This window comes from Panthera tigris, chromosome A1, assembly GCF_018350195.1.
Source record: "Panthera tigris isolate Pti1 chromosome A1, P.tigris_Pti1_mat1.1, whole genome shotgun sequence".
In the NCBI taxonomy this organism is placed as follows: Eukaryota; Metazoa; Chordata; class Mammalia; order Carnivora; family Felidae; genus Panthera; species Panthera tigris.
Window position 1 is genome coordinate 56,930,425 of NC_056660.1, and position 144,179 is coordinate 57,074,603.

Below are 144,179 nucleotides of genomic sequence, written 5' to 3' on the forward strand. Positions count from 1 at the left end.
GATGCGGGGCTTGAACTCACCGACCGTGAGATCATGACCTGAGCCGAAGTCGGCCACTTAACCGACTGAGCCACCCAGGCACCCCATAAGGATTTTTTTTTAAACATTTATTTATTTTTGAGACTGAGACAGACAGAGCATGAATGGGGGAGGGTCAGAGAGAGGGAGACACAGAATCTAAAACAGGCTCCAGGCTCTGAGCTTTCAGCACAGAGCCTGACGCTGGGCTCGAACCCACGGACCGTGAGATCATGACCTGAGCCGAAGTCGGCCGCTTAACCGACTGAGCCACCCAGGTGCCCCAAGACCAAAAATTTTTAAATACTATATTAAAAATGTATTAAAATTGCAAAATAATGTGATAAAACAGAAAAAAAAATTAAATTGATTTCATCATAGTGGTACAGAAGTTTGGTGTTGGTGTAGAAGCTTCTAATAAAATATAATTAAGTCAGGGGCCCTTGGTGACTCAGCCGGTTAAGTGTCCAACCTCCCCTCAGGTCATGATCTTGCAGTTCATGGGTTCGAGCCCCTCATTAGGCTCTGTGTTGACAGCTCAGAGCCTGGAGCCTACTTCAGATTTTGTGTCTCCTGTCTCTCTCTGCCCTTCTCTCTCTTGTGCTCTCTCTCTCTCTCTCAAAAATAAACACTAAAATAATAATAATAAAAAATACAGTTGAGCCAACATTCAAGAAATTAGATAAAATCATGCAATAAGATCACTCAGTAAGGAATGGAGTTTACAGATGAACATAATAAAGGTCAGAGAGGTGTCCCATGACCTCTCTGACCCAAGACATCATCACTTGGAATATATAAGGGCATATATATTCCAAGTGATGATGTCAGGTTTATAACTGTAGACTTCTCCTTAAATTTCACCTTCCTTATCATACATCATTGTGTGTTCAACAGTGGGCATTTAAAAATATTATTTGCTTAATTCCATGTTTGCTTTATTGTGCCCCAATTGCTTTAAGACTAACAGCTTGAAAATGCAGACTACATTTCGTGCTCTATTCAACCATCCATACCTTCCAAGATTGTGGGCTCATAGAAATGGCTCAACAAATATGTGCTGGAATAAAATTTGGAGGAAGCATAGCTTAAGGAAATCATTGAAAGCATTAGAAAATTTTATACTAAGAATGTTATAACATGCTGTGATGAAACAGAACATCCAAGTAAATGTGTTTATGAATTTTATGCATTTGGAAAGAGTAGTACAATGATGAAAACTAGTACAAATGAAGAAAATGAATGGAATTGTTCTAATAGGCAACTATGAGCCCTTGTAAAATTTATAGAGAAATTTGACTTATTTATGTTTCCTTCTGCTATAGTAAGTATACTGTCTAAAGTTATTGCTGTGTAGTCAGGTTTGAGCAAAGAGTGGAAAAATCTCACCTCTCTTTTGAATCTGAACTAAACTGGTCCATTATATACTCAAAGCAGTTCTAGTCATGAAGAAAAACATCAAGGCCAGAAAGGCTGCATGAGAGGGGACAAAATCGGAGAAAAAAATAATAGGCACTTTTCAGGCTTACAGTAAGCCCAACAGTGATCAAATCATTAAGAATTAAATCAGCACAGAATGGGGGGAAATATTTGCAAATCACATATCTGATAAGTGATCAATAGAATTACTGGATAGAATGTATAAAGAACCCCCAAAACTCAACAATAACCCATTTAAAAAATGGATAAAAAACTTGAATAGACATTTCTTCAAAGAAGCACACAAATGTTCAATAAGTACATGACAAGAAGCCCAAGATGACTGAAAATCACAATGAGTTACTACTTCACAGCCATTAGGATGGCTTAAAAAAATCATTAAAAAAAGTGTTGACAAGGATGTACAAAAATTGGAACACTTGTAGATTACTGGTAGGAATGTAAATGTTGCAGCTGCTGTGGAAATCAGAATAGTGGTTGCTCAAAAAAATGAAACATAGAATTACTATATGAACCTATTACTAAATGAACAACTCTACTTTTAGGAATAGACCCAAAAGAACTGAAAGCAAGAACTCTAACAGGTATTTTTATACCAGTATTCATAGCAGCACTATTTAAAAAAGGAAAGAAGTAGAAACAACTCAAATATCCACTGACAAGTGAACAGAGAAAATATGTCATATACCACATTCATATTAAATGTTATTATTAAAATAATAAATTTTGTCATTGAAATACATTTTATGTTATAGACATTTCAGCACAATTAAAACAATCTAGGTCTTAAATGCAGAAAACATAGTCTTTAGTAATTTACCTTTTAATTAAAAGTAACTTCAATTAGTTTTATCTGTCAAATATTTAGCAAATACTACCTTCATATTTTCCTTCCTCTTTCCTTTCTCCTTCTATTTGTATCTTCTATCCTGGCTTTTAAAATGATATTGCATGTTCACAAAGAAACACACACACACACACACAATATTCATTGAGTCTTTTGAAAGCTAATATATATACACTATATATACACGCACACACATATGTATGCATATATATATATATATATGCATATACATATACAAAACTATAATAGACTGGTGGCATTTAACAAGAAATGATAATATTTAAATCTGGCTACAGCAAGCAAAGATAAAACATATGTATACTTCAACTTACAGGACATGTTTGAGAAAAAGAATAAAGGAAAAGCAAAATACCACCCCAAACAATCAAACAGTAATAATAAAATTAATCCAAAATGTCAGCCAGATTTAGCACTTCTGTAATTTTATGAATAACTAACTTTATTTTACAGCTAGGACAATACAATGAATTGTATTAATTTATTTCTGTGCTTATTTATTGAGGTAAAATTGACAAAAGATAAATGCATATAATTAGAGCACACAATTTGATACTGTGAAAAATAATAAAAGAAAACATCACTAAAATGGAGTGCAGAGGCCAGAAGGGGGAGACCTCATGCATTACCACTGGTCAATATTTGGTTACCCAAAACAAAAACTCATCTCTTGCAAGTCAATGCTACTTTAACTACTTCTTTTTTTACCCCAGCAGGAGGAAGAAAGGATTCCTCCTCCCCTGGTAACAGTCCAGCCAATGAGATAAATGTTAAAGCAAAGCCAATGTTTTTAAAAAATATATTTGAGAAAAATAAAACAGAAGAATTAAGAATAATCTGGGATTGTCTTAACTTTTCATTTATCAGCCACATGATTCTTCCATATAATATATTCTTCATGGCATTTTTTAAATATGAAATTTATTGTCAAATTGGTTTCCATACAACACCCAGTGCTCATCCCAATAGGTGCCCTCCTCAATACCCATCACCCACCATCCCCTCCCTCCCACCCCCCATCAGCCCTCAGTTTGTTCTCAGTTTTTAAGAGTCTCTTATGTTTTGGCTCCCTCCCTCTCTAACCTTTTTTTTTCCTTCCCCTCCCCCCGGTCTTCTGTTAAGTTTTTCAGGATCCACATTTAAAAAAAAAAAAGAATATTTTCAGAAATAAAATGTTTTATTTTCAAATAACAAGAAAGCTATATAGTAAATATACAGAAGATAAAAGAAAACTTTCATAATTTTCTATAGAAATAATAAATTCCATTAGAAATGAAAATGTGAAAAAAATTTTAAAAAATAAAACAAAGCCAATGTATGGCCATCATTCTCTGAATTCCCAATTCACTTCAATGGACATTTTGTTTATAATAGCTCTCTGAACTCACTCATATTCTCCATAAGAGAGCAGTCATCTCTTTTCTGTGATTTTGTCATGCTTTGCTTGTCCCATATTGCAACTCTGCTATTCCTGAATAAACCCATTTTTGCTGGTAAAATACCTGGCAGTTTTATGTTCAAGGTTAACAATACATTTTGACATATGTATACTCCCATGAAATAATCACTGTCATCCTGATAATGAACATATCTATTGCCCCCAAATAATTCCTCATGACCCCATGTAGTCTCTTCTTCCTGCCCATTGAACATGAATTCCTCATCTCCAAGCAACCACAGATCTCTGTTACAAGAGCTTTATTTGGATTTTCTAAAATTTTACATACGTAGATTCATTGAGTATGCATTCCATTTTTTGTCAAACTTCTTTTACTTGGCATAATTATTTTAATATTCATCAGTGCAGTGGTATGCATCAATAGTGCGTTCCTATTTGCAGCTGAGTAGTATTCCATTATATGTATATACTACAATTTGTTCTTCCAAGCACCTGTTGATGGACATTGGGACTTTTCCATTTAGGGCTATAACAAACAAAACTACTCTGAACATTAGTTCGAAGACTTTGGCTCTATGCTTTCTTTTCTCTTAAATACCTAGAAGTAGAATGTTTGGTTCACATGGTATGTATGTGTTTCACTTTATCAAAAACCACCAAAATGTTTCCTAAAGTGATTGTATCATTTTTTTATTTTCACTAGTAATGAGAGTTCCAGTTCCTCCTCCTCTCCAGATACTTGCTGTGGTCAGTTGTTTTTATTTTACCTATTCTAGTAGGTAGTGCTATTTCTTTGTGGTTTTGATTTTAGTTTTCCTATGATTAATCATATTCATCATTCTCTCAAATGCTTATTTGCCATTTGTGATATATCTATTAAAATATTTTGATCACAGAAAACCAGGTTGTTTATTTCCTTATTGTTGAGTTCTGAGAGTTCTTTATAAGTTAATGATGCAAGTACTTTAGCAGATATATTTTGCAAATATTTTCTACCAATCTGTGGATTGTCTTATTCTCTTAACAATGACTTTTGTTAAGCAAATATTTTTAATATTAATGAATTCAAGATCACAAAGCTTTTAAATATTTATTTATTTATTTTGAGAGAGAAAGAAACATAGAGCATGAGTGGGGAAGGGGCAGAGACAGAGGTGGACAGAGAATCCCAAGCAGACAGAGAATAAGCACTGAGCTGGATGTGGGACTCGAACCCAGAAACAGTGAGATCATGAACAGAGCCAAAATCAAGAGTGGCATGCTTAACCAACTGAGCCACCCAGAGGTCTCAGTTTATTTTACTTTCTTCTGAAAATAGTGTTTTGGGCATCCCTTAAGGTCTACTTTCCATTTTTTAATTAATTGTTTTGTAAAGTGAGGTATATTTTAAAGTTTTTTTTTCATATGGACTTTCTATTATTCCAGCACCATTTTGTTGAAAATAAAACTACCTTATCTCCACTGAATTGTACCTTTGCCAAAAATCAATCTTTTATAAATTTCTGTATTTCTTTCCATATTCTCTGTTACATAGACCTATTAATCTCTCTTTGTAATAAAACTATATTACCTTGATTACTATAGATTTACAACAAGTTTTGAGACAGCTTTTACACTGAAGTCAGGTAGTTTTCTAGTTCTATAACTTTGTTCTTTTTTCAATTTTATTTCATTATTTTAAGTTCTTTGCATTTCCATATCAATTTTTATAATAACCTTTTCAAGTTCTACAAGAAAGCTTGTGAGGTGTGTGTGTGTGTGTGTGTGTGTGTGTGTGAATGAGTGTATGGTAACAAAAACAAAAAAACATAATATTAAATCTAGTATATTAATCAGTTTCAAGTCTACAGTTCAGTAGTATTAAATATACTCACATTCTTGCATAGCTGATGTCTAAAATTTTTCATTTTGCAAAACTATAACACTACACCCATTAAATCCCTTCTCCCCCAACCTTTGTCAAACATCTTGCTTCTTTCTGTTTTTATGATTTTGATTACTTAAGGTACTTCATATCATTGGCATTACATAGTAGCTATCCTTTGTGACCAAGTTATTTCACTTTGCATAATATCCCTGAGTGTTCTTCCACACTGTAGCATGTGACAGGATTTCCTTCTTTTTTGGTTGTCTAATAGTCTGTGTATATGCCAGATTTTCTTTATCTATTCATCTGCTGATGGACACTTGATTTGTTTCTACCACTTGGCTACTGTGAATAATGCTGAAATGAACATGAGTATGTAAATATCCCCTTGAGATCAATCCTATTTTAAAATTCTTTTGTAAATATACCCAGAAGTAGGATTGCTGAATCATATGGTAATTCTATTTTTTTTTTTCAGAACAAAAATTTTATTTTTATTTATTTTTCTTTTGTTTTTTGTTTTTTGTTTTTTGTTGTTTTTTTTTTATTTTTTAATATATGAAATTTACTGTCAAATTGGTTTCCATACAACACCCAGTGCTCATCCCAAAAGGTGCCCTCCTCAATACCCATCACCCACCCTGCCCTCCCTCCCACCCCCCATCAACCCTCAGTTTGTTCTCAGTTTTTAACAGTCTCTAATGCTTTGGCTCTCTCCCACTCTAACCTCTTTTTTTTTTTTTTTCCTTCCCCTCCCCCATGGGTTTCTGTTATGTTTCTCAGGATCCACATAAGAGTGAAACCATATGGTATCTGTCTTTCTCTGTATGGCTTATTTCACTTAGCATCACACTCTCCAGTTCCATCCATGTTGCTACAAAAGGCCATATTTCATTTTTTCTCATTGCCACGTAGTATTCCATTGTGTATATAAACCACAATTTCTTTATCCATTCATCAGTTGATGGACATTTAGGCTCTTTCCATAATTTGGCTATTGTTGAGAGTGCCGCTATAAACATTGGGGTACAGGTGCCCCTATGCATCAGTACTCCTGTATCCCTTGGATAAATTCCTGGCAGTGCTATTGCTGGGTCATAGGGTAGGTCTATTTTTAATTTTCTGAGGAACCTCCATACTGTTTTCCAGAGCGGCTGCACCAATTTGCATTCCCACCAACAGTGCAAGAGGGTTCCCGTTTGTCCACATCCTCTCCAGCATCTATAGTCTCCTGATTTCTTCATTTTGGCCACTCTGACTGGCGTGAGGTGGTATCTGAGTGTGGTTTTGATTTGTATTTCCCTGATAAGGAGCGACGTTGAACATCTTTTCATGTGCCTGTTGGCCATCCGGATGTCTTCTTTAGAGAAGTGTCTATTCATGTTTTCTGCCCATTTCTTCACTGGGTTATTTGTTTTTCGGGTGTGGAGTTTGATGAGCTCTTTATAGATTTTGGATACTAGCCCTTTGTCCGATGTGTCATTTGCAAATATCTTTTCCCATTCCGTTGGCTGCCTTTTAGTTTTGTTGGTTGTTTCCTTTGCTGTGCAGAAGCTTTTTATCTTCATAAGGTCCCAGTAATTCACTTTTGCTTTTAATTCCCTTGCCTTTGGGGATGTGCCGAGTAAGAGATTGCTACGGCTGAGGTCAGAGAGGTGTTTTCCTGTTTTCTCCTCTAGGGTTTTGATGGTTTCCTGTCTCACATTCAGGTCCTTTATCCATTTTGAGTTTATTTTTGTGAATGGTGTGAGAAAGTGGTCTAGTTTCAACCTTCTGCATGTTGCTGTCCAGTTCTCCCAGCACCATTTGTTAAAGAGACTGTCTTTTTTCCATTGGATGTTCTTTCCTGCTTTGTCAAAGATGAGTTGGCCATACGTTTGTGGGTCTAGTTCTGGGGTTTCTATTCTATTCCATTGGTCTATGTGTCTGTTTTTATGCCAATACCATGCTGTCTTGATGGTGACAGCTTTGTAGTAGAGGCTAAAGTCTGGGATTGTGATGCCTCCTGCTTTGGTCTTCTTCTTCAAAATTACTTTGGCTATTCGGGGCCTTTTGTGGTTCCATATGAATTTTAGGATTGCTTGTTCTAGTTTCGAGAAGAATGCTGGTGCAATTTTGATTGGGATTGCATTGAATGTGTAGATAGCTTTGGGTAGTATTGACATTTTGACAATATTTATTCTTCCAATCCATGAGCAGGGAATGTCTTTCCATTTCTTTATATCTTCTTCAATTACCTGCATAAGCTTTCTATAGTTTTCAGCATACAGATCTTTTACATCTTTGGTTAGATTTATTCCTAGGTATTTTATGCTTCTTGGTGCAATTGTGAATGGGATCAGTTTCTTCATTTGTCTTTCTGTTGCTTCATTGTTAGTGTATAAGAATGCAACTGATTTCTGCACATTGATTTTGTATCCTGCAACTTTGCTGAATTCATGTATCAGTTCTAGCAGACTTTTGGTGGAGTCTATCGGATTTTCCATGTATAATATCATGTTATCTGCAAAAAGCGAAAGCTTGACTTCATCTTTGCCAATTTTGATGCCTTTGATTTCCTTTTGTTGTCTGATTGCTGATGCTAGCACTTCCAGCACTATATTAAACAGCAGCGGTGACAGTGGGCATCCCTGTCGTGTTCCTGATCTCAGGGAAAAAGCTCTCAGTTTTCCCCCGTTGAGGATGATGTTAGCTGTGGGCTTTTCATAAATGGCCTTTATGATCTTTAAGTATGTTCCTTCTATCCCGACTTTCTCAAGGGTTTTTATTAAGAAAGGGTGCTGGATTTTGTCAAAGGCCTTTTCTGCATCGATTGACAGGATCATATGGTTCTTCTCTTTTTTTTGGTTAATGTGATGTATCACGTTGATCGATTTGCGAATGTTGAACCAGCCCTGCATCCCAGGAATGAATCCCACTTGATCATGGTGAATAATTCTTTTTATATGCTGTTGAATTCGATTTGCTAGTATCTTATTAAGAATTTTTGCATCCATATTCATCAGGGATATTGGCCTGTAGTTCTCTTTTTTTACTGGGTCTCTGTCTGGTTTAGGAATCAAAGTAATACTGGCTTCATAGAATGAGTCTGGAAGTTTTCCTTCCCTTTCTATTTCTTGGAATAGCTTGAGAAGGATAGGTATGATCTCTGCTTTAAATGTCTGGTAGAACTCCCCTGGGAAGCCATCTGGTCCTGGACTCTTATTTGTTGGGAGATTTTTGATAACCGATTCAATTTCTTCGCTGGTGATGGGTCTGTTCAAGCTTTCTATTTCCTCCTGATTGAGTTTTGGAAGAGTGTGGGTGTTTAGAAATTTGTCCATTTCTTCCAGGTTGTCCAATTTGCTGGCATATAATTTTTCATAGTATTCCCTGATAATTGTTTGTATCTCTGAGGGATTGGTTGTAATCATTCCATTTTCATTCATGATTTTATCTATTTGGGTCATCTCCCTTTTCTTTTTGAGAAGCCTGGCTAGAGGTTTGTCAATTTTGTTTATTTTTTCAAAAAACCAACTCTTGGTTTCGTTGATCTGCTCTACAGTTTTTTTAGATTCTATATTGTTTATTTCTGTTCTGATCTTTATGATTTCTCTTCTTCTGCTGGGTTTAGGCTGCCTTTGCTGTTCTGCTTCTATTTCCTTTAGGTGTGCTGTTAGATTTTGTATTTGGGATTTTTCTTGTTTCTTGAGATAGGCCTGGATTGCAATGTATTTTCCTCTCAGGACTGCCTTCGCTGCATCCCAAAGCGTTTGGATTGTTGTATTTTCATTTTCGTTTGTTTCCATATATGTTTTAATTTCTTCTCTAATTGCCTGGTTGACCCACTCATTCGTTAGTAGGGTGTTCTTTAACCTCCATGCTTTTGGAGGTTTTCCAGACTTTTTCCTGTGGTTGATTTCAAGCTTCATAGCATTGTGGTCTGAAAGTATGCATGGTATAATTTCAATTCTTGTAAACTTATGAAGGGCTGTTTTGTGACCCAGTATATGATCTATCTTGGAGAATGTTCCATGTGCACTCGAGAAGAAAGTATATTCTGTTGCTTTGGGATGCAGAGTTCTAAATATATCTGTCAAGTCCATCTGATCCAATGTATCATTCAGGGCCCTTGTTTCTTTATTGACCGTGTGTCTAGATGATCTATCCATTTCTGTAAGTGGGGTGTTAAAGTCCCCTGCAATGACCACATTCTTATCAATAAGGTTGCTTATGTTTATGAGTAATTGTTTTATATATCTGGGGGCTCGGGTATTTGGCGCATAGACATTTATAATAGTTAGCTCTTCCTGGTGGATAGACCCTGTGATTATTATATAATGCCCTTCTTCATCTCTTGTTACAGCCTTTAATTGAAAGTCTAGTTTGTCTGATATAAGTATGGCTACTCCAGCTTTCTTTTGGCTTCCAGGAGCATGATAAATAGTTCTCCATCCCCTCACTCTCAATCTAAAGGTGTCCTCAGATCTAAAATGAGTCTCTTGTAGACAGCAAATAGATGGGTCTTGTTTTTTTATCCATTCTGATACCCTATGTCTTTTGGTTGGCGCATTTAATCCATTTACATTCAGTGTTATTATAGAAAGATACGGGTTTAGAGTCATTGTGATGTCTGTATGTTTTATGCTTGTAGTGATGTCTCTGGTACTTTGTCTCACAGGATCCCCCTTAGGATCTCTTGTAGGGCTGGTTTCGTGGTGACAAATTCCTTCAGTTTTTGTTTGTTTGGGAAGACCTTTATCTCTCCTTCTATTCTAAATGACAGACTTGCTGGATAAAGGATTCTCGGCTGCATATTTTTTCTGTTTAGCACACTGTAGATATCGTGCCAAGCCTTTCTGGCCTGCCAAGTTTCAAAGGAGAGATCAGTCACGAGTCTTATAGGTCTCCCTTTATATGTGAGGGCACGTTTATCCCTTGCTGCTTTCAGAATTTTCTCTTTATTCTTGTATTTTGCCAGTTTCACTATGATATGTCGTGCAGAAGATCGATTCAAGTTACGTCTGAAGGGAGTTCTCTGTGCCTCTTGGATTTCAATGCCTTTTTCCTTCCCCAGTTCAGGGAAGTTCTCAGCTATAATTTGTTCAAGTACCCCTTCAGCACCCTTCCCTCTCTCTTCCTCCTCTGGGATACCAATTATGCGTATATTATTTTTTTTTTAGTGTATCACTTAGTTCTCTAATTTTCCCCTCATACTCCTGGATTTTTTTATCTCTCTTTCTTTCAGCTTCCTCTTTCTCCATAACTTTATCTTCTAGTTCACCTATTCTCTCCTCTGCCTCTTCAAGCCGAGCCATCATGGATTCCATTTTGTTTTGCAATTCGTTTAAAGCGTTTTTCAACTCCTCGTGACTGTTCCTTAGTCCCTCGATCTTTGTGGCAAGAGATTCTCTGCTGTCCTGTATACTGTTTTCAAGCCCAGCGATTAATTTTATGACTATTATTCTAAATTCACTTTCTGTTATATTATTTAAATCCTTTTTGATCAGTTCATTGGCTGTTGTTATTTCCTGGAGATTCTTCTGAGGGGAATTCTTCCGTTTGGTCATTTTGGAGAGTTCCTGGCGTGGTGAGGACCTGCAGTGCACTTCCCCTGTGCTGTGGTGTATAACTGGAGTTAGTGGGCGGGGCCGCAGTCCGACCCGATGTCTGCCCCCAGCCCACTGCTGGGGCCACAGTCAGACTGGTGTGTGCCTTCTCTTCCCCTCTCCTAGGGGCGGGATTCACTGTGGGGTGGCGTGTCCCGTCTGGGCTACTTGCACACTGCCAGGCTTGTGTTGCTGGGGATCTGGCGTATTAGCTGGGGTGGGTAGGCAAGGTGCACGGGGGCTGGAGGGGCAGGCTTAGCTCGCTTCTCCTTAGGTGATCCACTTCAGGAGGGGCCCTGTGGCAGCGGGAGGGAGTCAGATCCCCTGCCGGAGGTTTGGCTCCGCAGAAGCACAGAGTTGGGTGTTTGCGCGGAGCGAGCAAGTTCCCTGGCAGGAACTGGTTCCCTTTGGGATTTTGGCTGGGGGATGGGCGGGGGAGATGGAGCTGGCGCCTTTGTTCCCCGCCAAGCTGAGCTCTGCTGTCCGGGGGCTCAGCAGCTCTCCCTCCCTTTGTCCTCCAGCCTTCCCGCTTTCCGCGCAGAGCTGTTAACTTATGACCTCCCAGAGGCTAAGTCGCGCTTGCTCTCGGAGCACAGTCTGTCTGGCCCCTCCGCTTTTGCCAGCCAGACTCGGGGGCTCTGCTTGGCCGGCGAGCCGCCCCTCCGCCCCGGCTCCCTCCCGCCAGTCCGTGGAGCGTGCACCGCCTCGCCGCCCTTCCTACCCTCTTCCGTGGGCCTCTGGTCTGCGCTTGACTCCGGAGACTCCCTTCTGCTAATCCTCTGGCGGTTTTCTGGGTTCTTTAGGCAGGTGTAGGTGGAATCTAAGTGATCCACAGGACGCGCTGTGAGCCCCGCGTCCTCCTACGCCGCCATCTTCCGGAACCACCTCGTGTAATTGTGTCTGGTAATTCTATTTTTAAATTTTGAAGAAATCTCTATGCTTTTTCCATAATTGTTGCACCATTTTACATTCTTACTAACAGTGCATAAGAGTTCTGATTTCTTCACATCCTCACCAAATTTGTTTTTTTCTGTTCTTTTGATAGTGACTATCCTAATGGGTCTGAGGTGAGATCTCATTGTGGTTTCGATTTGAATTTTTCTTATGATTAGTGATGTTGAGCATCTTTTCATTTGCTTATTGGGGAGCCTGCTAGGATTTTGATTGGTATTTGCTATTGCTATTTGGGGAGAATTGCTATGTTAATGTAGAGTCTTCAGCCTCGTGAACAGAATTAAATTCACTTAGGCTCTCTAATTTCTCAGCAAAGTTTTGTACTTTTTAGTGTACAGGCTTAGCATATGTTTCATAATATTTATTCTTAAGCATTTCGTATATTTGTTGTTATTGTAAATTGTACTCTTTTAAAATTCAGTTTGCAGGGGGCACCTAGGTGGCTCAGTCGGTTAAGTGTCCAGCTTCAGCTCAGGTCATGATCTTACATTTCCACTCAGGTCATGATCTCACATTTCGTGAGTTCGAGCCCCATGTTGGGCTGTGTGCAGACAGCTCAGAGCCTGGAGCCTGCTTTGGATTTTGTGTCTCCCTCTCTTTGTCCCTCCCCTGCTCAAGTTCTGACTCTCTCTCAAAAAATAAACATTAAAATTTTTCTAAATAAAAAAAATCAGTTTGGACTATTCTTTAGTAGTCTATAGAAAACACTGGATTTTTATATATTGATACTACAAATTTGCTAAATTAACTTAATAGTTGTAGGGTTTTTTGTTATTATTTTTGTTTTTTGTTTAAAAGTCCATTGTCCTTCTACATTGATATTCAGGTAGTCTATGAGTAACTTTGATTTCTTCCTTTCTAATTAAGTATGACTCTTTTTTATTTTTTTTTAAGTTGCAATGGGTACAATCTCCAGCACAATATTGACTAAAAGTGAAGAGAGGAGAAAACCTTCTGTTCCTCCTGATCTTAGGGAAAGAGCAGTAATTTCTAGCATTAAGGAGTCATTAGTTACAGAGTCTTTCAAAGATAAAATTTATTAGGATGAGAACATTCTTTCGTATTTCTACGTTGTTGATATTAGATAGCAAGAATAGATGTACTTGTCAAGTACTTCTTTCTGTCTCTTGAAATTACCACATTTTTTTTATGTTTAGCTTGATAAGATGATACATTAATACATGGTTTTGATTATTAAACCAACCTTTTATTCCTGGGATAAGTCCTAGTTGGTCATGATATATATTTTTTCTTTTATATTGCTGGATTCAATTTCCTAAAATAGTTTATATCATTTAAATTTATATTTCTATGGGATAATAATAATGTGTTATCCCCTAAACTGTTTCTATAATTGATATTAGGGTAAGTTAGGTATTTTAAAATAAACTGAAAATATTTATTACTCTGAAAATTTATGAAAAATTCTGTGTGGAATTGGCATTATATTTTTCTTAAAGTTGGAAAGAATTCACTGTGATTTTCATATTTACTTATCATCCTCTTTAGGTTGTGGAATATATAGGGATGTCACACTTTTGTTTCTGGCATTGGTAATATGAGTATTCCTACTTTTTTTCTTGATATTTAGCTAAAAGTTTATCAGTGTTATTGATCTGAAAGGTATACGTTTTTGGTTTTTCTTTTTCAAAATTTCATTTTATTGATTTATCCTCTGATTTTTATTATTTCTGTATTAGTGTTTACCTTAGGTTACATTTATAATTTATTTTCTAGTTTCCTAAGGTATAGATGTTATTGATAGGAGGCCTTCTATCTTTATGTGCATTTCTACTATGGATTTTGCACTATAAATTTGTCCTAAAGCATGTTTTAACAAGAGCCAACAAATTTTGATATATTATTTTCATTCAGTTCAAAATATTTTTCAAATTGAACAATGGCGTATTTAGAATTACATTACTATATTTTTCAAATATTTATGGGACATATCTCAAAGATACATATATTGATTTTTAATTTAATTCCATGTGGTCACAGAGTATATTTCATAGAATATTTTATAGAATATTTAAGTAAAATCTTCTTAATATTATTGAGATTCATTCTGTGACACAGGATATATTTACTATATTGGTAATGTTTCATGTGCACTTGCAAAAAAATATAGGGTTTCTGTTGTATGGAGTGTTGAATAAATATCATTTAGTTCCATCTGATTGGTAGTGATATTCAGATTATCTATGTCTTTACTTATATTATATCCACTTATTTTACCAATATTGGAAACAGTATAGAAATCTGTGGCCATAAATGTAGAATTATCTATTTTTTAAACAGTTCTATTTAGTTTTTGTTCATGTGTTTGGAAGGTTTGTTAATAGGTACATAGACAGTTAAGATTTTTAATTACTTTTGCCTTCTTTTTCATTATGAAATGATTTCTTTTTCCCCTGGTAACATTATTTGCTCTGATAGCTATTTTTCATGACAATATAGCCATGCAAGCTTTATTTTGAAATCAAATTATAGCTTTTCCGATTTTACTTTTAATCCATTTCTTCCTTTATATCTTAGGTGTACGTGTTTCTTCTTGTTCTTTCATTCAGTCTGATATTCTATACCTTTTAATTGGAGATTTGGGCCAGTGACATCTAACATTGTCATTGTTGTGGTTAGTTTAAGTCTATCATTTTGCTATTTTTTTTAGTTGCTTTAAATATTCCTTGTTCCTTTTTTCTTGCTATCTCTTGAATTGAGTATTTTTATGATCCTTTTCTATTGTCACTTTATTAGCTATAGTTACTTTTTTATTTCAATGGTACTTTATATTTTATAGTATATACCTTTAACTTATCACAGCCTAAATGCAAATGTTTTATCAGATGTACAGTATAAGAGTATTTCAAAAATATTTCATTTTCCTCCTTTCCCATGTTTATGCTATTGTTTACCTACATTTTATATACACATATACATTAACTGCAGAATATCTTATTATTTATGTTTCAGCAATAATTCTTCCCTTAAAGGCACATAAGTTGTAAGTTTCTATAAATCATGACCATTTATCTTGCCACTTTTTCCTTCCTGGGGATCGATGTTTACATCTGGTATATTTTTCGTTCTGACTGAAGGATACCTTTAACATTTCTTGTACAGCATACCTGACAGGGATTGATTTTTTTCCTACTTTTGAATTTCAGAATATGTCATTTTTCTTTCATTATTGAAAGATATTACAGGTGTCTGCAGAATTCTGTGTTGATATAATTTTCTCGTTTCAGAATTTAAAGATATTGCTCCACTGTCAGCTCAGTTACAATGTTCCTGGAAAGAAATCTGCTTTCTTTCTTACTTTTCTTCCTCTGTATAGGTCTCTTTCTCTGGCTGTTTTTAAGATTTTTTTTCCTTATCACTGGTTTTATGCAATTTGACTATGATGCATCTTGAAATTAACTTCAATTTTTTTGTGTGTGTTTGGGATTCACTAAACTTCCTGGATCCGTGGGTTAATTGTTTTCAGGTTTAGAAAAAATCACATTAGTTCAAATTATTTTTCTATCAATCTCTACTCTTTTCAAAGATTTTATTACACTTATGCCTTTTAATTTTATTGATTTTTACATCTTTTTTAATGTTTAGAAAGTTTCCCTTGTTATGTTCTCAAGTAAAGTTTTCAACTAACATTTTCCTCTGCAATAATTAATCTGCCATTTTTTCTATCCATGGCAAATCTATCTCAGATATTGACATTTGCATCTCTAATTGTTTGTAAATATTTTTATATCCTCAATGCATCTATTTAAGTTTTTGAATGTATGGAATATAGTTACGTTTTAATAACTTAAAAAAACATTTTTTTAATGTTTATTTATTTTCGAGAGAGACAGAGACAGAGTGTGAATCAGGGAGGGTCAGAGAGAAAGGGAGACAGAATCCGGAGCAGCCTCCAGGCTCTGAGCAAGCTGTCAGTACAGAGTCTGATGTGGGGCTTGAACTCACAAACTATGAGATCATGACCTGAGCTGAAGTTGGACACTTAACCAACTGAGCCACCCAGGTGCCCCAGTTTTAATAACTTTCATTGTCTTCACCTGCTAAGTCTGATATCTATAAAAATTCTCAGATTTGAGTGATTCTTTTTTTTAAGAGAATATTTCCTTACCTCTTTATGTTTGGTAATTTTGGTTAAACATTATATATATATTTTTTCTTCCATAAATATTCTTGAGTACTATTGTATAACACAGTTAAGCTAATTTGAAATACTTTGGTATTTTTAGGTTTTGCCTCTTAAAAATTTATTACATGGGTATGGGCAGTTTTTATTCCAGAGTTAATTTAGTCTCCGTACAGAGGAAAGAAACCTAAGGATATTCTACTCGATGCTATGAGAATTTAAAATATTCTAGTCTGACTGTTGGTGGATAGGTATTTTTCTTGGTCTCATGTGAGCTCTGAGTGTTTGTTGTTTCCAATAACTTTTTTGGGCGATTCTCTAATGTAGTTTCATTGTATACATGTTTGGGTCAATATTCTTCCTAATACTTGGTAGGGATCTGCTCGGGTCTCTGTAGTTCTCTGTGTTGCTCTCTTATTTCCCATAATCTGCCTTGTGGACTGTAACAGTGTCTCATTTTCTCCGGATCCTTAGTTTCATTTCCTCAATTCAGGGAGATTACTGGGCTCTACCTTTGTTCCCCTTTTCTGTATTGCAGCTTGAAAACTTTGTTATTAGTAAACCAGGATAACCGTACAGCTCCCCTTGTTTATTTCTATTCCCCATGGAATCACTTTCCTTTAGTGATTGGTGTCCATTATCTTAAAAACCATTGTCTTGTGCATTTTGTTTTATGGTTATTTCAGTTAGCACAGTAAATCTTGTGACTGTTAACTTTATTTTGGCCAAGTGACTCCACATGACTTCTATGGTTGGAAAGTTAAACAAACTAATGTGGGCATTAGGGGTTCTCATAGAAACATTCACCAATAGAAAAAAAAATCTCTCTTTCTTGAAATTATAAAAACTAGAATAAAGGAATGCCTTAAGACTACTCACAAGGAATACTTCTGAACTCCAACAATATCAGTGTCTGAATCTGCCTCCCACTTAGGCTATAGAAATCTATGTTGAGGCAACTTGCTTGAGGTATCCTGGGTCATTGTGTTCACATAACTCTTTCTAGTTTGTAAATTTTACATTCCTTATTTTTTTGGAACTTGGTACATGTATTTTGGTAAGAAATTATCATTATTCTTGTTTACAATCTGAGTCATTAATATTCATGAATTTGATTTCTACTAGCTGACAGTGTTAGATCTAGGACTAAAAGATTAAAAGTTATATCATTCTTTTTTTCAGAGTTATCTTTTTTTTTTAAGTGAGAACATTTAAGATCTACTCACTTAGCAACTTCAAGTATGCAAGACAGTATTATTAACTATAATCAAGTTGCTGAATCTTATCTCCAGAACTTAACTCAAAGTCTGTACCTTTTGACCAATATCTCCCCATTACCCCACCCCAGCCCCTGGCAATCATCATTCTACTCTCTGCTTCTGTGAAGCCATGCCATTCTTTCTTAAAGGGTAAATTTCATCTCAGAGTTTGCAATATCATTCTGATATTCTCATTTGGGGATAACCTTACAATAAAAAAATAGTTTACTGAACCCATACATGGACAGCTGAGGACACAATGACTGACTGAACAGTGTGACATTTCCAGTCAACTGTAGCTATATTATTCTCTTTCTCTGATTTTAACATCAGCAGGATTGCTAGGAACACAGAGATGGTATTAATACACATGCTTTCTTATGCAGACATTCATACTGCCTGGCTGCCTTTTTAAACTTGAAGGACATTTTCACAGTTTACAAACAGCCTCCCTTTTAAAATAAACTACCTTGCTAACACCTTGCATGCTAAGTTTATGCCTGTGGCATTTTTAGAAGCAGAGTTACAAACCTCTGGGAATATAAATTTAATGGAAACCCTGACAGGTTCCTATCTTTAACTAAGAGAATGCTGTCAATGTTAGATGGCATTCTCCAGGTAATACTGATGAGGTCAGCTCTGTATAGCAAACTAATTGCAAGATGAGTTTCTGCTGACAAATTATAAACTGTGCTTATATATGCTATACAAAATAATGTAGTTCAGTGTATTGGATGGATGCAGAACAATCAGTAAAAGTCATTACTTATATTGAGTAAGTTGAAAATTGCTGTTCCTAGCACTTTTTAGTCTACTGATGTGCAATACACATAGTATATCACATATATCACTGTGAAAATACAATCATCTTTGTTTCTGACTACCTTAAAACTAATTTATATCAAAATTAAGAAAATTTTCAGACTAGAAAGTGTCAAATATAATACACAAGTTTATCAATTATAATCATTTTAATCTAATCATGGTAACAGAGGAAATGATGTTGTATAAATTAAATTCTCAAGGAGTACAAAAATATTTTTTGAGCCTACCTGCCTCGTATTTTTCTCAAAGCTAAGATTATTTTTTTCTTTTTTTAGTTTGGTTTCCCTTGATAAAATAAATTTGGATATTTCACTGTTTCATAATGTCCTTTCTATTCCTTAGTGATGGAGGTAGAAAATCAGGAAAAAACAGGCAGCAAAGTTAATACAAACATATAAAATCTAAATCCCTACAGCTTGATTACTTAACACCCCCATGGTATATTGCATTTTATTTTGACTATCCTAAATAATAGAAAGTTATAGGTTTGTTATTTCATAAATGAAGACTAGTTTACTCTCCATAGTTTTAAATGAGATAGGACTGTCTTCTTCCTTCAAGATATATGGAATAGAATTTTTAGTATTCATTCTTTTTCCTCAATCAATGCAGTGTCATTCAAACTTTTTTGACCCAAAGTGTAAAACTACTTTCACCTTAATTCCCAGTGTATACATTTGTATCTAGATGATACTTAAGTATGATATACAATTCTTATACTTACTTCGTGAAAATTCATTCTGATATTTTCTATTTTACTTCATTCTATATTTGTTATTCTCATATTAAAATACCATTTGTGATATATTAAATCAATATCACTACCTTGAGCTCTACTTTTGAAAAGCAATGATCCATAAGATACATAAAATAATAATCCTTTCTAGGATTTTTCTACTATATGGAGAAATAAATAATACATACTCTATTTGAAGTAAAAAGTAAATTTGCATTTGACACCCATAAGTACCTTATACAAGTATGTTTCAATATCGCAAGCAGATCACATGTGACGCTGATGCATTAGTTTTCCAAATCTTAGGAAGTTTGATAGAGGAATTTATTGTTTTTACCATTAGGTTTATTTGCATGGAATCTGTGTTTTATAATCTTTAAGTAATGATTTTCACATAAATATTTGACTTCTATTTATAGTAATATGGGTAGTAAGGGCTATCTTAATAAAATTCTTTCAATAACAACAATCAAAAATGCAGATTAGATGCTTAAATTAAAAAAATCCTCAGAAAGCTAGTAATATAATAAACATCAATAGGAAATCAAAGTAAAAGCAATACTTCAAAGGTTATAGAGAGACTGCTTTTGTTCTGAGAGCATTTGTCCAACTAATAGCCCTCAACTTTATATTTGATAGAATTGTGTTCAGGAGACTGGACGTGAGGAGTCAAAAGTCAAGGTAGAGGTCTGCCAAGCAAGAATTCTAATAAGGTGATTTCTGCCCCATAAAATTAGGACACAAAGGGCTACATCCATAGAATAAGAAGGAGCTAGTAATAAATCCACATCCTCCCTACTTCTAAAGGCTGCAGGGAAGTCATAGCAATAAGCATTTCAGCAGAGAAAATACTTACAAGATAGGGAACTATAAAAAAAATCTTTCAGAGAAAAAAACAAATACACACCTCCTACATGTAGAAAAACACAATAATTAAAAGTGAAATGTCATTTGATAGGCTTCCCTACCGCTAATACATGGCTGAAAACCAGTAGTTAAATGGAAAATAGGTAAGAAGAAATTATCCAGAATTTGCTCAAAGACACAAGTGGAAGAAAAAAATTGATTTCAATTGAATTCAAGGTTCAATGTATTTTAGAAAATAGCAAGCAGCTTCATTCAATTTGTTTCATTAACGGATTAAACAAAAAATATGACTTTCTAAACTCTAACAAAAATTGATAAAGTTCATTATGTATTAAAGATAACACAAAGATCAATTTGATGTATTAAAGAACAATTTTATGATATTTAACTTTGCTAGTCAGCTGGGAAAAGGAAACAATTTTTCTAAATGTAATACAGGTATTATAGACTGGGAGATGGTTTGATCAGATTTCCCTTCAAGAAAGCACATCTTGATGCAGCAGCTAGAAATGCTCTCAGCAGACTGTCTTCAACTCTCAGATTTTGGGGGATTTTACAAAGCTCAGAGAGTTGCCTCATCCAAAGTAACAGTTTTCCTGGGACAACCCATATCCTATGATTGATCACAGTAATGGTATAATGACTTGGAGATTTAGCCTTATGTGAGACGACTTTGATATGATGTCTCCTTCGAGAATCCCACTGAGTCACCCAAAGTTTGTTGGAGGTATATGCAGTTTGATGTCTACCTGTGCTCAGTCTTGTTTCCTCCAAGTGTCCTCACATGCACTGATAACTGAGAATATCCTGAATGCCAAACTCGGTCACAGGAATTGCCTCTAGGAAGCCATTTGTAATAATAGTCTATCTAATAAAACCACAATCTACTGTAAATATTATGATGTATGGTGAAACATGGAAAAAAGTAATCCTCAAATGTTGGTGAAAAGAAATATTCTGTTGGAGATTACATTAATGGCCTCAAAAATATCATCCTTCACTTTATCCATAACCTGTGCCAGTGAGATTCCAGTCCTCCCCACTAAAGAGGTAGAGTTTATTTCCTTATACCTTAATCCCAAAACTCGGTCAGGTGACCTGTCCTAACAGAAAATGAAAGAAATGATCCTACATCAGTTGCAAGCCTACATCTTTAAAATTATATAGGTGTACTTTGCTGTTCATTGTCACTTTTAATCATCTTTTCAATAAAGAATCTAGTTAGTCCCATAGGACAAAGAATAATAACAGTACTAAGAAAAATAAACAAAAACAAAATTTTAATTATTTCAAATGATAACATATATGATAGAATATCAAACTGTCTAAAGAATAATTTTCAAATTCAGAAAAGAATTTTAAAAGTTTCTGGACACCAAAATAATATACAGAAATTATATCCATATATATTAGCAATATTTTTAAAAGAAGCAATCTAATAGTTAAAATATTAAATTTGTAAGAGGTTATTGTAATTAGCATAAAAATTGAGATATAATTTGAGATCTATTTCATAAAGTTTTAAAAGACCTCTTCTGAAAAATATAAAACCATTCTTTAGGACTAAAGATGAATCAAAACATGGAAACTTACAAGGTATTCATGAACTGGGGAAATCCACATGACAAATTACATTCTCTCCAAATTAATGTGTAAATTCAATGTAATCCCAATCAAAATTCAAAAAGGTTTATTGAAGAATTTGACAAGCTGATAAAACAATTCTATAGAACTACAAAAGTCAAAACATAGCCAAACATTGCTCGAAAAAGAAAAGTGAGATGAAGGCGCTTTCTCTACAGGCAAACCTTGTTTTATGGGGCTTTGTTTGATTCTGCTTCACAGATACTGTGTTTTCCCCCTCCCCCCTTTTTTTCTTTTTAAACAAATTGTAGGTTTGCAGCAACCCTGCATTGAGCAAGTCTATTGGCACCATTTTTCCAACAGCATTTGTTCACTTTGAGTCTCTGTGTCACTATTTGGTAATTCTCACAATATTTTAAAACCTTTTCACTATTATTATATTTGTTATAGTGATTTGTGATAAGTGATTATGACTTGTTGAAAGCTCAGATGATGGCTAGCGTTTTAGGAATAAAGTATTTTTAATTAAGGTATACACTTTTTTGTAGACACATTATTGCACATGTAATAGGCTACAGTGAAGCAAAAGTATAACTTTTATGTGCACTGGGAAGCTCACTCTACTGCGACATATTGTGGTCTGGAACTGAATCCGCAGTATCTCTGAGATATGCCTGTTTAAGGTATCAAGATATATTATAAAAGTGTGATGTTGCTGCAGGTATAAACACACAGACTAGTGTAGAAGAATAAAAACTGAAACAGCCATGCTTACACAGGCACTAGATATACAATAGAAATAGCATTGCAGCATAATAGGGAATGAACACTTCCATTAACTGTGTTGAAATTATTAAATTATATTGGTGAAAAATACTGGATTACTACTTTTCATCCTACACAAAAAAGTTTCACATATCAAAAAGCTAAAGAAAAAAGAAAAAACATGGGGTATCTGGGTGGCTCAGTCGGTTAAGAATCTGACTTTTGCTCAGGTCATGGTCTAGGTATTCATGGATTCAAGCCCCACTTTGGGCTCTGTGCTGGCAGCTCAGAGCCTGGAGCCTGCTTTGGATTCTGTATCTCCCTCTCTCTCTGCCCTTCCGCTGCTCGTGCTCTCTCTCTGTCTCTCAAAAATAAATACAGAAAAAAAAAATAAAGTTTTTATTTAAAATAAAATAATTAGCATACAGTGTAATATGTAGGTGTACAATATAGTTTCAGGTGTACAATATAGTAATTCAGGTGTACAATATAGTAAATTCAACAATTTTTCATACAACACCCAGTGTTCCTCACAGGTGTACCCCTTAATCCCCATTACCTATTTTTTTATTATGAAATGTATTGTCAAATTGGTTTCCATACAACACTCAGTGCTCATCTCAACAGCTGCCCTCCTCAATACCTATTTAACCCATTCCCTTATCCACCTCCCCTCTGGTAACCATCAGGTTGTTCTCTACAGTTAAGAGTTAGTTTTTTTGGTTTGCCTCTCTCCCTCTTTTTCTCCCTTTTGTTCGTTTTGTTTCTTAAATTTCACACAAGAGTGAAATCATATGGTATTTGTCTTTCTCTGACTGACTTCACCTAGCATAACACTCATTATTTAGCCCCATCCATGTTGTTGCAAAGACTTCATTTTTTATGGCTGAATAATATCTCATACATATATGTATGTATGTGTGTGTGTGTGTATAATCATTCATCTGTCAATGGACACTTGTGTTGTTTCCACACTTTGGCTATTACAGATAATGCTGCTATAAACATTGGGGTGTGTGTATCCCTCCAAATCAGTATTTTTGTGTTATTTGGGTAGATACCGAGTAGTCAATTGCTGCATCATAGGGTGGCTCTATTTTTAACTTTTTGAGAACCCCAGACTGTTTTCCACAGGGATCACAGTACTTTAAACTTATATGCACCCTTACTATTTATTTGTGTATTTAAACTTAAAATTTTAACACTCTTCCATATACTCATAACTTTCAAACAAGGAGTTATTACTGCACTAGGGACAGACTAATTAATTCTCTATGTATTAAAATATTTTACCAGGTTTGATCCAAGTCATCTGACTCACCTTCTAGATATTTTCTCATGTGAATGTGCTCAGGGGAGCATTCAAATTGCAAATCAGTTATACATACTTCCTTGTTTACACGAGCTCAAACTGAGACAGTAAATATTATGTGTTTTTCCTAAAGTGTCTTTAAATATATGTCAAAACATGAGACTTCATATAGACACCTAATTTACATTTTAGAGAGATGTATATGTTCGTGTATTTGTTTTCCATTTCTAATATGTTAGTGAACTATATGGCTTAATCTTCAATAAAAGGAAAATATAACTTTGCTATGTTAATATTTTAACTGACATTTGAATGTCATCTCTCAGAACATTTCTGAGAAAACCAAATCCAATAGATTTGTTACAAATATTTTTATGTTTACATAAAAATGTTACAATATTTTAGTTTGTGCAAAGCTTAATAATTATTTAAAAGATCTATTTATAAGTCATCATTTCCCTCTCATTTAAATATTTAATTATTATAATATATATTGTGGATATACTTATGTAATTGAAATATAAAGTGTTATTCATATTTGGAGATCCTTATTGAGAATACTCCTTTTGTGACTTAGAATGATTTAACCCTTGGTAAGTTAATTAACTTATTTTTATCATAATTAATACTTGTTTTGCAGGGTTCTGTTTAAAAAATTAGTTATGATTCAGTAATATTAAAAGTGCAAAATCTTAACAAAATGAGTAGTTATCAAGAAATGCTAGTTTTTATTTATAATTAATATTAAAAACACAAAATAATAATTTCCTTTCTTTCTACTAAGCAGACTCCACCTAGATAGGCATATAATTGTGAAAACAGTGAGATCTTGACTAAGGTTGTTTGGGACATCAGAGGGAAGTAGATTTTCAAATATAGAAAACTTTCTGTAGTAAACAAATTTTAATTACGAGTTTTTCGTTCTCTATATTAGAAAATTGGCTGGCATGGAGATGGCGGCCTTCTTCATTTTAGGTAAAACCAGATACTTCCTACTTCCTAATTCTTTTTTGTATTTATTATTATTATTATTATTATCATTATGTTTTTATTTAAATTCCAATTAGTTAACACACACTATAATATTAGTTTCAGGTGTACAATATAGTGATTCAACACTTCCATCCAATACCCAGTGCTCATCACAACAACTAATTCTTATATAGTGTCATCACCAGAAGAGGGTAGCTTAATAAGAAAAATGAGACACTAGTTAGACTATGTGAAATATTATGATAGATTCACATTTTTTCATTTTGAACACTAAATTGTGATTTTCTTAGAAATTTTAGACATGAGAAAAGCTAGATATTTGAGATACTTTTTTATTTTACTAAAATATAACTACTCATTACCCTACACCAATATCTGATAGGAAAATTACCCCATCAGTGGTAATATACTAAAAATGGAATCAATTCTCCATTGTAGAAAACAATGAATAATTGTAATGATTCAACGGGTTCTTTTATAAAGCTTTGTCAGTTATAGTCTTAAATACAAAGCTAAATTGAAACTCAGATTAGCATGTTGGGCACATATTGGTTATGTATGTCATGTTAGGCAGTTGAAGCCTAAAAAGTCATTAATTTAGTTGTTAAAGAATTTTGGATTTTATTACTTTAAAAGAGCATGCATTAAATGATTTTTAAAAACCTAACAAGGGTGAAAGCTTTACTGAAACCACAGTTTTACTTTTCTTCCTTTACTATTTTCATTATTTGCATGTGTGCATGTATAAACACACATCCACATCCATACATGCATATGCATGTATCCTACTGGTTTTATTTATCTGGTTGAACCCTGATACAGCAATAAGGTATAGAATTTGTGTAGCAAGGAGGAGAAAATGAGATAAGTAAGGACATGACTGGAGGGTGATAGGTAGCAAAGGGATGGATGTGATGTGGTCAAAGTTTGGCAGTCTCGTGAGATGAAGAAATTTTTAAAAAGGTGGTGATAGATTCAATAGCAGCTTGGAAAAATACCAGGTAGAAATTAGGAGTGATTTGTATAAAGACTGTGGAGATTGTTTAGTTAATGATAATGTTTTAGTTATCATGAGTGAGTTTAAGATCTTTGAAAGTGTCAAAAAGTAGCTGAGGGTTCAAATGGAAAGATTCTGTGTAATGAGCGAGTACTGAAATATTATTTTTTAAAACTTTTTTTAAAGATTTATTTATTTTTGAGAGAGAGTACAAGCGGGAGGGGGCAGAGAGAGAGGGGACTGGAGATCCAAAGCAGACCTTGCACTGACAACAGTGAGCTGGATGCAGGGCTTGAACTCATGAACTGCAAGATCATGACCTGAGCTGAAGTTGGATGCTCAAATGACTGAGCCATCCAGTCACTCCAAGGGAGTATTGAAATATTGAAAGAATTAAGACTAAGATTCTGGCAGTTGAATTTTGACGAATTAGAATATATGGAAGTTTTATAAATACTTACAAATACAAAATTATGTATGTAAATCTGATGACATTTGCCTCGTAAGATCCATAGTATTTGAAGGAAACAAGAAATGAAATGGTTTGGGAATGACAATGAAAATCAAGGAAGATAAGTGACTCCCTACATATCTCCTGTGGAACGTGGAATGAATTAGAAACAAACAAAGCAAAAGGCAAGATGTGAGAGATCTCCAATGAGCTCAGGGATACAAGGAAGAAGTATCTTTAGGAGAAAGTGAAGTTCATTTTTAAAGCACGAAGGTGATGGGGAAACACACATGGTGGAGGTGAGGAATATATAAAATGGTAAAGATGATAAAACGAGTTCCAATGAGAACAGTGGAAATGTGAAGAGGTTTGAAACTGGGTCAGACAGCTATGCTTTATATAAAACTAGAGTCAGGAAGACTGTAAATTACCTGGGATAGTTGATTTTCTAGTGATGAAAACAGTTTTCTGAAGAGGCTTATACAGCAATGAAGGTATTAGTTCCATTAGTTTTTAGGGAATCAGTTTAGTGTTTGTGGATGACTGGAGGGAGACAGTGACTGATCAGAAGCAGATTAAATTATATAGACATTCCTTAATTCCTCCTTATAAGCCATTTAAACTATATCTAGTCCATATTACACATTACTATTAACATTATTTTTATGGTGGAAAAATGAGAGTCAAAATAGAGATGAAGTGAGAATAACCAGAAGAAATCGAGAATATTAAAAATAATAATAAAAAAAGGCAAAACCAAACTCCCACACCTACATACTATCATATAGTCAATATTCTTACCTAAGAAATATGCTTTGGAGTAGATTCGTGTCTTTAGTGAATGCATAAAACTTATCAAATGTTCTATACATTTTTTGAAATGACAGAATCTTACTTTAAATGAATTACATCTACCTGCTTTTGAAGAAAAACCTGATATATTTAGCATTAGTTTAATGGAGACTCTCAGAAGCATTTCAAACCTAAACTGATATTAGAGGTTGATTTTAATTCTTGCAAAAGTTATAATTGGAATGCTTTCAGGATATACCTTTTCTTGTACTCACTTTTCTGTCCTTCACTTTCAGTATGACCAAGGAATTAGAGATTATGTGCATGCAGATCTGTGTCTGCTTTTTTTTTATAAAGTTATACAAACTCAAGGTAAATCCTAGAAAGTTTAAGGGAATGAAATTAACACACAATATAGTCTAACATCGATATAGTCTAACATCTCTATATGATAGCCTATTTATTATTCAATGAGTATTTATTTGTTTCCTATGGATCTGTCCAATTATTAACGATAAAAAGAATTAATAAAATACAATCAATGAATTTCTCAATTAACTTATATACTGAAATAATTTTAGAGCGATTCTTCTGATTAAAATGCTGAAAAAACTTCTGAAGAGAAACTGCCTTCAGATAGAACAGAGAAAAATCAAAATCACACTAACATTTAACCAAAAAGAAAGAAAAAGAAGGGAAAGAGTAATTAAAAAAAATAAGGACAAGGACAAAAATGGAACTATAAGTTAACAGAATAATAAGAAGAAAAATATCAAGGCAAATGGCAAGGACAACATGAAAAATAGCAAACAAAGAAGAAATACAAGGACAGAAACAAGATCAAGAACAACAAGCAATAAAAAATACAACAGGAATGAGTAGAAGGATTAGGAAAAGAGAAAAGAGAAAAAAAAGACAAAGAATAAGCCATGGTAAAGAAACCAGAAAAATACTGCCTTAGCTGGTGAACATCAAAAATAATAAATCACGTGGATAGTATGTTCCCTGATGAGGTTATTTCCGTGATTAAAATATAATTGTAGTTATTAAGTATTTATAAGTATAATTTATTTTAATATAGCTGATCATTGATTGTCTCTTGATATTTTTAACATAATTTACACAGTGAGTAAATACAAATCGTGCATCAAAGTCTGCTAAAATAGTTTTTTTTTTTTTTTCCTATTTCTTGCACAGGAAAATTTCCCTTTAAGGAAATCACATAAAGTTTATATTGTATATATAACTGGACAATATTTCTCCACAAATAAGACTGGCTAAGAGCACACTAATATACTTATTATTAGTTATGTTTATTCCAAAATTAAGCTAAGAACTTAAATTTATGTACACATTTAACTTATTTTAAAATATGAAAAATTGTGAGTATATTAATGTTATTGTTTAAAAACAGAGATCACTATGGAATGTGAATCACAGCAGTTGTAAATGAAAAGGAATACAAGTAAATTTTATAAAGGAGGGAGAATTTTTTATCTAGACTTGTACTGTCTGATATACTCACACAGGCCTCATGAGAATATGTAAATTTAAGTTACTTAAAATTAAATAAGATTTAAAATTCAGTTCCTTAGCCCCATCAGCTACATTTCTTATGGAGTGGTTTATATATAGTAGAAAGTAAATATTTGTTATAAGGTTGAAGGATGAAGGGGTTAGCATATTACAGGTTTTATAATTAGATTTTGTGAAAAATATGAGATTTTCCAAACTTTTGAGTTTATCTTTAGATTTCCAACTTCTTCACAACTAAGAGAAAACTCAGATAATACCAAGACCTAGGTGGTTTTTAGTCATTTGTTAACAAAACTACTTGCATCTCCCTGGGCTCTCTTTTGCACCCCCAGTTGAATCTCAGTGAATTGCAACTCCCAAGCACATATCCAAAGGTTGTCCAAGGGAGGACTTGAGAAGTTCTGTTACCCATTTCAAACAAATGTTCACAAGATTTCTGTTAAAAAATTACCATTGAGAAATCAGTAGCTTTATTGATATATTTATTGCAGATGAAGCTAAAAATCAAAAGACAGGTAAGGCATATTGAATTTGACTCGGTTTGAACTGCTGATACTCCAAATACCGTTTAAGCCCTGAGAATATAAAAATAAAAAGTCACACTAGCATTCAAGAAACTCTGTCTTAAACAATGGTATGACAAAGCATGATACAGCATAATGGTGTTTTCTAAAGCCTTTCCAAATATGTGCCAAATTCTGAGGGATGTATAACATGTATTTTTATTTGAAACTCTATACAACTATTTTTATAGCTACATCTGTCAGACTGAATGCAATATTGTTTGCAGAGCAAAGTACAACTTCTTTGTGTCAGAGGTAAGAGATGAAGCATAAACTAAAATTAATGTCAAAGAAAGTGTTTTCTGGAACATGCAAGAACTTGGCCTCCTGAGAACATAAGAGAGTTTATTCAGGGCAGTAAACATTCCACTCTAAAAGCAACATGGTTTTGAAAGGCAAACATTAAATAGTGCAGTAACTCTGGATTCCTTTATAGACACTCTGAGACATTGTTATATTGTAGAGATTTTGTTATATTATTCTTGACTTGTGGGTAGTAATTTTTTATTCTTAATTCTGTCAAGTGCAGCTGCCAAAATTTCTAGTATTTACAAACAATCCACTAATACAAAAAGAACAGGAAACACAGACATATAAACACAACCTTAAAGTGTAATTTAATAAATATTAGTGTATGTATATGATAGTAATCCTAAGGCTTCAGAGATAGTGTCATAAAGGAGGTAATATAATAAAAAGCTAAAAGAAATGGCTTGCAAACGAGTTGGTGAAATCTTGGAAATGAAATTGACAACAAATACTGGTTCTATCTAAAATAAAAGTAGTTTGGAACATGGGGATGCTTGGACCATAGGATATGAGGCTGGGGAGATGAGCGTGAAGACATTGAGAAACCTTGAATGTTATGACAAGAAATTCTGTATAGAAGAGGTGATGAAGGGATTTTAACCAAAAAGGGAGTATGCATCATGATATAATAGTCTAGAATTGGTAGACTCAGCAAGACAAAGATTTTGAGGTGGGGGTTTTGAAAGAGCTTCTGGATGATACAGTTATTTGATGTGATATATTGCAAAGATTAGAAGTGTCATATTTTTAAATCAGATTTTCATGAAGCTTCTGAATTGACAATAAAATTATTTGGAACACTTATCTTCCAGGGATTAGTAATGTTATATTACATAACACAGTAGATCACAAAATCATGTTAATGAATGCAACCAAATAGTAAAATCACATTAGGGTAGACAATAAGTTGAATATTTGGAGATGGTTTCAGTTCACAGTATCCCCTTTCTTCCCCATCTTGCCCTGAAAAGTACCATTAATACCTGGGGACATTATCAATCCTGCTCTTCGTCACTATCTCAGGTGTCTTAATGGTGTATCAAGTTCTTGGAGATGGTTTTTACCAAATGTCATGTTTTCCTGTCTTGTTGCTTGATGATCATTTTTTAGAACATTTGATAGTACATAGCAGCTACACAGAAGCATTTATGGCAATAGAGACTACACATCTAAATAGTACATCACAGACAAAAAATAGAAGAATTACTATCAGAGTTTATAGTCTGCTTCTAAACCAGTAGCCAAGAGTGCCCAAATTAGGCCAAACCTAGATCCCATTTCCAATTCAAAGTGTCCTCAGAATAGATACAGTTATACTAGACAAATTACCCAATTTTTTTTCAGATCATTTTATTAGTATCAAAGATTATAGAGAGATCCACATGGATATAAGCACACCATTCTTCTCCTAAAACAGTATACGTTCCTCCTTGGAAGGCCAGCGTGCTATCTGAAGAGGCTCTATTCTGAATCACTGCCTATTAGGTTTCATGGGCAAAGAAGGCATTATGTAGTACAACTGCCCTTGCTAACCTATACACAGAGAATTTCCCCCCATCATGGACATCTTATAAAGCACACAGTAAACAGGTTTCAGGAGAGAAGAAAATAGTCTAGAATTGACTTTAGGGGTTAGGATTTCAGTTCTGAAAATGAGGCCCAGTGCTGTAACAGTAAGGTACTGTTCAATCAGTAATGTCCCTAAGAAATAAAATTTGTAGTATTAAGGTAAATTACACTTAAAGCAAAAGTAGGTATTTCTCATAAGATCAGTAGAAGGGAGACAGTCTCCAATGTACACCATCTGTTCTCTAGTCATCCTCCATGTTTTATCTCCATGAAAGTGCATACGCCAATTATCTTTAAAAGAAAAAATCTAGCTCTAATGCAAGATCCTGGAGTATTGTTTTGATGGGACAGGAACCTAATTTTTAAATAATAAAGTTATAGAGGATTTTCAATTTCTAGCTATTTAGCCTGTTGCAGTGTATGCCATTTCAAAATTACCTAATGGTTGAATCAGTTCCCAGGAAATCAACTAATTCATCACAAAGAAATTGTACCAAGGTAAGCCTAGTCGCTCCTAAAGGAAAATGCTCACCAATCCCACAATACATTCTATTATATACACTTCAGCAAGTTTGTGAATAAATTGTGTCCAGGTATTAAACCAATTTCAAGGGGTGACTAAGGATTCCAAAAGCAATATTAAGAAAGATTAAAGAATCATGTTCTTTTTTTTTCTTTGTCCCATGTATCTTGGGAAGAAATTGTATCTCATAGAGCCAACTACTTGATTCAAATGTCTTAGGTACAAGCAGTCTCCAAATGGAAACTGGTTTCAGTTTATAAAAGTTCTCAGCTCAAGGTTTCTAGTAGGGACTATCTTTCAGTAATCAGAGGATGGCTTTGTCCTCTTGTATTAAGATATACAAATGCAAGTATTGATTCCTTGCCATTTCACTGCTAAAATAGCTAACAGTATTTTGACAGGATTCTTTCCATCCCTACTTAGGACTGTCAATCTTTACTGGATCTTCCATAATACCATTTCTCCAGGTACTGGGCCATGCAAGGATGGTTTAGGAGAATGCTGAGGAAAAGCTGCCTCTATCTGTTGATAAGAATGAGTGCATTGCATGAGTCTCCCAAAATATTTGGCTGTGTATACTTTTATAGAGTGTAAAAATGAACATTGTTATTAACCCATAATGAGATATTTAAAGCATCCCAATAGGAGTTTTATTATAATGAATTTACAATACTTTAGGCCAAGGAAGTTTGAACATCATTGAGAGTATAACTAATTTTATTTTCAGAATTCTACTTATTCTTTACACCTTTCATAAAGAGTGGGGGTTATATAAACTGTGAATTTTCTCAATAGTTACAGAGCTTTGCAACACTCTCTGATAACAACCTAAATCACACAGGTGTCTTTGTCACTAGAGAGTTAGCTTTGAATTCTCCAGTTTGGTAATACAAAATTAAGCAATTTTTTGTTACTATTTGAAAGGTAGCTCTTTGACAAGGAAAGGCTACCCAAGAACAAGCAAACAATGACAAACATGTATTCAAAGTCCACATGGGGAGATACTTGTAGGAAAATTCATTTGGAGGTGTTCAAAAGAGTCCTGAAGTTTGGGCTTTTGTATGTCATATCTTTATAGTTTATCAGGATTATGGTGGTGACAGATACACCAGAAACAAATTTAGTTTTTCTATAAACTTTCCCCAACAATGTTCAGTAAGTTATGTGGCAAATTTGTTCTTGCTGTGATGGTAATTCCATGTAAATTTTTTTGCAAGTCTCCGCTAAGGTTCTCCAGGGCTATTCAATCTCTAATCTCAGAATAACAAAGCTTATTTTCATTTTTGGCAGTCATATTTTCCCACTATCACTTTTCAAATCAGAACACAATCATGGGGGCACCTGGGTGGCTCAGTCAGTTAAGCATCTGATTTTGGTTCTGGTCATGATCTCACAGTTCGTGAGTTCAAGCCCCACATCAGGCTCTGCACTGATAGATTGGAGCCTGGAGCCTGCTTCCAATTCTGTGTCTCTCCTTCTCTCTGTCTCTGTCCCTCTCTCTCTCTTTCTCTGTCTCTCAAAAATAAATGAGTATTTAAAAAATTTAAAAAAGAAAACAATCATGGACATTTTAAAACTGACTCTCTAAGTTTTTCCAAAGATTTTGCCTCATGGTTGATCATGAGGTGTAGGATCTTATTATGGTAGTATTTCTGGGGAAGTGATCAGCCAGGAAATTTCTTTTAATTTCCATGTCTATGCCAGGAAATTTCTTTTAGTTTCCATATCTATGCTTTTTTTTGTGCAAATTTCTACATTTATAATAGCCACCACCATAGAATACATTAAAACAATCAAAGTTTCTCTAACCTCTTGATCATGCTTAGTTGAGTTTCCACTCAGGTCAGAAAACTGTTGTTTCTAAAACTTTCCAAATTCATAGATGACCTCAAAGGAATACCCACTATCAATACACATATCATTCTTCTCATCTCTAGCTAACCAATATAATGTAGCAAGCTTGAGTTAGTTCTGCAGTCTTGATAGGATCTTCCTATGATAAAGGGTTGCAGTGTATCCCACTTTATATATTTTTATTTCATTCTTAAGGTATAACCCATCCACAAAGCATTTTTCATTGTAGTTTTACCAAAGGAGTTGTTATTAAGCCAAAGAGTTGCTTCACCCTTGCCCGGAAGATAGTACTAGCAGGATTGGTAAAAGATAGAAGTCCCTCTTCTATAAGGCTTTGAGAATTGGTTTTAATCCCTCCCCTTTTTAAACTTCTGGTTTTAAAGGAGATAGTCCTTTATTTAGTTTCTGGTTTCAAAGCATATTGTCCAAGTTTTATTAGAGGCTTCGTTGGGCCTATTTATACTCTTAAGGGTTCAATTCATATAATCCTACCTATAATGGGAAATATTTTGCCTACAAAGATATCCATTATCTTCCTTAGATATTTAATCTGGGCTTTAGATACAGGCTATGTAAGATAAGGTCCAAATTAGACACAACCACATTATGAATAGAGGAGTCCTCCTGGACTTCAAGGAAGAGATCATCAGGACAACATTTAATATGGCAATTTCACTTATATTGTAATTATTCCCTACTAAGTTAGAGAGTGTAGCAAGGCCAAGGAGGAATGAATATCCTCTGGTTAATGTATGAATATGAGTGATATAGGCCAGGATACAGTGAATGTCTGAGAACTACTGGAGATATCTACCACCAGAGTAATTGTTGACTGCAAAAGAGTTTGTACAGCTGCAAGGTTAAGGTCAATATTGTAGCACCTATATCAACTAAATTTCTTGCATGAGTTATTCTTTTGTATATACAGAAGTTTCTCCTAAATTTAAGGCCAAATGGAAACTGTGTGCTTGATTTCTCCTCAGTACTCTCACTCATTACTCCCATTTTTACCCCTTCAGTTCTTAGCTCACATAGCCCATTTTTTCCTGATATCCTTTTTCTTTACAGGATCTACAACTATCTTCATCAAGAGACTCCCTTCTCTGATGTTTAATATCTGAGCCTGGAGCTTGCTTCAGACTATGTGTCTCCCTCTCTTGTTGCCCCCCCGCCCCACTCATGCTCTGTCTCTCTCTGTGTCAAAAATAAACATTAAAAAATTAAAAAAAATAAAATAACAGCATTAACAAACACAATATTTTCCCTATCGTGGGATGCTAAATCAGGAAATTACAGTGGCCATTACAACATGATAACAAAATAGCCTTAGGGATTCTAATTCATGATACCAAACATGTAGATAAACGATCACAGATTTTATTAAAGCTAAGAAAAATATTTTAACTGGACCACCGGGTTGAAATTTCATGCACACGTCATCATTAGAATGCCAGAACCACAAAATTCAAAGGAAAAATGAAAATTAAATGGGTTAGAATATTATTAGCCATACACAAAAGATTAAAATCTTGTAAATTTGGTACACATTGTAAATTTGTTTACAACAAAAATGGGTCAATACTATCCTTTAAGAAAGAATGCACTATTCTGCCTCTAAAATATTTATGCCTCTGTGTGTGTGTGTGTGTGTGTGTGTGTGTGTGTATCGATCTATATTTGGGGAGACAATTCCCCAGGAGTCTTTCACATTTCTGCATATGTTGTACACATGTTACTGTCCTTTGTTCCAAACTTACTTTGCAAGAATGTCTGTATAGAAAATAGCATTAAAAATGAAGTCTCCCCACTAAGGAAGGGGAGTATTCACTTAAAACCTTGAAAGAGAGAGAGTGTCTCCCTCAGGAGCAAGGGCAGGCATGCTTACTGTCCACTATACCCTTTACAGGTTCTCTCAGTGCAAATTTCTTCTTCTTCAGCTCAGTCCACTGCATATGCCAGGATCAGGCTTTTTGTCACCCTGTGGGAATTGGGCCTGTGAAACTAGGGCAAAAAATGCTCTTATTCTGGCTACTTCCATTGCTGTGAACACACTTTTCTGATCTAGGAGTCTTGTGTCCTCTGCCTGAATGCATGAAACTGTGGCAGGTATGATGAGGGATTACCTTGTGTTTTCAGAGTTTTCAAAATTCAGTATACTCATGTGATAATCACAATGTACCTAGCGGTTCTTTATACCCTTTATAAGGGAGAATGCCTGAGAGAATTGTGGTTATATTAATACAACTTTGGAAATACTATAGTGACTTTATTCATTCTAGTTTGGCTAGTCTCAAAGGATACACAAAGAAGCAGAGTTGGTTTCAAAAGAAAAACGTTAGGGAGCCAGACTGCCCTCATATTCTATTGCTGTATGACTCCAAAGGAAACATCACACTATTGGTTGACTACATGCTTCTGAAGGTGAAAATCTTAGGGGAAAACAATGGAAATAATGTTGGGGAAAAAAGCCTGATTTTCATGGTCTTATGGTACCTTGAGAAATTCTGTCCTAATTCTCAAGAGAGAAATATTTGAAGGAATGTTTCAGGTTCTCTTTTCCACTGTGAAGAAGAGTGTCTCATTTGTTTAGTGAGAGCAAATGCCTAAATTAGAGAGGCTATGCTTATCAGGAGGCAGGACCTCCACATTAAAAATGTCAGCCAGCCCTGGAAAACAGCATGCCAAACCTTGCTTCATGGATTCTTATGCTGAGATATGCCATGTATCTACATATAAGCAGTTCAGCAGAAGCTCCAGTCATATCTCTGCTCCCCAGGTTCCAATTTCTCAGTCTGAAATTGAATATAGTAAGTCAGGACTGGAAAGGCACAAAAGTGCATGGTTAAGTATACCAGAGATAGGAAATTCTACCAAGACTTAAAATGTGTATTTATTAATTAAAGCAAACTAATGCAGTATAGTTTGATCCACAATTGAACTTTGCGATAACCAAGCTACAATAATGAGGACACAATAATGGTACTGCAATGTAATTCATTTTATGCAAAATAAAAGCTTCCTCTAATAAAATTCTTGCTTGTACCCTTCTGATGGAATCCCATGATGTATTCAGATCAGCATTTCCAAATCACAAAATGAACTAATGTCCTGCATAGATACCTTAAATTGATCCCCCTATTCTTTATGATAAAGGCCAGTTTCTATAAAAGGGTCCAAAAAGGCTTTAGATTACTGAAGCCTGTTCATTTTCTTAGAGTCATTTCCCCCTCCAGCTTTATTAAATGCCTTTCCCTTTCCATCATCATTCAAGAATCAGGTCAGTGTCTCTCCTTCAAGAACATGCAATGCCCTTCTCTTCCTCAATTTAGTTTAAGTACTCTCTTGGTACACAGTCATAGTGCTTACTGTATTAAATTGCAAACATTTGTCTACTTCTCTATTTCCTTCAGTGGACTGAGTTCCTCAAGGACAGGAAGCTTAACACTCATTATTTGTACTCATTCCAAATCCCAACCCTCAGCACATGGTAGCTGCTGAATAAAGGCTTCTGGAATGACAGTAATTCCATAGCATGCTTCCTAAACTATTACAGTTTTTTAAATCCTAAGGAAGTGGTAGGAGAGATTTCTGAAATAGACCTGTGCAAAGTAGATCTGGGAATCTTTAGTTTTAAACATTTCCCTAGGTAATTATGATAACCTAGCCTATTGAGAACCTCTTCTCTATTTCCTGCTCTACAAATATATAGCTTTTGATTTTAGATAACTAATTTTAATTTTCTAGATTTTTCCTTCGATTTATTTATTGGTGATTGTACTGGATATTCCAGGTTAAAAATTCTAAAATTCTAGTGATATTGATACAGCAGATTAAAAATTTGAATTAACGTGGTACTTATAAGTTTTCCTTTTCCTAGACAACCAAATATACCTTTTTCAGGGCACATTGTCATAGCTGTTTCTTTGATTGAAATCCTTAAACTTATCCAGCACTTCATGTCTGTCCAGTGTGTATAGGTAAATTGTTTTTACACTGTTTATTTGTTTAGCATGCTGCTCATTGACTATTTCCATAGTAAGCAATGGGGATAGTTAACATATTATCTTGAGGAAAAAAATGTATGCAAACATTTTAAGTATACAGTAAAATTACAAATTATGCTATCAATTCTGTTAGCTTCCAAGGTCGTAACCTTTGGTAATTTAACCAGGTACAATAAGCATGTTTATAAAAAATGAAATGATGATGTATTTGGCATTACCCTCTGGCACACATAAAAGTGCATAAACACAATCTCATGGAACTATGGCATGTGTCAATATATATTTTGTGTTGTATTTTTTTACAATATATTTATTTCATCTTCATACATGTTCATAACACATGCTTCTATAAGCCAGAAGCATTACATTGTTATCAACAAGTATGTGAGACCAGAATCATAGCTGCGAACATCCTGGACTTTACTTTTGATGATTCTGTTTATTGCTCTGATAAATAAAAATGTATGCAAGTGAGTACCAGGAACTGTAGCTGTTTCTTCTTTTCCACAACTTTACTAAATCCATTTCTTTTGAATCCCTTTAAATAATGATTATATGGACCAGTATAGATGAGACAAGCAAGGTATACAAAATTAAAACAACCTGACAATGCTATTTAGGAAGATAGATATTGAGAGATTAGTGCAGCCAATAATGAAAAGTTTCTGTCTGGGTTCTAGATGCCCAATTCAATTAAAGAATTTCATTTTTTTATTTAAATGTTTATTTATTTTTTTAATTTTTTAACGTGTATTTTATTTTTGAGGGGGGGCAGAGAGAGAGGGAGACACAGAATCCTAAGCAGCCAAAGTTGGATGTTTAACCAACTGAGCCACCCAGGCACCCCAATAATCTCATTTTTTCTAATAGTGATCACAATGGACAATACTTCTCTCTCATTTTTAAATTATAGTTCTTTAGAAAGGAAAAAAGAAAAAAGAGACTAAAAACAGTGAAGAAGCTGTTTTGGGGGACAAGTCAAATTTTGATTAAACATCCTGTGATACGACTTAAAGTACCATGGCTGTTTTTGGGTTATCTATCTGTATCTCTCTGTCTATCTCTCTGTCTATCTCTCTGTCTATATCTATATCTATATCTATATCTATATCTATATCTATATCTATATCTATAATCTATCTTTATCATCTATATATATCTAATCTATCTGCTCTGTCCTGCCTAAAGAAACTTAAAGCAAGATTAGAAAGGATCAAGCTGTTTCCAAGTAACCTAACTATGTCACACAGAAATATTCAGGAATATTTATAAGAATACAAAAATATCTAGCTGCCAATGGCAAATATCATGATTTCTACCATCCAGTAAGAAGTTACCAAGTGTTCAAAGAGTAAAAAAGAATTTATGACCCATAGTATGATAGACAGAATTTAATCAATTGAAACTGAACACAAACTGATCAATTTCTATGTATCTATACATCTATATATCTATATAACCACACAATTCTAAGATACTACTGCCATGATGTTGCAGGGTCTCTACTCCCTTTCTATGAATTAGGCAACTTTGTGACTGCTTTGACCAACAGGAAAAGTATGTTAGAAGTGACTTTCAAGAGACTAGGTCATAAAAGGGATGACTTATTCTCTGGATTACTCTTGCTTGAGATCTGAACTGAGAAGACTGGCTACAATGAAGATTGTAAGGAAGTAAAGCCACATTTAGGCATTCTGTTGACAGTCCCAGTTAAACTCAGTGCTTCAGTTATTACAGACCAGCTGACAATCATGAAAGTGAAGAAACCTCCAGATGATTGCAGGCACCATCCATTCAGTTACCCGAGCCTTTGGGTCTTTGCAACTGAAGTCCCAAACAGGAGAGAGATAAGCTGTCTCCTCTCTGATGAAATCCTCGTTCACAGAATAGTTGAGAATACAATGCTTTGTGTGTGTGTACTGTGTGTGTTACTAAACCCTGGGAAGGCTTGAAAATCATAGTTACGGTAGATAGTAGGAATTGTACAGTTAAACATATGTCTATCAATAACATTACAATGATTTCCAATTGATCATTTTTTACTCTTTAGGCAAATATAAAATTACTTACAAAATAAAAACATAAATTTATATACATTTCTAATAATTTGTAAAACAATCATGGTTAAGTTAAATACGTAATTGCTTTTAAAATATTAATTTTGGAATATGAGGCTGAATGGTCAAGTGTTTATTTGTACGTTCCTTTTGCCTAGTTCTAAGATATTTAAAGTTCTGGAAAATAGTTTAGAAGCAAAATAATAGGTATAGGTTCTTGCTATTGAGTATATTCTGTCATTGTCTACAATCTAGTATAAACATTTACTATACTAATAACTGTTTTTCTAATGATCTTAGTTAATATAGTCACAGAGGTGTTATTTGCCAGTTCTTTATAATCACAGGCCTTTTGAGGCTAGTGATAGAGATGTAAATGTGAAGGAGTTTGGGAAGATTTGCAAGGTATTTCCCTAGAAGTCAGGGTTTCTGCAGATGAGAATTAGGATAGAATGTTTTTTGATCTTAGATGTAAGTTCATATTATGTTTGTGCTCTTGGTAGGGGATCTTCAGTATCTAGAAAACCTGAATCATATAACTCAGATTTCAAGCCATGATGATCAGTTTATGGACTTGTATTCCAAATATCAATTGGGCAGTTAGTGGAATATTTGTTCTGCTTTGTTTCTAATTTCAAGATGCCAAACAAAAGACAATAATAGACAATGATGTTTGAGTGATGGGAAACAAATAAGATGAACACTATGTTTCTTTCCATTTCATTATTGAGAGAGTTTTCAGGTGGTAGTGTAGGAAAAGAGAACTCAGTCAAGGCTCCATGGACTCTATGAGGTGAAGAACAAAAACTGAGTCCAGGGAGAAAGAGCCAAGGGCAGAGTCCTGAGGAGGTAAGAGATACATGTAGTAAGAAGTCTCAGACCAGAAGGTGGTACCTCTCAAATAGTCACCTGAGCATTCATCAGTGAAGGTATACGGGCAATTACAAGAACCTCCCTTGTAGGTTAGAAGTGGTAGTGCCTGGTGCCAGGATAGTGCCCATTCCCAACAGTTAGATTGAAATACCTATGATTCATGGTATATTTGGGAGAATATAGAGAAGTGTCCTCTGTACTGATGGGGAATGTTACAGTTAGATCAAGCACTGCTCTGGTCCTGCCTAAAGAAACTGAAAGCCTGGTGCCAGGATAGTGCCCATTCCCAACAGTTAGATTGAAATACCTATGATTCATGGTATATTTGGGAGAATATAGAGAAGTGTCCTCTGTACTGATGGGGAATGTTACAGTTAGATCAAGCACTGCTCTGGTCCTGCCTAAAGAAACTGAAAGCAAGATTACAGAGGATCAAGCTGTTTCCAAGTAACTTTACTATGTCACACAGATATAGTCAAGAATATTTCTAAGAATACAAAAGTATCTAGCTGCCAATGGCAAATATCATGATTTCCACCATCCAGTAAGAAGGTATCAAAGTTACCAAGAATTCAAAGAGCAAAAAAAGAACTTCTGACCCATAGTATGATAGATAGAATTTAATCAATTGAAACTGAACTCAAACTGATACAGATGTTAGAATTAGGAACACACAATATTAAAATAGTTATTTTACCTGTATTCAATGGTTTAAAAAAATTAAGAGTCAGCAGTGATAGGGGCACCTGGGTGGCCCAGTCGATTAAGCATCTGACTCTCGATTTCAGCTCAGGTCATGATCTCATGTTTCGTGGGTTCGAGCCTGCATCAGACTCTGGGCTGACAGTGCAGAGCCTGCTTAGGATTCTCTCTTTGTCTCTCTGTCTCTCTGTCTTTCTGTCTCTCTCTCTGTCTCTCTGTCTCTCTGCCTCTCTCTCTCAAACAACTAACTTAAGAAAAAGCATTAGGAAAGATATAAAAAAGTCAGATCTATAATTTTAGAGATGAAGGCTATATGGTCTAATATAAAAAATACACTGAGTGGGTTTAAAAACACATTTTGATATCACAAATGAAAAGATACTTGAACTTGAATACACAGCTGTATAAACATTCAAAATGAAGGAGAGCATTACAGAACTAAAACTTTTACACCTGAATACTATATTAAAAATACATATGGGGGCACCTGGGTGGTTCAGTCAGTTAAGCATCTGACTTCGGCTCAGGTCATGATCTCACAGTTTGTGGGTTCGAATCCCAGGTGGGGCTCTGTGCTGACAGCTCAGAGTCTGGAGTCTGCTTCATTCTGTGTCTCCCTCTCTCTCTCTGTCCCTCCCCCAGTCATGCTCTGTCTCTGTCTCTCTCTCAAAAATAAACATTAAACTTTTTTTTTAAAAAAAATGCATATGAGTTCAAAAGATACATGATCAGCCTTGAATTCTGTATCTATAGTACATATATAAACAAACCAGGAAGAATCCATTTATTTTAAACTGTGTAATAGGCTGAATTTGTTCAACCTATGCTCTCTTTTATCAAAATAAGACCCAGAAGGATTTTCTAAATCTCCTCTTTTTTGTTTGAATCATTTCCAGCTCTTTATGATTATTTTTCCTGCTCTGAAACTGTTTACCTGAGCCTATATTACCAGCACTTTCTTCTTCTTTGAAAACAGTCTAACTACTGTAGTGAGGATTTTTCATCAGCGATCACATACTGCATCTAGAAGTGCTGGGACAATAACTCAAGGCAACTGATTGGCAGTGACTGCTACCAAATTAGCATTTCCATGGAAGTCAGCATCAGTTATCCTCAACAGACATTATCCTCATCTGAGAGTCTCTGAACTGTTTTTCAATACAGGCCAAATCACTCAGAATGAAATAAAACAAAAGAAACTTTGTCTGAATACTGTATTAGGACAGAAGCAAATATCTTGCTTGTATTCTTTCACCCTATACAGCGTTCTTTAAATTTTAAGAGGTGAAACAGAGCAGATTCGTTGTGTGTTAGACATTCCCTCTTCTAGATGGATGATTTAAATTTAGCATATTTAATAAATAGCACATACATTGATTTGAGAAAAATTAAGTTTTAAAGTTGGTTAATGAACTGTCAATACATCTGCATGAAAATAACACATCTTGTTAAGGTTAGGTAAGAGAATACATGAAATGGAAAGAAATAACACCCTATGAGAAAAAATGAAAGTGGACTCCTTGTACTTGGAAGCTTTTGTAACTCAAAACAAAACGCATCGATATTTTAATGTGGAGTGTAAGTGTGAAAATGGAATTTAGATACCATGTAGTGAAAATCTTTAGTTTTGGGAAACTAAAATCAGAGATGTTCTTGATTTATCCAGTGTTAAATCATCATGTGCAAAGAAATCAGGACTAGAACCTGGGTATCTAACTTATGTCTTGGTGCTCCTTCCATTTCCAAACATACCCCTAGCCCTACATCCAGGGATCTAATCTATGCCTAATCTTCTCTATTTGTTTTAGCCTCATTTAAACTGGATTTAATAATAAACTGCAGGATTATCTGATTTAAAATTTTGAGTCAATATTAGTGCTTAGACCTCCCCCACTCTTCAAAATCAGTTTTGTGTGATGTCAAAGATCTCACTGAACTGTTTTTGCCCTTCTAACTGTATAGTAGCACATACATGGCCATCCTGAAACCCCTGAAACATACATCGTGTAGTTAACATCTGACTACAGATAGTGCTTGTAGTAAACAAAGTTAAAATTTACCATAGGGAAGAGAATTCTGAATCATATAGAACTATAATAAGAGTATGATGATTGACTATAATGTTTATATGTTATCTTGGACAGTGACACTTTACCCATTAGATACATTAACCCCTGTTGTATTCAATGAAGCTAAGAAGTACTATATACATATACCATATACCACACATTGAGTCAGTTTCAAAACCACTGAAAGTAACTACAATATTTCTGATGTGTATCTTACATTATTTGTACAATAATGAGAAAAATTATACTTGAGAATTCACCTAGACTATTGCTCCAGTTTTTTGTTGTTGTTGTTTGTTTGTTTTTTCGTTTTTTTAAACTGGAAATTTCCAACTTGGATAAGTGGAGGTCTTAGTATTACCTCAGTAGTAGCACATCCATATTAAATATTTGCTTGGAAATACTTCTTTTAACCTGTTTAGTAATAAGTAGAAATTCCTCTATTTCTGTCATTGTGTCTAGAATTCTCAGGTTTTATTTTAAAGTTTATTTATTTCTTTTGAGAGAGACAGAGACAACGCAAGTGGGAGGGGCAGAGAGAGAGGGAGAGAGAGAGAGAATCCCAAGCAGGCTCTGCACTGCCAGTGAACAGTCTGATGTGGGGCTCTAACTCATGAAGCTGTCAGGTCATGACCTGAGTCAAACCCAAGAGTCCAGTGCTTAACCAACTGAGCCATCCAGGTGCCCCAAGAATTCTGAGTTTTTCAAATAATTTCTTTTCTCACTGTTATAGTGACTTTCTTTAACCATCGAGTTTTCAAAAACCTCCCAAATATCCTGTGATAATATATGAAATATTTTCTCTTCTTAAAGCAACATATACACAATTTTATCTATGCTGTATTAATTTTCTTAAGTCACATGTATGTATAGATAACCATTGTAGGGAATAAATAACAATTAGGAGAGGTAGCTTACTATAATGATGGAAATCTGTTTTCTACTGTTTTAAATTTGTGGTTGTCTCATTTTATCATTTGTGGCTCCCATTTTTATGCCCATAGAATAAAGGAAAAGAGGTGTTTTTTAATCGTAAGTGATAGTGACGGTTCTTTATCACCCCAGAGTTTTCTAACCTGACTATCCCTCTAATATGGCTAAAATAAAGCTGAAATATTTATTTTAGTACTTCAACTGGTATGATCTAATTCATCGGATTTTGATATTAATAAATGTGACCGCTTCCTTTTTTTTCCTTTTGTAATAATTGTTAACCACCTACCTACTTCTAATAACAGGAGATCCACTACTGTGATCATAAGTTATTGTAAAATAATTCTTGGATTTACTGAAAAGGAGTAAACCGTGTCTTTGTACACCAGGCAGACAGATCTTTAGGTTGCCATGACACTGGCATTGAAACTGGATCTGGCAAGTTCTGATTTGGTGTCTTCTGGTCTACTGCTTTCTTGCAGTTCTTGCATCTTTACGGGTCTACACCTATTAGACTGACACCTCACAATCTGCCTCACAGTTTACCACCTTCGAATAGAAGTTGAATGACAGCTGACTGGGTCAAGAAAGCAAACAACAAGGTAACCCCAAGAGAATTAGACTATAGAAAACAATAAGAATGATAATAAATTAGAAAGGAACATATGAAGGAATGTGGGATTGACACAACATATGATAAACTGCAGAGGAAATAGTAGTTAACATTTCAAAATGTTTTCCTATCCCATTTATTCCCTTTACTGACGAATATGACAAGTCCACTTCAGACACTCTAATGTCCTTTCCCTTGAATCCACTATGCTCATTTTGTACATCAAAAAAATTCTTCCCATAGAAAGTCTTTTCTATCTCTACTACATCTACGCTTTCTTAGGTGTGCAGAAGCTTTAGAAAAGACTGTTCAATTAAAATTCTTAGGAAACATTAAATAGTACCATGGGTTGACAAAATTTAAAAAATATATATCAAAATTTATTCAATTTCACACAGTACATAAATATTCTGGTAGTTGAGGGGTGCCTGGTGACTCAGTCAGTTAAGCATCCGACTTCGGCTCAGGTCTCGATCTCATGGCTTGTGAATTTGAGCTCTGTGTCGGGCTCTGTGCTGACAGCTCAGAGCCTGGAGCCTGCTTCAGATTCTGTGTGTCCCTCTCTCTCTGACCCTCCCCTGCTGGCGCTCTGTCTCTCTCTCTCTCAGTAGTAAATGGATACAAAAATTTTAAAAAAATATTCTATTAGTTGAAAGAAAATGTAAAAGAAAGGAGAAGTGAGAAAAGCCAAACCAAATCTGTGCTCAAGGAATATATAATCTAGTAAGGAAGGTAAGAAACACTTAAATATATTATAATAATTATATTTATGAGTGCCAGAATTAAAAGAACAACAAAATAATATCACCACTCAAAAGAGAGGGAATTACTTCTGCTTGAATAATTATGAAATAATTCATTATCTGAAGTAGTGTATAAATTAAAAATTAATTTTTACATACCAGCACAAGTATTTTTTAATGAAGAAGAAACAAGTCATGTATCCAACAGTGTGCATTCCAAGGGCACACTGATAACATATATAATTGGTCTTGATCAAAAATGGAAAGTCAGATACACTACTTATGATAAATATAAAAGTATACCACTGACATACACAAGTATTTGTGGGAAACCAAAAATCTAAATTAATGAGAGATTAGAAATTTACCAAGAAGTGATAGCTTTATACAAGGTAGTCTTAATATAAGATTACCATTTATTAGCAACAGCTTCCAAAACAAAATACCACAGAGTGAATGGCTTTAACAGCTAAAATTATTTTTTCAAAGTTCCAGACTCTGGAAGTCCTGTATCAAGGTGTTACATTTCAGGCTGGATTTCTCTGGAGATCTCTCTCTTTGGCTTGCAGATGACTACCTTCATGTTTAATCCACATTTGTATTCTCTCTCTCTCTCTCTCTCTCTCTCTCTCTCTCTCTCTCTGTGGTGTGGTGTGTGTGTGTGTGTGTGTGTGTGTGTGTGTGTGTGATGCTCTCCTAGTGTCTTATTATTTTTTTATATTGACACCAGTCCCATTAAATTAGGACCCCACCTTTGTGTCCTTACTTAAGTTTAATTATCTCTTTAAACATCCTGTCTCCAAATACAGTTACTTTGGAGATGATTTTGGGAGAAGGGGCACAATTCAATCCCATAACATCTATTTTACAGATTTAAAAAAAACAGTGAATGATAATATGTAGGAATGTAGACAGCAGAGTGAATGGAACTGATGAACCCAAGATTCGGTGGCAAAGTGAAAATCAGAAAGAGAGAAGGAAGTCCAGAATCTCAAATAATTCCTATACTTCTGCTTGCATGGGTAGAAGAGCCATTAATATGAATTTTAACATGAGACTAATTGTGAAAGAAGATGTATACACTATAATGTTTCAAACAAAAAATGATGTTATATTCTTAAAAAGAACTAACCAAGAATATGTGGACACAAAGACTAGATCACTTCAGATCAACTACACATTCTTTTATGGAAATTTACTTAGCTATTAGTCTGGGAAATTTATTGGATGCCATACATCTGGATTTCAGAAAGGCACTTCACAAGGAGTAACATAATGTCTTGGGAACAAGAAGTCATTTTGCTGGAAGGCAGGGCATATGAATGGAGTTGTTAATGGTTGATCATGTTCAGAAAGAGCTACAATTACTGAAAAATCTGTGAAGAGAGAAAACAGATTCTAGTAGCATGCAACAGATGTTTTTGCCTCTGCTCTGTTTTACATTTTTATCAATGAGTTAGATGATTAAAATTGTAGACAACACAAAACTGGAAGTGATAGCTATTATATTGGATGACAGACATTAGATGCAAATAAGAAACAAAGACCATCAGCTGTCCTATGACAGTTACATCTGAAAAACAACACAATGTATTAAAGCAGATTTGTACAAAGTCACCTGAAATGCAGGCAAGGTCCAAGCCTTCAAAGACTGGCTGTAATTTGGCTAACGGCATTGTTTTATTTCAAAACAGAATATGTCTTCTTTGTGTGTGATAAGAACTTTTAAAATTTATTCTTTTAGCAAATTTTAAATATGCAATACAATATTATTGACTATAATCACCATGTTTATATCCTCATGACTTACTTGTTTTATAACGAAGTTTGTACCTCTGGATCTCCATCCATTTTGCCTACCTCCACTCCACACCCCCTCCGTGGCAACCACCAATCTCTTCTCAGGTTGTATGAGATTTGTTTTGCTTGTTAATTTATTGCTTTAGACTGCACATATAAGTGGTATCATATGGTATTTATCTTTCTCTATCTGACTTATTTCACTTTGCATAAAATCTTCAAGGTCAATCCATGTGGCTACAAATAGTAAGCTATCATTTTTATGGCTGAGTAGTATTCCATTGTATAAGAAATTGTAATTTTGTATAGTGATAGATGGTAACTAAACTTATTGTGGTGACTATTTCTCAATGTATGCAAATATTGAATCAATATGTTGTACACCTAAGACTAATATGTTATATGCAATTATAGTTTATTAAAAAGATAGGTCAAGTATGAAGTATCTATCATGAGAAAAAGAAGGGTCACTGAGGCAAACTCTGGATGCTACTATTCTAGCCCTGGTCAAGAGAGAAATAATCTTAGCTAATGGGTTTAAAATATTCATATTACATTAATAAAATTATTATTGATATTTTTATAAACATATTATGTTATCCTGATACCACCAAATATGAGATTCATCTGTTTGTCCTTATAAAATGCTCTCAAAACAACCTTCTGACTATGCTATTTTTTTCCATTATGGCTCTGCCTACAGGGAGAGAATAAGTCACTAATACCAAGTCAAAGATTCCCTTCCTTTTAAAAGTTATTTACTTTTTTGAATAAATTGTTGTTCTGCTTTTATAGATCAATTTTAAGTTATTTCACAAGTGAGCGATCTATTATGGGTGTAATTATATAATCAGTTTTCTGACCCTGCCAATATGAGGGTCAGACCCTCTTCCATGGTAAATTCATGAATACATGAGCACCATAATGAGACCCTCTTGAAGGACAGCCTCTGACCATTCCCAGAAGACACACCATTCAGCATAGAATTGCCATTTACTATTCAAAATCAGCATTTGCTCTGATTTTTAAATTCCAGCATATATTCAGAATCAGCTATAGAAAAACTAGTGATGGTAACCCACATCAACACACATGGAACAAGTTTAAAGATTCTGACAAGATGAGTAAGACAGAAAACACATAATATAAAAGACAAAAAAAATTGCTTTTAAGAACATTAGTAAAATTGATATATACAGATAAAGGAATATAATAGACTTTATGATGTTAATACCTGTATCATTGTATACAGTTCTGGTAAATATTTTTAAAAAGGCAGTAAATGAAATCCTGTTAAAAATGGAGCAGTTAGAATGGTAAGAGAAATTTAACATACATGTTTAAAATATATTGCTATAAGAGATTAAATGCATGCAAAATGTATAAGGAATAAAACAATATACATGTGTATACACATCACCATACTTAATTTATTGCCAGCACTGCTGAAGTTCCTTCTCTATTTGCTTTACTCCGTAATAGAAATTTCTACTCAAATTTTATGCTTGTGATTCTGATTCATCTTCCATAACCTTGCTCTGTACATATGCATTTATAAGGACACAATGATGTTATTTTGTGTTTCTAAACTTTAGAGAAGTTGAGCTCATGGTATATAACTCAACAACTTATTTTATTCCAGGAAAAAATTATGTTTGTAAAATTCATAAGCATTAATAGCTGCTGTGTTATTTTACTAATATTCATTTCTGTGTAGTATCTCATTATATGAACACGTAATGAAATGTGAATATAATGTTTTATTCTCTGCCAATGCATACATACATAGGTTCCACCCACACACATGCACTTTTTGTTTCCTATTACAGATGATACGACAAACATTTGTGTATGTGTATTCTGTGTGACTTAAGTTTCCCTAGTGTATGCACAGGAACAGAATGGCTGGCTCACGGGCTATATATATCTTTGATTTTACCACAAATAAAAATGGTTACTGTTTGACATTCTCACCAACATTTGATATTGTATTCTCTGTCACTGAAAGTATGAAAAAATATCTCATAGCTGTTTGAATTTGTAATTATTTGTAATTAAATGATTAATAATGGGGTTGAACGTCTTAAAAATGTCTTTTATAACTTCTGGGGAAGAAAGTGGAGTAGGAGGATTTTAATCTCACCTCTTCCCAATGATACAACTAGATAACAACCACATTAATGTAACTAAACCATAAAATGACCTGAAGACTGGTAGAACAGACTCTCCACAGCTAATTGTAGACAGAAGGTTACATCAAAGAGGATAAGAAGGTGGAAGTGTGGTCTGGAGCCACACAGACCTCTGCAACTGTTCATGGCAAGGAAGGATGTGGAGGTACCACACAAGAGAAGAGCAGACCCTTATGACAGGTATCTCAGGCACAAGGGACCCACCCAGAGAAGACAAATCTGCATAATAGTTGGCTTTGAAAACAGAAGGGTCTAAAAATTAGTGGGGCTTAACACCTGGAACCTTAAAAACCAACAGGTTTGACTCTGGGAGATCCAGAGGGCAGAGTCCTCCCACCTTAGTGAGACAGCAAAACAAACAGCCCAGTTGAGATATAGCATAGAAGCAGCAGTTTGAAAAGGCCTGGAGTACACCCAAAGCAGATTTTTTTCACTAATTTCAGAGCTTGTGTTGGAGAGGCAGGGATCTTCATAGACTTCTCCAAGAAGAAAAGAGCTGGCAGGCACCATTTCCCTCCCCAACCCCTAGCAGAGATGTACAGACAACTGCAGAAACTAGCACACCAACAATACTCTCCACTTTCCTTGCTAACAGTTTGCCCCATCTCTGCAATCTTCATAGGATCCACCACCTTCAACACAGCAGGCTTCAACAGTTTTCCTAGGCAGCTGCAGGTCCCTTCCTTCAGCGGATGAGCAGAATTGCTGGCACCACTTGCTCAGCCCCATGTTTCTCTTGTGGAATTGCCCCCTCAAATAAATCCTTAGCTGGAGCCCATCCAGAGTGGTGCCATAAGCCTGACAGTGTTCAATCAGCCATGACAGAGGCCAGCACCACAACAAAGTGACTCATGCTCCAGAGAGAGGGGAGGAAAACCATACACATCAGTCCAATTGTGGCTCCAGCAGTGGACTGGGAACAGACATTGGGTCTCACCACAGGCCTTGCCAATCAATGAAATCTTCTCAGGGGATAACACAGGAAAAGCACCATGCATTTCAGTGTAACTGCATCTCTGGCAAATGCCTGGTCTGCTAGAACTCAAGCACCAGGCAGCCCCAGATTGTCCAACTAAGAACACAGAGACCAAATCCTGCTTACAACAGCCAAAGAGAAACATTGAAGATGATTGGGCTGAAAGCAAATGTAGCTCAGCCACAGGAGTAGCCCACATACAACGCACATAGCAAACACCCCTGAAGTGCCAGATTCTGATTAACAGGGAACATTACACTGCAGGATACTACAGCACCTTGTCTTCATAAGACCACTGCTTTCAAAAGCAGGAGTCAGCTTTTGAAACCTGACTTTCCTAACACATAGAAAGTTAGACAAAATGAGGAGACAGAAGAATATATCCCAAATGAAAGACGAGGACAAAGTCACAGCAGGAGAGCTAAATGAAATGGAGATATGTAATATTCCTGATAAAAGAATTTAAAGTAATTATCATAAAGATACTCACCAGACTTGAGAAAAGACTGGAGAGTTTCAGTGAGACCCACAGCAAAGAGATAAACAATTGAAAATAGGACCAATCACAGATGAAGAACTTAATAACTGAAATTAAAAATATGCTAGAATGAGTAAGTAGTAGACTAGAGGAAGCAGAAGAACATGGGGAGAATACTGGAGAATGGAGTATTAGAAAGAAATCAAACTGAACAAGAGAGAAAAAAAAAGACTAAGGGAACTCAGTGAGACCATGAAGCATAATGGTCATAACATTTGTGTGGTAGGGATCCCAGAAGGAGAAGAGAGAGAAAGGGGGGAGGGGGGGTGCTGAAAATTTATTTGAAGAAATAAGAACTGAAAATGTCCCAAATGTGGGGAAGGAAACTGAAGTCCAGATTCAGGAGGCACAGAGAGACTCCAACAAAACAACCCAAGGAGGTCCACGCCAAAATACAGCAAGAGAAAAAAAAAAATTAAATAAAAAGCACCAAAATATAAGAAAGCAATTACATACAAGGGAAATCCCATAAGGCCATCAGTGGATTTTTCAACAGAAACTTTGCTGGCCAGAAGGGAGTAGCATAATATATTCAAAGTGCTGAAAGAAAAGAAAAAAACGAAACAAAACAAAACCCTGCAACCAAGAATGATATATCTAGCAAGGCTATCATTCAGAATAGTATGAGATAAAAAAGGGAGACCCATCTATATGTTACCTACAAGAGACTCATTTCAGACCTAACACCACATGCACCTTAAAAGTGAAGGAATCGAAAAACACTTTCATGCAAATAGAAGTGAAAAGAAAACTGGGGTACCAATATTTATATAAGAAAAAATACTTTAATTATTTCAATGTTTATTCATTTTTGAGAGACAGAGAGACAGGGCATGAGTAGAGGAGGGGCAGAAAGAGAGGGAGACACAGAATCTGAAGCAGACTCCAGATTCTGAGCTGTCAGTGCAGAGGCCGACATGGGGCTTGAACTCACTGACCATGAGAAGAAAAAGTATTTTAAAACAAAGATTATAACAAGAGACAAAAGAAGGAAAAAGTATAATCAAACCAACAGAAGATATAACAGTTGCAAATATTTATGTACCTAACATAGAAACACCCAAATAGACAAAGCAGTCAATAACAAATAAAAAGGAAGTAATTCATAGCAATACAATAATATTAGGGTACTTTAACACCCTACTTACATCAATGGATAGATTGTCCAAATAGAAAATAAACAAGGAAACAGTGGCTCTGAATGATACATTGGATCAGATGGATCTAACAGATATATTCAGAACATTCCATCCTAAAACATCAGAATATGTATTGTTTCCAAGTGCACATGGAACATTCTCCAGAATGGATCACCCATTAGGCCACAAAACAAGTCTCAACAAATTCAAAAATGATCAGAGTCATACCATGCATTTTTTCCAACTGCAACACTATGAAATTAGAAATCAACCACAAGAAATATCTATGCTCAGTGAATTTGATGGGTAGACTTTAATGATTAAATTTCTCTAAGAGTTATAAAACAATTTAAAGTCTTTATTTTTTATGCTGAGTATTATTAACTATTTATACTTTTCCAGAAAAGATTTTATCTGAACCTCTGTATGAATTTTATAATTATCTCATTTAGTTCTCTGAAAAAAAAAACCTCATTACAATTTGTATATTTGAATATAATTGAGATGCTTAATATACTGAGTTTTTCTATTCATGAATATATCTCTATATTTATTTGAGTGTTCTTCAATGTCATTTAATACAATTACATCTTTCATAAATTATACGCTTATCCTTTGTTAGATTTATTGCTAAATACCTTATTTTGTTTAATAACAACTACTTATATATTTTCTGATTCTTGCTAGTTTATAATAAAAATTGATTTTGTGTTTTATTAATCATGTATCCATGAAGCTTGGTAAAGTTCTATTTTTTTCTATATAGACCATTTTATAGTATTCAAATAGTGACTTTCGTTTGGATTATAATGGCTACAACTTTTAGGAGAATGTTGAATAGAAAATAATATAGAATGTTAGGTTTCATTTCTGGTTTTTTAAGATATACTTGAAATGTCACCATTAAATAAAAAAGTAAGTGTGTGCATACATTCTGAATTCACACATAGCATTAAAACCCACAAATACTACACATGTTCTTTATCAGGTAAATGCATTATGTATCTATTGCTGGATTGTCAATAAGCCTTTTTAAAAATAATGGAATTAATTTATATACAATATCATACTAACATGATCATATAGATTTTCTCTCTTATGCTATTATTTTGAACAATCACATGTGCAGGCTTATCATTATATTAGTTGATTTTCTCCCATTATGAGAATACATACATGGTCATAAAGAATAATTATTTTATATGGTTGTTTATTCAATTTGTTTGTGTTTAGGATTTTTATCTATGCATATAATTTATATTATATGGTAAAATTTACCTCATATTCATTTTCTGATTTAAGTAACAAAATAAATTCTAGTTTCAAAAACACATTGTAAACTATTTACTTTTGTCCTATTTTCTGGAATAATTTAAAATAATAAGCATTACCCAGTTTTTGAATGTCTGATAAACTCTTAAAAATATCTGTGCTCAGTGAATTTGATGGATGGATTTTAAACTAATGATTAAATTTCTGTAAGAATCCCAAGAGAATTCAAGTTTCTATTTTTATCCTGAGTACTATTAGATATTATTTATACTGATATTATTAGATACTGAGTATTATACTGAGTATTATTATTATATTTTTGAGAAGATGTTTTATTTTTCTTAGTTTTCAAATGCATCATTTGATTATATTTTAATATTTGTGTTATATAATATTTAGGGCCCTGTCACATTATTTTTGTTACTAATATTAATTTTTCTCAGTATTTCATGACCAATATTGCTGATGTTTTGTATATTCAATTAGTTTTTTCCCAAAAATACAGTTTTTTATTATGTTTTAAATTTCTATTTTGTCTTCATATTATACTACAATTAGTATCTTTAATTTTAAAATTACTCTTCTCCCCCATTCTGCATTTATTATGCAAAATCAACAACACAGACAACCTACTCTTTATGTTGAAATTAGGCCAATTTCTTTTATCCTTTCTTAATTGTTAGTAAAGACCTCTTCATGATTGTAATCTCTTTCCTAATACAATATTTACCATATCTTTTATGTTGGTAATACTGTAAAATTTCTTATGCCTAGTGATTTTGAAGAATAACTGTAAAACTACTGCATATACTACATTATAATCTTTCCTAAAAATGTAAGAAATCATGTAATTTCTTCTTTGACTCACAAGCCATTTAATAGTAAGTTTTTATATTTCTAGTATTTGTTTCTCTTTTGCTGTAGTTATAATTATTGATTATCTATTTATTTACATTGTGAGAAGATACAGTCTTATTCTTTAAATTTTATTGAGCTTTATCTAGTAAGTAGTTAGTTCTTTTGGTTTCAACCTTTATAGCTTAAATGGATGTACTCTACATGCTTTCTAAGCCAAGTTCTTTTCACTTGATTTTTCAATTCTTTTGTGTATTACTGGTTTTGTACCCCCTTAAACTCTAAATTACTTAGAGGTATATTTTTAAAATTTCTAGTAAGATTCTGACTATTAGAATTTCCATTTGTGTTAACCAATTTCCACTTTGTATATATTTTAGATATAATTTTTATTAAAGTAAAACAAGGTATACATTTTATATGTACATACTTAAATAAATATTAAAATGTTAATCATAAACATATATGGGAATAGAATATACCACTATCACAGAAACCTACTCAATCATTTTAGAAAGTAACCCTGTCCTGATTTTCATTATCAAAGATTATTTTTGTCTGCTTTATGAAAATCATACATTATACAATGTTTTGTGTCTCAATATAAAATTATGTTTTTGAAACTCATCCATGCATGGTATACCAATAATATGTTCATTTTTTAATTCTGTATATTATTCCAACAGTAAAACAGATTGATATATCACTGTACACTTATCTATTCTTTTGTTGAGGATTAACAGCTTTTGGTTTATATGCATAATGCTGCTATAAACACACCTTTAAATGTCCTTTTGTGCACTTATAAATGCATTTCCATTGGGTTTCTCTTTAGGTAGTTACTGAGCCATAGGTAATGAAAATGTTAAAATTTAATAAATAATGTCAATCAGCTTCTGAAAGTGATTCTCCAAATTACATTCCTATCAGTAATGCATGGAGATTCTCATTATTCTCCATCTTCACTGACAGTTGACATCATCAATCTTTTAATTTCAACCCTTCTGATGGGTGATTTTTGACTTCGTGTAGTTTTTCTTTTTTTTTTCCCTAAAGATTAATGATGTTGAGCATTTTTCAAATATATATTAGCTTCTTAGATATTACTTTTAATTTTTCATTTATGATTCAAATTTTTCAATTTTTACTGATTTAAAGGAGCACTTGACATAGAATTGTTATAAAATTTTTATTGAGTAACTGTGCTACAAATAACTTATATTACTCTATGGCCTATTTCATGCTATTTTATGATGCTCTAAGTAGTATCTTTGATGAATTAATATTCCAAACAATATTTTCTCCAGTGTCCCATACATTAGAAATTAAGTATCCTTATATTTGTGTTTTTATTTCTGGAAACTAATCTGTATATGCTATATAAAACCATGCTAAATGGTGCATATACTTTTGAAATTATCATTTTATAAGGAAAATTTGAAATGTTATTTTAATAGTTTTATGTTATTTCTCAACTTCTATTGTTATATGCCAGTGTCCTTTACAGCCAGTAATATTCTTCTTTGAAGGTATAACCAAATTGCTTGAAAAACAAAAAATATTTCTATGGTTTTAAAAAAAATTTTTAACATTGTGATGCACCAACATAGGAAATCTAAATATATAAAGCAGATAGTTACAGACCTAAAAGGAGAAATAGACAGCAATACAATACTAATAAGAATTGTAAATACCCTGCTTCCAATAGTGAATAGATCATCCAGACATAAAATCAATAAGAAAACATTGGACTTAAAATATCTTTTGGACCAGTATACCTAAATACTTAGGTATTTACAGAACATTTCATCCAATAAAAGCCAAATGCACATTTTCTCAAGTGTACATGGAACATATTCTGGGATAGATCAATTGTTAGGCCACAAAGTAAGTCTGAATACATTTAAGAATAAAATCATATCAAGCCTCTCTTCAACCACAAAGGTAAGAAACTAGAAACTAATTATAAGAAGAAAGCTGGAAATTTCACACATATGTGGAGATTAAATAGCATGTTACTGAACAACCAATGGGTCAAAGAAGAAATCAGAAAGATTTCAAAAAATAACTTGAGGCAAATAAAAATGCAAATACAACATACCAAAACTTATGATATGCAGCACAGCAGTTTTTAAATGTTTATTTCTTTTCATGTGGGGGGCACAGAGAGAGAGAGAGAGAGAGAGAGAGAGAGAGAGAATCCCAAGCAGGCTTTACACTTTCAGCACAGAACCCAACATAGGGCTTGATCTCACAAACCATGAGATCATGACCTGAGCTGAAATCAAGAGTTGGATACTTAACTGACTGAGCCACCCTGGCAGCCCAGAAGAGAGGTTTTAATAGAAAAGTTTATAGCAATAAACACCACATTAAGAAAATAGTAAAAGCTCAAATAAACAGTCTAACTTTACACTTAAAAGAACTAGAAAAGGAGTCACAAAGCCCAAACTTAGTAAAGGAAGGAAATAACAAAGAATAGACTGGAAATAATGAAACAGAGACAAGGAAGACAATGGAAAAGATCAATGAAACTAAGAGCTCATTGTTTGAAAACATCAAAATAGACAAACCTTTAACAAGAAAAAAAGAAAAAAGAAAACTCAAAGTCAGAAATGAAAGGGGACATTATCATTGTACCACAGAAATACAGTGGATCACAAGAGATGACTATGAACTATTATATGCCTACAAATTTGACAAATGGGAAGGGATAAATTTCTAGAAATGTACAACCTACCAATACTGAATTATGAAGAAATAGCAAATCTGTAGAAATTAAAACTAATGAGATTAAATTAGTAAACAACCACCTCCCAACAAACAAAATTCCAGGACCACATGATTTCACTGCTGAATTCTACCATGCTTTTAATGAGGAATTAATGTCACTCCTTTTCAAACTCTTTCAAAAGGTAGAAGAGAAGGAAATACTTCCAAACTCATTTTATGAGGCCAGAATTACCCTGATCCAGATACCAAAACCTGACAAAAACACCACACAAAAAAATTACAGGCCAATATCCCTCATGAACAGAGATGCAAAAATACTCAAAAAAATATTAGAAAACTGAATTCAAAAATATGCTAAAAGATCATATACTATCATCAAGGGGGATTTATTCCACGGACCAAAGGATGGTTCAACATCCACAAACCAATGTGATACACTACGTTAACAAACTGAATTTAAAAAATCATATAATTATCTCAATAGCAAAAAAAGCGCTTGACAAATGTCAACATCCACTCATAACAAAATCCCTCAATAAATGGGTGTAGAGGGAACATACCTCAACATATTAAGATCATATGATAAACCCACAGCTAATGTCATACTCAGTGGTGAAAAGATATTGTGTTATGTGTACACACACACATATGTGCACGCAAATATATATACACATACACACACACAATGGAATATTGTTCAGCTATAAGACAGGAAATCCTGCCATTTGGAACACCATGGATGGACATAGGAAGTCGTAACTTCCAATTATTTTTTGTATTTTATGTCTTCTTTCTAGGATCAATTTTCAGTTATCTAATTCTTACTCTATTGATGATATGCCATTTTAGTTAGTTCATTATATCTGAAAAGGCCTTTGCCTCATTCCCATATCTGAATGCTGTGTTGTTTTTTTAACCTAGGTGTAGAATTTTAAGCTTATAGTTATTTTTTTTAAGACTTTGAAGATTTTATTTCAGCTTTTCGTACTGGTGTTGCAAATTCTCATGTTAGTGTAATTATTGTTCATTTGTATACAATTTCCTTGTCTTTAAGATCCATTTATCTTAATGCATTGGGGGCAGTTTAAAGATGTACTTTGTTGTAGATTTCTTTTTATATATTCTTCCTAGATTTTTGTGTGCTTTCTGAATTTGAGGGTTAATCACTTATCAGTTGTGGAAAATTCTTACTCATTTTCTCATTGACTATTTTCATCTACACTCTGGCAATCAAATTAGACCCACAATAAATATTCTCATTTTTTGTTCTCCATGATTCTTTATTCTTCTTAAATATTTTTACCCTTTCCATTTATTGAATTCCCGGCTAAATTTTTCACATTGGTCTTTTCTGTTGACCAATTTTCTCTTTAGCTCTGTTTAGGTTATATTAACTCCATGTGTTGAGTTTTTCCTTTTTTTTTTTAACCTCTCTCATACATCACAATTTACAGAAACATTGTGGTACTTTTATAAATCTTGTTTGATCCTTTTAATAGTCTTTTATTTCTGGATATTATTAGTAGTATTTGTTTACATTTCATATATGAGTATTTTAAAATCAAATTTTCAGTAATTTCCTTATCTGTAGTCCACTAGAATTTAATTTTGCCTTTTGGAGTTTTGAGGTGCTGGATTTAAGGTGAATTATTCTAGGCAGTATTTATATTTGTTTCAGACAGCACTCTTAGGTTCTATCAACCTGGGATTACTTTAAATTTATATCTCATAACAAGGTATCTTGGACCTAGCATGTAGTATAAACTCAGTTTTATCAGTCAAATTTGTAGTTGGGAACAAATTTGTAAGTTGAGAACTTACTTATATTTACCATCACAGGGTAGAATTCTTTTATCCTACTTAGAATGTAAAACAATAATTTAACAGATTGACTTTGTATAGAATTGATTTTTTTTCTTTCCCCCAGACTATAGTTTCACAGGTAATGGCAGCTCTACAAGGTTCTGGTTATATGTGAAAATCTTGGTTCTTGGTTCCTAGTTCCCCTGTGATAAGGCTTAATTCCTTTTTTTAAATCCCTACAAGATATAAAAATCCATGACTTTCAGTTTTACAATTGGGGAATTTCCTCAGGGAAGCTCAGGATTTGCTCACACTTATCATAGTAATTTTCATTTTATTTTGTCTAAAGACTTCCTTAAATTATTTTTTGAAGCTTAGCCAGTATTTAAAGAATTGTTTTCCTAGTGTGAATGATTATATTTGATGAAGCAGGAAAGCTTCTTACAATATTCTTACAATAATATTTCTATACCCCAAAGATATTTCATATTTCGGAAATTTGGCATTTCCTCTGGTATTTTAGCTTAGGGAAAATATGGAGCTGGAGTGGGAAGTGGTGATATGTCTTTTTTGTCTCCTTGTTTAATTTTTTAATTATAAAAACCTCTAACATATAAAAGTAGACAGAATTGTATAGCAAATATCTGTGTATCCATTACCCACCTGCAATAATTATCTTATTGCTAATTTTGTTTTCTTTCCCCTTAACTAGTCTTCTTGTGCTTAAGTATTTGAAGGAAATCCAAAATTTTTAACCCATGTATATTTCAGTATTCATCTCTATGAAAGAAGTAGTCTCTTAAAAAACAATCTCCATAGTATCATCACACGCTCTTTTTGTAAACTCGTGCTACAGGGATTCAAACTATATGTATGCTGAAACATGGACTAAATAGCAGTAATGATATAAAATCAGATAGGCCATCACTCTAAAGGAATATTTTCTCAAAATTAGAACTTTTCCAGAATTAAATGTGCTACTGTAAGTTTCTAGGCTTTTGATTATTGGATTACCACCTATCAGCATTACATGGGTAGGGATTAATTCTGTGTCTAGTGTTCTCTACTTGATACTCTAATGTCTTCACAGTGTAGCCTAATGAGCCAAGTTGATAGTAAGGTGAGATTATACATTCCACATATGAAGAATGTTCTTGGAGATTTTAAACTGGAAATCATTTCTACTAATTTAAATCCTTTCTGATTGTGACTTTTAGTTACTTCATGTAGGAACTAAATGGTCAGTTTTAAGATTTTTAATTTGAAAAATAACCTGTAAAGATGTTCTCACTTTCTATAATAAGCACATTCTAATTTTAAGAAATTAGCCCTTTGCCCATGTGTATCTGCTTTACTAATATTTGTCATGTGTGGTTCAGATAAAAGCTTTTATTCTGTCCTGAGAAAATTTGCTTCAATCAATGCTCTCAATTACCATGTAAGGTTTAATGTAACTTATAACATTAAAACAGATTTTCCCCTCCATTGTAGTTCATTTTTTGAAATTATTTACTGTCTCTAAAGGAATGTGTGTTGAATGAGGAACATGTGAGATATAATTATTTATTATGTTGCCATTCCACATAATTCATATGATTTTTATAAATCTAACATTCTAAACACTAGTTCAACAATTCAACTTTATTATTATAAATGTATATCTAATATAAATACTTATCTATATATAGTTGCCTCATTTATAATGAAAAACACTAATCTGCTTCATCCTTCAGATGCCATATTTTGCCAAACATGTACACACTTGAGCAATTATGCATCCCTTCCCTTAAGCATTAGGATAGTCTCAATGCCTATCATTTCAGAATCATTCTTCATTTTTTGAGCATTATTTACCATTCAAAATGTCAAATTTACCACTATGTGCTTTATGTCATTAGCCATACTCACAGCTATATCACTGATATAGCCCTGATGTGAGCCTCAAACTCAGGACCACGAGACCATGACCTGAGTTGAATTCAAGAGTCGACCGCTTAACCGACTGAGCCACCAGGTGCCCCTATATCTAAAACTTTTTACAGAACTGTAAATTTGTTAGGAAATGGAGTATCTGTTTCCTTACCTATACCTCCTGCCAATATTCCTACAAGTGACTTTAAAAGTGCTCTATAAGAGAGATAGTGATAAATACTTGTTGACTTACATTGGTCTAAGTGGTTAATACCTTTCTCAATACTAAAGCCATTTTTCACCAACTTCACTTCACTTTGCTAACACAGGCAAAGCTTTAGCTTTCCTATTTAGACAATGAAAATTTATCTGAGTATATTCCAACTAACTCACAGTAATCAATGCAGGTTTAATTGAAGTGAGACAGGAATCTGAAAGACAGAAATAGCTATTTTGAATATAAAATTTCTGGCGATACTCCTAACAGTTGTTCATCATAATTTCCTTTAAAATTACTTAGAATTTTTTTATTGCAATAAACTGCACAATATCCACAAACATTCAGAAATGTGCATTTTCATTTGATCCTAAACTTAAGCTAAATTCTTCACCAGTTTGTATAAAGAAAAAAAACATATTGGGCCTATTAAGATTAGTTATGAGAATTGATTTTACAGGGATAATTTGAATTTTATGCATGTCATTCTAACTGGGCTAATGAAATTATTTTGGTTGCCAGAAGCATTTCAGTCTGGCTATCTGGAGTAAAGCATCTTACATGAGCTGCCAGAAATAAAAGCATTCATTTTCACTTCTAGACAGAAAATGTGGGTGTCTACAGGCTGCCGTACAGAACTAGAGAAACCAATTGGACAATAAAAACCTTTAAAGTATCTCTCCAGATGGCCAAGCTGCTGTTCCTTCACGTGGAACTGCAACACCCTACTTTAGGTGATGGCATTTTTGCCCGTGTATGAAAATTCTGAAGAAACATTTAGAATTCAAAGAACTGTATTCAGCCTTGCTAGTAACCAATATTTTTAGCATGATTTGGGGAGGTGTAATATTTATCATACCCCTGATGACAGGAATATACAAGTCTCGTCAAATAACTCTGTAAACATGAGTTTTCTTTACAAACAGAAGCAAATATCAGTATCACACAAAGGAAGAAAAATGGCAAAGAGATACTAATATTAACAAGCTTATGTTCTACTGACAAATAGTCAATAGCCCTTTTTTTTAAACACAGGGAATGTATCAAAGGCACATCTCTTATGTTTTACATGATAAAAATTATTTGGATGTCATTATAGCTTTTATGAAAAATGACTAAATGAGTATACAAATGTTATTCTCAGACACTGTTCTGAAATGGCAGCCAATAGCTTCTGGATGTATTAGATTTTATTGGTATTGTACAGATGTGTATAATTATTGTTTTGCTTTGCTTGAATAGAAGCCATCTGCTTATATTAAGAATGATTAGAACATTTAACAGATTTAGTCCCTGTAGCAGCAAAACCTGAATTGCATTTATCTATCTATCTATCTATCCATCCATCCATCCATCCATCCATCCATCCATCATCTACGTATCTATCCATTTCATGAGATTTAAGGGACCACTATGAAGAGTCACCCCTGGAAAACTAAACTGTGAGAAACTTGAACTGTGCAGAATATTGACTATGGCTTTATGCTTGAGTCTTTTGTTACATGTCTTTGGACTTTGCTTTGTGTATATAAAACTTCATAATTTTTAAAACTCCTTGTGGAGTTCTTTTATCATTTTATCAATTTTTTTTCTAAAAAACGCTGCATTAAATCTATTTTGCTAACATTTAACTTTAAATATGGGATTCTTCTACTCATAAATTGAACAGATCTGGGTTACTGGGTGGCTCAGTCGGTTGAGCGTCTGGCTCTTGATTTTGGCTCAGGTCGTGATCCCAGGGTCATGGAATCAAGTCCCACATTGGCTATCTGACTGAGTGTGGAACCTGCTTGGGATTCTCTCTCTGCCCCTCCTCTGCTTGTGTTCTCTCTCTCTCTCTCTGAAAAAAAAAATAAACTAAGTCCATTTTGCTAACATTTAAGTTAAAAATATGTATTTCTTCTACTTATAAACTGAACAGATTAGTTTATTGAATGTTATACATTAATGGTTCATTTTATTGAATTTTTTTGCATCTGTTGAGGCAACAACTTGTCTTGCTTCAATTTCTTAATGTGGTCAGGTACACTAATACACACACACACACACTATATATATATATATATATATATATATATATATATATATATATATATATATCTCAGAGAGAGAGAGTCTGATTATATATATCTCAGAGAGAGAGAGAGTGTCTGATATATGCTTTTTAAAACATTGCTTGTTTCCAGTATCTATTACTCCCTAACAAAATAGCCCACAAGATTAAACAAATATTTTGCTGTATTTTAAATTTTGTAGGTCAAGAATTTGGGGAATATTCTACTTACTAATTCTTCTATTCCAAGTGGTGCCAACAGACACCATTTGGTAATATTTTGGCAGATGGATTAAACTGGAAATCCAAGTTGGTTTATGACATTCACATTCTAGTCTCTGGTAGAGATAATTACAGAGTTGGAGTTCAATTGGAGCACCTATACTTAATTCTTTGTGTCTTGGGCTTTGTCAGAGCATTGTAGCTTCAGAGTCGCTGGACTTCTCATATGGCAGTTCAAGGCCCCAAAATAGCATCAGTAGAAACTGTTAATGTTTTCAGAGATGAGACTAATAACTGCTTAGCATCATCTGATGATACTCTATTGGTCAACCAAGTCATTAAAACAAGGTCATTTTCAAGAGAGATTAATAAGTGTCCGCTTTTAGTATGAGAAACAGCAATTAACTTATAGCCATATTTCATCTTCTATAGGGCTGAAGGAAGATTACCTATATTTTAGTGCATTTTCTGCATGTATTTTAACAAGTGAGTTTCATTTCTCTTCTGTCATCATCTTAAATATGTATTGAATAGTTTTCAACATATGTCTATTTGAAGTTACATTTTTTTTATATTTGCTTGAACAGTTTACATATTTGTGGAAGCATATTGAGACATCTACTATGATTATGGCTTTATGCTTGAGTTTTTTGTTACATGTTTTTGGACTTTGTATACATAAAACTTCATGATTTTTTAAAACTTCTTGTGGAGTTCTTTTATCATTAATTATCCAATTTATTATCTCTTAGTATTTTACTTAAGTTATCTTTTATAGTTTTCATTTAGAAAATCCTACTTTTGGTGGCCATGTGATATATCTGCTCTTTTTAAATATTTATTTTCGTTTTAACTGTCTTAAAAGACATAAATAGGCATAATGGTTCTACAAATCATTTTTAATCATTCTGAATATATATCTTAAATATATATTTATATTTAGCATCCTTTAACCTAATTTATTATTTTCTATTAAAAACTTTTATTGTATTTTAAAGTTTTCTAAATGATGGTTTTCTCTGTCCATTTGTAAGCCACATGCATTTTTAATTTTTTTATTGAATATCCATGATTATTTAACATCAATACTGAGTTATAACTATTTCTAATAAGACCTGCTTTCTTCAACTTACTGATTTCCGTCTCCTGGAATACAACAAACTCTTTAGCATCTTCATTGACTAAACAACACCTTTCCTCCCATTTTCCCTCTTTATCTTTGTTAGTTTTCTAGACATTGGGTTCACCTTTTCTAGCATACAACATTTAGCCACATTTAAACTTAATTTTTTTCTTTCACATTCACTGGTTAAATTCACCAACATTTTCTGTCAATATCTGAGTTTAGTTTTTTTTTTTCTTTTGCATCTCATTCCACCCTTTGTATACATTTTTTTCTTGTGAAATTATATCATTGAGTTCTTCTTTCAGTAAATAACCGTATCATCCCAAAGACTATTTTCCTTTAATAATGAATAATTTAGAATTTCAATTTAGAATTTAGAATTCTAGACTGACAATTATTTTTCCTTCTTCACTCTTATGTTTACTTTTATTGTGTTTTACCATTTAGTTTTAAGCAAAGCACTTTTAGGACACCTGCCATCCTCTCTATATATTCTGTGTTTTGCCTGTACTATTTTTAACATTCGTTTTTACCCTTAAACAGTCACCTTTCACTCTCATGTATCCACATTAAAATTCCTTTTTCTTGTTTAGCACTTGAAATGTACCTTAGTTTGAGGACCTAAGTTACCAAGTTTCTGTGGTCTTTTTTTGAAATTTCCATTAAACATTTAAAGATATCTCTTAATCTGCATTCATTCACAGGTTTTCCTTTGACTTTTACTTGTTTAACATACACCTTCTTCTGTCTTGCGTCTTAATTTTTGCATATCATCTCATTCTCATTTGGAACATCTTAATCGTTCTTGTTGACAGTCAACTGATATTTTTGCATGTGGCTTCTACCATTTTTGCAAAAATTAATTTCCATCTCTGTTATGCCTCTTTTTGAAGAAACCAAAAATACTCTCTGAAGTTTATTTCAGACTAATATTTGAAATTTTATATGGAAGCATATATATTCTGGGTTTTGTCCATCTTACTTAAAATTAGGTGTCTTTATACACTATCCACTGTTGAATTTCTTTGTGTCAGACTGTATTTTGATCATTTTTTCATTACTCTCTCTATATATGCGTTCATCCCATCCAGCATTTTTTTTTTTCAGTTAGTTCTTCCTTTGTGGCCTCTTCTCCAAAAAATAGGTCTTTAATCTTGGTATGGGCTGATGCTGTGTGCTTATTTTGGGGATGTAGAAAATCTATTCTTCAGAACGGTAGGTGGCCTGACTCACTCTCTGGTCAAGGGTTTGTGAATTCCTCTTCCCATCTGCCTGGACTATAGTTTCATAAAAGCTTTAGCTCTGGGCAAAGGTCAGCATCAGCTTTATGAAGCCCTCTTTTTGAAGCTGGGGAGAGATATGACCTACACACTTGACCTCTAGTTTCCTTCTATGAGCCTGACTCCAGTCATTTTCAAGTTTTCAATGGAGGTTTTTTTTTTTTTTTTTTCCCATGGTTATATTGCGAGAACAGAACTTCTGGCAACTCCCACCTGCTTCCAGATCAAGAGTACAATAGGCTGTGGTTTCAGCCATGCTCTCTGCTCTCTGTTTTAGTTTTGTTTTTGATTCTGAGAGATCTCATTTGGGAGATAGGACTCTTGCATTTTTATTTTCTATTTTATTTAGACTTCTACGATTTAGAATAGAAATGGGGTGCTTAAACATTACAATGTTATCATCAATGGGAGTTGAAATTTAAACCATATGAATTACATAATTATTAATTAAAATATTTAATTCCCAATCTGTATATGGTTTGCTTGACAGAGTCATAGAGGAGATAACTGATAAAATGTGTAACCATTTTTATTTTTAGACATCAAAAAAGTATGTTTTACTTTGTTTTAAATTTCTACCAAAGTAATGTGAGTTTGTGTAAACATATACATGAACTATATACATAAACTATATATATTATATTATATATATTTTTCTATATAGAATATATATCAAAAGGCACAACACAGGGAAATAATTAGAAATTTAAAGTTTTATAGGATATCATGGTTCAGTCTCAGTTAAGAAGAGAAAAAATGATGCTGAGTATAGGCACTGGGCCTTGGAAGATGATTAAGGAGAGTGAAGAGCATACATATATACCTGTGGTCCAGAAAGACAGACTTTGGTCAATTGTGCTAGATTCACAGGATGATCCATGTCGCCCTCATTTGCTGAGTATCTGCCAATCCAAGGAAACCATCCTTCCATGTAACCTTGGAAGGTTCTCACTAAAATGTCAAAGCCTCATCAAACTAGATATCTGAAGAGAAAACCCTACTATGTTCACCTGCCAAATGCTTTTAGGTGAAAATAAATAAACTTTTATTGGAGACATTGTACATATCTGCATTATTTGTTACAGCAGTTAGTCTGCATTAATATTTTACTCTGTGGTGCCAATTATGATTAACATATAGAACACAATGTTAATAAACTGTCCAAACTACCACTTACATATCATTTTTAATTATCTACTTTTTACAGATGTTTTAGGTAGTAGCAAAATTGAGAAGGTACAGAGATTTTCCATATACCCCCTTTTTCAAAAAAAGAATCAATTATATTACATGCAGTATCCCTAATTACGTCAATTATCCATTTCTTGATACATTTGCATACTCATAAACACAAAATTAATTAAACAGAAACAGTCTATGCTCAGGTACCATATTCTATTTCTAAAAGGTATTAAATTGAACACAACATGCATAATGTTTGTCTAACTGGTCACTAGTAGACTAAATTAAGACCAATGTCTCTTTAGTACTAAAAGCATACCTTGTGAGTTTCCTCCAACTCATTAATATTTGACTAATTTACAGCTTTTATGGTTATAAAATTAACTACGAATATGAATACATTTAGAGACACAAGATAGAAAAATATTGTAATAAGTTACATGCCAGCCTTATTAATTAATCTACACATTCAATAAAGTACATGGTGTATGATCTAGGTACTGGAATATGAATGACAGTAGGAACATGAAGATGAGGAATAACTTAAGTGGTAATTATATAAGGGCATTCAACAGGGCATCTAAACTGCTTAAGACAAGGCAGAGTTATAACATGGTTTCAGGTCTTACATTTTTTAATCCATTTCCAGTTACTCTTTGTATATGGTATAAGGGTCCAATTTTATTCATTTGCTTATAGATAGACAGTTTTCCCAGAACAATTTATTAAAGAGACTATCCCTTTTCCTTTGTATATTCTTTTTCAAAGGTTGGTCAAATGTATATGTGTAGAGTTTATTTCTGAGTAATTTTGTTCCCCTGGCCTATGTATCTGTTTTTAGTCAGAACTATATTGTTTTGATTATGCTGAAGGAAAGTGTGAACCTCTAGCTTTGTTCTTCCTTCTCAACATTGCTTTGGTTATTCAGGATCTTTTGTGATACCATAGGAACAACAACAAAAAGGTAACTATGTGAGGTGACAGATGTATTAATTTTGTAATGTGTATTAAATGATCATGTTGCACATCCTATTGAAATGTCCATATGGCTTTAGGTTTAGAAGTTCAGTAGCCAGGAGGAAGGTGTTATCAGGATGAATAAAGAAGATTTTAGAAAGGGAGTATTTTTTTTCTTTTTTTTCAATTTGTCATTTAATGTCTAACTTCTGTCAAATGGCTCATTTACATCTGTAGAAACGTGTAAAGTAATAAATTTAGTTAAAACACTAGAAATAATTTCCTCATGTAAAAATTTCATAAAACATTTTGTACTCCAAAGAGGACATCCAGATGGCTAACAGACACATTAAAAGATACTCAACATCAGTCATCACCAGGGAAATACAAATCAAAACCACAATGAGATAACACCTCACATCTGTCAGAATAGCTAAAATAACAACTCAGGAGACAACAGATGCTGGCGAAAATGCAGAGAGAGTGGTACCCTTTTGAACTGTTGGTGGCAATGCAGACTGGTACAGCCACTCTGGAAAACAGTATGGAGGTTCCTCGAAAAATTAAAAATACAACTATGACCCACCAAGTGCACTACCAGTATTTATCTAAAGGATACGAAAATGCTGACTCAAAGAGGCACATGCACCCCAATATTTATAGCAGTGCCATCACCAATAGCTAGATTACAGAAAGAGCCCAAATGTCCATCAACTGATGAATGGATAAAGATATGGTATGTATATACAATGGAATACTACTCGGTGATCAAAAAATAAAATCTTGCCATTTGCAACAACATGGATGGAATTAGAGGGTATCATGTTACATGAAATAAATCAGTCAGAGAAAGGCAGATATCATATGATTTCACTCATGTGGAATTTGAGAAACACAACAGATGAACAGAAACTCTTTCTTAAAAAATTTTTATTTATTTATGATTTATTGGTTATTAATAATGTTTATTATTTATTGAGCATGAGTAGGGGAGGGGCAGAGAGAGAGGGAGACACAGAATCTGAAGCAGGCTCCAGGCTCTGAGCTGTCAGCACAGACACTGATGTGGGGCTTGAACTTGAAAACCGTGAGATCACAACCTGAAACGAAGTCAGATGCTCACTCAACTGACTAAGCCACCCAGATGTCTTCATAAGAACTCTTAAATATAGAGAAAAAGATGAGAGTTGATGGAGGGGTGGTAGGTGGGGGAATGGGTAAAATGGGTGATGGAATTAGGGAGGGGTAATTGCTTTTTTGGGGTAAGCAATGGGTGTCATATGGAAGAGATGAATCACTGGGTTCTACCCCTGAAGCCAAGACTATACTGTATGTTAACTAACTTGAATTTAAATACAAAATAAAAATAAATAAAAATAGGGGTGTCTGGGTGGCTTAGTTAAGTGGTGGACTCTTGATCTGGGCTTGGGTCATGATCTCATGGTTTTGTGAGATCATATCAAGCTCTGTGCTGATAGCGTGGAGCTTGCTTAGGATTCTCTCTCTCCTTCTCTCTCTGCCCCTCCCCTGCTTAAACTGTCTCTCTCTCAAAAATGAGTTTAAAAATAATAAATAAATAAATAAACAAACAAACAAACAAATAAATAAATCCATCTATCCATACATACATACAAATAAAATTTAGAGTAAGACAATCTCTTCTAGGATAGTGTGTTTCAATCTGGACATAATGCATATCTAAGGGGGAAGAGGGAAGGGATGTAAATGTAGAACTTCCTAAAGAGAAAGACTGGATTTATTTTAGAGGTGGTGGCTAAAGCAAATTAGATTAGGTCAATAATGAAGCACACAAATAGCAAAAGAGAATGGAACATGCAGCCAGTAATGTATGTATAAATTATATTATGGATATATCTCCTAGTTAATATTACATGTGATTTACCTAATCTTATTTTCTTAATGTTTATTTTTGAGAGAGAGAGAGAGTGTGTGAGCAGTGGAGGGGCAGACAGAGGGACATAGATGATCCAAAACAGGTTTCGTGCTGACAGCAGCGAGTCTGATGTGAAGCTCAAACTCACAAATGGCAAGATCCTGACCTGAGCCAACATCACACTTAACCAACTGAGCCACCCAGGCACCCCTAACTTACGTAATCTTATTTTTAAGCATTGGAGTAAATAAATAGCACAGTTTTTATATTCCCTTGTGAATTTCTTTGAATTCTATGGCTTAAATATTTAAGTAAATCTAAACTTTATCATAGTGTACACCTAGAAATTTCTCAGCTTAATTGGAGTATTAAATTATAATTTATTATGATTTTTATAATCTTCCCATATATATTTTCTATTTTTTTAAAAAAGAGAAACTAAGTAACAGATTTTGTTTGTAATCTAATACAATTATTTTCACATACCACAGACAACACAATTATATCAGTATCTTATCACTCAATATAAATTGTCAGTCTGGATTGTTACAAATTGTGCTAATGCATTCATAAATACATCTTAAGTATGCATAAGAATTTCACCAAATGTTAGCTGTTTTTGTTCCTATTTTAGATAAACAAATTTTACATCTAATCAATTTGAAAAAAAATGCAATCATCTATTTTCTAAATTCTAAGTAAGGTTGCAAATTTTTGGAGCTTCGGATTTAAAATTTACATGAATTTTAATTATATTCATTATAAAATTTGGTCATTTGAATTAATTTGAGAATACATTTGGAAATGTTGGGTTTACTTGCAATTTTCTAGTCAATATTTTTATGCTTAGGTGTTTTTCAGTATTACACTTTTTAGGGCACTGCTCAATCATTATGTTATGATTGTGATTTTAAAAGTACTAACTATTGTTTTTATACCTAAATAGCTACCATAAATCTATTAGACTTGCTGGGAACAACCTTTTTGTGTGTTGAGATCATGAGCGGCTATTATACAAGCTGGCACTTATGAATTCTGCCAGGACAAAATTAACTTGGAAGTGAACTATTCTGCTATAATTATATATTAAAGACAGAGAAGTAGCTTTTCTGTATATGTGTGTGTGTGTGTATATATATATATATATATATATATATATATATATATATATATATAATTTTGTTTTAATCTATACATGCAGATTAAAGATTTATCTTTGTTTTAAAGTTGCCAAATATGGGGTGCCTGGGTGGCTCAGTCAGTAGGCATCCAACTTCGGCTCCCGTCATGATCTCGCAGTTTGTGGGTTTGAGCCCAGTGTCCGGTTCTGTGCTGACAGCCTGGATCCTGCTTCAGATTCTGTGTCTCCTCCTCTCTGCCCCTCCCATGCTCATGCTCTGTCTCTGTCTCTCAATAATAAATAAACATTAAAAAATTAAAAAATAAAGCTGCCAAATGAAATTAATGCCTAAATTTTCTATCTAATATTTAAGCAAATGTACATGATGAGAAAGCTCCTCTGAATATCAGAGAAACACCATAATCAAATCACAAACTGATATTAATAAACAACAAGTCCTCAGCATGTCTGATACTGGGTTTATAGAAAGTAAACATAAATGCATACAAATTTATTCACCTTAAACATGAAAACTATAAACAATTACATTTTTAACATCAATCTATTATATAATCTTATGTTTAAAATATTATAATGATAATGTAATAAGATAATAACTAGAAAAAGCTTAGTTTCTCATTTTTTTGGATAGCAGATGGGACAAGGTAGCACCATATTAGAATTTTTACTTTAAATACATGTTATGATCTTTAACCATTTGAAACTCTGAATAGGAAATGTGCTGATACAAATAGCTAGTCATCTATGTATCCAAGCTTTTAATTGTTTAGGTTCCACATTTGCTAGTCAATGGTCAACTATGAAAAATTCTTCAAGCAAAAAAAAATTATTTTTTCTATTCAAAATATTCTATTTAAGAAACCAGAGCAAGAAGCAATTTTATTAAAAACTTCATGTTTTGGAAAGGATTCATTTATTTCATTCACATGCCATTATTTATTCGTTGGCCTGCCTATCAATCAGTCTTATTTGAGACCTAATTTTATTTGAGGGTTTTAAAAAATGTTCTACATGAGGATATACACGATAAAGCAAACCTGTCTCAAAAACTTCATACTATAACCAGTGACATAATTATATGTACAATTATTTAAAACATGCTATGAGAGAAATGGGTTTACAGTATATAAAAGTACCGGGGAGGAGTCATCCACCTTTGACTAGAATTAGTTGAATGGATATCAGAGAAGTCTCCATAGTGGATATATATTCAAGGATTCTTAAAGGATGGGAATGAATTAGTTACAGCAACAAATTTCTATTAGGGACATACAAGAACTGGGAGGAAGGAAAGAAATTTACATGTTTTGTGAGTTCCAAAAGTTTGACATTGTTCAAAAATGGTCCATGGGTTAAGGAGGGTGATTTCATCATGCAAGATCAGACAAACTGGAATTTACTAACAAATACTGATTTTATCACAGAAATGTGATTTGAGGAAAACTGGAATTCATTTTCTCACATATTCCTCAGAGGTAGTTATTTCATCCTTTCTCAATTTTTTTAAGAAAATGTGCTTTATTACATGGCATCTGCCTTCTAAGGGACACTTTAACTAAACACTGATGTTGGGAAGCTTTACATATCTTAAGGCCAGGGTCTTTCATAATTTATATCCAATTATTAGAGTCTTGTCTTTTGGAAAATACAGATGGAGTCATGCTGATAATTACTATAGATTTTGGGTGAGGTCAAGATACTGTCTATGTAAAATACAGGTGATGCTGATGCTTCTGGTTCACAAATCACACATTGAGTGGCAAGCTGCCAGACTCCCTGCTTCCCTCAATTTACACATTTTAGTTCTACAGTATACTTCTTAGTGATGCTTGGAACTTAATACAATGAAATCCACCAGGCTTTAGTAAATAGTTTACTATCACCCACATTATATCCAAATCTGCTAGAATGATAAATTATCAATTCTTCTTCAACATACTAACTTGGAAAATGTCTCCAAAAGCGTGTATGTATATACATGAATGCATATATATTCTCAGAATATTCTGAGATATATATACACACACATATATATATAATATATATATATAAATTCATTCTGAGAATATAATATATAATATGATATGATATAATGGTAGAGACTGGTGTTAATACTTGAAATTAGGAAATGGAATCATTGCAATTAAATTAGTAAGCAATGAGGGGTGCCTGGGTGGCTCAGTTGGTTAAGTGTTTGACTTCGACTCAGGTCACGATCTCGCAGTTTGTGGGTTTGAGCCCCGCATCGGGCTCTGTGCTGACTGCTCAGAGCCTGGAGCCTGCTTCTAATTCTATCTCTCTCTCTCTCTGCTCCTCCTCTACTTGCACTCTCCTTTTTTCTCAAAAGTAAATAAACATTTAATTTTTTTTTTAAATTAGTAAGCAATGGGATTGCCTTACAACTTTCACCTAAATAGGACAAAATCCTCTAAGAAGGCAATAAAGAATGTTAATATCAGAAAACAAACCAGGCATCAGCTTTTCCCCTGGTATAAATTCAAGTACCTTACACTCTGTCCATTAAGACTCTCCAGAAAATAGAAGAGTGACTGGATAACAAAGGATCATCCATTATTGAGGACCCACATTTTTTAAAGTCATTAACTGCTCTCCTAACAAAAGAGTAACCATTTCCTACAGCATTCTTCCCTAAAAATCATGTATCTGTGTTTCCCATTTCCTTTGTGCACTTGAACTTTTGCTTATAATTCTTCTCTGCTGCCGAGTCTGAGACTTCCAGCTTAGATCCACATTTTGCCAACATCACAAAATTCACTCTCTATCATGGCTATTGTCTCCAATGGTTTTTCTCACTTTCATATCAGCAGCTGTCAGAATTATCTCCAGAATATGGATTCTTGTACCCTATAGTTTCATTTAGCTCATGAGAAATGTCAAAAGTAAAAAGCAAACATGTGTAAGGTCCTCTGATACTACAAAATGAAAGATGAAGCCAAAATACTCTTAGTTAAATTTTCATAGCACTCGAAGTTTCACAGTGTATTTTCTTTATTATGTACAGACTTTCTGGTACGTTAGTAACCTGCATTAGGAGAACACAGTCTATATTTCCCATCACTATTGAAATTTTATTTCAGCTTTCTGCCCTTGTGTTTCCTTTATTTTGCACCTTACAATCTGCTCTGCTATGTGACATTCCCTTTCTTGATATTTTTACTTTTGTTCTGAGCAACCCAGTTTTCAAAATCATGCACTGATGCTTTTTTCTAACTCTGAGTTCATAAAAATATTAATAGACTCCACTGGAATTTGAAAATAGAAGTATGCTTTTTTTATATACATTGTTTGGCACTGTTACCTGTGATTTCCATCTGGCATGCAGCTATCCTACAAATATTTCACTGCACAAGCCAGTAGCTGGTTATATGAGTGGATAGTGTCATAATATTCTTGGATGGTAGGAAAGTAAAAACAGAGAAAAAGGGCAGGGTAAGAAGAATTATTATACATGAGTGTTTTAAATTTGTTGTCAAAATATAGTACTCAAATAATCAATATCTTTTATAATAACATCTACAATATATTATTTTAAATAACACAAATATATTGAGAAATATATTAATTGCATGTCTATTGTATTTGTAAATAATGTTGTATCTAACTAATAAACTCTCAGGATATAAATTAGATATAAAGTTTGAAAAATACCCGCAACTCTCCTACCTTCACTATTTCTAATAAAGTATTCTATTCTTTAGGTGCCTAAGAGTTCATGGTGATTGCAATGATTTGTCTAGTATTGGGCAGTATCTTCCCACATGTTACACAATTATACAAGACTTTAGAAATGTTTTAACATATGGTTATAAGTATTCCCAGTGATAAACTCCTTGCAGGAAAAGTAGTGTTCCTACAATGTGTTCCAATGTCTATGTCTTTACTTCTTCATCTTCTTGCTAACAGAAGTGCTGAATATATTTTCCATTTCCTCAGAGGATTGCTCTAGAACAATTCTTTAGCTAGCTGCACTGTTTTGATACATTTCTAGAGGTGAAATTACATGAAGCATTAATGGTAAGAAAATAATTTTCTTGTTAGTTATTTCTACTTTTTCTTTCTTTAATTTTTTTTTTTTTTTTTGTGGTGGTTCTGCAGGGGAAAGATGTTGGAAGGTACTTTTGGAGATATTAAAGCATGTTGTCAAGTCATTAACAGCCTAATTAAAGTTAGTGTTTGTTAAGCACTTAAATCTGAACCTCCAGTTGTAATCTGATCTTGACAGACATCATTGTCTCATTCACCTTTAAAAAAATCCTACAATATAGGCATTACTGTGATCATACAATGTAAACGTAATACCCACACCATCCCATCTAGGCTACATTGAGTCAAGATTCCAACTCTACTCTGCATCCTGACACTGTTGTCTCCTCTCTCTCCCCTGGACACTTCATATGGAGTGATAACACTCAACTGCATATTTTGGTGTGACCACTTCCTTACCAACTCAATGACTCCATTTTTTATTTTAATGGCATTCAGAACTTAAAATATTTGAGCCAGAATTCTTTACTGAATATATGCAGCAACCTAATCTTTCTCTTTTAGAATACGACAGTTTCATTTATTCAGTTGTTCAAGGCAAAGATGCTAGGGTATTTTCTTTCTCTTCTGCCCCATATGAAAAAACTACCAGCAAATTCGCTCAACTTTATGTTTAAAATATAACCATAGTCCAACCATTTCTCATTATCACCTATAACTTAAGGTACCATAAATTCAAGATATCTGAAGCTATTTTGCTTCATACATCCAAATAGTGGGATTCCACTTAACTGAGGGAAACTTTTGTATTGAATATACAAGAATATACTTGGGTACATTACTTAATTTTATGGAGTAGCTGTCATCTTAGAGAATTAGTAATTTCTATGAGGGGGAGAAAAGATATTCCCAGAGACATTTTCTGTCATATTTGTAAAATACAGTATCTTTTGAAATTTTCTCTCTTAAGATGGCACTTGGAATATATTACATTCTTGGACAAAAATTCATAGTTAGGGAGTCATTTTAAGAGTCTTTAAGAGTTGCAGCACAGAATAAGATCACACATTGATGATAAAAAAGCAATTTCCACTTAAGGGTGACTAATGAAGGAAGTAACTTTTGTTTATCCCCACCCCTCAAAGTCTAGAGTCATAACTTTTCTGTAATTTTATTTTTGTGTGGTTCTCAAATTAACAATTTTAAGCTTATTAATTAAACTGTATATACATAAAAAATAATTGCATATGTCATATGATGAATTAAAATAAAAAGCGAAATTCTATGTAACCACCACACAGGTTAATAAATAGAAAATTACTGGTACAATGGAAACCCACCTACTGATCCCTTTCAGTGACTACCCACTCTTTTCTTTACCAAGACAACCACCATGCCAAATAGTAACAGAATCATTTTGCTTGTGTTGGATTTTGTCTAATTGAAATATATGTGAAGTATTTTGTGTCTTGTTTCTTTTGTTTATATACAGGAGATATGAGTCTTAAACTTGTAAATTATAAACAAATAAAGAGGCAACACTGAACCAGATACCTTCTATTAATGCAAATATTAAAGCGGGTTAAACCAGAGTAGTACAGTGTCAAACAAGTTGAAATCTAGCAAAATTAAACACCATTGTTTACTTGATTTTTTAAATTTCAGATTTATTATTGCCTTAATCAATTTCTCAAAATTTTAGTAATATATTGTCAACTAGTTGCAAATATCCCATAGACCTTATTATTCTCTACTAACTACCCTCTTCATTACCTCTATGTTTTCATTTATTCATTAATTTTGCTTATTTTTGTACATCAACTAGACTATACAATTTTTTAAAAATTTTTTAATGTTTATTTTTGAGAGAGACAGACAGACAGAATCCAAAGTAGGATCCAGGCTCTGAGCTGTCAGCACAGAGCCTGATGTGGGGCTCGAACTCACCAACCATGAGATCATGACCTGAGATGAAGTCAGCCGCCCAACCGACTGAGCCACCCAGGTGCCCCTAACCCTTACAATTTTTAAGGACAGAGATTATACAAATATCTAACATAGTGCTTGGGACTTTGTAGCTATTCAAATACTATTCGTGTTAATGAATTAAATGATTGGTTATTCTCTGCATATCACTTATATATTTACACCTTAATATCTTATTGCAAGACTTAGTCAAAATAATAAATATTTATAACACAATAAAACAAATATGTTTCTTATATGAACTTGTTATTTGAAGTATAACATACAAACAGAAAACATACAGCATAAATTATGAGTTAGAGCTCAAATTTTCAGAAAGTGAACTGACCTATGAAACTGGCATTCCAATCAAGAAACAGACTATAACCAGCACCTTAGGAGGCCCTCATATCCTTTTCCACCTTCACCTTTCACAGGTAACCACTATCCTGCCACCTAATACCATAGTTTTGTCAACTGAATTGTACAGAGAGAAAAAACAAAACAAAATAACTTAGTCTTAGAGAAGTGACTTAGGACAGCTGGGGCTAGTGAGTGGTGGAGTCAGCAAGACTAGGAGGCTGGCACAATTCCTCTAGCAGGATATATTTTTATCGCATACCGGTCTCAGTGTGTCAGTTGAGTATCAAGGTACCATAATCTGGCTGCAGATGGAGGGGAGTGGTGAGGACAAAAAGCAGAAGACAGACTTGGAAATATAGGAGAAAGTCCGATAAGTACCAAAGAACTGCTGGAGTAAAAAAGAAGATGTAGCCAAGTGGGAACTGGAGAAGGACCAGACCAGTTTCCCAATGCTCTGCACAGGGATCCTTGAGTAAATTCCAAGGATTTCCTCCCTGGGCTATTTCCCCACAACACCTCCATTCTTTTCAGCTAATTTTAGATTTGAAGAGGTCTAGAGCTGTAGATGGGGTAAGCAGATGGGTAGGATGCTCAATGTGTAAAGATGTGTGATTTACAGTTATAAGTAATTGTAATTTATTAATTTTGTTGCCTCATATTGCTCCCATTGTGTGATGGTATCACACATTCATTCATCTATTTTACTGCTGATAATTTCTCATCGTTTGCCATTAGGATGATGATATACATGCTATGGACTCATGCTTATACATATATTTTGCATACATTTTACCAATTCTGTTTAGTATAATATATTATTCTTAGGAATGAAATTGCTGGATTACAGAGGATGCATGTGCTTAGTTCTAGTAGATCCTGCCAAATCATTTTCCAAAGTGATTATAGCATCTTGTACTTCTATCACCAGTGTATGTGAATTCTCATTTCTCTATGTCATTCTGTGAGTTTCTAATTTAAGTCATTATTAAGAATGGAATAGTATCAATTATGGTTACAATTTGTATTTTTTTTTTTTTAATTTATTTTTGGGACAGAGAGAGACAGAGCATGAACGGGGGAGGGGCAGAGAGAGAGGGAGACACAGAATCGGAAACAGGCTCCAGGCTCCGAGCCATCAGCCCAGAGCCTGACGCGGGGCTCGAACTCACGGACCGCGAGATCGTGACCTGGCTGAAGTCGGACGCTTAACCGACTGCGCCACCCAGGCGCCCCTACAATTTGTATTTTTATGACATAAATTTAAACAGCATTTATGTATCTTGACAATTTTGCTATGACTAGTTAAATACATTTCTAATTTTTTGAACTTTTCCCTTCATTTTAAAAATTATGAATATATTTTACCTGTTATTTGTACAACCTAGAAAATTACTTTATGACATAAATTGTAAACATTCCTAACATTTGGTTCACTACCTTTACCTCTTTAATGGACACATACTTTTAATTCTGATGCGGGCCAGTTTGTCAAACTTTTCCTTTACGATTAGTGTATCATATATCCTGCTGAAGAAATGGTTTCCTACTTCCAAGACCATGCTTGTCTTGTATTATTTTCTAAGTTTTATTTTACTTTCATATTGAGATCTATGTTCTAAGTGAAATTGATACATGTGTATGATATAGATTGGAAATAAGGATTCATTTGGTTTCACATAGTCAACTGAAGTAACAGCAATTATTGAAGACCATTTAAAATTTTCTGTCTGCCATCTTCATAATTCCAATGTCGCTTCACATGTGAGGCTATTTCTGAAGTTTCACTAATCTAATTTTTTATCTTTGTGTCAACACTACAATATGTTCAGTACTGTTGCATCATAGAAAACATACACACACACACACACACACACACACACAGTTTAGATTTTAAGTTCTATTGGATTTCCCTCCTCTTCCTCCTCCTCCCCTGCCCATTCCCATTCTCCTTTTCCTGGTCTTCACGATTATCTTGGTTATTCTGAACTTCAAGTTTTTAAATTTTATATACATTTGTATACATTTTAGAGTAAGATTTTGACACCACCAATAACCACACCAATCCTCAAAATCAATTATGATTTTGGTAGACATTTCCTTGTATCTACACATCAATCGGGGAAAAAATAACATCTTTTCAATATAAAACCTTCATTTTTAGAACGTAACATATTCTACTTATGTTAAATTTTAGAAAAACTATCAATAATGCTTATAATTTTCTGTCTTAAGGTCTCCAAACATTTTGTTAGGCAAACGAATACATCTGTATCTGAGTTTTTTAATGGTACTGTCTTTCTTTTGTTTCTTTGTTTACTTTTTATTCTTTGCTTGTTGCTGGTATATAGCAACATACATGGCTACATTAAGGCACCGTTAGTAAACTTATTGTTTATTAATATATCTTTAAATTATTTTGTAATTTAATCATATACAAAAATCTCATCGGTGCTATCAATGATGTTATTTTCCTTCTTTACACCCCTTGTATATTCAGCTTACTATTATTCTTTTTTAGCAGTGGTAAGGACTTAATAGAAGTATTGATGGTGGCAATGTATGCCTTCTTTCCATTCTCAGTAGAAAATGTCTATTGTTTTACAATAAGTATGATATTTGTTACAGGAAATATTCTAGATACTAAAATTCATATCTTGAATTTCATGATTTTATTGGAATTGATTGAAATAATCATATAATTTATTTTTAATCCCAAATATTAAACCAACTGTACCAATTAGGTTAGATGTAATGTATATTGCTCAATTGCATTTGCTAATATTTTCATTAGAATATCTGAAACCATTTCATTGTGTTTTTCCAGAAATTTACCAGTTTTACCTAAATTTAAAAATTTTGTGGGTTAAAATATTTTATAGTATTCTTATATTAACTTTTTAATGTGTAAGCCTACAGTGAAATCTTATTTTAATTCCTGAATTTGGCAAATTGTGCCTTCTCTAATTTTTCTTTAACCAGTCTTACCAGAGATCTAGCAACTTCATTACTCCACTGAGAGAATAATGAGTTTTGCCATTGTTAATATTCACTAGTACATCTGTATGTCTTATATTTATTCATTTGTGGTTATATTTTGTTTCTATTTTCTTTGAAATTAATCTGCTATTCTATGGATAGCATTAGATGGATAGATGGATGTGTTAATCACTAATTCAGACTTTATTTTCTACTGTATTTTATATGTATTTACATTTATATATGTATATATACACATAATATCCTTTAAGTACAGCTTTATCTACCACACATGTGTTTTATAAGTTGTATTTTATTAGAAATGTTCAAAACACTTTAATTTTAACAATGAGGTTTAGATGTATAGATCTTTATTTCCTAATGTATGAAGTTTTCTCTTCTAGTTCTTTTAAAAATATGATTTATAGATTAAGTTCTCTATGAAAGGTACACCTACTCTCTAAATTTTTGACATTTATTGAGACTTGCTTTGTGACAAGAATTCTTTACGAAATGAATTAAGCAGTTTTAGATATTGTTTGTGTAGTCACTTAGTAGTTAATTTTCTTTATCATATGTTCTTAATCTCCATATTATTTGTTTTAATATTTTTAGACATATTAAAATATTAATATTTTACTTTATTTTTTCCTTTACATACTTTAATATTTAGTTGCTTGTGAAATTTCATCTGCATATTTTCTTCTTTGCCTAGTTTATTAATTTCCTTGTCATTTGTGTCTAATCAATTATTAAACCTATTTATGAATCTGAGAGATTTTATTTACTTCTGTAAAATCATCTGATTTTATAAAGTTTATAGTTTCAACTTGTGTTTGAATCTCTTAATCATATTAGCCAGTTATTTAAAACTATTTGCCTAATATACTTCGTATCTTGGACTCTCTGTGGGTCTGATGCTGTCCAATTATTTTCTTTTTGTATGCTTGATTATCTTAAATAAGTGTGGGGCATTTTGTATTAAGAATTCTATGGATAATTTAAAGCACTCATATATACTTCCCACACAGACAATTTACTGAAAGAAATTAAGGGAAGAATGCCTTACTCAAATAAGAACTGCACTGCTAGGACACTGGATTTTGGAACCTCTTAACCCAAAAACTATACTACTTGCACTTCACTTGTACTTTTAGAGTGTAGCTCAACAGAGATCACAACTGATAACATATGGCATGTACAAGAGCTTCTCAAACCTGCCAGGCCTGAGGTCCAATTTTGTCTCCTAGATTTTGTGACTGGCAACTATTTGGTTTGGTTTCTCACTCTCTCAGCCGCCAGTTCTTGATTAGCAAATGTCTCAAAATGAAAAGACATAACAATTATAACATCACATATTTCTGGGGTTCTCACCCCTAAAGTGATCGATGACTCCTCAAATCATTTCTTCCTTGGTTGCTCTCCAAAATCTTACATAAATCAACTTCATTATCTCTTTTTTCTAAATGTTTTAGTTTTCATAGAGCTGTAATTGCCCAAAACAGCAAATGTTGATGGCTAGTGAAAGAGAAGTCTTTGTGAATAATTTAAGTTATTGTATAAACAAACGCCTGTGCATTTTATACATAATGATGCAGTAACAAATATTTCAAGGTTGCTATTAAAACAACCTGCTTTTCTTCTTAGATTTCAAAATCTCCAAAATAAATCTCATTAACCTGAATTAAAATAGTATAAAAAGTGTTGTCTATTTAGTGTTTGTTATAATGTGGCAGGTGTTTCACATAATAAATGAGTTAAGATTTACTGAGTAGTTACTATGAGTTAAGCATGTGCTATTATCTTTGTATTTAATTCCTCCCTACCCCAACTGACCACTTGGAGTAGAAATTCATTTATGTAGTGTATAACTATTTCAGGTTAAGAAACCTATAAAAGATCAAAGCACTAGTAAGTTTTAGAACTAGTACTCATAGTTGGAAGTAGCTTGAGATTCCAGAATCTTAATTCTTATATTATTTTGTTTCAACTGAGGCATTTTAGAAATTGTTTAAGAATATAAAACTATTTAGTTCTAGTAATGATCTTCAAGTGAATGAAAATAGTGTACAATCCATTCACTGTAATCCTCTAACAATCCAGAGAGCTTGCTATTATAAATTTCAATTTAGAGTTGAGAAATATTTGTTAAAATGTATATTTTCAGGTGTCACCTCAGAATTACCTAACCAGATTCTCTGGCAGTATGGTAAAGGAATTTGAAATTTTTAATACAGTTATTTATATTCACATTCAAGTTTAAGGAACACCTTATATGAAAAATGTTTCTAAACAAAAATCTGTCATTCTATATACTTTATTATATTTAAACCATAATTGAGAAGGTAGAGATAAATCCCTGGATGACTACTCTGTAAAACAAGCAGTACTTACTGATTTTATCACTGTTGAGATTTTAAAGACAGTTGTTCAATCTGATTTTTATGAATCCAGAATGACTGATTTAAATACAACCTTCTGTCTCCATAAAAGAATAAAGCTATCTATTTTCTCAGAAGTATTTCATCAACTTCCATGGACTTTGGCTTATCCAAAGTGGCTGCCTAGAATCACTGAAATCAAGATTTTGAAAGCTTGTGTTACATAAAACACCCATAATGCCAATTTAATCAAAACTGTAAAAAAAAATGGTGGTGAAATTTTATCTGAGACTCAAAGGATGACCAAAATTTGCCTTATCTGTAATTATAATTCAGGAGAACTATAAAGTAGGGTGAGATTCAAAACAATCATCCAGAGACCATTTGACTTTATAAATGGATTTTAATCAATTATACTAATCTCACATATATCAATGTTTTAGTAATAATATGAAAATTTCCTGGTTAGACTGATGCATTTCCTTATCTTTAACTTGCAAAATGACTCCACACTTTGTTTTCTTCCTTGGCAAATACTTTTATTACATGCTGATGTGACAGAAACTTACATTATGAATTTAACAACCAAGGAATTATACAAATTATCATTAAAAGATAAATTTCTATTCCTTACTATCCCAGTTTTCATCAAGAGTTAAACTAATGCATTTTAAAATCAAAACTGTCCAAACTGAAAAGATTTAATCTTGACCTAAATTTTTATCCCTAGCTCTAATGATGTTTTATCTGCATGCTATTTATTTTAATTATGTAATATATCCCATGAATCTTAGACTCCCCCTTTGTCAGACACTGTTACATTCTGATCTTCAGACTAAACTTCTCATATATACATATACATATACCACAGAAACATTTCCAACAGATATTCACCAGGTAGAACTTTATATGGTATACAGTTAGAATATTGATATTTATTGAAAAAAGTAGCACAAATGCAAATTTATAACTGCACTGAAAAGGGATAATTATTTAACTGTATGCCCTGTTCTTATACCCCAGAATACACCCAAAGATTAATGCTGCCCTGTGTAAATGGGCTAATGAATTTAGAACTTGGACATCCATTCACACCAAAGATTTAACCCTGAAATCCAGCAAACTACCTCAAAAGGAACACATTTCCAAAAGCAGATATCAACTACAAAAATTTATGAATCAAGAATTTGACAGTAGGTTCTAAACAGTTTCCTACCAAGATCTCCAGTTGATTTTTATAAGGTACATATACTTCTGTTTGTCTTTTTCTTCCCTTACCCTTACCATTTCCCTTGTGTTATTCCTAACCACTTAGATAATAAAAATTACCACTATATTATTTTCCCCTTCTGTCAATTCTTTTGCCCCTTTAAACTTTTTGTTATCTCTGATTCACCATTCTCAAACAATTCCAATAGCTGTAATACTTACCAACTATTCACTTTGTTCCAGACCCCTCTGATACTCAGTAGGTAAACCCTGGACTCCCACAGTTAACAGGAAAAATTTTTTTAGAACCTCAAAAGACATAGCACTAACAAGCTATGACCAAATTATTTTCTTATAAAACCATGAATTTATCTTCTACAGTAAGACTAACAAATCCAGATAGGTATTTGAGCCAATATTTTTTTGTCTTATTATCTTTCACTATAGTCCTTGAGACTTTTTTGTATGATCAAATGGCTCTAACATGCTTATTTCATCAAAACATAGAATATACTTTCTATGGCCATCTTACCTTTAAAGAATTCAAACAAATTCCTATTTATTCCTATGTTATTAAGAGCCTAATGGGGCTTACCAATGGGATTCACTAACTTATAAGGTCTTCTCATCTAGACTAAAACATATGATCTATAATTTCTGATTATTGTTCAATTATCATATGAAACAGCTGGAGCTTTACACACCTAACAAATTAGTCCATTAAAAAAAAACCTGAGTAAACACTTTAGAAAAGTAGATTGATCAAGTATTCAAATAGGAAAAAAGACTTGTTGGTTAACAAAATTTGGCCAAACTAATATGGGATTAATTCTTTTAGGAGGGTTTAGGCCAACTAAAAACAAAAACTGGTGAAAAGGAAGTTTCCACATGTCACCTAAGTTGTTTTTGATGGTGTAAATAATTCTTCCCCTGCTGTCTGATATACAGATGCTTAAACATTAATTTCCAGTGATAATTCTGAGCTGTCATTCAGCAGATGGCGTGTCAAAAAGAGATAGTAGCCTTCATAGTCAGTTTGGTTCCTCTGGGAACTGGGTCTGACCCAAAAGAAAAACAGGAATTAGTATGAGAAATGGTGCTATCTTTGTGTAACTAGTGGAGAGGCTAACAGAAGCATACCAATGGCCATTACCCAGGGATGAAAAGAACATGTACAATTTATACTTGCAATCTCAAGTTTAAGAAACATCCAGAGATAACTGAAACCATTTTCCCTAATAACTGTGTCAATCTGTTATAGGGCAGACTGTTATCCATCATGGTTTTCAGTCAATCAGTTTGCCCAAGAACAAGAAATAAAAACAAACTAAAACAAAAGAGAATACAACTCATTATAAACCAACAGTGGTTTATAAATTCTGTCTTGCCTTGCTCAGTTATTAAATAAATGATGAATTTATATTATATATGAATTCAGGTTATATATTTAAATTCTTAATAAAAAATTAAATATAAATTCTTAGTCTTTCAAAAGTTGAATCTGTAGTTGTCAAGCCTCTAAAATTCATTTCTATTAACATGAAACACAGAAGGTAGAACATTATATGACTCCAGAAAAGAAAGAAAAAAAAAATAGGCCATTCTGAAAGAATAGGCCTGGCTTTTGTAATAATCTATAGTAAAAAGGAAAAACAATAAAGGAGACACTATTCCATGTCAAGTGACTTAACTTGTATAATGACCAAATAATGTGGCTACCTTATATGGGTTCTGATTTAAACAAATCCTATAAATATCATTATTGAGACTAATCAGGGACACTTAATTATGATTTGGGTATTGACTGGCAGCAAAGAGGTATTGTTAATTTATAAGTGCTTAGATAATTATTGTATTTGGATTATAGATATACTGGGGCTAACTTTACACTGCTTCCTCTGCTCTTGAATATATTTGAAAATATTCATGATTATTTTAACTAAAAGATATAAACATAATTGTCTCCTTCCTCTTAAAATTCTTCAATAGCTTTTCATGAACTGTAGTGAAAATTTCAGACTTCCCTTCATTTTCAAATAAAGCACTTCCTAAACTAGAACTTTTACTTTTCTAAATTCACCACTCACCCTTAGTCACACAACTCAAACCAAATTACTTGAAGTTTTATACACAATCATATTGCAACTCTTTGTCTTTGTACTACTATCTGTCTTGAATGCCTTCATCCACTATTTGGAAAAAACACTAAAAGCATGTGGTAGGACTAGTACAGTCTTGCTGCAAGGGAAGTGGTCTCTTACTAAGTAATTAAAAACTTCATTCTTGGTATAGATAAAGAATGTTAGATAATCATTACAGGAAAATTAAAAATAAGCCTGGTTAAAGACTTTAGATCAAGATGCATGGGTGGCTCAGTCAGCTGAATGTCCAACTCTTGATTTCAGCTCAAGTCATGATCCCAGGGTTGTGGGATCAGGTCCCCTGATGGGCTCTGCAATGAGTGTGAATCCTGCTTAAGATTCATTCATTCTCTCTCTCTCTTTCCCTCCCTCCCTCCGCCCCTCTTCCCTGCTTGAACTTTCTCTGTTTCAAAAATCAAAATTAAAAAAATTAAAAAATAAAGACTTTAGATTGAGTGAGACATGACAGCTGGGCAGATGGGTAGAGGCAACTAATGCCTGTTTTTAGGTACACTTTTTCATTTACCTATGTTAATAAAATTAGCAAACTTAATTTAACCAAGATTTACATCGACCTAAGATGTTGGCTCCCCCACCCCCCACTAATTTGATAGATATTTTCTTCATATTCCCATAGACTTATGCTTGTCACAGGGTACCTTATTTATTAATTTTCTTTATTCTCTTTTATGGGATTATTTGAAGGTCTGGATAATTTCTAATGACGATTTATAACTTTGCACCTAACACAATATCTGGTTTATTGTACACACTAAATAAGCATATGAAGAATCTGTTTTGAATTAAAGAATAATTTTCAGGAGAGTGAGAGTATGATGTATATAGAAACTTTAGGCAATATCTGGTATATTAAAATGTTAATTTTCAATAAAGGAATTGACAATTAAAAATTATTTTATGTGTATTTTTCCAGATAGGGAGTGACTTTGCTATTCTTTTAAAAATAATCAACACTGCTGATTCTGAAAACTGGTCCTAGGTTTTTTTGCCTATTTTATTGCTTAAGCCATTCAAACATATGGTCATTAGTTATATATCAGTAATTGGTTTCTATCTCAAAATCTTTGATAATCTGGAAATCTTTGAGTTGTGAATTTTCCCTGGGGGAGTGGAATGATGGCTTATTCTTATGATGGCTTCTTGATCTCATATTGTATCCTCAAGCAAAGACCAAAAAGTAGATTGGATAGAAATAGAGCCTACCAGAAAGAGTACTTCACTTCATTTTGATAATGGATACTATGTTTAGAATTGAACAGGGCATAAAACTCATGTCTATATGACTGGTGCACTCAAGAGAAATTAATTTCAAGCCAATCGGATGCCACATTTTCAAAGCTAGGGGAATGTGAAGGAAACAGCTTATGGTTTCCATCCAGAGAATTTTTAGAAGGAAATACCTTTATAAATAGAAAATAATTATTTATAAAGGATTAGGAAGATTTTTGAAGTAATTGAGAACATAAAAAATAGTATATACTTGCAAGGCATTTCCTTATGGGATTTTCAAGGATTATATGACTCAATACTGCAATCATGTGATACAGAAAGTAGTATCAGCTTCATTTTTAGACAAGGAAACTGAGGTGCATAGAGACTGCGTAACTTGTTCAAGTGAATAAATGATGGGTCTGAGTTTCAAACCAAGCATTCTTAATCTAGATCCTTTCATCCGAATTGATATTTTACATAATACAGACTGCCAGTTACTCTCCATAATTGTGAAGAAAATCCATAAAACCCAATTAAGTGCTTAGCTTGAGAGTGATATGAAAAGAGTCCTTAATTTGCTTTAATTATGATCAATTTTTATGACCATAACATTTTTCAGAGGATGTTAATATACCTAAATTATATTTTCTTTTCTCTCCTCTTCTACTTACAGTTCAAATTCTATCCCACTTTCAATATGTAACCTCAATGCTACCTTGTGATTTGTAATAAGTCCTCTACCTTGTAATAAGTCCTCTCTCCCTGACTTTTGCTATTGTAGCACTTTCTCCATAACTTTATTATGAAACGTAATACCTTCTATGATAGTAATAGGAAATGGCATTTACATATCCAAATTCTCACTCTTCAATTTGCTAGAAATATAAACTTCCACTTGGCCCCTCTGAGTCTCAAATTTCTCATCTCTAAATGAAAGCTTATAAATGTGATAGGTTGTACAAAGTATACTACACAGAATACAAAACACCAAAAGGATAAATGATGTTTTCCTCTTTTTTCCTTCAATAATTTGAGAATCAGGAGACTTGTTTCTGATCTTTGTCAAAGATTTTAAAACTTTAGCATTCACATGTATTTCATATACCTGTATGCATTCAGTCAATATCTATTAGAGCTTCTGTAATGTGCAAGACTATTGAAAACTAGAGAAATACTTGTATGCAAATGATATAAGGATATAATTACATACAAATCTTCATGGGATATAGTTCCTTGTCTTTAGGTCTAGGTTCAGTTCAAATGAACTGTGATAGCTTACCAAAATATATATTAGGCAAAAAAAAAAAATAAAGAAATATAAGTAGTTGAGAGATAATACCAAATAACAGTAACAAGCAGCAAATAGCCTGCTGTAGAAGATACAAACTGAAAGTCTGTACCCATTATTTGGATATACATTAAGCGTCTTAGCTCAGGTTTCTATGACAAAGTATCCTAAATGTCTGCTGCTTAAACCACACAATCTATTTCTCATTTTGGAAACTGAAGTGTAAGGATTAAGGTATGAGATGATTTAGTTCTTAGTCAGAACTCTTTCTGGCTTTTAGAGAACGGCATTCTCCCTGTGTGCTCACATGGCCTTTTCTTGGAGTGGGCACAAGGAGAATGAGTTCTCATGTCTGTCTCTCTCTCTCTCTTTTTTTAAGGGCATTAATTCGAGCATGAGAGCCCCACCTTCATGACCTTCATTACCTAACCTCACCTTAATTAACTCCCCCAAGGCCTCACTCTCCAAATACCATCACACTAGGGATTAAGACTTCAACAAATTAATTTGGGGTGGGACACAAACATTCAGACTATAGCATTAGGTCCCTTAGTGATAGTTCTAGAACCTGATCAAAGAGAGAAATTCAATCACTTATATATTTGACATTAAAAAAAAAAAGCGCAAAACAAAAGCAAAGCTGCTCAGTACCATTTGATTCTGAATGTAATTAAATACCTTTTGTGCTCACTCATAAAAAGAATGAAGTATAGTGAACAACGACCTCCAAAACATCAGTACAGTCAATGTAATGACAAGTTTCATTAGGCAATTTTTAAAAGTATTCTTAAAATAAGCTATGACATAATCCATGATGAGAGTTTAATAGTTGCAATTCTATGCTGAACCAGTCTTAACCTTAGGTAAATTACCTTCTTTTCTGTGACTCATTCCTCCCATCTTTAAAAGGAAGAAGTTGGGCTAGATAATTTCTTAAGCCTTTTTAGCTCAAAATAAATTGAATAAATTTTGTGTAATTAATTTCCCACAGTTGGTACCCTATGTCAACATGTATTCAGTGAAGAGGTTCTTGGCAGTCTGGCATTATGCCACTATTTTCAAAGTATTTTGGTCACAAAATAATTTCCTTAAAATAAATTTAATTCATAACACAAGGAAATAGAGGGAGAGGTAGAAGCAGGGCTCAGTCCCAGCCCTTCTCACTGCATATAGTTCTGCAGAACTGCCTCTGAGGTAGTTCTTCTGAATAGCTAGGACTCCAAAACAAAGATGGGAAGTAATTGTACAGGAGGAAGCACACAGGCATTGGAATAAGACATTCCCAGTTTCAAATTCTGATGGCTGAGGATGATTTGCCTAATGAATCTACACATCAGTTTCCCCAGCTGCCAAGTGAAAGAGTAAAACATTCCTTGAAGGTGGCTGTGAGAATTAAATCAGATTATGTTTGTAAAACATCTAGAAAAGAGGCAGGAAAAACAATATGAATGATACTATATTTGTGTTAAGGTTACATAAAACACCAATGGAACCAGACAACATTAAACAGAATTTAGTCAAGACCTTTGAAATAGGGGAGAAGGACTGAACTCAACTCTATGGAAACCAAAGGTGGGAAGGTTTTTAAAAACTGGGGTGGGTTGGTGGAAAAATACTGGAGAACATGATGGAGGAGATTGGTCAATGTGAGTAAGCTGTGTTTACTAATTGGTACTTATTAAAGTTAGGATCCTACCTCCCACAGAAGCTGAGGGATAGGAGTGTTCTAGGCTTCCCACTGAACAATTCAGAAATTATAACTATAAAATTATGCTGCTGTCTAATTAATGCAAGCAGAGCACAACCAGGACCTATCATAAACAGCACAGGAATTGACAAATGTCTAATAACTTTAAAGTTTCTGAAATGTTATGTTAATATTTTACCCGTACAAATAACCTATAGAAGGTTAAGCATCTCTTATTCAGCAATGCTTTTAATTCAACTCAATGTATCGAGTATAATTATTTCAAAGACTCTCCTTTCACAAGATGAAAGAACAAATCTTGTGTGATTTACCAAGAACCGTCAAGAATTGCAAAGTCAGTTTGGACCAAGAATATTTCATTTAGAATTCCATTTTAGGGAGGCAAATATCCGAGGTTGTCAAAAATATCAAAAGATTTGGACAACTGGCTAAAAGAGATCATGGGTCACTAAGAAACAATACTTAGCTATCTACGTAACCAAAGTGTAAAGGATTTTAAAAGCAAATATAGGTGGGAACATAATTGAAACAACTTTCTCTCTTGTTCACTTAAATAGTCAAAGACATGATAAGGTCAACCTAAGACATACTAAGCTATTCTGATCAGTCCCAATCCATACTTCCTTAGAAAATTACTCAGAATGCAAAGGAAAATCCTTTACAATCTCTTAGTAGAAGTAAACCCATAATCAAAGAAAATTTTATCTTTTTAATAGAGAGAAAGCAAAATTCTAGTTTTGCATTAATATGTTAGTGATATTAAGGGTAACTGAAGAAAATTAACCCATCCAATCTTAACTAGCTTTGAATACACAAAATAAGATTCCATTTCTGCCAACCTATGACTATTTCTACCCATCATGTTTTGTCCTACATTTTTTTCTTCTTTTCTCCTTGGAACAGTTTGATTTAGGATAAAATTACCTATTTTTCCCCTTAACAAAAACATATCCTACATATGATACTTTAACAGTTCTTAAACTCCTAATATATTTGCATATGAAATTATTTCTCTTTGCCCCATTTTAGTAGTTGTGTTTAGATATATTGATAATTTTAACCACATATAGCTTACATTTCATAGACAAAACAAGTAGATAAATGTGAACAGTTTTATCTGCATTCTGTAGCAGACTATTAAAGTTTATGAATATACCATCTCAATTTTTGTAGGTAAGGTGCATGCTTTCTTGTTGTACAATCTCTCAATTGCAACAATATACTTATAAACATATCCAATCTGATAAGACTTTCTGCATCATAAAAAATAAATTAAAATTATATTAACTTATATTTGTGCATAAAATGTTTCAGTAGATCATCTTACTTAGAAATGATCTACATATTTGATGGATATTACTTAATTTAGCATAAGTACGATGCTATGTTAAGATTTTGTAAACTATTATTTTTTATTTCTAATATTTATTATTTTTGAGAGAGATGGAGAGACAGAGAGCAAGCAGGGGATGGGCAGAGTGAGAGGGAGACAAAGAATCTGAAGCAGGCTCCAGGCTCTGAGCTGTCAGCACAGAGCCCAACACAGGACTTGGATCCATGAACCGTGAGATCATGACCTGAGCCAAAGTTGGATGTTCAACCAAGTGAGCCACCCAGATGCCCCAAGATTTTGTAAACCATTTTTAAATAGAAATCTAAAACACAAATTTTGAATTAAAGTTGGTCAGAATTAATAACTTTGACTAAAATCAAGTTTTATGATCTTAAATATCTAGTATATGTATCAGCTTATTTGACTAGCAAACCCAAGTGGAATGGAAATGTATGTTGTTTTTTTTTAATTTTAGAGACAGCAGGCATGTGAATAGGGGAAGGGACAGAGGGAGGGAGGAATGGAGGGGGGTAGAAGAGAGAGAGAGAGAGAGAGAGAGAGAGAGTCTTAATATGCTCCATGCCCAGTGTGGAGCTTGACATAGGACTCTATTCCACAACCTTGGGTTCATGACCTGAGCCAAAATCAAGAATCAGGCACTCAACCAACTGCATCACCCAAGCACCACAGAAATGTATATTTTGATCACATTTGATGATGATAGCTCAAAACCCAGCAATATTAAATTATCATTGCCAAAGGTTTACCTAATTTATGTGAACTTGGGTTTTAAACTATTCTGATTAATTTTTAAGAATAAATTTTTTTGTATTGTAAGAATCATAAGTTGCATGTATTTTTTACTTTAAGAAGTTCAAGTATATTTATATAAACATTTATTTGTCTCTAATCCCATAAGAATAGAGCTCCTTTAATAGTTACTATAATTTGATAATTCCATCAGAGGCAGGAAACATATTATATACACATGCATAGACACAGACATGTAGATTTGACAAATAGAGACCTAGTTTTCATTCTAAATATTTAGCTATGAGTCAGGCATAAACACAGTAATCCGAACTCACTAATTTATTAAATGATTCAGCTCTTGTCTTTGCCCTATTTTACACTTTTATCAGAATTATGTTGCTAGTAGATCAGTTAATTTGAGATGACCTGCTCAATATGAGGGCTACAGATTCCCATGAATATGTGTGGTGATTTTTAAATCTGTCTTTTACCCTGATATACAATCTTATAGAGACTGTATGCTGAATTTGGAGAACAAGGAAGCACCAAGTAGATGTTTGGGTGTCTCCAAAGCTTATCTAAGTGAATAAAACATCCAGTCTTTTTCCAGTTAGCCTTTTTAGTCTCAGGTGGTTGCATTTGGAGTTTCTGACTATCAGAAGGGGCAGGGGCCTAGAGCTCAGGTTGAGTCTAGGGAATTAAGGGGCTGGAATGGGAATTCTCTGGCAGAGGTGGGTTGAGGAATAAAGAAAAGGATTTTGAAGGGAGGCATATCAAAAGATTTAAGGGAACTGAAGAGGAGATCAAAGGAGGAGCAGAGGTGATAGAAATTTAGCATAGTTAGTTTATGTGATCTCAAGTTTCCCATAAAGATCACTGAAGTTCTAAATCATGTTTAGTAAGATCACACCAAAAAGGAAAGCCATAGCACTACAGTCGCTGAGCATATAGTCACCGGGAGTCTTCAAAGAAGGAGAATCAGAAGAGTATGAATTTCCATAGGAGAGAGAAGAGGCATCAAAGGAAAACAAACAAAAATTTAAAAAAAAGGTCAAACTAAATCTTAATATATGGCGATTTCAAAGAAAAAATATTCAAAATACCAAAGAACCAAAGTTCAACCAAATGAGATCCCATTAAAAACAGTAACACTTTATTAGAATTGAAGTCAATTCCTTACCGTGATTCAACAGTTCGATGTCCAGATCACTGGATCAAAAGACTCACCAACTGTTGCTGGATCTCGCTCGTGAGTGAAGAAGCTTTAACTCTGTACAGTGTACACCATGAATCAAAGATGAGGTCCTGGCGCATCCAGAGATGAATCCAATCCAAGTTATGGCATCAGAACTACCAAAGAAAATACACATCAAAGTTAAATAGGCAAAGTAATAGACAAGGAAGTGTGAAGTATACTTTATTGAAACAAATGGCCAGAGGGTTTTCTTTTATTCTTTTCTTTTCTTTAATTGTTTTTTTTTTTTTTTTTTTTTTTTTTTTTTATGTCTTGGGGTAAGCTAGGGGAATGTACTGCAGGACATTAGTAGTGTGAATAGGCCACCTGTGTTTGCTAATTGGTACTTATTGATGTTAGACTCTTAACCTCCTACAGACTGGGAGATAGAAATCTCCTTTGATGATAATTCAAAGGATGTCTCCCAGGTCTTGAAGACCTCATTCCTGGATCTGGTAAGAAGCTGTAAGATCTATATATATTTTAAGGGTTAGAGAAAGAGTTGACAACTATAAGTTTTCATCAGTAAGTGCTCTACAAAAAAGATGATCAGGACCTAGAGTCAGAAAGATATGTACCTAAAGTTTAGTCAAGCCTAGGGAAATGCCAAGGCTGTTTTGATCAGTTAATCCTAATCATGGCATCAAAAGTATGCATGTCATAAACCACCATTAACTGAAGTAAATATAATTGATTATAAGCACAAAAAAATCACTCATATTGAATATCTTTCTTTTTTCTAATTTTATATCATCATAATTACTGAAAATAAATTATCAAATGAAAGAACTAGTTTCAAATCATCAAGAACCCAGAAAACAGATTCAGATTCTAGAGGGGAATCAATATAGCAAAAGGTCACACGATAAAAAAAAAACACAGAAAAGGAATAAGGCTTTAAATAAAGGTCAAAGAGAAAAGAAAGAGGAGAGCACCATTATTCAGGCTCACAACAAATAGGCAACCAGAACCAAACAAAACAAAGCAGCAAATACCTGAGGGGCTTAAACTTTTGCACGGGCTTAGTAAAGTTCAGCCAACTGCTTAAACAAGACTTGGTTCATGCCTAGACCTCAGGCTTCCTGTGGACCTAAGTATGTGTACCAAAAATGCTAAGTTGTTCCAATTTAACTATTTTAAACATTTTTATGAAAATTATCTTATGAATGAATATGGTATTCTGCCTAATCAGTGAGATCTTATTTTTTTTAACACTGTATTAAACTACCAAGTTTTTCACTAGATCACATTTGTAAACCAAATGATTTTATAACTCATTAAGTACCTTGTATTAAACAAGTTCTTGTATTTATGTATATTAATACCACACATTATATTTCCTAGAGAAAAAAACAATGCATGTCATTGTTACTCATGATAGTTGATTTGTCAATTAGCAATTATACTTTTCTCTAAAAGATCTTTATATATACACATTATATATACTTAATTGATTAGCATTTTTATAGCCAAATAAATTTAAAGGACTAGAAAATATGATGAGACAAGGAATCTGATAATGCAGCATGCATGCTGAAGTTTATTTGAATCTAAAGTTGATAAATTATTTCTAGGCCATGAAAGTTTTTCATATCAAGAAAAGATGTCATCTATTATGTATAAATAATGAGTACAGCTCGTCTTGCCTTTGATTTATTTTTGAAAATCTTAGAGAAATGCCCATAATATGCTGAAACACAGCCATAAAATACTTCAGAAACTGAAAAAGCAAAATTGAAAATTTAGTTATTAGGTATTTGTTATGCTGCATACAATGTATCAAATATTTCTAATTATATTTTTAAATACATGTTTCTAAAATATTCCTTTTTTGAGCATGCATTAAAACCTGAAAAGAACTGACAACTACAATAGTATAAAAAATAAGCACTAAAACATCATATGTAGAAGAAATGTGCAATTATTAGATCAATATAAATGGTGGAGAGTGCCAGATTGAATAGAGTAAGCTATAGGATTTCTCATAAGAGTATTTGATATTATCTGTGCTGCAATTCCAGATTTCCTTTTCTCATAGCCTAAAAACAGAGAACATTCAGAGGCTTCTCTGAAGGACAAGAGAGTGTATCTTTAAAGATTTTTTTTTTACTCCTACTTAGAAATTTGCTGTGATCTATACTGCCAGGGGCTATTTGTCCATACTGCCTTTACTGTTGTTTGCTACACATATAGATAACTCATCTTTCTGTGTTACCGGTCCAATTAATTTTTGATATGGGTACTTGTTTCAGTTGGAGATCTAACTTGTTTCTTTGACATCTTTTCCAAAATTGTCCACAACACCACTACCAACACCAATATGCTAACAGTCTATGTATTTGGCAACTGAGTGCATTAGAAAGTTGAAAACAAATTAGCATGTTGGGTTACATCCATGATTGGTTATCTTTTTTTAAATTTTTTAATGTTTATTTATTTTTGAGAGAGAGAGAGAGAGAGAGAGAGAGAGAGACAGAGCAAAGTGGGGGAAGGGCAGTGAGAGATGGGGAGACACAGAATCTGAAGCATGTTCCAGGCTCTGAGCTGTCAGCACAGAGCCCAATGAGGGGCTCCAACCCACGAACCACGAGATCAAGACCTGAGGTGAAGTTGGGCACTTAAGTAACCGAACTACCCAGGTGCCCCCTGACGATTGGTATCTTTAATGTTTTGTTTCTGATAGTTACCTTAGAAATTAATTTTTGTAAAATTATTTTCCCACGGAGTCTCCCCAGGATGGCTGACTCTTTCACTGAACATTGCCACATCCTGTGAAGACTGGTTTCATTTGTGATGTGCAGTATCAAAATTGTGTGGAAGCCATTAAGGGCCCAAAGTTGTTTTGTGTTCTATGGAAACCAGCCCAGGAAGAATAATCCTTTGTAGTTATAATCCCTTAGAGGATAATCAGAGCAATAATACGTTAAAAAGATTTTATTGAAAAAAATATTTAACCAGAGTTTCCTTATTCACTGGGTCACAGATGTAAGTCTACTAAAGCTCGAGCCATGGATAAATGCAAGTTATAGACCATCACTTCTAAAAATTACACTGTCAATCCTCCTATAGTTTAAGCTATTATTTGTTTTTATCTGCTTCTATGATTCTTAGAATATATTCTCTGTAAGTAAGGTACCTAGTTTTTCATGCAAATCGATGCACATCACCAAGCCATCAGAGAGATTACACACAGCTCCAGTTTTCCCTGTAGACCAAATTTAGACTCCAGCTGAAAGACCCCTACTGAAATTTTTAAAAATTTTTACACAGGTTAACTTCTGCTTAAAATGGTCCACCTTGTAGAGTAGCACTTAGAATTCCTATGTTTAAATATGGGTAGTAAACTTTTGTCTTCACTCATTAACTTTCTTCCCATATACTGACTGTGGATGTAACCAACACCTTTTAGCCTCCCACTGCCTCACAAGTGAAAGAACTTATTCTATTATTCATATTTTCATTTTAAAGCTATATGTAAATTATAACTCACTTGGGTAGGGCATAAATGGAATTAGCTCTTGGTGAAATCATTTCCTCTGCTCTGCGCTGAGCACTATGCAAATATGAACTTCTTTGCCTCTTTTTTTTTAAGTTTGTTTGTTTCTTTGGTTTGAGGGGGTAGGCAGGGAGAGAGGGAGAAAGAGAGAATCCAAAGCAGACTCCTCACTGTCAATGCAGAGGCCCATGTGGGACTCGAACTCACAAACTTCGAGATCATGACCTGAGCCAAACTCAAGAGTCAGATGCTTAACTGACTGAGCCACCCAGGTGCCCCTGAACTTCTCTGCTTCTTATGCAAATTGAACGTGGGACTCACTGATGGCTGCCTAATAATATGTGGCAGAACTGTGGTTGAATCCAGGCAGTGTGGTTCTAGAGACCTCTTTACCATTGCACTGTGCTACTTTGTTCTTCCTTTCAGCTAGCATAGAAATTAAGAACTTCCTTGAAGTATTGACATAAGGTGTTTTCTTTTCCTCTGCATACTATTAGATCCTCCATTCACGAAAAGGGGTAATTTACTTTATTAATATGGAACAAAAGTGGTTATGTGTTACTCTCCCCTTGTCATACTACTTATGATATGGTAACCATAGAGGTTACCAGTATATTTAGTTTGCTCTTTGATCTGGCCTACTTTGCAGATCCAGATGATCTGTGAAAGACCTGATTCTCCTCAAGATGGGCCATAATGTCCAGACCTAAAGGTTGAAGTGGCTTCAAGTTCAAGTCTCATTCTCTAACTCAGGCTCAAATAAATCTGACATTTGTCACCAGTTCCAAGTTGTGCCCTTTATTCAGTTGGTTCAAAACCAAGTTTTGACTATGGTGTGATTAATTTCTGCCATTATTCAACTATGCTAACATCTACTGAAAGCTTACTATGGATCTCTCAAGCATGGTTTACCATAACTTACATATACCAGCAGTACAATGCAGGTGGTAGTATATCTATTTTTCTTATGAGGAAACTTAATTTCTGATCATTTACATATCTCAAGAAAGTTATTTAACATACTACATTTAGTGAGTAATAGAGTAATATTCTTTTCATAGTCTCAAACTCTTCATGTTCTGTTTGAATCTAAGTAATAAATATCTGAGACCTATAAGAAGCTCTGTGGAGTGTTTGATATACCACCTTTAAAATCAGAAGCTTCTATAAAAATTGTACTGTTGATATCTGCCTTCATTTCATCCTTATCTTCCAAAGTGCAATATGTGAGGAAATCTCCAAGGACTATATCCTTGGAAAATACTGCCTTAGCTGGGGGGAAATCAGATTAAATACAGATAATGTAGAAAAGTTTTAATCAATGAAATAGAATAATTTAATCCTCTATTTTCCTGCTGGTTTAAGCTACTGAAGTAATTTTGCCAATGGTACCTTCCTTTGAATAATATGCATTATAGTAACAGAATTGTAATTAACCAACAATAGCAGAAGAGAAAATATAGAAAGTTTAGCACATATGTGTGTATATATATGCACACGCACATACAATGTTAAAACTGATTTTTAACAGTTTTCATTTCTAGAGTGCTTTAGTTTTTTATATTATTTCAGATCAATAGTACATTTTTGCATGTGAATGTTCTAACACATTTTAAATTTTAAATATCCAGGGTCTGTGGTCATATAATCTATACTACTCATGGAAATTGTTTTTAAGTAAGAAGATATTTCTTAAAAAAAACCTTTACTGTAAAAAGCTAAAGGCTTTCCATCTAAGATTAGGAAAAAGACAAGAATGCCCACTCTCACTACTATTATTCAACACAGTATTAGATGCTCTAGCTAGAGCATTTAGGTCAGACAAGGAAATAAAAGGCATACAAATTGGAAAGGAAAATGTAATACTATTTGCAAATGGCATGATACTATACATGGGAAACACTAAACACTACACCAAAAAGCTGTTAGAATAAAAGAACTCCATAAAGTTAAAGGATAGGAAAATCAATATACAAAAATTGCCTGAGTTTCTATAGACTAATAACAAACTATCAGAAAGAAGTTAAGAAGATAATCCATTTACAACTGTATCAAAAAGAAAAAAAAAATACCTAGGAATAAATTTAAACATGATGGTGAAAGACCTATATAGTGAAAACTATATGACATTAATGAAAAAAAGAGAAGATCTATACTCATGTACTACAAGAATTAATATTCTTAAAATGTCCATAGTACCCAAAACAATTTATAGATTCAAATGCAATTACTATCAAAATTCCAATGGCATTTTTCACAAAAACAGAAAAATCCTAATGTTTCTATAGAACCAGAAAAAAAAAATCCCTAATAGCCAATGTGATCTTGAGGGAAAGAATGAATAAACCTGGAAGCATTACATGCCATGATTTCAAATTATATTACAAAGCCATACTAATCAAGACAGTGTGGCTTTGCCATAAAAACAGACACACAGATTGATGAAACAGAGTGTCCCAAAATAAATTCATGCATATATGGTCAATTAGTTTATGACAAAGAAGCCAAGAATATAAAATGGGGGAAAAAACAGTCTCTTTAGTAAATAGTATTGAGAAAACTGGCCACATGCAAAAGAAGCAAACTTTACCATCTTACACCATACACAAAAAATAACTAAAAATGAATTAAAGACTTGAACATAAAGACTTGAAACCATAAAATTCCTGCAAGAAAACATAGGTGGTAACGTCCTTGACATAATGTCTTGGTGATGATTTTCTGAATTTGACACCAGAAGCCGAAACAAGAGCAAAAATAAACAAGTGGGACTACATCAAAGTAAAAAGCTTCTACACAGTGAATAAAACCATCAACAAAATGAAAATGCAGGGTGCCTAGTTGGCTCAGTCAGTAGAGCATGCAACTCTTCATCTTGAGGTTGTAAATTCAAGCCCTACACTGGGTGTAGAGATTACTTAAAAATAAAATCTTAAAAAAAACATAAAGACAGGGAAGCCTGGGTGGCTCAGTTGGTTGAGCGTCCGACTTCAGCTCAGGTCATGATCTCACGGTTTGTGGGTTCAAGCCCTGCGTGGGGCTCTGTGTTAACAGCTCAGAGCCTGGAGCCTGCTTCGGACTCTGTCTCCCTCTCTCCTTCTCTCTCTCTCTCTCTCTCTCTCTGCACCTCCCTCTCTCTCTCTCTCTCTCTCTCTCTCTCAGAAATTAATACACATTAAGTTTTTTTTTTTAAATGTAAAGGCAAACTTTTGAATAGGAGAAAATATTTTAAAATCATATACTTGATGAGGGGTTAATATCCAAAATTTATAAATATCTAAAACTCCAAAATATGTTTAAAAACATCATAAAACTCAATAACAAAAAAAGAAAAGAAAGAAAATCAGATTTAAAAAATGGCACAGGATCAATAGACATATTTCCAAAGAATACATACAGATAGTCCACAGGTACATGAAAAGATTCTCAACATTACTAACCAGAAAACAACGCAAATTGAGACCTTGAGATATTATCTCACACCTTTTGGAATGACTACTTTAAAAAGACAAGAGATAAGTGTTGGTGAGGATGTAGAGAAAAGGAAACCCTTGGGTTTGTAGAAATGTAAATTGGAGCAACCACTTTGGAAAATAATTTGAAATATCCTCAAAAAATTAGAAACAGAACTACCATATGATTCAGAAATTCCACATTTGGGTTTTTATCTGAAAGAAACAAAATTACTAATTTGAAAAGAAATACACATCCCCCATGTTGATTGCCACATTATTTACAATACCCAAGATAGACAAACAATTTAAGTGCCCATCAATGGATGAATGAATAAAGAAAATGCAGTATATATACACATATGTAATATGTATATATATACATATATATAATATATACTGTTATAACATATATATATGTTATATATATGTATATATAACAGTATATATTATATATATGTATATATATACATATATATATCCATAATAAAAAGAAAGAAATGCCCACAATATTCCACTTGTGACAACATGGATGGACCTTGAAGTCATTTTGCTATGTCAGAGAAAGACAAATACTTTATGATCCCACTTACATGAAATATAAAAAGATAAAACAAAAGCAAGCAACAACAACAACAAGCTCTTAGCTACAGAGGATAGATTGGTGATTGCCAGAGGCAAGGGTGGGAAAAATGATGAAGGAGTCAAAGGGTACAAACTCCCAGTTATAAATAAGTAAGTCATGGGAATTTAATATACAAGATGATGTCTATAGTTAATAATATTTTATCGTATATTTGAAAGTTGCGAAGAGAGTAAATCTTAAAAGTTCTCATCACAATAAGAATAACTATGTAAGGTGATGAATATTAACTAAACCTCCTGAGATCATTTCACAATGTATACAATATCAAATCATTATTTTGTATACCTGAAACTAATATGTTAAATGTAAATTATACCTCAATTAAAATAAACTTTATCAGAGAATTCCGTGATATTAAATTCCAGTTGGGAATAATGTCCTAAAGCCCAACTAAACTCCACTCTGAAGAGCTTATGCTCTTCCTCAAAGATTCATATCAGATTTGGAGAAGCATATTCATTCACTTCTCCCGTTGAATAAAGGCATTGGTTGTTAAGCCACATAAATAAAGGTTTGATTCTGACTCTACTACTGAGCACCAAGGTGGCTCTGAATATTTAAAACAAACTTTTAAACTCTGCTATTTTCACTAATATTGAGATAAAGATACCTGGATATATTCTAACTATTAAGTTTAACAGACATAAAATAGGTATATTTGGGGTACTTACAAGTGTTACTTGTACATATTTAATTTTTCATTGTATAAAATGATTGGGATTATATAGTTTTTAAACTACAAAAATTGGGATGCTTTCCCTATACAACCAATGAACATATACCGAGTCCCAGACTTCTGTGAATGGACACAGAATGCTCACTTTGAAACATGGTTAAAGAAATGGCAGTTATCTGTTATTAGCACAACTTTCCCCACAGTTGTCACATTGTACCAAGTTACTTTGTTTAAAGTACAGTTTGGAGAGGCGCCTGAGTGGCTCAGTCAGTTAAGCATACCACTTCAGCTCAGGTCATGATCTCACGGTTCATAAGTTTGAGCCCCACATCAGGCTCTGTGCTGACAGCTCAGAGCCTGGAGCCTGCTTCAGATTCTGTGTCTCCCCCCTCTCCCTGTCTCTCCCTTGCTCACAATCTTGTCTCTTTCTCTCTCTCAACATTAACAAATTAAAAAATAATAAAATCCACTTTGAAAAAATTAGTTCCATGGTGAATCAATGGCATAGTGACTGTCTCCTAATTCCTAAATGTGGGTTCTACCATTGTCAACTCACACACTAGTTATGCTCCATCTCAGTAATATAAGAAAACAGCTGTTAGAGCACACCTAAATATGCTCTTAGAATATAAAACCATTGTTTTTTATTTTTTATCTCCATTAGAATGCAGTATTTAAGAATATGGTGCTTGAGATAAAATATCCTGGGCATGTAGTACTTAAATGCTTTGTATGCCTTCAGTTTTGGAGAACTAAATTGACACATTTTATATTGAAAGACAAGGTGGTGACACCTACCTGAATATGTAATTTGAGGACACCTTGGAAATCAAATTCTGATTGAATGAATCGAGAATAAATGAATGTATTTCACGAGTAACTCTGAAACAACTGTTTTTTTATGGTTTTTCAGGCTTAGCTTTGAGCAGTCATAAGGTAATTGTGTAGGCATTTATGTAATTTGACAGAACTTTCCACCTCATATAGTGATATATGGAGATGACAACAGTATTGCAGAGAAATGTCTTTATGTTTCTAACCCCTAATAAACCGTTCAATATATCCCCCCCATTGTTCACTTTCAATATTAGTTTTCTTTTAATATCACAGTAGTTGCTAGTTCAATTACAAAAGTTCCTTTTTAATATAGCAAATATGTTTTATTTCCCTAGATATCCTACTATAGAGGCATAAATAATTTCAGCATTAATACAAAACATTTATTGAGCCTCACTATGGGCAATGCTTATATGTGACAGGTGCTTAACAGTGATGGATTTGATCCCACAGGAAGTTAATTAAGTTATTCAGGCACTGGGTTTCTATTTGGAAAGTTTCCCTAAAAGCTCTCTTGTAATAGCTAATTGTGCTTCTATTTTATATTACTTGACAGCCATGGCTGATGTTTATTCTGCACCTGGTTTCCCACCACATGTATCACAATAATAATTCTTGTGACTTATAGCAAATATATCTTTATAATTGCTAGTAGGAGAAGACAGCATTCTTATGAGGAGAGAAATCCAATGTTTTTCATAGAAATAAATTCAAGTTATTTCTACATTAATAGTTAGGGAAGTAGAGTTAGATGCCATAGATTTATCTAACAATTTGGGATTACAAAGTAAATTTAAATTCTTCAGCAGACCCAATGTGATACTAAAAAAATAAATACAACTTTTCCCCTAGCTAACAAGGAAGCTCACAGGGACCTGAATATTTCAAAGCCCAACTTTTTTTAATTCTAGACTTATTTTTGACTAAAATAAAATCTCTTATTCAATTGTACACTGGTGGCATTTCACTTGGATGTCACATAAATAGAGTAGAAAGCACTGAGACAAATTTCTAGGAAAATAGATACTTGGAAAAATAAACAGAGTTCTTCAATCAGTAACTATGCCAACTGCAATACTAAATATTCACTTAGTACAGACACTCAACTTCATGAGTCAACTACAGAATGTTAAGCTCTGTACAGCTGTTTCCCCACTCTCCCCCTTCAGAAAAGAATATTGGACTGTTTCACATTATTTTTGTTTAAATTTAAAACCTGTATGACACAGCATGGAGTTTTACTTTATGTTGTTTCATTTATGTTCACATCTCATTAGAATGTTTTAGTATTTCTATTATTTTACCGTGAATTGAGTATAAAATGAGAAAAAATTCTTCCATGTAATAAATTTTAGCATATGCTATTATTACAGTAATTATTTTGCCATAATAAAAATACTAAGTTTCATTTTATATAATTCTAACCACAGTTCTGAGGAGCCCTTACTTTCCACAACTTTTAACTTAAAGGCAGCATTCTAATCCAATGTAGTAAATCTATATCATTCTTTCAATATGATCTTATTTTACTCTTGATATCTTTTAGTTATCTTCATTATCCTACTTCTTGAATCATGGAATTAAGAGTTGGAACTCTAGTGAAGTAACTTTTGCACAATTTTTTCCATATGGAACAGTGACATTGTTTATCACTATTAGGGATTTTTCACTATAATCAGATTGAATCTCTCCATCCACATTTACCTAGCTTTCTTTATAGTTTCTAACCTAGAAGTATATGAACTGGCAATTTTGATGGAGAAGCATCCCTTCAGTAGAATTGGACTTTTCACCTTTTCTGTCTATACCTTTTTCCTTGGTAACCTCATCCCATCTTCTGGAATTAAATGCTGAAATTAACCCATGTGCTGACAACATTTAAATTTATATCATTATTCCAGGTCTTCCTCCCCAAACCCAGACTTAAGCTGGAGCTGCATACTCATTATTCTCTACTCACATGAGACTGGACATCTCAAACTCTGTGTGCCCAATCTGAACCTGCTTTTCTTGCCAAACCTCCTCCACTTCTAATCTGTCTCATTTCAAGCAATGGCAATACTTCAGGTTGCTTATGCTGAAACTGGTACCATCCGTAACTCCACTCTCTGTCACACACTGCACATTTAATCTGAGTAAAACCAAATCTCTGTAACCAGGAAGTGATCAGTTTAGCCCTACTACCACCAAATTTTACATATGGACTAGTGGAAGAAACTTCAAAGAGTTTTCCCTACTTCTATCATTGCCCCTTCTAATCTTTATTAGCCATTCAAAAGACCTACTGAAATGAAAGCCACGGCATATCTCCTTTGCTGAAAATCCAGAAGTGGCTACTCATTTAATTTAGTTATACGGCCTATACGTCTCTTCATAACAAGATGCCTATTCTGTTACCACTCATCCCATCCTCCTCACAGGGATGCAAACATAGACTTCCTGAATTCTCCAGGAACATGCTTGGCTTTATGCCTGCCTGCCTTAGGGGCTTTGCCCTATCTATTCCCTTCCATGGATCACTCTTTCTCCAGATCTGAATACTGATGACAGCCCCATCTCAATCTTTGCTCATATGTCATTTTCTCCGTGAGGCCTACCCTATATATCCTATTTCATAAAGCAATATTCACACCTTCCTTCAGTCATGTGCCTTCCCTCTTAACTCATTACATACCCATGATCCTTACCTGGCTTTTTGACAGAACTTACCACCTTCTGATACGTTATACCTATTTTATTTTCTTATTTCTATCTGCATTGCAATCAAAGCTGTTGAAGTTCAATAACAACAGATACATTAGGTATCATCCTTGGTTTGTTCTCTAACGTAGCCAAGCGCCTTGTCAAGTACTTGGTAGCTTGCAGGTACAAAGTAAATATATTTTGTGTGTGTGTGTGTGTGTGTGTGTAATGAATAGGTTTTTTCAAGACATACAGCCTGAGTTCAGCCTGTAACTAAATATTACACTCCATTTGTTCGTGATATTAAATTGCTATTTGTAACTCCCAATTTGTACAAAAATCGAGAATACTTTAGATATTCTGAAAATTCAAATCTTATGTAATCTTACTACCTCATTCATATTATTTTTTTTAAATTCCCTTTCACAAAAGTGAACACTTATTATTTCCTTTTCATTGCAGTCATAGTCAAAGTTTATTCATGCCATAATCTTTCTTTTGTTTTAATCTTTATTTATATTCCTGTTAGTTAACATACAGTGTAATAGCAGTTTCAGGTGTACAATAGTCATATTTCTTGAAAGCACTTCTCCATCTTCAAGTACTTTTGTATATTTAACCTCATATGCTATTTCTTTCTAACTGCTCCAGAAAATTATGACTTATATCTGCATTTTTTCTGCTTTAGTTGTTTTAACTCCTTTTAGAATATGAAAGCATCACTTATCTTCCTATCTTTATTTTATATAGCTGTGCTAACTTATGATTCAACATAAATAATAAGTTCATAAATGTGAATGAATTCTTTCAATAAATTATTCCAGATTATGGAAACATCTGGTTAGAACTCAGTAGAATCAATTTTCAGCATCACATTCCCAAAGTTATGGGTGTGATTCCCTGATTCATTCTGTGTTAGAAAGATGCCCTTGAGTGCAGTTATGGAAGACAAAGTACTGGTGTCAGTGGTATCCTTGCAGAATGTCATTATAATCAGCAGCTATGACACAGTGAAAGTGTAGCTGGCAGTAAACCATGAGCCATATCAATTACATTTGAAAGTAAAATATTTCCAGTAATGAAATATATTAGTTTGCAGTGGAGTTATTGAAATATTTGGAAGAGGAGATAGCCCCTACTCTGGTATACCTCAGGAATTTCTGTATTCCTGCTTGTGTATTTGCTTCGTGCCTTAACTATTTTGTTCTCTGAAAATGATGTCTGTGCTGACAGTTCTCTCTTCCTTCTTTGCTTTAAGAATACCTCAGATAATGGATATGAGGTTCCTCACTAATATTTCACACTAGCATTTCATTTGTGGACAAGGATCTGTCAGATATGAGTCTAATAAGACATTCAAATAGAGATGTGTTCCTAGTGTAACCAATACCTTCAGGTGGTAGAACTTTCACATAAGCAATTTCAATCTTCTCTGAAGATAAGTTTAACATCTTCATGAATGTGAAGGTTATATTATGTGGGCAAATGAATTTATCTCTCTATAGATTTCTGTAACAGGAATCCAATGTAATAGATAGTATGTTACAAAATTTAGTGCTTTTTAACTCTAGTAATCTTGAACCAGCTTTATACTAATTAGATCTTCTTTAACAGTAGAACTTCAGATAGTGGTTTACATACAATCATTTATTGGTTAAAATTTTAAGTTAAAGAAGTATATTTTACTAACTGCCTTATTACAATATTTGCTAATTTCTATACTAAAAGTGGAGAGGAATGTATTATAATTAGGGCTATTTTTAGGCTAGATTATGACAGAACTGTGTTTTTGTCAATGCAGTATTCCTGTGTCATTTCATCTCTTTCTCCAAATGTGCCCAAATTTGTGACTCAAACCTTTATCCATGCTATTCTCGCTTCGTGGTGTGCATGTACTGAATAGGGTCTTGTTAAAATCAACTCCCACCTTTTTCTGTATCTATGACTTTATACATCATTTATCCTCTCCATCCTCTTTCTGCACCAATAAATTAAAAGTAACTCACAAAAAAAATGCCCTGATATAATAAGTACATTCAGTGTCCTGAAACTTTTATATAAAACTTGGTTGAAATAATATCTAAAATGTCAATTTCTAAATGGCTGAGTTTTCTTCCTTATTAAATTAGGTTGATACAAGAAGAGACTATATGTTTACAGATTGTTATTATTATAGAATTTGGGCAGGACACATACACATTCAAAACCCTGCTCTCCCTACAGCTCCATGAGGAAGCAATATGCACAGTGAAGCAAGGAAAAACAAGCTGGGCATTGTAGTCCTCTCTTAGAAATGGATCCAATGTGAAATCTCTGGATGCAGAGTAAGTAGAATCAGGTAGGGTCTTTTCTTGTGCAAGAAAGTTCTAGGATGCCATGACTAAACTAGACCCAGAGAATGAGGGAAAAAAATAAAAGGTCTGGCATCGTGCAAACCACAATAGAGAAAAGGACGACATTTGTCAGGTTCACAGAAAGAGTGATAAGCAAAAAGCAGCAGTTCCAATGCCCATGGAGTGTGGGGACAGCTCAAGTGTGGCCACTACCTGCCTGTTCCTCCACTCTGTGCTAGGATAAAAGAAAGCATCCAGAAAAGTGTGGGCAGGTAGAAGGGTGGCAATTCCAAAAAACAAACAAACAAAAACAAAAAACAAAAAACAAACCAAAAAACACTGGTCCCTTAACTACTGATTTCGCATATTATCATGGATATTTTAATGGAACAAAATAATATTCTCAGGCTTTTTATCTCAGCATTCCTAGTTCATGTTTTCAACATTTCCCAATTGAGTTAACTGCAAAAGTTCATAATGGACTCCACTGTGCTCCTCATTGCACTGACATCACAATATTTCATTTTTAGTCTTAACTTTTGATACTTTTTTTCCCTAACAAGGCATTCATTCTTACAGAAAATACAATTGTACCTAAATATGATAAAGAAAAAAACACAGTGACAACTTTAAAATTCTGGCATAATTAGTGGTGGCATTTTTGATATTTGAATGTTCAATACATATTTTTGCACAATTGATATCTGACGATAAAATTATGTACTGCTTATTTATTCTGCAAATATTTGCTTAGCTTTATAATGTGCCAGGTTTTGTTCTTGACACCAAGAATATAGCACTGAAAAAACACATCTCTTGCTCTCATGGCGCTCATACTCCAGTGTGTGACAGATAGGAAATACACAATAAATAAATGAATATACCAGAACAGAATGCTAAGAAAATAAAGCCATCCTAAAGTAAAAGACAGTGGTGGGCATTGCGGGAGGTGGGGCAAAGGAGGTCCTATGTTAGTGTTGCAGAGCAAGACATCATGATAGTGTGACATAAGTGCAGAGATGTAAATATTGGGAGCATTTTTACAGGTTATTAAAATTCTGATGCCTATTTTAATAGTTTCACAGTATTCCTTTGTATGTATCTGCAGTCACATATGTTTAAATTTCAGGTTAACTCTTCTATAATATAAATGGGCTTCAGCCAGCATAAACAGTGTAGACGTGCTCACATTTCTACTATTTCTATAAGAAGACTCATTTGAATGTAGAATTACCATGACAAATTTTAATTAATGATGTACTAGCCAATGTTGTCCTGCTTTTCAGAATGCATATAATAGATTGTTTCCAGAAGTATATACTATTGTTCATCTCCTTATATGCAAGCCAGGATTGCTTATTACTATTTCATGCTTACTAATTGGATAGAAAAAAAGAGCAGGTTTTTGCTCTGTTAATTGCTGTTTCCCTGATTACCAATTTTGGTGACCATATGAAACAACTTTTCTCCCGTCTGTTCTGAAGTTTCTACTCAGGTGTCCAAGAAACAACGTATCAATCAGTTATTTTACTCTCTTGACTCTTACCCTTATGCTTACCTACTCCCAGCAGACTTTCATTATTGCACATTAGTTCAGAATGTATTTTCTTCAGCAAAAATAAGCTCTGCAAATAAAATTTTATGCCTCAAGGATAGAAATAATTTCAGTGTGGTTGAAAGGGCTCAAAGATCAATGATCCTACCTCTTGCCTGTCCATCTAATATATAGTGAACTCACTGGGTTCCTCTAAACATTTTTTTAAGTAGTCCACAGGAAAAAGTGTACACTTCTTAAAATTCTTCATGGTTTTGTTAACTTTAAAACTCATTTCTTACTTTTTAGTTCTTAAACTCTAACCATAGACATCAAATTGTAATTTCTCCATATATATCATAATCTCACTTTTCTTGCCTTTTCCTTCTATACAGAAGGCGCTCTCCCCACATGGTCCACTTCAGCTCCAAAACTACTTTGAATCATTCAAACCTCAAAGCACGATGACCTGCTCTCAACCCCCTTCCAATCTGGATTGGGCATCTGTGCTCCGTTTTCATGGTGCCATACAGTGTTCTCAGTATATTTCTATCATAGCCATGTGTTCACTTTATCTCTTACACGAAATTCCTTGAAGATGTAGATGAGGTTGTATTCATTGCATTTGCTTTTAACATTCAGTGGATCTTCAGTGGTTCTTAAATAGATGGAAACAGGAAGGTCTCCACCTCTCACTCATTCTGACGTCTTCCTAGAATCCCCAACATTTACACAAATTATCTCTCACACCAATGTCTGAATATCTTTAGAACAAATTTCAACTCGGTTACTTAGGGATAAAACATATTCAATATTTTCCTGTTGCCAACGAAGCTAAGTCAAAATGCAACAACTTGGTTTTAAAAGCCTTCTACACCATAGTCACAGTCTGATATTTTATCCTGGTATGGAGATGACCTGTCTGCAAAATCCCTGAAATTCTTAATATTTCCTACCACCATTTCCCCAATATCTGCCAGAAGTCATTGCATTATGAAGGTTTTGCACTTTATTCATAATGTTTATCTGCTTCAATTGCCTTCCCTGTTCCCTCCCAATTGTAGGGGAATTCTACTTTCTTTGATCTCTTGTATGTCTTTGTAACGCTCTTACAGCACTAATTACATGCAGCCTTTTAAAATCAGTATATGTTTTAATTACATGCACTAGAGCATTCTTCTCTTCTGTGTCCCACAAGATCATGTTTATTTTTCTGTCACAATACCATGTATTATTAAAATTATGAGTTTATACATTTCTTATTTGCCTTTGGGGCCTCAGCAGTTAGCCTAACACCTTATATAATAGGTATCCAATGACTATTGAATACATACACATACAGTTATTATGGGCATCTTGGACGTGATTGTAAGCTCTTTGACAAAAATGAGTTCCTATTACATCCAGTGCCATGCTTTAAATACAAGAGGAGAACCACACATATTTATACAACCAAGTTAACAAACATTTGACCTAAGAATGAGAATATGCCACCATCATTACTAGTTTAGTTTAATATTATTCTCTACTTTTACTCTTTATGAATAAGTATTTTTTCTACTACTGTACTTGGCTCTCCTTAAATCCTTCAATAATTAACCTCATGTATATTAACCATATCTGGTTATCATTTACACATATCAAGCAAGTGAAACTTCTGTTTTGTTAGGTCATATTTCTATTTGATCAGAGATTAATATTGAATAACTGTTTTTTTATGCCTATTATTTTTAGAAGATTAAAAGCTACTTTAAAATAAAAGAATCTGAAATATTTAATGGTTCCAGGTAATAAGTGAAAAAAAATGGTGGCAAGTCAAAAACAAACAAACAAACAAACAAACAAGAGGAATCTGAAGGAATATTCCATGGCCAAAACTGGTATGAATTGAGCTATTTTTTTTGAATGATAGTATTGGATTATAAAACATAAGATTAGCAATCATGAGGACATATGGATATGAATAATCAAATATATGAAAAATAGCTCTTCCTTAAAAAAACTTAAATTAACACATATAGAAGAAATTAATGAAACCCCAAATCATCATTAGGCAACAGCACACTAATAATTTTTCCAGGCACAGTCAACCAAGGGATGCTAAAGTCAAGTGGAAATAATTAATGATCCCATGTATAGCATGGTGAATGTTATTAATAACATTCTATTTAATCCTGGACATTTTCTGAAAATAGAACTCAGGTATTTTTGCTAACATACACAAAAATGTAATGATGTAAGAATATATGTTAGATTGACTAATAATTATTTCACTAAGTATATCAAATCATTATGTTATATACCTTAAATATATATAATTTTTATTTAAAAAATAAAACAAGACCAGTGGGCAAATTTGATTAGAAATTTGCTATTAAAATTTCGTATTAGCATTATCTCATATCTATTACAAAATTAAAATAGAAACTATACAGTAGAGCAACTTGGCAGACATAAGCTTAATCAAGTTCTTAAGACCACAAGTAATAAAACATGCTGACATCTTGAATGCTCAGATGCCCAATATATGAGAATGACAACATCAATTCCATAGAATTATTACCAAAAATGCATAAAATTACTCTATGTAGAAGAAAAATCAGACAAACCCTTGTTGAGAGACATTCTATAAAATATCTAGTATACATCAAAAGTATCAAGAAAATCATGAAAGACAAGGAAAGAATGAGAAACTGATCACAAATTATAAGAGATTAAGGAGAAATCATTAAATGAAACCTGAGATTTTTTTATTGGATTCTGGAACAGAAAACCACAGGGGGAAATGGATAAACCTCAATAAACTTTGATATATTTGCATCACTGTTAATTCCTGATATTCAAATCATGGTTATGTAAATACTAGTGTTACAGGAAGATGGTGAAGAGTATATGTGAACTATCAATACTATTTTGCAAATGTTATATAGGTTGTAATTATCTCAAAATAAAATGTTTAAAAAGTATTTCATGGATACACTTTGTTTATTTACTTGATAATAGCCCATTCAGTTGTTTGGTCAAAGATGTTATACAATCAAATGCCTACATTTTCATTCAATCTGCAAAGTAGTTTTAAATGGACAAAATGAATTAATACATAATGTATTAAGAAGTGCATTGAGATTATGTGGAAAATTTAAAAATCAAGTTTATTTAATGCTTTGTCTCCAATATTTTTAAATAGATACAAATTATATTACTGAAAATAAAAATCAGTAATTAGAAAGTTATTCAGTGTTTTTTGGGGGATATATGCTAAATAAGTATTTTTCATCTTATGCACATTTTAGTTGTTGCTTTTCTCTTATGGTGTACTGCATTAGCAGAACAAGAATGTGCTTGGCATGTCTTATTGTTATTTATTAAACTAATAAACATGTCACCCGATGTATACTAACCTTGTACTAACATTTGTTTGTGAATAAATAGACTCTTTTCCACAAGATAAATGATTAAATTTTCTTTCATATTATAAGTAACGATCCACAGTGCAGCAAGTGAGGTCACTCAGAATCTTAAAACTATGGTAATTTAGCAACCCTTTTAAAATATCATACCTGCAAGAAAAAAACTCCCAAGTAACTAAATGTTTATTAAATGAGACATTGCTGTTTTTACCAGGCAGATTCCTTCACAGATGGCACATGGTTAGTTACCATTTCTGTATTGCCCCAGGACAGATCTCCTACAGACAATGGTAGTCCCTTGTGATTTACTATTTTATTTGTGAGGAACTATTCAAAAACAGAGACAAAATGTCCTAATCTTTTGATCATATACTTTGGTCACCTAATATTCTTGCCGCAATTCTAAAAATTCTCCAAGATAAAAACAGAAAACTAGTTAGGTATATTAAAACCAATATTACAGCTAAAATCATTTAAATCCCTAATTAAGCAATTTAGAAGTTTAAAAGTGTACTGATTAAGTATACATGCAAATTCATGATTATTTCATTGGTCACTTATACTCATTACTATTATGCTCCAAATTAAGGTCCCTGGTCCTTCTGTACATTTTAATATATTTAACTCTTTTTCTTAATAGTTTCAAGAATATAATATAAAAACTATTATCAAAAAATCAAAACTAAAATCAAAACCAAACTCAAACTAAACTAAACTAAAATCAAAAAATTTTCACCATCTGTTAAAGGAGATTTTACCCTGGTACTTAGGCAGATGTTCAACAGTGGACTTAAGCCAGCACAATAACACATATCATTTGAATTTACATGTGGGTGTAGAAGAAAAATGACTTTTTAAAATACTCAATCTCTATCAAATACACATTTATAATTAAAATTTTGTACCTATTCTTGTCTCCTGGTGCTCTGTTATCCTGCTCTGGTGATGGGGAGTAGAAACATGTTGGTATTGCCTATGTACTTACATCTAGAATCAGAAGATAGGGAAGAATCATTTCCTATAAGACTGGTTCTCCATGGGTTTCCCTATGGGGACCGGGAGAGGGAAGGGGAAGAAGACAAGCCAGATACTAAGCCACATTTATTGAGGAGCATGTTAAAGTTCTGTACTTTAGGGAATGATCTGATTTTACCTTCTTCACACAAAGTTAGAATAACCTAATGCCACCACATTTGGGAATAAGTGCTCCATTGTGTCTTGTTCATTCTCCTATGCAAAATAGATGAAGGGTAGTATATTAGAACTATTTGAGATTCCTTTGCTTTATAATCAAATCACAAGCAATCACCATCCTTTACCTCTGTACTATACTCATAAAACACATTCATTCTCTATACCCCATCTGCCTTAATCAGAAACCATAAAAATCTTTGACTCTGTTGGCCAATGTACAATGTTTTCACTTTGAACTCCATGACAATTGATTTCAAAATACATATCCGGACACATTACCCTTTGTTTATAGAATTATGTTTGAGGGGTTCATAAAGATCACATGATCACATTTGTAGATTTCAAATAAAAGATAAAATTTTTATTGAAAACTTCATTTACATGAAGAAGAAATAGTTCAACTTTTCTGAATATTCTTTTCATGTCATGTCCGAAACTCGAGTGAAAACTAATTGTGTTCAGTTTCCTCAGTGGAATTCAGGTCACTCCTCAAGAGCTCTCTAAGAGTTCATGGCAAAGCTTAGAAGTACAAGTAAGGTCAATTTTCAATTTATAAAGATTTTAATTAAAAAAAGCCAAAGGCTGTTTCAATGTTATTACAAATACTACTTTTAGGCAGTCCAGTCTGTTTCATTTGTGATGCCATCACTTGGCCCCTTTACGATCCTCTTAGTATATAAGGTGTTTTATATTCATAGTGATGACTCAAGCTGCACCATACAAAATAAAATTTTATTATGGAACTATTCAAAGTTTCAAATAGTTCATGTTTTTATTTTTTTCAGGATTAATGTACTTACTAATGAAATGACTAATCCCTAAAATCTGTAAAACAATGATATACGGTTGAGTTTATGTACACTCATTCCAGCAAAAATGACCTTTCTTAGCAGTGTCATGACCTCTATATAAGAATTTTCACAATGAAATGCATCAAATTTGAACATGGCCTGTACATAATCTTTAGAAATCCAAAGGAGAAAATGTCAAACTCTTTGAGGTTTCAAGGATTTTATTACCACAAAACTAGAAAGCATTATCTGTTTGGATAACATGTCAACCAGGGTAAGGTTGAAAGTATTGGAATTGTTAGGGAGGAAAAATTAGGAAGAGATATTATAATTACATTTAAGTACTTGAAAAACTGTTTTAAGTCAGGTTAGATATTGTTGCATAAAAGCTACCCAAACAATCTCACTAGACTGAAAACCCATCCACCACCCACCACCACTTCCTCTTCATTTTTCTTGCTACCAGTCAATCTCAAGTAAATAATAGTTCTCTCTGCAGTATTGTTTTTCAGGGACCCAAGATGATAGATATTCCACCACATGAAATACTGCCAATCCTAATAACCATGAGTAGACAACATGCCAAACTATGCATCAGCTATTCATGCTATGTGCCCAATTGCTTATGGCCTCTCACACTTCATTTCATAAAGTCACAAGACCATAGATGACTCAAAGGAGGCATGGAATTGTTGTCTTAAAGTGTGCTCATAAACAGAAGAGCCAGAGATGTTGAAAAACTAACTACCACAACTACCACAACTAGCACTAACTACCACAACTACCCTGCAGAAGATTAATATCCTCCCCCTCACTCCCAAAGCAGGCAAGTTGATGTGTATTTGGATATAAAACTCCTAGAAGTATATGCAGATTCTTACAAACACCCCCAAATTATGCATGGAACTAAGATGTAAATATTATTTAAATAAGTGCTATATTTATAGTTCAAAGGTAAAATTATCTAAAACTGTACACAGAGAAATCTCTTTCCCATGTGTCTGTCATCCTACTCTCCTGCCTTGCATAAGTAACCATATTTACTGAATAACCATATTTACTGAATAACCATAATAAGTAATCATAATAAGTAACCATATTACTTTATGCTGCTGGAGGTTTATCCTAATTCAAATATTTATTCTAAAATATCCTTAATAGAAGTTAGAACTCATAAAAGCATTTTACAATTATGTATATGATTAAACCAATCATTTAAATACCCTATGGCATAGATAAGATTTGTGTAATACAAACATTTTTAAGTGTGAGTTATAATGGTGTCAATGTTTCTCTTGGGAAATCATGGATATGAAGAGTGCAAATTTAGAAAAATGTTGAGGTCTCTAATATGAAAAACTAAATGAATGAAATATCTTGTACCTTATCATAAACAATTATTAACATAGTTCTCCAAAGGTTAAGATACACCAGCATAATATGAGACTAGGAACAAAAAAATAATAATAAGGAAACATAGCATGGCTTATTCATTGTGTCTGAATGCAGAGATAATATATATCTTCATAATTGAGCCTAAGAAGCCTCTTTGGTTTTAAAGATAGTTCTGTTTATAACTTGAGTAATACCACAAAGATCAATAAGAAAGATTTCCAAAGTCATGACTTATGCCTGACAACCAACTGGAACTCTATTTTTTCTTATTGTGGATTATAGTTTAAAAATTGAGAGTAGATTTGTAGTCAGACTGCCTCTGTTCATATCCCAATTTGGCCTCTTAGAAAGTTTGTAAATGTAGGTGATAAACTAAATATTTGTGTCCCCCAAAATTCATATGTTGAAATTGATTCCCAATGTGATAGCATTAGGAAGTGGGCCTTTGGACAGTGATTAGGTCATGAGATGAGATGGACCCCCATGAATAGGATTAGTGACCTTATAAAAGAGGTCCAAGGGTTTTCATTGTCTATGAAACAGGAAGTTTCCTCATCAGACACTGAATCTGCTGGCACTTTGATCTTGCACTTTCCAGAAATGTGCAGTCTCCAGAAATGTGAAAATCAATTTCTGTTGTTTATAAACCAACATATGGTTTTGATATAGTAGCCTGAACAGACTAAGACATCAAGCAAATTACTTAACCCATATAACTTAGGTTTTCTCATCTCTAAGAATAACTATATTAATTTATACTTTTTGTTTAGGAGGATTAAATGTCACTGCGCCTACAAACTAATCACTCTATATCCATTTCTACCTTAATTTTTAATCTTTCCAGATCAAAATATGATCATGCCCCCAGTTATATTCTTTCCAGCCCTGTTACCCTTAGCTATGGTACTTGGTGGAGATTCTCATTCTCTAGCTTTTCCATTGTTATGTGGCATCACTGATCACTAAGACCTATTGCTAGTGTAATTTTTGCCTCCTGCAGAGCTTTTAAGGGCTTATAAAGAAAAAAGCTTAATAATTACAGCTGGTAAAAATGGAAGTAACATGCTTGGAAGGAAGATAACGAACGTGTTCCTAATAATCTAGATTCCAAGCCTCATATCTCCCAGACTTTTTAACCACCATGGCTAAATACAGTGTTTCACATTTTCTTTCCTTCAGATATTGCCCTCCCTTATCCCCCTTTAAAGTTACAAAAAATTACTGTTCTCTAGACTCTTTATTAATAATTTATGGAGCCATTTCTATTCTGAGTCTGGACTCATATCACCTTTCCATTTTTTCCCTTCAGACTACTTCCCAACATAAGCATTGCTTTAACCAAACTGTTCTACAAGCTCAAAAATGATTTGAATTTCCTTTTTTATGCCTCTCAACTTATGAATCTCTAAAAATATTCTAGTTTCATCAGACAAAACCTTGCCTATTTTAAGATAGACATTAAAGTACCATTTAAAAGCCTTACCTATTTACCTTGGCTAGATTAAGTTTTCTTCTCTCAACTTCAATATGTTAACTCTACCAAATGTATAGAACTTATAGAGGATATTTTGATATTCCTAAATTGATACTGTTAATATATAAAGTTGATAGTCTTACCATATATATTTTATCTTATTTTATTCCTAGAGTTTTTATTTTTAATAAATACTTTTGTATTAGCACTCTTCCCATTCTGAAATGAGGATTCTCTGTATAGGTATACACATGTACACAAATGCACACTTGTGTGTACACACTCATCTGTGTGTTTATGAGAGAGTTATCCAAGAAGACTCTAGACATTATTCAAAGCTTTCTTATTTGCTGTTCAAACGGGTGGGAATGGGGTGTCACGGCCAAGTAAATATGCCCCATCACATTTCCCATGTAATGGATGCAGAAAGTAAAGTTGAAGCGTACTAGCATGTTGGCTCTGATTTTGGTGTATAACCATAACATCTCACATTTGGTCTTTAGAAATGGCTTAGAGTTGAGTGAATAATGAGCATATGTTAAAGCACTTTGAGAACCATATATCACTATGCTTTATACATTTTACTTTAATATAGTATTTTTTTAGACTCGTAGCTCCAAATCTAAATGATCATCATAATCTCTTCTGAAGATTAATTTACAAAACCCACAATCCCTGTATCAGGGATTGGTGACTTGCTCTATCAATAGTCTTTAGAATCAGCATTTCTGGAATGTTCTCCAGGATGAAACTTTGGGAACCTTTGCCTGTAAGGATTTAGAAATTCTACAGGCAAACAGGAGTTATAAATATAAATTTTTGTCACTACGGGTAGGCTGTGCTCTTGTCACTGAATATGTAAGCATTATTATATTTGGGATTTTTCTCACCAATCTTTAGTCACTTTCAAATTCTAGGAGCTTTGAGAATATCATAAATTTCCATGTCCTAAGTATTCTATTCATTATGAAAATGTTTCAGAGTTGATGTGGGAATATGTAAGTACATGTTTCTCAAATGTATTTATTACATTTAACAATTACAATACTAGTGATTTTGGACCCTTTCTAATTTTACATTTCTACTTAGGATAATTTATTATAGAAGCAGAGGTACAGCATTGGAAGGCTGGCCTGGGATAATGCTAAGTACAGAATGAGCCATTGTTGAATGAATTCATGACTGTCAAGAGTCAGCATTTTCATTCTTTTTCTGATTCCTTCATACCTGATTTTTCCATAAAATTAAGAGAGCTTCTCTACTTAGTCTATAAACAAATCCACTTTAAGTTGAAATTCTGTCCATGCTTGCTGATGAGAGATGTGAAGTCTCTTCAAGAATTTTCTAATGGACTTTCCTGCACTGAAACAGTTTAAAGTTGAGGAATCTGTAAAGGGAGTTAAAAGGATGTCCCTGAGATTACAACTTTGCTTCACTGAGATTGTTAAAAAAAAGAGTGAATGAGGACTTTTAAGAAATTTTGAAGAATACTAAACAGAGACATCATGTATCATACATCACGTGTCAGCAAGGATATTTATGAGTTCATGAAGTATTTGGTCGCCAACTCCAATTGTAATATCCAAACTTATAAATGACTTTTGAGGGGTGCCTGGGTGGCTCAGTAGGTTAAGCATCCCACTTTGGCTCAGGTTATAATCTTCTCCAAATTGGACTCTGTGCTAATGACAGCTCAGAGCCCGGAGCCTGGTTAGGATCCTGTATATCCCTCTCTCTCTGTCCCTCACTGCTCATTCTGTGTGTGTCTCGCTCTCAAAAAATAAATAAACATTAAAAAGTTTTTAAAAATGAATTTCCTTTATTTAGAGCTCTCTTATATCTCCTTTGAACTCTCAAACTCAAGCTAAGATTCTTCTTAGCGATAGATAAATACCAATGTAAGGAAAGGGAGTCACTAATCCACAGTCAAACCATCTCCCAAAGAAAAAAAAAAAAATCAAAGCTTAGAGGAAACCCTCCAAGGGTATTTTGACTGCAACAATGTGAAAATGTACTATGTGTCTTTTCAAATAAGAGCCAGAAGTCTGCCTCAATGACAGTGGGTGATATATCCAGTTACGATGCAAATATAGGTAACTATAAGGCAAGTATCTGTTAATCATATTTTAAAAAGTAGGCCCATGTCTCCCATGTGTTGAAATTACTATTGAAGCTGTTTGCCTGTAATTATTACTTTGACAGGGATTTTCTAAGTGTAAAGAACCTGCTGTCAACTTCAAAACAACAGAGGGTGGAATAATAAGTGATATTTATGAAGAGAATCAATAGGATCTTTTTGATGATTTATTTATTTCTGAAAAGAAAAGATATTCTGAAGGTGCCATACGAAGTTCTTAATTTTATTTTAAGTTAAATTTACTTTATTACATAAGATTTTAAGAAAATATGATAAACTGAACTGAAGACATGCTTCTGAGAAATTTAAATATAAATATTTACTTATTTACTAAGATAACATCATAAAAGTGACATTGTTTTTTCTTCACTTCTCTACAAATAAGTAACACTTGTAACGTGCTTACAACATGCCAGACTATATTGCAGACACTGTTTTAAGTGTTCTACATATATTAACTCATTTAATCCTCACAGTAACTCTTAGGGTATTACTACTTCATTTGACAGATATAAAAACTTGAGAAACAGAGGGCCTTGGGGAGCTGCTCATGATCATTCAAGAAGAGATGGAGTCTGTGCTGGACCCAGACTGTCTAGTGTGTTTGAGCAAGACAATACTAGGAGACAGCAAATGTAATGCTTAAGCAGATTGATTCTGGGCACAGGCTGCCTGGGATCAACTAGACTCAAAAGAGTCTCAAAAGTTCTAGTATTTTTACCTTAAAATATCCTCTTAAAACCTTGTGAAGTAGAGCAGTTAGGTAAGTTAATTGGCTTTTTAGCATCACATAGCTAATAAATATTGGAACTAGAAAAAGAAAATAGATGCTCTAAATTCTAATTATACATTCTATTTAATAAGGAGTCGGACTCCAATTTTGGTGTTTGACTACGGACAGCTTTTAATTCTTACCTCTGTTTCTTGCTCTCTGGTCCCACATCTCCCCTGGCTCAGGTGGAAATACATACTATGTAAACCCTGGCCCAAGACCTGGAACTTTGCCCAACTCCACCTATTAACCATAATTTGCACCCCTAAACCAGCCCCCACCTCCTTAATCAGCTCACTCCAGACTGGCTTGGGTACCAGTCCTGCCTTCCTCAGGAAAGCCCTTCACATGAGTAATAAACTTTTTCATACCTTCTTAATGCACATAGAGCATCAATTGTTTCAATTTTCAAACCAGTTTTGAGGGAAGGGTTGGTCTTGCCCTATGCCAGGCCACCACAAACATCTTACTAATATCTATATCATAGGAGCTAAGTATTAACCATTTTCACCCTATCATTATTAAAATAATAGATACAGTAGTTTTCCTGGTTTGGCCTGGTGTACATACATATTATCCATGAAAAGGTTCACCTTTCTCTCCTTTTAACAAATTGATACGTAGTTAAAATTTAAGTATAGTATCATATAACAAAAATTTATGAAAATAACAGATAATAAAATTACCACAGAACAAAATGTTTAGCAGAGAAATATGGTAAATAATATTATAATAACTTTGTCACAGATATAACTACAACATGGTAAGCATTTCATAATCTTGTAGGGTCAAAATTCTCCTTCCCAACCTATGGGAGGAGTTTCCCAAATGATTGGAAGCAGACTCCAAGAGACCATTTCACTGTACATTATAGCTCTTTCCAGTACAAAGACCTAATAATATCCAATCCCCAAACAACCTAGGGGCTGGTTCCACCTTGCAGAGTCTACCCATTCTCCCACCTTGAGACTGTACTTTTGCTTTAATAAACTGCTTGCTACTTTCCCTCTGGCCCTCTTTATTCCAGCACAGATCTTCACGTAAATCATCCTTTGGGGAATCCAGGGACCGGGAGCTCCATTCACACAATGCAGGCTCTCTCATATCCATAACACTCCCACACTATATTTTAATGTGATAACAAAGGACAAGACAAGTAATTATACATAATACTTGAGTTAAATATTATGCTCTGTATATAGATTTTTGTACCTTCCAAACTAAATACCATGGTCCTAATAGGAGAAGCAAAGATGGTGACTTAGTAGGAAGACCCTAGGGTCATCTCATCCTTCAAACACAAGTAGGTAACTATCCACTCATTCTGAATACCCAAGAAATTGGCCTGAGGACTGACAAAACAAACAGCATAATTAGAAGGAGAGAAGAGGCCACACTGAGGAAGGGAGGGAGTGTGCAAAGATGTGGTTTGGGGGAGTAATGGATAGCAGGTGCTGTGGAGGGGAGGGAGATGTGGTTGTAAAGAGGGCAAAAGAGAAGACCACACAGGAGAACGCCTCCCCAAAGCCATTGGCCAGCAAAATGAGAGGGACTGATTTTCATGAGTTTTTATAACCAGCAAGGCTTGAAGACTGGAGGGCTTTTGTTTGTTTGTTTAATTTTTTTGGATAATCAACATTTGCTTATTTGTTTCAAGTATTTTTTTAAGTTCTAGTTAGTTAACATGTAATATTAAAGGAGTAGAATTTAGTGATTCATTACTTACATATACCACCCAGTACACATCACAACTACACAGAAGGTGGGCAAACAACCCAGGGGCAGACAGCACAATCAGATAAATGCCTAAAGTGCACAGGAGGAAATTGTTTCCCTCTTCTCGGAGTGCATCTGTGAGAGGTGGCATTCATAGAGATGCCTCTAGAGGGACAAAAGACTGTAGGGTCCATTTTCTTCCCTCAACCCTCAGAATAGGTACAGATCCACCACCTGCAGTAAAAAGCACAGCCCTGACACTGACTGCTAACCTGCTTACACCAAGTCTCATGACTCTGTGTTCTGCAGGTACTTCCCTTCTCAGGTAAGTGTGCCAGTCACAGTGCAGCAGGTCCCTTCCCCAAAAGACCAGCAGACTTGCCCACACCAAGTCTCCTGACCAGAGAGTTCTGCAAGGCTTCAATTCTAGCGGAAGTAGTATCATGTATCATTTAACAAACACACCAGAGCACACCTAGTTAAAATTCACCACACTCTGGCCAAGGATCAAATACTGCCCACTGCAGGCAAGGAGAGCCTCTGCAGATGATTTACCTGAAGGACAGAGCAGCCAAAACATAGCAGCGTAGTGCATGCAGCATACACCAGAAACACTCCCTGAAGTTCCAAGCCCTGGTCACTGTGTGACTTCTTATTCATAAAACCATTACTTTCAGGATCAGGAAACATACCAGGTTTTTCTAACACACAGAAGACAACAGAAACGTGGACAAAATACCAAGGCAGAGGAATTCATCCCAAATGAAACCAGAAAAGGTCATAGCCAGAAATCTACTAGAAACATATATAAACAATATTCCTGATGGAGAATTTAAAACAACAATCATAAGGATACTCATTGGATTTGAAAAAAGAATGAAAGACTTCAGGAAGGCCCTTACTAGAGCGATAAATGAGTTAAAAAAATCAGTCAGAAATGAAAAATACAATAACTGAGATTCAAAATGGACTGAATACAATGAACACAAGGATAGATAAAGTAATGAATAAGTGACATAGAAAATAAAATAATGAAAAATAATGAAGCTGAACAAAAGAGAAATTTCTAGAACATGAGAATGGACTTAGAGAACTCAGTGACTCCACCAAATGTAATAACATCTTTATCATACAAGTCCCAGAAGAAGAGAGAGAAAAGGGGCAGAAAATTTATTTGAGGAAATAATAGCTGAAAATTTACTTAATCTGGGGAAGGAAACAGACATCCAGATCTAGGGGGCACAGAGAACTCCCATCAAAGTCAACAAAAGCAGGACAACATCAATATATATTGTAATTAAATTTGCTTTGCAAAATGTAGTAATAAAGAAAAATCCTAAAAGCAGCAAGACAAAAGAAGTCCTTAATTTACAGGGGAATACCAATTTGGCTAGATGCAGATCTCTCAACAGAAACTTGGCAAGCCAGAAGTGAGCGCAGGATATATTCAACATGCTGAATAGGAAAATTCTGCAGCTAAGAATACCCTATCTAGCAAGCCTATCATTCAAAATATCAGAAGAGATTAAGAATTTCTCACAAAAATAAAAATTAAAGGAGACTGCAACCACTAAACCAGCCCTGCATAAAATATTAAAGGTAACTTTAAGTGGAAAGGAAAGACCTAAATCGACAAAGAAAGGAACAGAAAAAAAATAGCCAGAAACAATGATAAAACAAGTAATAAAATGGCATTAAATACATATCTATGAATAATTACACTTAATGTAAATGGACTACACAGTCTAATCAAAAGACATAGATACTTTGATAAGTTCTTTATGTATTTTGCATACCAACTCTTACATTTGACATTAATAAATATCTTCTGTCATTCATTAGGTTGTTTTTTAGTTTTGTTGATTGTTTTCTTCACTGTGCAGAAACTTCTTATCTTAATAAGTGTCAAATGTCATTTTTGTTTTTGCTTCCCTTGCCTCTGGAGACATTCTATGTTGCCATGGTCAGTGTCAAAGAGGTTTCTATGTTCTCTTCCAGGATTTTTGATGGTTTCCTGTGTCACATTTAGGTCTTCATTCATTTTGAATTTATTTTTGTGTAGGATGTAAAAAAGTGGTCCAGCTTCATTCTTCTGCATTTTGCCGTCCAGTGTTCCTAACACAATTTGTTAAAGAGACTGCCTTTTTTCCATTGGATGTTCTATTCTGCTTTTTCAATGGTTATTTGACCATATATTTGTGGGTCCATTTATGGAAGTTTCCTCAAAAAGTTAAATTTCCTCAAAAAGAACTACCCTACTACTCAGCATTGCATTACTAGGTATTTACCCAAAAGATACCAAAATACTGATTCAAAGGGGCACATGCACCCCAATGGTTAGAGCATCATGATCAACAATAGCCAAATTATGGGAAAAGCCCAAATTTCTATTAACTGATGAATGTATAAAGAAAATGTGGTATGTATGTATGTATGTATGTGTATGTATAATAGAATTTTCCTTAGCCACCAAAAAGAATGAAATCATACTAACTGCAACAATGTGAATGGAGCTAGAGTGTATTATACTAAGTGAAATAAGTCAGAGAAAGACAGTTACTATTTGATTGAACTCACTTGTGGAATTTAAGAAACAATACAGATAAACAGAGGGCAAAGGGGGAAAAAGAGGGAAAGGGAAGCAAACCAGAAAAGACTCTTAACTATAGAGAACAAACTGAGGGTTGATGGCGGGGGGGGGGGGAGGGGGGGGAGGCAGGAGAGGAACTAAATGAATAATGGGTATTAAGGAGGGCACTGTGATAAGCACTGGTTGTTACATGTAAGTGATGAATCATTAAATTCTACACCTGAAATCAATTTCACCATATACATTAACCAGAATTAAAACTTCGATTAAAAAAAAAAGACAGAAGGTGTCAGAATATATTAAAAAAAATCAAGACTCATCTATATGCTGCTTAGAAGAAGACACCTGAAGACTGAAAGTGAGGGGATGGAGACATATTTCTCATGCAAATGAACATTAAAAGAAAGCTCAAGTAGCAATACTTATATCATACAAACTAGATTTAAAGTGTTTTTCTTTTTTTTTTTTTTTGAGAGAGAGAGAGAGAGAGAGTGCAAGAGAGCACGCAAGCGCATGCACAAGCAGGAGAGAGGGGTAGAGGGAGAGAGTATCTTAAGCAGGTTCCACAATCAGTGCACAGCCTGATGTGGGCCTCGATCCCACAACATTGGGATCATGACCTGAGTGGAAAATCAAGAGTCAGATGCTCAACCAACTGAGCCACCCAGCACCCCAACAAATAAGATTTAAACCAAAGACTGTAACAAGAAATAAAGAAGGGCATTATATCATCATAAAGGGGATTATCCAACAAGCAGATCTAACAATTGTAAATAATTCTGCCAATATAGGAGCATCCAAATATATAAAACAATAATAAACATACATAAAGGAACTCATTGATAAAAATACAATAACAGAGGAATTTAACACTCCATTTACAGCATTGGATAGATCACCTAAACAGAAAAACAAGAAGGAAACAATGGCTTTGAATGACACACTGGACCAGATGGACTTAATATTTTCAGAACACTTCATTCCAAAACAGCAGAATACACATTCTTTTCAAGTACACATGAAACATTCTCCAGAATAGATCACATACTAGGTCTCAGATCATCCTCAACAAATACAAAAAGATTGCAATCATATCATGCATATTTTCTGATCACCATCCTATGAAACTTGAAATCAACCACAAGAAAAAATCTGGAAAGACTACAAATACATGGCAGTTAGACAACATGCTACTAAAGAATATATAGGTCAAACAAGAAATCAATGAAGCAATACAAAATACATGGAGACATATGAAAATGAAAATGTTCCAGTATCTTTGGGATACAGTGAAAGTGGTCCTAAGAGAGAAGTATATAGCATTACAGGTCTACCTCAAGAAGAAAGATCTCAAAAAAATAACCTAACCTTACACCTAAAAGAGCTTAAAAAAAAAAAAAAAAAAAAAAAAAAAGAACAACAACAACAACAACAAATGAAGCCTAAGGCAGCAGCAGAAGGGAAATAATATAGAGCAGAAATAAATATAGAAACTAAAAAAATAATAGAACAAGTCAATGAAAACAGGAGCTCGTTCTTTGAGAAAACAAATAAAATTGCTAAACTACCTGCCAGACTTACCAAAAAGAAAAGAGAAAGGACACAAACAAAATCACAAATATTAAAGGAGAAATAACAACCAATACCATAAGAGAGTATTATGAAAAATTATATGTCAACAAATTGGACAACCTGGAAGAAATGGGTACATTCCTGGAAACATACAAAATACCAAAACTGAAACATGAAGAAATAGAAAACTTGAACAGAATGATAACCAGCAAAGAAGTTGAATAAGTAATCAAAAATCTCTCAACAAACAAAACTCCAGGGCCAGATGGCTTCATAGATGAATTCTACCAAACATTTAAAGAAGAGTTAATACTTATTCTTCTCAAGCTATTCCAAACAATAGAAATGGAAGGAAAACTTCCAAATTAATTCTATGAGGATAGCATTACCCTAATACCAAAACCAGACAAAGATTTCACAAAGAGAACTAAAGGTGAAAATTCCAGATGTATATGGATGCAAAAATTGATAACAAAATTCTAGCAAATCAAATCCAATAGTACATTAAAAGGATCATTCACTATAATCAAGTGGAATGTATTCTGGGGCTGCAAGGATAGTTCGTCATATGCAAATAAATCAACATGATATACTAAATTAATAAAAGAAAGAATAAGAACCATATGATCATTTCAATTGCTACATAAAAAGCACCTGACTAGGTACAGCATTCATTCATGACAAAAACCCTCAATAAAATTAGAGGGTTAGAGGGAACATACCTCAACATAATAAAGGCCATATATGAAAAACCCACAGCTAATATCCTCAATGGGGAAAAAAAGAGTTTTCTTTTACAGTCAGGAAGACAGGGATGTTCCCTCTCACCACTGTTGTATAACATACTACTGGAAGTCATAGCTTCAGTGATCAGACAGCAAAAAGAAATGAAATGCATCCAAATTGGCAAGGAGGAAGTCAAACTTTCACTATTTACAGATGACACGATGCTCTATAGAAAACCCAAAACACTCCCCCAAAATTGCTAGACCTGATACATGAATTCAATAAAATTATAGGATATAAAATAAAAGTACAGAAATCTGTTGCATTTCTCTATACCAATAATGAAGCAGCAGAGAGAGAATCACGTAATTGATCTCATTTACAATTGCACCAAAACCCATAAGATACCTAGGATTAAACCTAACCAAAGAGTTAAAAAATCTGTAATCCAGAAACTATAAAAACTGATGAAAGAAGTTGAAAAGGCACAAAGAAATGGAAAAAACACCCCATGCTCATGGATTAGAAGAATAAACACTGTTAAAATGTCTCTATTACCTAAAGGAATGTACATATTTAATACAATCCCTATCAAAATACCAACAGCATTCTTCACTGAGCTAGTACAAATAATCCTAAAATTTATATGGAACCACTAAAGAACTCAACTAGCCAAAACAATGTTGAAAAAGAAAGCTGGAGGCATCACAATTCCAGATTTCAAGCAATAATACAAAATTGTAGTGATCAAGACAGTATGGCACTGGCACAAAAACAGACACATAGATCAATGGAAAATAATAGAACATGCAGAAATAGATCCACAACTATATGCTTAACTAATCTTTGACAAATCAGGAATGATTATTCAATGAGGAAGAGAAAGTATCTTCAACAAATGTTGGGAAAACTAGACAGCAACAAGAAGAATGAAACTGGACCGCTTTCTTACATCATACACAAAAATAAATTCAAAATGGATGAAAGGCCTAAATGTGAGACAGGAAATCATTAAAATTGTAGAGGAGAACACAGGCAGGAACCTCTTTGACAACAGCTGTCTCAACATCTTACTAGATATGTCTCCTGAGGAAAGGGACACAAAAGCAAAAATAAGTCATTAGGACTTCACCAAGATAAAAAGTTTCTGTACCGCAAAGGAAACAATCAACAAAATTAAAAGCCAATCTTAGGAATAGGAGAAGATATTTGCAAATGTTATATCCAATAAAGGGTTAGTATTCAAAATATATAAAGAACTTATCAACATCAACACCCAAAAAACAAATAATCCAGTTAAAAAATGGGAAGATATGAATAGACATTTTCCAAAGAAGACATACAGATGAACAACAGACACATGATGTTCAACATCACTCATCAGGGAAATACAAATCAAAACTACAGTGAGATATCACCTCACACCTGTCAGGATGGCTAAAATTAACAACACAGGAAGCAAGATGTGGAGGTGTTGGTGAGGATGTGAAGAAAGGGGAACTCTCTTACACTGTTGGTATGAATGCGAACTGGTATAGCCACTCTGTAAAACAGTGGGGAGTTTCTCAAAAAGGTAAAAAAGTAGAGCTACTCTAAAATCCAGCAATTGTACTACTAAGCATTTATCCAAAGAATACAAAAATACTATTTCAAAGGGAAACAAGCACCTCAATGCTTATAGCAGCATTACCAACAATAGCCAAATTATGAAAAGAGCCCAAATATTTATCAACTGATGAATGGATAAAGAAGATGTGGTATACATACACAGTTGAATATTATTCAGCCATCAAATTAATGCAAACTTGCCATTTGCAAAGATATGGATGGAGCTACAGAGTATTAGGCTAAGCAAAATAAGTCAGAGAAAGACAAACACCTTATAAGTTCACTCATATGTGAAAGTTAAGAAGCAAAATGAAGGAACATGGAGGGAAAAAAAGAGAGGCAAACCAAAAAGGCAAGTTGTTCTCTTACTACAGAGAACAACTGATGGTTACCAGAGGGGTGGGGGTGGCAGATGGGTTAAATGGGTAATGGGTATTAAGGAGGGCACTTGTGATGAACACTGGGCATTGTATATGAGTAATGAAATCACTAAATTCCACTCCTGAAACTAATATTATACTTTATGTTAACTAATTGGAATTTTAAATAAAATCATGAAAAAAATAAACTTACTAAGAAATGAAATAAATACACATATACACGCAAACATACATACTATGGTCATAATGAGCACAACTCTCTGAATCTGATTCACTTCTCCTCCATTCTCATGTATGCTTTATTATCCGTATATATAAATGAGTAGAACTACTTTCCATTTCTATATAGGAAATGAAACCCTATAAAGGATCCATAGGGGGAAAAAAAAGAAAAACAAAGTGGAGTAAAAATACATACCTTATTTATTATATATACATAAATTTAGATAACTTATCCTCATCCAAAATACAAACCTAAATATTAGAGGAATGGCAGGATATTGAATATAAATTGACTCTTGTCATCATAATTTTATGGAATTAACATCGACCTTTATGCCGTCTGATATGAACAAAACCAGTAGTGATATTTGGTGGGGAGGCAGGGATGACCCTGAGGTCTCTACTCTTTCCAGGGAAGACCTTGTCCCAACATAATAAGAAATTCTATTTATGTCTGCAGTCATCCCAAATCAGTAGAGGTGAGCATTTTAATGAAGAATTGTTTTAATAGTTAAAATTATTTTATGTGTTTGTATATCAATTAGATAATAAAACAAAATATCTAAGTAAGATTGTGCCTTGTTTTTAACGAACGTTTTTAATAGACACTTCAAAAATCTCTGAGTTCTTAACTAATATATGGTAGATATCAAAAGATCTTTCAGTTCTTAACATATATGGTAGATATCCGGTTAGAAAGGGAAAAAAGCTTGGGCACTCTGTCTCTCATATATATATCTTTGTATATGAAGCATTTTCCATATACAACTTTGCCTGTCTACACGAGCAAGGTTTTGACACAGAAACAATGGGCCCATTGAATCTAAGATTGGAAGAAGTGTGCTATAAAGAAATATAATAAAGAAACAAGAGTTAAACCAACAGCAACAAAACCAAACAACAGCAACAACAACAACAAACAAGGGTTGGAGAGCCGATCAAGAAGTCTAGCTTCACAACAAGCATGTCTTTAGCTATAAGGTCTTGTGCTCATTGACTAGAAATCCTGGAGTTCATTTTTCACATATATGATATAGTCTGAATAAAAGGGTGAAGTTAATCATTGCTAAAGTCATTAGCAGCTCAACAATCTCCTGTCAGTATAACTAACATTCTACTTAGGATGAAAAGTACTTATAATTCAAGGCTGACATATGTAGCCATCTTTCTAAGCATCTTCACTAAAGACCTTGATACTTCAGAACCAACCTCACCAGAAAAATCTGAGAATGTTGCTGAGTTTCAACATAGACTAATACCACCAAAAATTGTATCTGTCCAATTGTGAATATTACTTATATTTTGGTGAGAAAAAATTACGTAAAGAGGGGCTTTGAAGTCATCTTTGCAAAATGAGGCTTGCTATGATTCCTTCCATGCCCTCCCCCAAATGCTGTAATATTACGGGAGAAAATCCTCTGGTAATCTTAACCTTCTCCCATTTCTTTCAGCAAACAGAAAGCTTTCAGAGTGAAAATAAGAGACATTTATCATGTTATGAACTCCAGTGGCATAATTAGTTACATTGTAGTCTGATATATTACAACAGGGCTTTAGGGATTGTAAAATTGCAGTAAGAGAGCAGAGACTGAAGCCTTGTTTCCCAAACAGCATATCTGAAGAACACAAAATCTGCTATCATCTTTTCCAACAAATACTCAATTCAATCTCCTATGTTTCTATGCATTCTAAGAAGACTATCTTGACTGTATAAATTTATGGTATCATACTTCAAATTGGTTATTTTAACTGGGACGAAATTTTGTTCATGTGAGAGATTTCTCTAATTACAAATTTCATGAGTACATGTGACATGATCACATTATTGTTTAAAATACAGTAATTTTCAAAATAAAATAGAGTAACTTTTCCCATAAAATTAAAGAATTTGTTTTGTATTAGGGTCAATATAATAGAGTTCCATTGCTTCATTGGAAAAAAAAACTTATTGTCTCAAAGAACACATTATTATAGTGTTTCATAAGCATTTAGTCAGGAGTTAAAAGCAGACGATTGTTCAATTGTTGTTCCCCATTTCCAAGAGTTATTCTGTGATAGTCTCAGAAATAGTCTGTGTTCATAACTATGTGGTCTCAGTAGTTTGACAGATTTTGTGTTTCTCTCCCCAACTAAAGAACAGTTTTGTTAAAAAAAAAAAAAAAAAAAAAAAAAAGAAAGGTACATACATCTTTCAAGGAAGGAGCATATTTGACAATTTATTAAAATAGAAAACATATTTTACAAATTATTTAAATTAATATAAATGGTTGAATCAGACAATTCATGCAATAACAACAGTCTAAAACTGTCAGTATGCTCTCACTAGGAAAACAATGGGGACAGTAGAGTATAAGGGGAATGGGATTTTAGCACCAATTTTACCTAATAACTTAAAAAATTTATTAATGTTTATTTTTAAGAGAGAGAGAGAAAGAGCATGAGCGGGTAAGGGGCAGAGAGAGAGGGAGACACAGAATTTGAAGCAGGATCCAGGCTTTGAGCTGTCAGCACAGAGCCTGACATGGGGCTCAAACTCATGAACCGTGAGTTCATGACCTGGGCAGAAGTCAGACATTTAACTGACTGAGCCACAGGGTTCCCTCTATCTAATGACTTCTGTAAATAATTTCTGCTTGTTAATTTGTCTCAAAAATGAGAATCAGACTCAGTATATTTAATATTTTAGAGCTCCTATGAGAAATAAAGTTGCAGATTAGAAAAAAAGTTCTACTTTTTTGGCTTTTTTTTCCTGTACCTTAACCATCTATTACTTCCCTAAGATCTTTGGGAGCATATCTGTCTTCCAGACCCTCTACTATGAAGCCTGCCCCATGTGAGGGCCTTCTTCCAACATTTCAAGGCTCAAATGAAGCCTCAAGTTGCAAAAAGAGCAGGAAAATCCAACCCAGAAAAATCAGTTAACTCCCTATGGACATACTTTGAGTCAATGACATATGGGATATGGAAGAAACCAGAAAAGGACTTTCCAAAAAAAAAAAAAAATCCTCCTTTTTCTCTTCAATAAAATCCTCCAGCCATGACTTTTTTCTATGATTTCTCCAGAGATACCACAAATGGCTAAGTGACTGGTTGACTCTTCATGAGCTATAGCCAGCTTCATAATGTATGACTTGGCTGGGGAAGATAGACTCTAAAACATGGAATAACAGTAAAGTCTATGAGTGCTACCACAGAAGTTCAGGAGGATTAGGGACACATACTATTCCTAGTTTAGCTCCTAACCTAGTACAAGGAAATTAAGGTAGGCTTCTGTGAAGAGACAGGTTTTTTAAAAGTGAGACTTGACTGTTACATAAGAATTGTCTTGGATGAACAGAGCTCCTTTGGAGAGGAATCACATTTGAGAATCCCCAGAAGCAAAAGTGGGTAAGGTAGGATGATAGGTAGACAATGTGAGAAAGGGACAGAGAGGAGGGAGAGGGGGCGGGGAAGAAGAAGGAGAACATGAGGGACTCTGAAGGATGTTTAGGTCTCATTTTGTGTTAAATAGCCAAACTATCCTAACATAAAACAATAACACACTTTTTTTTTTAATTTTTAATATTTACTTTTGAGAGAAGAGAGAAATATAGAGTATGAGCAGGGGAGGGGCAGAGAGAGAGAGGGAGACACAGAATCCAAAGCAGGCTCCAGGCTCTGAGCGGTCAGCACAGAGCCCAATGCAGGGCTTGAACTCACGAACTGGGAGATTATGACCTGAGTCAAAGTCAGATGCTTCACAAACTGAGTCACCCAGGAGCCCCACAACATACTTTTAAATGTTTGTCTTGGGACTGCTACTTTAACTTAAGACTCGTATGAACTTTTAGCATGCTAGCAATTAAGACGTACTTTATTCCCTTTTTGGAACTTGCCCTAGATGATCTATCCTTTTTCTTTTTATTTCTCTTTTGTTTATATCCCTAGGCTTAACTAAGAAATTATGCCTCATTTTTTAAACACATTTCCTTTGCCATGAAGCAAATCTCTGAAGGGATATACTTTGTGCATTATAGTTAATCATTTTTATAATAGATACCACTTTATGTTATGCATATTAAAATGCATCACAACTTTAAAATGGCAATCATGTAGAAAATCTTGCCACATAGACATTTGTATCTCATTTACTTTGTTCAGTTTTCATGGTGCCCTTCCAAAGCAAGGCTCCTAGAAATAGATGATTTGTTTTATTGCCCTCAGTTGGAACTTTTAACACAGTATCAAGAACAGGACCTAAAGATACATCTATAGTAAATTATGAGTGCATATGAACTTTTTTTGCCTAAGTATTTAAAAGTATTGAAAAAAATTAGTACAAATTATTTAACTTGCTTTTGCTAACTATGTTAGTGTCTGTAAATAAAACAATGAAATTTAAATCTCCTATTCCAATACTCAATTCTCTTACAATCAGTGCAGTCATATAATATTCCATTTACTAATTGTATATGGTCTAAGATGTAAAGTAGGCATTAAAATTATAATCCTATTAACATATGATCACTAAGCACATTTATGGTTAAACTGTGAAACTAAGTCATTGATTTGTTTTTTGGGTTGTTATTTTACATTTAAAAAGAGTTAAAACTTTATATATTAATAAGACAAGTATGGCTAACAAAAGTATGACTAGTATTTTAAACTGACTACTGTACATATTTGAGATTATCCTCTGCCCTAAAATAATTTTAATGGTACTCATCAACTCTGCCTTAAAACATCTCACACAATCCTCTGAACATAAGGAAGGATGCCTCTAAATAGATATCTGTTCAATGCAACTGGTCTGAAAAGTGATATTGCTTTTGAAACTTACAAATCATCCTTTATTCCTAGATATGATTAGCCATGCACTGTTTCAGTTATATTAGAAGCTAAAAGAAGAAAAGAAATTTAGCAGTCAGGAGACAACCACAGTTTCATACAAAAGAGTTTACTCTGAACAAAGACAGACATTATATAATCAAGGATGAAATTCCTAACCTGACCCAAACCCACTGTTTTTATGGCACAAAGATCTGAAGGTGAGCAACTGACAAGTGCTATTGTTATTTAGAATGGAAGTACTCTGGGTGCCTGGGTGGCTCAGTGGGTTAATAAGCATCATGGGTGGTCATTATCTCACAGTTTGTGAGTTTGAGCCCTGAGTCAGGCTCTATGCTGACAGCTCAGAGCCTGGAGCCTGCTTTGGGGTTCTGTTTCTCCCTCTCTGCCCCTTGCCTGCTCACACTCTGTCCATCTCTCTCTCTCTCTCTCTCTCTCTCTCTCTCTCTCTCTCTCTCAAAAATAAACATTAAAAAATTTTATAAGTACTCAAGGTCTTGTCTTTACTCTTTCCCCACATGATCTCATGTCGACTATTAAAGGATATAGGCAGAACAGGAACAACCAAGTTATAATTTTACAAAGGAGATATAAAAATCACACAATTAGGAATAATGAAGAAGGATAGGAATTTAGTGGTCTTCTACTCCAAATCGCTCATTGTGACAATGGGTAAACAGAAGCTAGATACGTGAACTTATATGAATGTGATGAAAACACTCCTTGGATTCAATATACTCTATTATTGGTTTGGTTTTATTCTCATTTCTAGTTTTGAATTTCCTTCTGTTACTAAAAAATCATCTTCCTCTCCTTCCCAAAAGTGTTTTGTTGAAGAATCCAGCCTAAAATAATTGGCACACAAAATGCAACAACCCCAGAATGATGTTTATTTTCCCCTTAATTTTCTTTGGGCATGAGCTATGAACACAATCTCAAGATAAAAAGATTTGCGGCTAATACTTTTACTTTATTTATTTGTTTATTTTGGGGGGGGTGGAGAGAATGAATATGCGTGATGCATGAAGGGGCAGAGAGAAAATCTTAAGCAGGCTCCAAGCTCAGCATGGAGCCCGACATGAGGTTTGATCTCATGATCTCACGATTGTGAGATCTTGATCTGAGCCAAAATCAAGTCAGATGCTTAACTGACTGAGCCACCCAGGCACCCCAAAGGCTAATACATTTTATATGCTGTGTATGCCTGCATGAAATACATGTGTTAGGTTTTGTTTCAAAATAAGATTGCCTGTTGAATCTTCAATTTAATAAATTAATGTTTCTGAAGTATAATATTTTAAGCTCTTCTGTGAACTTAAAAAAATCAAGTAATGATTACTTGTTAAAAAGAAATACAATTCTTGCATACAAAAAGTAGTCCAGAATTTATGTTTTTGGCTTCTATGTGTGCATTTTTTTACATGATATAGAGGTTAAGACTTTTTATTATAGAATCATGGATATAGTGGGTAAATTTGGTCAAAAATTAAAGTTTCTATCTTTATATAGTAATGATTCTTAAGTGCCTGAGTCAAGAAGAAAGGGAATCAGTATGTAAACCACTTTTAAGAATCTCTGTATATAGAAGAAAAGATACAGTAATTTTTAAATCTCTCAGTAGTAATGCCAAATCTTCTATGATTATTGCAACTTAGAGATAGTTATATAAATTGATATGTTAATGAATACAAGTTCATAATTTTGATGTTAACATACAATTTTCACACGAAGTGACAAATATCGACTTTGCAAAGACGCTCTCCCAAATTATACAGATTCTAATTGGAAAACAAAATTAAATCCAACTTCTCTTTTTGCATGCATTGTTCTTTTCAGCACATTTGTTGCCTCATTACACCTCATCTACTTTACAAAGAAATGAACAATCTTAGAGTATTTTTTTTAGTATGTCACAGGGGTTTTTTCATATTAGCACAAAGTAGAGTTTTGAGTACAACAAAAGACAGAGCTAAATAACACTTGGATGTATTAATGACTAATACTCTTTGGCAATGATTGGAATATTCTCTTAGCCATTCAAGCCAGAAGTTGCAAATAATTTCTTTATTCTCACTGTTTGTACTCAAGTTTTTCCCTTCAATTATAGCACCAACATCAATTCAATCAGTTCCCACCACCTTTCAATTTACGTTGCTTTAATTTCACTCACATTGCTTCTCTATACCACTATTAGAACATCAGCCTCTGCAGTTGAAATTCACACCAGGATAAGTATCAAAATGTATAACCAAGTGAAATATGTTACAGATGCCTTGTTAGGGTGATGTTTATCCTGTTAGTTAAGTATGCATCCTATTAAGTTGAATGAGCTTCCCATTAGCTTTAATGTGTTCAGATGTATCCTGATGTGATAAATACCACCTATGCCTTGAATAAAAAAACACAAAAGTAGGGGAAAGTGAAACCTTCATTTGTCCTTGGTTGGAAGACCTTTAAGGTATGGAGGATATGAGAGATTGTTATAAACAAGGATATAGTCTATGAAGTCTAGCTGCTGTATCATAAAATTAGTAAATTGTGGAATCATGCTGTCTTATCCTAAACAGTTTGTCAATGATGAAACTAAAATGTAAATCAACAAAGAGAATCATTCCAAGTCTGTAACAAGCTTAAATGTGTATCTTTCAGGCCAATTTTCCTCCCTTTTGAGAGCCCTCCTCCACAGTTGATAATTAAGATTATAGTAATTGTATATACAATAAGACATGGTGTCTACTTCGAGGAATACAGAAATGAATGGAGAGTATACAAAAACAAGCATAATGCAATGTGACCTGTACTGTTACCTATATGCTAAGATATTTAACTGTGGATAAATGATCTGACATTTTGTGTAAGACCACAGAATAAGAAACCATTGAAAACATGGAAAGGTTGATTCCTTATCACCAACGTAACAACCATTATTACTTTACTAACAACACAATGCAGGGTTAGTGAAATAGGCTAGGAGGATGTAAAAAAAAATATATGCTAAAGTAAATCCAGTATCAAAGGTATGGTCTATTCAAGGACAACAGAGGAGTTCAGTGTGCCTTGAGTTTGGGTATGTGAAGGGAAAAAAAAAGAGATGAAAAGCTGGAATGAGATGCTGAAAGCATATATTGCCATTGGTAGTAGAATATCACAAACAGTTACGCATATGAAAAGTACAACAGTGTCAGTGAAAAAGAGAATTTAGATATGCATAATTAGTGAAAGCTAGTAAAAGGTCTCCAGTAATATGAGGTGGAGTGTGAGGATGGAGAAAAGTGAATTGATATGATAGTTTTTGGAATAATTGTTAATATTGTGATACTTAAGATAGGTGAGAAAATATTATACAGTTCAATAGGTTTAAAACTTGTTTTAAGTTATAACTTTGCTAGAGTCAATGTATAAAGTGGAATTTAGGGAAATAATTATAATTTTTGGAAATACAGTTGAAAATATCAGAGTGCAAGAGAGAGCATGCAAACAGTTTGGGAATGCATTTAAGATAAGAATATGAGACTATGAATATAAATATATAAAATATGCCAGTGAGATAGAGGGGTATAATAGAAGATATAAAGCCAAAAGAAAAACATATCTAAGAACTGGTGGGGGCAAGGAGAAGATGAAGGGGGCAAGTGGGGAGCAAGAGGAGTACTAATTTTTTCAAACATTTTATTGTGCAATAATATTAAATTTGGAGAAAAGTCACAAGGATGTTACAGATAATTTTCCATATTTTGTTCACCCAACTTCTCCTAATATGGACATTTCATGTCACTGAATTAGTTCCCTATAACTTTAGTAACAAATTACCACAAAATAAGTGTGTTAAACCAACACAAATTTATCAACTTACAGTTATGGAGGTCAGAAGCCTAAAATGGATCTCAAGGTGCCAGCAATGTTTCTATCCTTTCTGGAGTCTCTAGGAGATCCATCTTCTTGCCTCGTCCAGCTTTTGGCATCCTCCTGTATTCCTTGATTTGTGGTTACCCTCCACTTTCAAAGACAGCAATAGCCAGCAGCATCTTTCTTACATTACATAATTCTGATACTGGCTCCTCTGTCTTCCCTTTCCACATTTAAGGATCCTGAGATTACACTGGGTCCACCTGGGTCCGCCAGGTTAATCCAGGCCACTCCCTCTAATTTAAAGTCATTTTATTTGCAAACCCCAATGCCACCTGCTGCCTCATTCCCCTTATGCCATATAACATCACATATTCACAAGTATCAGAGATAAGAATGTAGACTTCTGGGAGGGTGGAGAGTATTATTATGCCTACCAATATAACTATGTGATCCTTGTCAAAGCTAAGAAGCTAATACAGCCGTATTCCTCTTAACTAGGATCCACGATTTATTTACATTTCACCAGTGTTTCCACTATTGTTCTACAGCGCTATTTTTATGTATAGTAGGTAAGCCAGAGTCATAACCTGCTCAAACGTCTAGTTTGAAATTTTATGTAAAATGAATCCCAAGTCATAGGCATAGCTATTCACAATTCTCTTTTCCCACAAAGCATCCTCAAATGCTGTATCCCAGCTACACCAAGGCTCATGATGTCCTGGGAACACACACACAAAAAGCTACAGATATTCTCCTATTTTAAGATATAATGATTTTGAATAATGAGTTAACTTGAAATTTTCTTTTTACTGGTCGACCTTTCTTTGCCAAATAGGGACCACGTCTCACAATTTCCCTCTTCCACCCTCATAGATTACTGTTTGTTTGGATAACTCAAAAGTTGCCTGACACATCTTCCTATTGCTATTATTTCCCATAACAATTTATATTCCACATCATAGCTCAGGATGCCTTCTTAAAATATTATGTTGCTGTAACCCCCAATGGCTTCCTTTCATAGAATAAAATTTCACCTCCCTATTCTGAACTAAATGGCGGGACATGATCTAGCTTACCTCAACTCCTATCTTCCACCATCATTTTTCTGATTTGTTCTGTTCCTCAAGTTTACCAAGCACATTTTCCCCTCATTGTTTCTACCGAATCTTCTCTTTTGAATATTTGTCAATATGTGTAGGCTTGCAATGTTATTCCTTTCATATGTCTGTTCAAAAGTCACCTTTTTTATAAGGTGATCTAAAAGAGATAAAAATAAGTCCTATAAACATACCAGTCTTTTCTCTCTTCTTCATTTCCTTGATATAGTATCATTAGCACTACCTGAATATTAGCTTTAAATATTAGAATAATTACAGTTAAAACTAATTGCACACAATGAATATAATAGTTAATATTTCCAATTATTATTTGCATGGTTCCTAGGTGCCACACATTGTTCTAAGCATTTTAAATAATTTGCTTGCTTCCAACAACTCTCTGAGCTAGATAGCATAATTATCTTTATTTTACAGTTGAGGAAATGAGGCACAAGGGAGGAGGTAAATTGCCTGAGGCTACATGACCATTTAGAGGTAAAATGGGGCATCCAGCCTTACTGGGCTGCTTCTGAATCACATGATGCTCACCAATGTGTCATGCTGTCTCTTATGCAGAAATGAAAAAAATACTTTAATAACTTTTTCAAAAACATATTTAAAATAAGTTCTATCTTTAGTCATTTCTACCAGGAGATGTAGGTCAGTGAAATTTAGGACATTTCTAAGTTCTATCCTCGGTCTTTTTAACTGAAGCCTCTACTTTATCCAATTACTTTTACCCAATTCAGGTACCTTTTATTTACTCTCCTCATTAATGTATATGTAAAGTAGTTTCTCATATGTCCTCTTGTATCTAATTTTTATGTTCAATACAGGCAATCTGTCTTTTCTCCATGGCTTTAGTCTTTCTCTTAAGCCTGACACACGAACCAAATACACTGCTTTTTTTTTTTTTTTTTGATGTTTATTTATTTCTGATGGAGAGAAAGAGAGAGAGAGGTGCAGAGTGAGAGGGAGATGCAAAATCCAAAGTAGGCTCCAGGCTCTGCGCTGTCAGCACAGAGCCCGATAAGGGGCCCAAACCCAAGAACCACGAGACCATGACCCAAGCCAAAGTTGGTCACTCAGCCAACTCAGCCACTCAGGGGCGCCAGCAAATACACTACTTTCATTTTATATCTCTTCATGCTTCCATTAACCAAATCCTCCCCAACTGAAAGGAATGTTCTGTAGATCCCATGGCACTAAATAGTTGAACAGTGGGGTAGCCAGAAATCCAGGAGCCTGTATCAAGACATTCTCACATATATGGGTCAACCCCTCTTCTGAAATATCTGCTGCCTTTTGAAATTTCAAAAGTGAGTTAAGACACACACCAGTAACAGCAGTCCATTTTTTTAATATAACAAAAATATGTATTTTGTATTACCTGCCAATATAAACACAGGAAATCCTATTAATATAAGCAATTGTTTTCTCTACAATGCCCTGGTGAGTTCCTTGAGGTCCTTTCTGCACTTTGGTGCATATCTGGGAGAGCAGGCTCACACAAGATAGTCTTTGCTAAATTGAAGCATCAAGTTACTAAAGTACCACCAATTTATAACTAGTCTCATCTCTTTTAGCAGTTACATTTATACCTAAATTTAAAATATCTTCCTGATAATATATCCCCCATGATGGCTCATGACAGAAAACAACTATAACCTTATAAACAGACTCTGGTAACTCATACAGTTTCCATTCTCTGATTATTATTTCTGAAGTAATTAAACCTCAGGCATCAATCTAATTAATTTATTTTTAAAAATCCCAAAAGAGCATTTATTTTCTTTAGGATAGGCAGAAAAAAAAATTCAATTCAGTTTGCTGAATGAATGTGTCGGCAGAAATGATGGTTAATGCAACAATCTGTCTTATAACTTTATAAAAAGTAAATTGCAGACTACTTTGGGAGGATATTTAAAAACCTATGTGTGATTTAGAAAAAAAATCTAATGCAGGTTACAGTTTAAAAAGACCTATTTTAATTTTTCTCAAAGGAAATAATTATTTTCACTCAGGCCTACAGTACATTGTGGTTATTGGCTTGAATTTATCCTCTTAGTGACAAGATAATTTCTTTTACTCATTAAACTGGAGTGTTCTTAGCACTTAATATCCAAGCTCATAATTCCTGTAAGCATTCTGTTTCAATAATATTAGATTTTTTGACAGCATGAGACAGGCCCTTCTAATGTAACATCAAAATACGTTACATAGCATGTGGTTCACTTTAAAAAGGTCTTTTATATTTGGAAGACACCTTACCTTCTGATGTAACAAAATGGATCACAATATTACTATAAAATATCTCTAATAAGAAATATAGTCATTTACACTTAGAAGAAATCTGTGACATTTTCCCCAAAATTGCCTTTATGTGGCCAGCTATATTCAAGTACATTTTCACTAAGATTCACTATGGCAGTTCACCAAGGCTTCTATAAATAAATGCTGGGGAAAAATCATCACAAAACCACTCTAGCATCTGAGTTGGCCAGATAATAGCTCAACAAAAATATGGCTCAGACAAAGTATCTTTGCCATTCCTGTTATATATCTGTACCACTTCCCCTTGTAGAATCCACATTGGTCCTCAGTGTCCTCCTGTCTGGCTGATTTCCTTTGTGTTGAAGAGGAGAAATGATTAGTCCATTTTATCCTTCTTTTCAAGTCTGAATATAAAAATACAAATAAAACTGGAGAGGAAAGTTTCATGGCATTGCTAAAAGAAGCGGAGGCATCCATGTAGTGAAACTTTTGAGCAATTTCTCCTGATGTCAGTTTACTGATATAGCTTAGCTACAACTAAATAAAAGGATGAATCAATGGACCCACCACTGCCCATAATTAAAAACAGATTTGCTTTGGAGTTGGGTGAAAGACACCCATTCCAATATACCTTCACTAGCCCAGTTGCAAATCCAAAGAGCAAGTATCAGCATCAAGGGTATAGAATTTACCATCATCTTGGAAATTGTTCCCGGATTACATTTGACTCTGCTACCCATAACTAAACGAAGGACTAGGTACAAGGCAACTAGTTGCGTCATGAAAACAGTGAGGATACTGTCCTAGTTAATTCTCAGCTACCATATGAAAACAGTGAGGATACTGTCCTAGTCAATTCTCAGCTACCATACCAAACATGATGACAAGTTAAAACGTGATGACATGATAAAAGTTCTTGAGATGATCAAGCCAATTTATTTTTCTGTGACTGAATCTTATTAGTATTTTGACACTGTATTTAAACTGGACCAATCTTACTTGTTCAGGTCAACAAATAATTTTGAGAAAATTTTACTCAGTTGAGACTTATGCTTTTCTCATTCTCTTCCTTCGGTTGAATGTAAGGAACAAAGGTTTACATCAAGGCTTTGAGAAATGAGAGAATAGTATGTAGACAAGTACTTCTCAAACATCAATGTATGTTTAAAACACCTGGGATTGGTACAAAGCAAATTCTTATTCAGTAGGTCTGGGATGGGACCTGAGATTTTGTATTTCTAAAAAAGCCAGCTGCAAATGACTAGTGGGGAGGACCAGGCTTTGACTAGCAAAAGACTGGATTGAATTCTCAGTCATATATCCAACTATGGTGCCTGGAGATGTTTTGCTATATTTTACTTGCAAATTTAGCAATCTGTCCCTATTGAATAATTTGTATTCCTACTAGTTCTCTACTTGTAGAGTCTAGATAGAGCAATCATATATCTTGGTTTCCTTGGAATAGTATATGCCTGTTGAAATGACTTAATTACTAATAGTACTGTTGTATTCTATAGCACTCCAGTTTCTGGATAAAATGTATTGTCATCTTAAGTCTAGGCTACTTTTTGTTACAGAGTCCCCTCATTACAACCTTAAAACTGCTGTAGAATAACCAATTCCTCTCTTCAAAGTGATTCTGTTCCCTCTTCAGTATTTCTGGAAAGTTCAGCCACTTGACTAAGCCACAGTGATACTGACTGAATTCTCTCTCAGCTTTCCAGTGGGAAAAGAGGTACAGTTTGATGGTAAGCCTGCCATTGGGGTGGGTGGAGAGGAAGCAGAGCTACTTCACAAAAACCCTGACCATTTCTTGATTTACTTTTTAATATATATTTTAGATCTCTTACATTATCAAGTCTATTAGTGACATGACAGGGTGATGGAATAAAAATTCTCATCAATTATATTTAAAAAATTATGTCTTACCTAGAATTGGAGTTTGAACTTCAAAGGACAAGAATCCATACCTCTGTTTATTTGGTTCCTGAAAACTTGCTGGAGGCAGCATCATATCATGTAACCCAATGGGAGATCAGAAATCTAAATATGATATATATTAAATGGGATTCAACTCCTCAAGCTTCAGGACACATTTCTTGTTGCTGCTGATTATAGCTCTGTTGTTCACCCAGTTTCCTAAATGTTTCTGGAATTCTCAAATAGAAATGGAAATATATATCAATGTTTAGTAGCATCTATATGACCTAAAGGTTTTTAATGTGGAACCCCAACATTAGTGATTTCGATCAAATCAACTCTTGGTACATAACAAAAATAAAATTTCTTTTGAGAGTGAATAAAGGCAGGAAAAGCAACTGATACATGCACAAGCGCCAATTTAAAAAAAAAAATGGTCAGGAATCAGACCACTTTTTAAAAACATAAACAGTTGTACCAATTAGTAATATATTTGGATTAAAATTTAAGGTTAAAATATTTCATATAAAATTAGGCAATCATAAATCATATAGTATCTTAACTCAAGATAGAGCACACAGAGATGAAAAATATCAATGCTGAATTAAAATCAGAAAAGAGCCAGGGGGGTGGGCTAAATGGGTGATGGGCATTAAGGAGGGCACTTTTCAGGATGAGCACTGGGTGTCATATATAAGGGAAGAATCACTGGGTTCTACTCCTGAAGCCAAGACTACACTGTGTTTAACTAACTTGAATATAAATAAATTTAAAAAATCAGAAAAGAGTCAATGGTTTAGATGTTTCAAAATTAGAATCAGTGAAGGAGAAGATGAAAATATCCAGAATTTATAGACATGTATAAAGAAATAAAATGAAAAATGAAAGAAAAAGTGATGAAAAGTAGACATCAGTATAAACATAAAAGGAATTTCAGAATTTGAAAGCAGGAGATACTGGAATATAAACAACGATCAAAGATATAACAAAAAGGAAGTCAAACATTCTTAAGCTGAAGAACTTTGAATAAGCACATGTGTAAAGGCTCATCAAGTATTACGAAAAAATAAGTTAACAACATTCCTAAACACATTTTGGTGCAAAGTTTGAATTTTAATGATAAGAAAAAAATCTGTTCTACTAGGTAGAAAAAAATCTATATATACTCAAAATAGTTTGGACTCAGAAATCAACTTTAAAATATTTAAGCAAAGAAAACAATGAAGCACCATTTATGGAGTTTTGGGAGAAAATTTCTGTAAACTACTATTTCCAAACTAAGACAATCACCTGCAAGACATAGCACAAGATATTGCCAGAAATGTAAGCATTAGAAGACGAAGCACTTCTGAAAAAGAAATACAATTTGCAGTTGATACAGTTGTGTGCACGCAAACTCTAAGGGAATAAATTGAAGATTTGGGAAAACAAAGTATAATCACCCCGGCTGTGAAGACATTTAGAAGTTATTAAATTATTAATTTG